Below are 144,179 nucleotides of genomic sequence, written 5' to 3'. Positions count from 1 at the left end.
GTTCAAAACTAAAGTTTTACCAGATCCCGGCAGACATTCCTTCACAGAAATCAAAAAGATAATTGTGGTTGAAAGCAATACGGCGTACAGACTGAACAGAGACGATCATAAATAATACTTGTGTTTGCAGTGCACACTTCATATCAGGTAAAATAATCGATGCATGTAATGGTGTGTTGGTTTTATCTAGTACAAATCAGCAAGTTTCTGTTTTATAGGTGAAAAGTCGCCAACTTTCAGCACACTAGCTAGCTTAAATGTTAACCAAACATACAGCGATAGATGTGTGTGCCATCCTTTGAATGGTCTCTTAAAATAATCCACATTGTTAGCCATAATCATAGTTAGCCCAGCGTTAGGTTACATTAGACAATAAGCCTTGACAAAATTCCCCGAACCACCCGAAAGTAATTCATATGTTGTCTAGGAAATATCCAAAACTTAAGTTAATTTACAAAAATAGCTGTCACGGTCCCGCAGAGTCAGTGACTGTACATATTCGGACAGTTCTGAACCTTCTTCTGCATCTATGTTTAATAAATCCCTCCTAAAACATGCTAGCTTACGCTTGTCAACATTGAGTCCAGCGCCTCTATTTGCCTCCAGCTAAGCCCCGCCCACCAGGAAACGTTGCAATGTTTACAAACTTTTAAGGGGTCAATTTAATAACGAATAAATAAAATGGAACACCAAATGCTTTGCACACAATGAGGGGATGTAATATTTTGCCAGCTTGTTTTTATTAATCCATTTTCATTGGTTCTCTCAATCTCATTCAGTAGACTACTTGGTGCCACTGCTGGTTTCCATAGTGACGGCGTTCTGGGTTTTGGCCCTGGCGTCGGTGTTCCTGTGGTGTGTGCGGCATCGACGCAAACAAAGCTCCAGCCCTACCGCCATCAACCCCGCCACCCCCTTCTCCACAGGAAGCGCAGAAGAAATCACGGTGAACAACGCTCGCGAGCAGCTCAACCAGATCAAGAACCACATCGAGAAGAACGCGTCTAACAGCAGCCTGCCAGGAAAAGAGCTCCACTGTGAAGACAAGAACACCGTCAACGCCAAAATCAGGACGCATTTCTCGGAATCCGCCAGACTAGCGCAGGACGACTCCAACAAGCGGCTGCAGAAGGCGCGCTTTCCACGCCAGCCGGCCTACATGTTGGTGGACAGAGACGACAGGCTCAGCTCCAACGGCACGGATGGAAAAAATCCACACTGGACTAATAAACGCGACAACAGAGACCTGGAGTCACAGCACAGAGCTCCGGATTCACAGCAAAGAGATCTGGACACGCAACACAGCTTGCACAAAATGGAGTTTATCGTATAACAATCATTGACGACGTCTCAGAAGATCAAAGGATAGCAAATGAATCAAAAAGCTTATTGTTGACTGTGACGACAAGTCCGGACAGTATTTGTTCAGACGTTCCGGTGAAGTGGACCACAGGCAGGTCCGTTTTCTTTTTATGTGTGTCAGTCAGAGCCTGTAGCGCCTGAAGACGTTAACCTGTGCAGAACTTCTTGCCTGAAACACAAAACCTGAACGAGAACGCAATTGGCCAAAATCTGTTAATTGCGCAAATCTTGAAGCAAAAACATGCCCAGGTCACATTTCACCCCAGAATTCATAGACATTATGACATTATTTTAATGACAATTAAGCACATTTGTCTCCCAAATTCTCATTATTGTAATCTTTTTTTTTTATTTTTTTATAATACTGCAGTTTCATATAGTTAAATATTACTGTTATACTAGGATTTTTTTATGTGAATCAGCATAAATGTAGGGTACATTTACACAACAACGATGTACTAGAAATGGAAATGTTTTTCATTTGCGTTTTTGAAAAGTTTAACGTACAGACACAGATCTGCGAAAATGATTAAAAACGCTGTATTATTCATGCCAGGCCAGTAGATGGAGATGTCACACTACGCGCCTATAGACTGAACACATAATATGCATGCGCACACAAATGTTTGTTTTTGTAGTTTACATGGAGACGATAACGGTATCGTTTTCAAAAACTTGCACTTTGAAACACGTTTTCAAAAGTTTGCGCTTTCAGGACTCCAAAACGCCGTTTTCGCATAAATGAACGGCCAAAACACATAAAAAGTTTTACGTTTTTAGTTGAAAATGGTGTCGCGTAAATGCCCCCTAAAGGCAGTACAATAAATTCTACAATAAAAAATTACAGTAATTTAAATTATGGTTGAATTTTGCTGGGGTTTTTTGCATTGTGGAAATGAGAATTACAGGGTAATGTGCTTAAACTTTATAGTGCTAAATATAGGTTGTAAAAAAATATAGTTTCTTTTTACTTTCTTATGACTTTGGGATGAAATTAGCCATGGAAATGCTCCTGAGGATTTCGTGAGTATCACCCAATCGTTGAGCTGAACGGCATGTGCAGATTGTATTAAATTTTAGAACTTAATGCACCAGAAATAGCTTGTGAATCATTTCCAAAAATCAGTGATTACTGGTGCATCATGTGCTTGAAGATTGTATTTAAATCCAATTTATTGGGTTCTTGACTGGATTTTATTTTCCCGCTCTTTCCAGCAGTTCATTTTTATTTATTTTGCTCTTTTTTTTTTTTTTTTTTTACATGTGTACAGTCATGCTTAGAAGTTACTGTCTATATGAAGAAATTCACTGTCAATTTAGATGTTGTATAGATGACTTTGTACATATTTTCTAATTAATCATTGTGTATATTTGATTTATTAACTTAATAATCGAGAGCCTATCGTTTGTTTTTATTTATATGCATTGTTTAGGTTTGATAATGTGACCGCTTGTGTCTGACCTTTGTATTTTTGGATGGAAAATATTGTCTCTTGTTTCTGAAATGCCAAAATAATAGTTTATTTTTGAAGAATAGCTTGTTTATTTGTGTCTAAATCCAGAATGCAATGTGCAATGTCTGTTAAAAGAAAACGTGCATGGCTTGTGTTTGTAATGTCCTGAGACGTAGGCTAGATGGGTTTCCCATCTAGTATTGATGCAGATACACTTTTCTAGATGTTATGACTTTAAAACCATTCCTGAACATTTTTTAGCATATTTTCCGCTCATAGCTGTGTTTAATGAATTTGGCAGCCCAGGATATCAAACAACACTTGTTTAGAGTTTTCTGGTAAACCACAGTATTCAAATGAACCAAAACATCTAAAGGGAACGAACAGTATTAGAAGTGCAATGTAATATGAAATATGAAGAAAACAGAAATGAATGTGATAAGCAAGACAAACATGAAATCAAAATCATTTTAGTAGACCATTTTTATTAATTGTACAATACAATAAGACTGTGGGGCTTTTCTGCTTCAGTCCCACTTGCAATCTGTGTTACTACTGCCATGTTCTCTAGTTGTCTAGTCAAAGTTTGTTCAATTCCTTTAATTGTATATTTCTTGTGTTTGTCTATGAAAAAGCAGAGCCATGAAAACAAATCATCCTGGGGTTTGTCAAAACTTTTATTTCGATTTTCATTCAGTTGTTGACATTTGGATCCATTAAATCAAATAAAATTTCACTTGAATGTTTTGAATTTAGGAATTTGATTTTTCTTTGGGTTTTGAGTTTTGGGTTGTGTGTCAAAAAAAAAGATATTTATTAAATAATTTGTATAATAATTTTAAAGCAAACTCTATGGTGTAAATACTAATCCTGTCCATTATACCTTTAAAAATACAACAGCAAGCCATAGTGAGGTCTGATTTGTGAGTGAATCATTCTTTGATTTGGTTCATTTAAATGAATCTGTTGAATGGGTTCACAAATTGGTCTGAATGATTCATTGAGTGATTTTTTTTTTTTCAATCCAGTATTTACAGACTATTGATGAAAAAATAATGAAAATTCATTGATCAAAAAGTGTAGGAACTCTTCAAATGCTGATATAAAACAAATCTATATTAGTACTGTCAAATCGATTAATCATGAGTAATCGCATCTAACATAAAAGTGTGTGTGTGTGTGTATATATATATATATATATATATATATATATATATATATAAATATATATATAATTACAAACTTTTATGTTAGATGTGATTAATTGCAATCAATCTATTCAACAGCACTAATCTATATGGAATTAAAGTTTTAAGTGTATCAAATGTAGTTTATGTAACAAATGGTGTATGACCTCTTGTCTAGTTCTAAGAATATTGTAAACATTTCCTTATTTATGCACGATTTAAATGTAACCCAGGGTCTGAATTGTAGGTCTGACATGGTGGACACAGCCGTAACCGTCCCAACAGTGTCCACATTGTGTGTGGCTAGACGTTCAGCTGAGCGCGGCGGGTGGGCGACCATGTGAGACAGGTTATGAAAGCCCTTCACACTGTCTCTCTCTCTCTCTGCTGTCGTGGGAAAGCTGAAGATGCATCTCATGCTGTCTATTTTGGTGTGCGTTTGTCTAACATGTTTGCAAAGGCATTGCACAAAGAACGTCTTCTTCTAGATCTCCACCTCCAATCAGCTTTTCTTTGAAAACCGCGCGGTGACCCCTTTCTCAACAGGCCTGATTCACTGAAGCATCGAACACGTGCAAAACTGTTTTTCTGGAGCTAAAGTGACTGACATGCACTGATCATTGATCATGTCACTGAAAAGACATATAGAGAAAGTAGTTGGACATCGAAGACATTTAAAAAATATGCATGGCATCGAGTTAGATAATATCAAACCATGAGGTATTCGTTTTAAAGAAAGGTAGCACAAGCACACTTTTGAAGCATAAACAAGTTTTTATAGGTTTAAACACCCCATGTCATCTAAATTTACGTTTTGTGGCTTTTAGTCTTCTAACTTTATTGGTATCTTGTACTTCTAAAAAAAACCCTCACTTTTAGCACAGATGCACATTTACAATCTCGGGGAAAAAAAAAAAAAAACGATATACACTATATTGCCAAAAGCTTTGGGACGCCTGCCTTTACGTGCACATGAACTTTAATGACATCCCATTCTTAATCCGTAGGGTTTAATATGGAGTTGGCCCACCCTTTGCAGCTATAAATACTTCATCAAGGTTTAGGAGTGTGTTTATGGGAATTTTTGACCATTCTTGAAGCGCATTTGTGAGGTCAGGCACTGATGTTGGCGAGAAAGTCTGGCTCGCAGTCTCCGCTCTAATTCATCCCAGAGGTGTTTTATCGGGTTGAGGTCAGGACTCTGTGCAGGCCAGTCCAAAATGTCTTGGTATGCTGAAGCATTAAGAGTTCCTTTCACTGGAACTAAGGGGCCATCATAGACTGTAAAAAAAGATGGACGACACGACACCGCTTCCTTCCATTGTATTAAACTGAAGCCAAAACGGACGCCGATGGGCGCTGACACGTTACGCAAAAACGTCAAAAAAAAAAAAGTTAAAATAATCTACCTAAAAACTAATAGGCTATTCTGTTTCTAGAGCAATAATATTTTTGAAACAGCAAATTCAGTAGATGAACTCAATATAATATGCCTCAAACTCTAAAATGTCAGAAACGGTCCTGCCATTTTAAATAAAATGTTTAAACTAACGTTACAGGAGATCGATTGCTGAAATTAGAGTAGGCTATCATTAGTTTTATCCTGCTAATTATTATTTTATACCCATAAAAATAATTAGTAACTGCCAGATAACGATCACCTGCTTTTTTTCCGTCGTGGCTAACGTTAGGCATGTTATCTTAACTAATAACGTTTATTAATTAGCTTATAAGCCACATTTAACGTTACCGAGAAAAGCTCAGATATCCGTCAGATCCTGTAGGTCAGTACAGTTTACTGCTGAACAGCTCATTTTGTCGGTGTGAATTAACACAGAAATTGAAAATTAATAGTTATTTATTTATCTTCAATCTCCCCTCAAAGCTCCGACAGTCAATCAGAGCTGTCAATCAACTGTGAATCACGACGACACGCCCCGTTTCTATAGCACTAAATTGTTGATTGTAAAGTCAAACTTATCACAAAAACGAACAATTGAATATAAATCAGCGTGATAACAACTACCTTAAATGACCAAAGCCATATAATTTATTTTTATGTTTTAACTTAAAGGTACAATATGTAAATTTTTTGCAGTAAAATATCCAAAAACCACTAGGCTAGTGTTATATATTTTGTCCAGCTGATTACTAACAATATCTATAAGGTTTTCAACTACTTGTAAATAATGAGAAAATTCCCATTCTAAACAGTGACACGGGGCAGTGCAGTCGCCTGTCAATGACGTCAGTTACCGCCTTAACTGACGTAGAAATCACATGACAACAGTGCCGTGGACAAATGCGGAAGTAGTGTCTAGCGTCCAGCAAACCACTAGCTTGCTTCAAGCAGTTCCTTATTTACTTCTTGCACATTTTATGGTGGATTGTGTTACATATTTATGGAACATAATTACTGTTTACCATCTGCCGCTGGTTCTGTCGACAAGGACAGCTCCCGTAAACTCATGACCGGAAAAGCGGAAGCGGCGCCGGCGGCTGTGTCATAATAAAAGTCCCGCTGCTCGTGAGGCGTGTGTTGATCAATCGCTCCAGCTCCTCGTACAGCTCCCGCAACACTCGGTCCTGCTCTGCTTCATACTGCAGTAACGTTAATAATCGCCTTTGTTTTGAATAGGCTTCTAGCGACCTCTAGCGGAAAAAAATATCACAAATTGTACCTTTAAGTCGCATTCGTGCGGGCGGGGTTTATGACCTGTACTGCATCCAGCCTCCAGGGGGCGATCGAAGAGCCCGCAGCTTCACTTTACAGGACGTATGAGGCACACCCGATACACACACACACACACACATATATATATATATATATATATATATATATATATATATATATATATATATATATATATATATATATATATATATATATATATATATACATACATCACTACACAACACTCTTAGCAACCACTCTTAGCAATGTAAACCGTTTGTTCTCAGCTCAGCTTGTTTATTGAAGCTTACTGTGTTATATAGAACTAGTAGTTATATAGAAGTGAGCGAGTTTATTACCTGCATTCAGATTTAGCATTTTCCTTCAGGTCAGTCTTACGTTCATAATAAAAAATCTGTTTAACACTAGAAGTCCCAGAGATTTGTAACCCTCCTTTAGCCAAGTGGATGCTAACTGGCTAGTCTTTTGGCTATCATTAGCATCAATTCATGTGTAAATATGGTCATTACCTGAGCAATCTGCAGGGGGGTAGGGGGTGTGTGTGTGTGTGAATGGTTGCTGGTGGCTTGTTTGTATGTGTGGGGGAGGGAGGGCTGCTAAAAGCAGAGAACTTGATTGACCATGGGCCGGTTTCAGAAAGGAGGCACTGCAAAAAATGCTGTTCTTACTTAGAATTTTTGTCTTGTTTTTAGTCTTAAGTTCTTAAATCAAGAAGCATTTTCTTGACAAGTACAAATTATTTCCTTGTTTTCAGGAGAAATAAATCAAAATTGAGTACTTTTTTCCTTAAAACAAGCAAAATAATCTGCCAATGGGGTAAGCAAAATAATCTTAGTCCAAACTGAAAACAAGATTATATAGCTTATTCTTGGTTTGAAATAAGATTATTTTGCTTACAACATTGGCAGATTATTTTGCTTGTTTTAAGGAAAGACTTACTTAATTTTGACTTATTTTTCCTGAAAACAAGAAAATAATTTTTACTTGTCAAGAAAATGCATCTTGATTTAAGAACTTATTATAAGATATTTTGACTAGAAACGAGACAAAAAATCTAAGTAAGAACAGCATTTTTTGCAGTGGGTTAAGTGAAAACTCTGAGTATGTTAACCCTGAAATGAGGGAGTGCAAGTGATGTTTAAAAAGTTAACTCACTCATTCACACTGCAAAAATGCTTTTCATACTAAGTATTTTTTTATCCTATTTCAAGTAAATTTTAAAAAAAAATCTTAAATCAAGATGGATTTTCTATATGAGAAAATTATATATGATATTTAGTCTTGTTTCCTGGGGGGATCTAAATTAAGTGCATTTTACTTAAGTAAAATTATCAATATCTGCCAGTGTGGTAATAAAAATAATCTTAATGCAAACGGAAAGTGTTGGAGTGTCTACCCAGGTGAAAAAAAAAGTGCAATAAAATACACTTTATTTTAGTACACTTTTACACTTCCATAATGTTCAGTGCTCTATTTCCGTGCACTTATTTTGTACTTAATATACTAAAAGCTCTTCTTTAGTACTTAAGAACATCTAAGTGTACTCAACTGTGCTATTTTGAGACACCATGAATTTGAACTAAAATGTGCTTTTAACATACTATCTCTGTATAGAAAAATGTATTTAGTTACCACTTGTAGTACACTTGAACCCATCTTTCAAACACTTTTAAAAATGGACTTATGATGTATTTCAAATATAAGATTAATATATAATGAATATATACAAAATGTATTTATAATATATTGCCAGGCAGTGCCAGGATTGTGAGTGATTGCTGGAATGTACTCACTCACTTTTTAATATTATTGTACAAATGGTTGGTTTCTTTATTTTATTTTGTACTATTTTTATCAATAGATCTCAGCAACAAAGGAAAAAAAAACATGTGTGTTGATTTCTCCCTAAGATGGCAAAGTGAAACACAAGTTTCCTTGAAGTGGCTCAGCATGGCCCCACATTGTTTACATAACAAAAGCAACTGTTCACAGCTGATTAAGGATATTAGCCTAAAGCCTTCCAGCCATTCGGCTGTCCTGCGGGTTTTATAGGTAGAAAAGCCAAATGGCTGCTCTCTGGGACTTCTAGTGTTAAATGTCCGATGTTTTATCTTGTCCTTTTAACAGTTAAGGGGTTTTCCCGTAACTGACAGCGCTAGTCAAAGCATTTGTCAGTTGCATCTTGTTCCGTGTTCACAAAAATTCAGTCTTTTCAATGTAAAAGTCTTCATTACTGACTGACACATTCATAAAGACAGTCTTTTGCTGCCATCTAATGGCGTTATAATGTAACCTCTGTTGCTGTTCACGGTCGGGGACTATTTTTTCAGGCGGAAGGAAGGCTTTTAGTGAAAGTTTACTTCATGAAAGTTGCATGGTACATATTTTTGGCTTTAATATTTGTATTGTGTGGTAACCTCCCCCACTAATACCACCTGCTTCTGAATAGCAAGTAGCGAACTAAAGGATGTTGACTGTTAAAATGTGATGAGGCCTTAGATATGTCCTGTTGTTTTGAAACAAAATGTCAACACAGGAATACAAAAAGTGTTTCAACTCTTTCTTTTCTCTAACATTAGTGGAACATGTTCATCTGTGAGAACTTGAGGAGAACTGACTTCATACATCCACTGATAATCATCTTGACAACAGTTGCTTAAACATTTTTGTGAAAAGTTCTGAGAAAGGCTCTAGCAGCATTTGAGCACAGATGACACTTGGCTTGACATTTGAATGCAATGACATTCATTTATTTTCAAGTGCTGAATGATCCAAATACTTTCAGGGGTCACTGTATCATTTTTCATTTTAACAGATGTATAGGAAGCAGAAGCAGAACAAATGCCTTCTGTGAAAGTCCCATAGTTGCCTGAAGACGTAGACAAATCCATAAACACATTCAGACTAATAATCTAACTGACCCTTCATTTCCTGGTCATCAGAACAGAAAATATGAGCATTTTGCTGACTTCAAAGCCTAAGAAATGGGTCAGGCTGAAGGAAAGTCTCTCTGAAACTTGACTTGGCCGCCCTCTCCAACGCTAATGGCTCCATCACGTTAACAAATTTGTCACGGTAACTGGACTCGGTGTCCGCTTTAGAACAACACCGCGGCACATTCAACTGCCAGGGCTGAGGTGATGTAACATGAGCTTGCTAAAGGAGGTTTATCGTCATTTGTTCTCTAAAAGTGTACTAGAAACTGATCGGTGTGTGTGTGTGTGTGTGTGTGTGTGTGTGTGTGTTTGTACTGTAAGGAGAGTGATTCCAGAGTAGAAGGTTGGAAAGTACAAAGCATTTAATGCTAAGAGACATTTCCCAGCTAACGGAACTTTGCTATGAGAAAATTCTCATTATTGGTTCAGGGAATGTAAAAAATGTTGTTTTCTTGATTTTAGATGAACATTTTTTATAAGGTATAATGTGCCTCTTTTAATTTGAGGATGTTCAATCAAATGTTCCTCAAATGTTCTTTCAACTTAATTTTGATTTAAAATTCAACATTCCAAGAACATAAATTGTCCAGTTCTCTTAATGTTAGTAGAATGTTATTTAAAGGTTAGTATGATGTTCCTGAAACATTCTTTCAATCATTCAAACACCTGCTGTGAACAAACACTGAAAGAAAGAGAAATAAAACTACAACTTTCTTCAGCCACACACTCTAAGAAGAAAAGGTTCAAAAATGAACCTTTTGAGGTTCCTGGCGATTGCAACTGTGGGGGAACCTTAAAGGTTCATTTTTGAACCTTTTTAAAAAGGTTCTAATTGGAACCTTCACTTAAAGGTGCATTAAAGCCCCATTAAGGTTCCATTTTGAACCTTTTCCTTTTAGATAGCAATAACATATATTAATAATAATTATTAAAATATAATATAAATTATACATTAACTATATGTCTTATATATAACTTGTATAACTATATCTTAATCCCATTTCAAAACACTGAATACAGAACACAATGATTGTCTATAAAATGTTTAATACATAAATATAAAATGTGAGCACAGGCACCAATGGACAGAGAAAAAAGGAATATTGTTTTTTATAATTCAAATAAATAAATAAATAAACAATCAAATAAATAAATTAATTCATTCATTAATCTATACATTTCCATCAACTTTTAACAGAATGTAGCTGAATATCTATCATTTTTATATTATTAAATTTTTCATTTATATATAATTTTTAAGATAATGTTTAAACAGGACATTAAACAGGACATTTTTATTTTTCAAATAATGTTAGAGTGTTTCTCGGCTTTGAAGCATATTCAAGGTTGAAGATGAAGTACATTGTCATTAGAATAACATGGTCATATGACCTGGTCATATCGTCTACTTCACAGACCTTCTCCCCTTGCATCATTATTTCTAAAACAGACTGCATCCAAGTGTAACCCGTGCGGCTCGCTTATGCCCAGCGTGATGTGCGGCCAGCGACACCGGGTATTAAAACTTGGTCTGCGTTGTTACGTTGTGTGGATGCAGAAACAGACACGGGACAGCAAGCAGTCGATTCACTGGATCTTTTTACTGAGTAAAAGAGAAAAATAAGCAGCCTCAGACTGAGTGGCCCTTATAACACTCTCTTCCATCGAATCACATTTCAAAAGGGCGGAAGAAAACATGAACATAAGGAAAATAATATAGAAAAACATACCTGTTTAACAGAGACAAATAAGCAGCCTCAGATCGAGTGGCCCTTATAACACTCTATAAAACAAATATGGTGCGCCTCCATTACCATGTGCTGGTCTCACATAAAGACAGAAATATATCTCAAAGAATGTAAAATATCAAAAATAATCCCAATGATAGATAAAACAGTACTTTACATATACATATTGGGTTGAAATAAAGATATAAAAGATATAATTAACATTAGGATTAAATAAAATTAACAGGATGACAAAGAAACCTACCTCTTCCATCGAATCACATTTCAAAAGGGAAGAGGAGGAGACAGGACAGGAAATTAGGTCATACTGTGACCTCGCATCACTTAAAGGAGAAGCGCACCTTTAGATCAGGTATCATAAAACGTATATGAACAATTTTGTGTGAATTATAACAATATTTACTAGTATACTTTGTATACCTGTTACACAAGGCACCATTTACAGTATATACAGCACAGGGTTGGGTGTACGTGGTTCCTAAACAAGAAGAGAATAATGTTATATTCAGTATAACATGTATGTATTCAATATAAATGTATTAAATGATACATAATTTCCATTATTATTTGCTTTTAAGTCACAATTTGAAACACAATTTTACTCACAACTGAGGGGACATTAAGGGCTGGATATAATGATAATATTTCCTTTGTGGAGTGATGTTTCATATAGTCTGTCCTCTCACTCTTTGTCCGTGTCATTTAGTCCTCTAAAAGGATTTGGTGATCTCCAAGCATTTGGTTTTCATTTTATCCAAGTGGATCCCAATGCTGTAATCATCTTCTCCTGAATAAATCTACCCACAAAAATATGTCTGCTATTCTTAAAAAACTTAAGTTGATTCTGTCTGGGACACTTACCCCAACTGCCCTTGACCTCTTTTGATACACATCTTGGTCAGACAGATTGTCCATCTAAAAAAACAAAAGAAATATATTATTAAGCAAGTGTGTAATTTTAGAGAATGGTGGAGAGTAAAAACAGTTCTCTATATTTCCAGGTCTCCAACAAGCGAACAATTCAACAAGGTGTGCTCAGCCATTGTTACAAAATACCAGTGCCCGGTTGCATAAAGCACCTTAAGTGTAATTTTCCCATAAGATCGCCCTTATGTTTCCCTTAAACTTAACGGTTATTTTCTGCAACACCCTTAAGTGTTACTTAAGGGTTTCTTTAGGCGAAACATCATAAACCCTAAGAATATCCCTTAAGTAATCCTTTTAAAAAACGATGTGTTGCATAAAGCCCCTTAACTGTCATTTCCCTAAGTATAACATAAGGTTTGGAAAACTTCACCTTTTTCCCCAAGTGTTACAAGGAGTGAGCAGGTTCAATCCAAGTATTCTAACAAGACACGATCGACTGCTTTATATGATGAACAAATTGTAATTTAGGTGTTTATTCACATAAACATTGATGGAATTACATACGTATTTATATCTCTTATGGTCAACGGATGCGGAAATGTGTGCATCACGTGCAAGAACAAATCTCATTGGTTCTTGTGTTTGCGCGCACATTCAAGCTTCCAAAACAGCCTTATTCAGTCTTTCAATGAATGGACATAAATGATGAGAGAATATTAAAAATATCTTTATTTGTTATCCAAAGATGAATGAATGTCTTATGGGTTTGCAATGACATGAGTGTGAGTGAATGACGGCAGAAATCCCAATTTTAGTATTAACAAATAACGTGTCCATGGCAACAGCAGAATTTTATAATGGCAAAACCTGGATTGCTGTTGTGAAACACTTAACGGTTTCTTTTACCTAAGAAAACAGGTATTATACAACACCCTTAAGTCATTCCCTTAGTTAAGGAGAAATCACACCTTACAGTATTAGTTCACTTTCCATTTAAATTTTCCTGATAATTTACTCTCCTCCATGTCATCCAAGATGTTCATGTATTTCTCTTCTTCAGTTGAAAAGACATGAAGGTTTTTGATGAAAACATTCCAAGGATTATTCTCCTTATAGTGGACTTCACTGGACCCCAAATGGTTGAAGGTCAAAATTACAGTTTCAGTGCAGCTTCAAAGAGCTTTAAATGATACCAGATGAGGAATAAGGGTCTTATCTAGCGAAACGATCGGTCATTTTCTAATTTGTTTTTAAAATGTATATGCTTTTATATAAACAAATGATCTCCTTCAAGTGGTTCTGCCACTTCCGTATTCTTCAAACAGCATACCCTATACGTCCTTCGCCTTCCCTATTCAACTTATGGAACGAATGCAGCACCAGTTCCGTTTTTTCCGTAAGTAGAATAGGGAAGGCGTAGGACATACAGCATAAGCTTTTTGAAGAATACGGAAGTGCGGTTTTGCCGGAACCACTTGAAGGAGATCATTTGTTTATAAAAAAGCATATACATTTGATTTTTTTTAGAAAATGACCAATCTTTTTGCTAGATAAGACCCTTATTCCTCATCTGGTATCATTTAAAGCTCTTTGAAGCTGCACTGAAACTAATTAATTTTGACCCACAACCGTTTGGGGTCCACCTAAGTCCACTATGGGAGAAAATCCTGGAATGTTTTCATCAAAAACCTTAATTTCTTTTCGACTGAAAGAAAGACATGAACATCTTGGATGACATGGGGGTGAGTAAATTATCAGGAAAATTTTATTTGAAAGTGGACTAATTTAAGATATTTTGTTGAAATCCGATGGCTCAGTGAGGCCTGCATAGCCAGCAATGACACTTCCTCTCTCAAGATCCATTAATGTACTGAAAACATATTTAAATCAGTTCATGTGAGTACAGTGGTTCAATATTAATATTATAAAGCCACGAGAATATTTTTGGTGTGCCAGAAAAACAAAATAAGGACTTAAATAGTGATGATGAGTGTGTCGAATCAGCAGTTCGGAGCGCCAAAGTCACATGATTTCAGCAGTTTGGTGGTTTGACGCGCAATCCGAATCATGATTCGACACGCTGATTCATAACGCTCTGAAGCTTAAAGGGGGTATAATGCTATATTCTGACTTATTTACACTGTTAAAGGGTTGGATTCTCATGCTAAACATGGCCAAAGTTTCAAAACACGAGTTGGACGAATGACGGAGTACTGTATTTCTGTGCCAAAAATACTACACCAGCTTCCTGCAGCAGTGTTTTGAATTTGGCCATCACTAAATAAGTTGTTATTTAGTTTTTTTGGCACACCAAAAATATTCTCGTCACTTTATAATATTAATATTGAACCACTGTACTCACATGAACTGATTTAAATGTGTTTTTAGTACATTAATGGATCTTGAGAGAGGAAATGTCATTGCTGGCTATGAAGCCATCGGATTTCAACTAAAATATCTTAATTTGCATTTCGAAGATTAATGAAGGTGTTACAGGTGTAGAACGGCATGAGGGTCAGTAATAAATGAACTAACCCTTTAAGGTGCTTTATGCAACCGGGCACAGTTCTTAAGAGACAAGACTGGAAGAGTGTATGTAAGAACATGTCAAAGAGCCCTTCAGTTTATATATATTAGCTATGTAAGTGAAAAGGTGTTATTTCATTTGGCATACTTACATCTACAATACTTGCCATATTTTTAGTGTCACAAGTCCTTGGACCCTTGGTAAAATAACCCATTTCCTTACTTTGCTAAACCTGCTACGAATTTAATTTAGTCTTTCAATACCAGCCAAATGTGATCTTTCTTGAATTAGTTTTTAAGCATCTCATGCCATGTGTCACTTACCTGGTTCCTTACCTGTTCGTCTCATAATTGAGATCCCTCACCTTCATCATCCTTTGTCTTCAGTCCAGACCAATCCGCTCACCATCATCTACAAATACAAAGAGACTGTTATCATCCAGCTGATTTCATTCAACCTGTCATCATTCAATCTACTAACCTGTTTATTCTCCCCATCTCTGCCACCTGCAATAATAAACCTTTGTGAACTGTATTACGTTGTCTCCTTCTGTCCGTGACACCATGACTCCTTTAAAAATAATATTATTTAAAATACTATAAAAGGCTGGGCTATGTTATAATGCAGGGCTCTTTGACACGTTCTTAAATACACTCTTCCAGTCTTGTCACTTAAGACTGGTTTTTGGTAACCAGGGCTAAACTAACCTTGTTGTATTGTTTGCTTGCTTTACCTGAAAATTAAAGAGAGGCAATTTTACCCTCCATCTTTCTTTAAAATTATGCACTTACCTGTACTTCACTGTGGGAATTAACATATATATGTGCACATCTGATCAAACAGATTATTTTTTAACTCCATTTGCTTTGTGATAAAAAAAAAAAGTAATAAATACATTTTATAAAGAAAAAAATCTCCACTCTCCTTAAGTTTTTTTGTATTGCTAGTGGGGTAGCTGATAAATTTCTGGTCACCCTGTTTGAGCAATACGTTGTGTTGAGATTGATCCATGTGAAATACCAAATCAAGTCCTACAGAAACAAAAAACTGCAGAGAGGTGCATGTTATAATGGTACTACTAACAGCTCAGTAATTTGTAATGATAGCAATATAGTTTAGCTAAAAGTATGTGGAAACCTAACCATCACACCTATACAAGTTGATGGGCATCCCATTCCAAAACGGGAATGCAATATAAGTTTAAAGCAATGTAAGTTGTTTTGGATAACAGTGTCAACTAAATACATACATGTGAGAAAATGCTAGTCACTGAATTCTTCAGTACAACCTATTAAGTAATTAAAAAATGTTAATAATAATTAATAGAGGTGTCCACATACTTTTTTAAAACTTTAAGAGTAGATGTAATAAACTTACACATGAATGGTGTTTGTGGTCTTGGTAGGCATCTCAGTCTTTAGGTTTTCTTCTAATCTTATGAATTTAACTTGATCCTTCAATTTAGGGAATATTTTAGGTATCATAGTTTTCAGTTAGGTTCATTCAAGTGTCTGCATCAATTCCATTGTCTGTTAAAACAACAGGATTCAATAGTAGAATGTCATATCTGCTTAACTGTGAAAATGTCTGTTTTGCTGCAATAGGGAAGTTAAACAGAGTGTGCATTTTTGTGAGATAAACCTTGAAATGTAGGGATGATCACCTGGAAACTGTTGCCATCAACCAGTCAGCCACATGGATTTTCCAGTGAATCAGCTCTGAGCTCATTCTTGCCTCTATATGCAGAGAAATATTGCAATTTAGAAAACAATGCGTTATAAAATATGAATAAAAATAAACTTTTCATTTTTTACTAAATTCTCTCTCTCTCTCTCTCTGTGTGTGTGCGCAAACACACGCGCACACACACAGTAAGGATAAAAAACGGCAAAATATCTTGAAATAGTACATGTGGAAAAGGTGTAGTAAGTGGTACACCCGGAATTATTTCTCCAGGCCGTTAAATTGACAATATTGTGGCCGCATTAACACGACGTGTCTGCTTAGGCCCGTCGTCATTTATTCATTATCACACACCTTAAAGTTATTATGACATTAAATAGGTGTTTCATAGCTTTTCAAAAAGTTAATAGTTTATTTGAGACGTTATGTTGTCTTACCTCAGATTTTTGTGTCGTTCCGCTCAGTCCCACTCGGTCCCGCTGCTGCCGCTTCAAAATTTGTAACGGTTTTTTCCACGTGACCACTGACATCATTGCGCGAGAGAGACTTGTGGAGATTCAGTGCATTGCGTTGCGTACCAAAGCCCAGATACAGAAAACATTTAAAGCATTTTCAAGGATTTGCTTATTCATGCTTAAAAACGAAACAATATTAATAATCTCGTTTACTTTGAGTGAAAATAATGTACTTTTGAATTGCTAGTTATTTGTCAGTATTCTTATTTTGTAAAAACATTTAGGCACAAGCAATCTCAGCACATAAATGATTAACAACAGCTGTAGTAAAAGCAATAGTAGTAGTAGTAGTAGTAGTAATGATGATAATAATAATAAACTAAATAAAGAAAAAAATAATCTTCCTGATGAAACCTTACACAATACAATTATGAAATGTTTTCTAAAACATGAGCTAATAACAAAGTAGATAAAGTTGGAACAGAAGGAGAGATGAAACATAAAATAAATTGCCTGTGCATCACACTTTACTCATGATTTTTGCTCTAAAACTGCATAGTGTCCTTTTCAATTGGGGAATATTTATACGGTTGTCTAAGCGGAAGATATTGAACACAGTCTATTTTTAGGGCTAAGAATTTCACGTCACCTCTCCATTTAACATTGAACAGCTTCTTGTCCATTTATGAATGTAAAACTGAATTTTTATTCTTGGTCTTCTTAGTTTATGCTTTAAAAATGGACAAAAAACATGGTGTCTTTCAATGTTATGATGCAATTTATAGAAATGTGCGGGGAGGTCCGGGGTACAGATGAAACACTGTATCGACTGTACACTCCAATCATATTAGAAAAGGTTCATAAACGAACCTTAACTACACACAGGTTCTAATATGAACCCTGTTACCACAACAAAGGTTCTAAAAAGAACTTCCAAATAACCATTTTACCTGTAAGTTCAACTTTGAACCTTTTTGATAGTTAGAAGTTCATATTTGCACTGTAAAGTTCTTTATTGAACTCCAAAGGTTCGACCTCTTCTAAGAGTGCAGCCTTAGATGAACTGAAGATAAAAGACATGAAATCTCTGAAGATCTGATTAAACAACTCCACAAACAGCATTACCAGCTTTTTATTACTAACCAGACTGACTTTATTTCTGTCACACGTCTACAGAAGTTGATCTGCTTTATCAATGCAAAAGTGTTTCCCATAAACACCTGCAATTGCTGATCAATACACAACTTAACAAAAGTCAAGGGTCAAGAACCCAACTAAAGCAAACATTGATCACCATGATGGTGACCTCAAACGAAACATTTTCAATAAGACATCAACATTTAAACCTCCGTTAATTCTCAATAAGAGCTTCTGTAGACGTGTGACAGAAATAAAGTCAGTCTGGTTAGTAATAAGTGAAGCTGGTAATGCATTTAAGATGGTGGAGAAAGCGGGATGGGAAAGAACTGTCGATTATAAATACCTATTACCTAAAGTATCAATAAAAAGACCAATTTGGTGTATTTTTTGGCATTGTTAGCTTAGCAACATACTAGCAACAAACTTTTTCCAAATCAACTGTGAGTTGAACGGTTTGCGTGAAGTGCTCTACTGAGCATTCGATAATCAGTCACTTATGAGGTTCCATTCCGGTAAGGATGCAGCCTTAGAAGTAGGCAGCAGACAGACAACAGAACCAGTGCTTGAATTTCAGAAGCCATATACACTCACACATTGTCCTAAACACTGACCAATATGGGTCTCTCGCAGACAGACGGACACAGTAGACAACACACATGCACCCTGAGGAGACGGGCGCCCATTTCCTGCAGAAACACTTTCCCAGTGCAGCCACACCCATTTTAGAGTCAATAATTAGTTCCGTACCATGACTCAGCCTGCGAATGTGTGTGTGTGAGACAGCGTAGACTGTGTGGGAACTTCCACAGATGATGATGATAAATGTGCAAAATAAATTGAGGAAAGAAGAAAGAACTGCAGCCACCCCTCAGGCTTTAGTCAGCAATTTAGACTGCAGTTGCATTGACTAATAGTTCATTTACAGACTAACAGAGACAGCCTGCCACTGATTGTAAAGTGATTTGCAAGCACATATGATGTTGTTTTACAGGCTATTAACATAAAAAAAATCATAACTATTTACTTTCTAAATGTATGTTCCTGGTTTTATTGTGCATCAGTGCACGTGATATATAAAACCACATACATAAATATAGAAAACAACAATATTTTTATATCTATGTAATCTATAAACTCAACCAATAAATAAATAAATAATCACTCTTTTTCAACCCCACCCCTCCATTCACTTGGTTCATCTTTCATTTTATCAGTATTTTGTCAGTGATGAATATTCAGTTTCATGCAAATCTTCCTGTCTGAGTAGATGGTTCTTGGCCAGAATAACCTGTAACACATACATGAGACTTGTGCACACATAACTAACATCTTGTGAAATCAAATTCGATATCACATGTTTACATGCTTATAGAGATCAGTGGACACATCCGTTTTGGATAAAGTGGGAGAAATGGCAATTATAATAATGTTATTTAAAGGTGCCCTAGAACTTTTTTTTTTTTTTAAAGATGTAATATAAGTCTAAGGTGTCCCCTGAATGTGTCTGTGAAGTTTCAGCTGAAAATACCCCATACATTTTTTTTTAATTCATTTTTTTAACTGCCTATTTTGGGGCATAATTAGAAATGAGCCGATTCAGGGTGTGTGGCCCTTTAAATCTGGTGCTCCACACCCCAAGAGCTCACGCTTGCCTTAAACAACATAAAAAAAAGTTCAAACAGCTAATATAACCCTCAAAATGGATCTTTACAAAGTGTTCATCATGCAGTATGTCTAATCGCGTAAGTACAGTGTTTATTTTGATGTTTACATTTGATTCTGAATGAATTTGAGGCTGTGCTCCGTGGCTAACGGCTAATGCTACACTGTTGGAGAGATTTATAAAGAATGAAGTTGTGTTTATGAATTATACAGACTGCAAGTGTTTAAAAATGAAAATAGCGACGGCTCTTGTCTCTGTGAATACAGTAATAAACTATGGTAACTTTAACCACATTTAACAGTACATTAGCAACATGCTAACGAAACATTTAGAAAGACAATTTACAAATATCACTAAAAATATCATGATATCATGGATCATGTCAGTTATTATTGCTCCATCTGCCATTTTTCGCTGTTGTTCTTGTTTGCTTACCTAGTCTGATGATTCACCTGTGTACATCCAGACGTTCTGCCCTTGTGTAATGCCTTTCATAATGTTGGGAACATGAGCTGGCATATGCAAATATTGGGGGCGTACATATTAATGATCCCGACTGTTACGTAACAGTCTGTGTTATGTTGAGATTCGCCTGTTCTTCGGAGGTCTTTTAAACAAATAAGATTTATATAAGAAGGAGGAAACAATGGAGTTTGAGACTCACTGTATGTCATTTCCATGTACTGAACTCTTGTTATTCAACTATGCCGAGGTAAATTCAATTTTTGAATCTAGGGCACCTTTAATACCTAATGTGTCAATTAAAATAGACCAATTTTTATGTGTGCGTTGTTAGCTGAGCAACATGCTAAACAGAAACACCACAGGCTTTCATGCTAATAGTATATGCTAATAATTATAGAGTCACAAAACCACACACACACACACACACACACACACACACACAACACAAACACACTCCTGTTTTCTCTTTAGTTCGTTTAATCACTCTGAAACATGAGAGTGTTTAAGAGAGGTCATAAAAACAACATACAGCCTTACAACTGAGAGAGAATTTGGCCTTTATCTTGAATGTTCCTGTGTCATGGTTTTTAAGGTCTCTTTTATCTGAGCCGAAAACAAAAGCTGGATCTTTGGTTTCGGAGGCAGGAAGTGTGTGATCAAACAGAGACGGCTGGTGTAAGACTAGATTTCTGGGCTTCACCGTTGGCGATTAGCTTATCTGCAAGGCGTAACTGCTGTGTTATTCTTCAGCGTGATAACGGTCTGATTTGCCTCTCTGATGTTGCAGATATTTCCCACAGTATCATATCCTTGACATAGAGCTACACAGGGCTACTTAAACACTTCACAAGTGGCTTATAGGCAAAGAGGTTAGCATCTGAGTTCTGTTTTGGAGTAGGTTTTGTCTTATTTCTTCCCAGTATTCATTTTTAAACATCCATAAGAGAAGATAAATCTCAATATATCAAAAGAAAGAACAGAGCCACTGCTGTACCTTAAACATTTTTATTTACTGGTTGTAGTAAAATAGGCATTATTCATTGTTATTTATATTATTGTAGTATTGGAGTGACCAAAAGACTCTCTCTCTCTCTCTCTCTCTCTCACACACACACACACACACACACACACAATCCATTCCTATATATAGTACCTAAAATGCTGCCTTTGGAGGGCACTGAAGTGTTTAATCATTATCAACATATATTTTTAATAAAAATAACTCCATAAATGAGTTCCAAATGACACAAATTCACAAATCTGGCCCAGATCTGCCACACGTTGAATGGTGGCACTTGGGCAGATCACTCCTGTTTGCCAGATCTGAGCCACAAGCAGGCCATTGCAATGCCACATGACAGCCAAGAGCAAAGAAATAAACCAGAACTGGACCTTATCTGAGCCACAAAATCTTTATGTTATTTATAGAATCATTTCAGTATTAACAAGCTTGTTAACAAGCAGAAACACTGACGTAAAGAAGAGAACAGAAAAAAAGAGCCAAACAGAAACACAAGAGCTACAACTGACTTCAGCCACAGCTTTAGATGAAATCAACTGAAAATAAAAGAAGACATTAAATCTCTCAGATCTGATTAAACAACTCCACAAACATCATTACAGCTTAACATATTACTAACCACTGACTTTATTTCTGTTAGACATCTACAGAAGTACTTATTGAGAATTAACAGAAGTTTAACACTCATGTTTGTTTGATTTGAAGTCACCATAATGGTGACTGGTGTTTCCAATAGTTGGACTCTTAACTCTTATAATATGTTTGTCTTATCTGACTGCAGTGACTGTGTTTGTCAAACACATTTGCCACATTTCCAATGATGATTTTATAATCGTTCGAAAAATATGAATATAGTAATTGTATTTTGCCATTAAAGCATTTAAATTACAATCCCTGTTTTACTGTAACATGTTTCAAAAATCAGTTAAAAATTTGAATATAAAAACCATGAGCAGAAATAATAAACTACTATGGCAAACACAGATATGAGTAATCAGCGTAGGAATCGTAACAATTTTGACAACAAAATATTCAGACAATCAGGTCAACTCTGGACATCACAAAAAGCTACTAAATGACAGAACAGAAACCACAGCAAAAAATAAAAGCAAATAGTTGGAATTAAAGAAAATAATAGAACAATTCAGTGGCATAATTTATTCATGCTGTGATGCATGCTGGGAGTTCTATACTATTGTTCCCAGCATGCATCACAGCATGACACTTTTCATTGTCATCATTGTTGAGATTCGTGTGCTGATTCTTGATGTCTTTGTGTGTTATCTTATGACAACTTTTTGTGTGTGTGTGTGTGTGTGTGTTTTAATCGTCAAACTGATTTCTGAAACATAGTGTGATCTCATATTGCAATAAAAGGGTTAGTAATATAAATGTATTACACTAAAAAAAATGCTTTTCTTGTTTAGTGTTTTGTCTTGTTTCCAGTCTAAATATCTAAAAATAATCTTAAATCTGAATGCTTTTAATATGTAAGTTAAATGTATTATAAAGATATTTTTTTGTTTTCTGGGAAAAAAAATATCAAAATTAAGTGAGTTTTTGCTTAAAACAAGCAAAATTATCTGTCAATGGGATAAGAAAAAAATCTTTTTTCTTGTTTCTGTCCCCAAAGAAATAATTTGCAAAAAGCCTCGGATCGGGCCACATCACCAACTACTCGTCTGGCATGTGTAATACATTTTTATTAATTTGCGCGAATCCATGGAAATGGGGATTTTTGATAACATTGTCATCTGTACAAAGAAAAAACTTTTCCATTTTTAGTACATCGTTGTTGTGTAAACATACCTTTAGTGTTAGTTTTTCTCTTGCTGCTGAAAATGTGTTAGCTGTGGCAAAAATAGCAAGGGAAAATGTGGTCAGGTGATGTTGACAACTTGATGCTGAAGAGATTGTCATTATCTAGTGGTAATCTTACACAATGTTTTTTTTTGTTTGTTTGTTTGTTTTTTGACCATGTAGATGTAATGTAGTTAATTTCAACTTAATAATAGTCTGTTATAAAATGCATTGCGGCTTGAAGCATGTCACCATTGTTGAGATTTATGTTTCCACGTAAGGGGTTCTATGGTTGGAAAACTGTTTAAGAAGCCCTGCAGTGGTCAACCTGAAGCTAAGCAGGTTTGAGTCTGGTCCTATGTTCACCTGGGAGACTGGGTAGCTGTGGGAAGTGCTGTTAGAGAGGCTGGTGGGTCCTAATGCCCCAGTACAGTTGAAATAAGCTGTACTGTATAAAGGGTGTCAACACATCACATACTGCCCAACGCCCCCATACAGTAGTCATAAACTGTACTGAAAAACGGTGTAACCCTGGGTCAAAAATAATTCTTACATTGTGCTGCTTAATAGTTGTGGTCAACCTGTGATACTTTTTTCATGATTCATTGATGAATAAAAGGTTAAAAAGAACAGAATTTATTCTAAATAGAAATCTTTTCTAAAAATATAAGCCTTTATTATCACTTGTAATCAGATTAACACTTACTGAATAAAGTTATTAATTTTACTTTCAAAAAAGAAAGAAAAAAACAACTTACTGACCCTAAACTTTTGAACAGTAGTGTTTCTATGTTGAAAAGATTATATATTGTTATGAAATATTTCTAACCGCAGAAAAATGTATGCATGTCTGTAAACTGTGCAGTCTGAACCGCTCCAAGCAGGATTCAAACCCAGGTCGCTGACATGGAAGGCGGGCACACTAACAGAACACCAAAGACCTTAGTTTCTAGTGCAACTTTACCTGCACAGTTTTCACTAGCTGAATAAAACCTCTAGGTTCTACTCACACCCCCTCTGAGTGGGACTTGAACCCAGGTTGCTGGCATAGGAAGCAGGCACACTAACAAAGAGGCTAAAGCCCTGGGTATACTTCTCATAAAATAATCAACCTGACCATTACTGAAGTCTAGTAACAGAACAAAACCAAACACCATTGAAATCGAGTAACGAAACAAAACCGGTTGTCTTTGAAATTTCATAAAGTAACAAAATGACCATCATTGAGATCACATAGCGGGAAAAAACGTCTGTTACTGAAATCTTGTAACTGAATAAACCTGACCGTCATTGAAGTCTCGTAATGGAACGAAACCAACCATCATTGAAATCTTGTGAAGGAACAAACTTACCGTCATTGAGATAGCCAGATAAAATCGTCCGTAAATGAAATCTCATAACCGAATAAAACAGACGTCATTAAAATCTCATAAGAGAATACACCTGACTGTCATTGAAGTCTCTTAGTGGACTGAAACCAACCATCATTGAAATCTCGTAGCAAAACAAAACCGGTTGTATTTGAAATCTCGTAAAAGAACAAACTTACCATCATTGAGATCACATAGCCGGTCAAAACAGACCATCACTGAAATCTCGTAATCAAATAAACCTGACCATCTCATAAAGGAATGAAACCAACCATCTTTGAAATCTCACGAAGGAACAAACTTACTGTCATTGAGGCAGCCGGACAAAATCGTCCGTCAATGAAATCTCATAACCGGTAAAACAGATGTCATTAAAATCTTGTAACCGATTAAACCTGACCACCATTGAAGTTTCATAACGGAACAAAACTGATTGACTTTAAAACCTTGTAAAGGAACAAACTTACTATCATTGAGATCACATAGCCAGTCAAAACAGACCATCACTGAAATCTCATAACCAAATAAACCTGATGGTCATTGAAGTCTCATGACAGAACAAAACCAACCATCAATGAAATCTCGTAAAGGACCAAACTTACCATCATTGAGTTTACATAACCGGACAAAACCGTCCGTCACTGAAATCTTGTAACCGAATAATAAAGACTGTCATTGAAGAAAACAACCATCACCAAAATCTCGTAACAGAATAAACCTGACTGCCATTGAAGTCTTGAAACAGAACAAAACCAACTATCATTGAAATCTCATAACGAAACAAAACCGATTGTCTTTAAAATCTTGTGAAGGAACTAACTTCACAAGATTTTCACAAGGAACATCTCATAAAAGAACAAAGGAACAAAAACCAACTGTCTTTGAAAACTGACTGTCAGATCTTGTAACTGAACAAAAGCGATTGTCTTTGAAAGGTTGTAAAGAAACAAACTTACCATCATTGAGATCACATAGCCGGTCAAAACAGACCATCACTGAAATCACGTAACCGAATAAACCTGACGGTCACTGAAATCTTGTGACAGAACGAAACCAACCATCATTGAAATCTCGTAAAGGACGTCAATGAAATCTCATGACCGAATAAAACAGACATCATTAAAATCTTGTAACCGATTAAACCTGACCATCATTGAAGACTCGTAACGGATCAAAACCGATTGTCTTTGAAATCTCGTAAAGGAACAAACTTTACAAACAAACATTCAGATACACAGCTGGTCAAAATAGACCATCACTGAATTCTTGTAACCGAATAAACCTGACGGTCATTAGAGTCTCGTGACGGAATGAAACCAACCATCATAGAAATCTCATAAAAGAACAAAGGAACAAAACTGACTGTCTTTGAAAATTGATTGTCATTGAGATCTTATAACTGAACAAAAGCAATCGTCTTTGAAATCTCGTAAAGGAACAAACTTACCTTCATTGAGATCACACAGCCGGTCAAAACAGACCATCACTGAAATCGCATAACAGAATAAAACTGATGGTCATTGAAGTCTTATGACGGAATGAAACCAACCATCATTGAAATCTCGTAAAGAAACAAACTTGAAATCTTTGAAATCTTGTGAAGGAACAAACTTACCATCACTGAGAACACGCAACTGGACAAAACCAGCCATCACTGAAATCTCATAACTGAGTAAAACAGATGTCATTAAAATCTTGTAACCGATTAAACCTGACTGTCATTGAAGTATCGTAACGGGAAAAAAAACGATTGTCTTTAAAATTTCATAAAGGAACAAAACCGACTGACACTGAAAATTGATTGTCATTGAGATCTCGTAACTGAACAAACCCAACCATCATAGAAATATTGTAACGGACCAAACCGAGTGGCACTGAAATCTCGTAATGGAACAAAACCAACCGTCATTGAGATATTATAACCGGACAAAACCAGCCGTCACTGAAATCTCATAACCGAATAAAACAGACATCATTAAATCTCGTAACCGAATAAACCTGACCGTCATTGGTGAAATCGAGCACTCAAAAATAATTGAGGAACTGTGAAATTTGGATACAAATATCTTTACCATGGTTTAAAATCCAATGTATAGTAGACTGATTATTATACTGATAATAATCAGTAATCAATATGTACACTGATTATTGAGAAAATATTGAAATTTTATCAAATTAGTATCAGGCCGGTGCTCTGGTGGTGGTCAAATCCTTAACAACTTTTAATTAATCTCACACAATTTACAACAATAGTCAAAAATATAATGTTCCACATGTTTGTGAACATACCTGAAAACGATGCATGCGATTATTCTTGTCGAGCCCTGCTCATAAATACCAGTTAAAGTTAAAGTTAAAAACCAGATAACTTTTAACAAACATTCTATGAACGTTACTGGATGAATGTTTGAGAACCTTGCCAGAATGTTAGCAAAAGTTCTGAGAACATTCCCTGTTTTCCTGGAAATCAAGACAAAAATAAATAAATAAAAAAAAAAAATTCTGTGAACCAACCTCCAAGAAGGGACTATTGTAGACTGTAACTTTACTTTTAAGAGTGTGGAAGAGTTGATCCCATTGCAGTGTTTTAGATGAAGTGTGAAGTATGGTACTGAGAGTCTCTCTGTGGACTCACCACTGGGCTGTTTGTGTGTATTTCATTACCCTACAGTGCAAACTGTTGACAAACCACATGCTATTGCAGTGCATGAGGAATGTAGGTCAGGCACAAGTAAAACTAAAAGTCTGACCTGTTCAGGCCCTCTGAAGTTCAAAAACAAAGTGGCCAAAAGTCAAGCTTCACAGATGTACTGCCAAGCACTTGAGAACACACTCACTCATACATACACTGCATCGCCTCAGCAGTTGTCATACATGCATATCCACACGTATATTAATTTCTGAGGTATTTGTGAGGGAGAAAAGTTTTTTTTTTTTTTTTAATGCAAATGCAAAAAATTATGTGATGATAAAACATGTTTTAGTCAAGCAGTGATGTTAAGTTCCCAGAACAGCAGAGAGTCATTTGACTACGATTTATTAGTACCTGTCAAACAAATACCACCTCTACCTTTGACGACATTATCAGTGCACCCTTTGTTACATCACATGCTACTGGAATAAGGTGTGTCCATCAAACACACACACTGTTATCTCAGTTTAGATACATCTGCAGTTACAGGTAAATCTACTGGGTGTGTCAGTGCTGAGATATAGTTCATGTGTTCTGGGGGAGAATGTAAAAATCCAGAATGTTTTCTGTGGGGGTTGTGTTTAGGGTTAGGGGATAGAATATACAGTTTGTACAGTATAAAATCCCTATAAAACGTGTGTGTGTGTGCTGTAGGTCAAGGAAAAGATGCATGTTTCCTCTTAAAATTTCCTGGGAATGAGTCAGAGAGGAAAAAAAGAGTGAAGCGTGGGTGAGAGAGGGGAAAGGTCTTGCACTAATGGGTGTAAATTGTTACTGTCATCTAGGAAATTGCCGTAAAGCCTATTGAAGTAATAATAGAGAAGCTACAGTACCAGGTGTTGCACTCACACAACACACCCTGGCAGACACAAACACACTTAATTTCTTCATAGGGATGTAACCTGGAGGCTACCACCTTCAAAAGTGGTAGTCAATATGAAAATGAGGTGAAGTAATAGTAACGCAACATTTCTGACAAACCACAACAAGTGTACATGTATTTTACACAAGACTTGACTGTGAATAACATGTTTTTAATAGATATGTTTTTAAGAGACTGTTTAAGTGACAAGTAAAGCATCCCACCACAGTTTGCTTTTACCAAATACCAAATCCATGATACCACTATAATAGCAAAACATTGGAAAAACACTATGCAAATTAATAGCGTAATTAATTATTTTAATGTGCCCAGGGCAGTTGCTGTAAAGCAATAACCATAAATACCAGAAAAAAACAACTGTGCCCCATAAAGTCCATCCGTTTTGGGAAAGCTGGAGAGAAACACTAGGTACATGCTAAAACAAGGTGCTAAAACACCTCTCTGAATGGCATGTTGAAAGTTGACCTGGGCAAAAAGTTCCCACAACACACAGACATGATCATTAGTTAGTTCATTAGATCATTAGTAGGCCGGATGGAAGAGGCAAATGAGCAGAAACATGCAAAGTACCAGTCAATTTAATTGATTTGAGTTTGACCAACTTAATTTAATTTGTCCAAAACTTAATTAAATTAAGTTGCTCCAACTGAATTTAATTTGTCCAAAACTTAATTAAATTCAGTTGGAGCAACTTAATTTAATTTGCCCAAAACTTAATTGATTTGAGTTTGACCAACTTAATTTAATTTGCCTAAAACTTAATAAAATTAAGTTGGACCAACTTAATTTAATTTGCCCAAAACTTAAAAAAAAAGTTGCGGACAGCAGCTTTGTGTTCAAAATTTACAAAAAATATATATTGAGAATGTACAACATGAATCCATTTTTTTGGTCTTATCCTGAATCATTATGGTACACTTATAATAAGTGTTTATATTCAGACTATTTCAGACCAGACTGGTAGGACCCGCCGCAGAGTACTCTGTATATATCAGTTTAATTTAATTTAATTTGCCAAAAAACTGAGTTTGACAAACTTAATTTAATTTGTCCGAAACTTAATTAAATTGAGTTTGACCAACTTAATTTAATTTGTCCAAAACTTAATAAAATTCAGTTGGACCAACTTAATTTAATTTGCCCAAAACTTAATAAAATTGAGTTGGACCAACTTAATTTAATTTGTCTAAAACTTAATAAAATTGAGTTGGACCAACTTAATTTAATTTGCCCAAAACATAATTAAATAATTTGCCTAAAACTTAATTAACTTGAGTTTGACCAACTTAATTTAATTTGCCCAAAACTTAATTCAATTATTTGCCTAAAACTTAATTAAATTGAGTTGGTCCAACTTAATTGAAACAACTTAACAAAAATAGATTTTTTTTTTTGTTTTAATTATGACTTTTTATGTCAAAATTATATGATAATAATTATTTATACTTTTTATGTAATAATTATGAGATAATAAATATGAGTATGTCATAGTTCAGACTTTTTATTTCATAATCATTACTTAGTATCTCATAATTTTGACTTTTTATGTCATAATTATGATTTTTTCTTATGTTGGTTTCTTATATTGGTTGTCCATAGCAGGTGTAAACAGGATCTCTGTGTCCGCACAAGCCCAGACTGATGCTGATTTGAGGATTTGCATGGATGTGTTTGTGTTGGGGGGGGGGGGTACTTTAGGCATGTCATTGTAACACAAACTAGTTTTCCCACACTAATTGCGTGCATGTGTGTGATAGATGGCTGCCATATAGCCCTGAGCTCTTTAGCCTCTGTCATTCCTTCAAAACCTGCCATGTCTCTTTCTCAGTCTCCTCACTGCATGGGAAGACTGGCAACTGTTTGAAGAGAGGTGGAAATCATCTTAATACAGGGAATGAGTCTGACATGTTTTCTGTGAAGTGACTTTTTAGTGATCCATTACTACTGTCTGTTTCTGTGAATCTGAGACGTGAATGAAGGCTACAAACCAAAACTGAGACAGACACTCCCTCTCATTAATCTTTATTTAGCGTCTTATAGTAATCTAGTTGGTATATATGTCGTCTCGACACACTGTGGGGGAACCTGGCATGCTCTTGGTGGGATTACTTGTGGAGTTACAGTATGTGTGTGAGGGCAAATTCTCATGGGAACTGCAGAGACTCTGGCCTGTTTTAACAAATGCAGCGTGTTTACCACACATGCTAATTAGAGAGAAAGCCTGGTGTCGAAATGAGTGGGAATGCTGCATTGTGAAGGATATTTCAGTCCCACTTCACACACAAAGCTCAGAGGATTGGATTTATGGACACGTTAATGGAAGAGTTCACCCAGAAATGAAAATTCTGCATTATTTTCTCACACTCATGTCATTCCCAACACATAGGTTGTGGGGTTTTTTTTCTGTGGAACACAAAAGTTACATTTTGATAAATCTTCACGCAGCTCTTTTCCAAACATACTGGGAACATTCTGAAAACCAAGAACTAGTGTTTACCAAACGTTCTGGGAACCAAAAGAGCTGCTTGAAGATGTTCCTACATTGTAAAAGAGTTGAAATCAGTTGCGATTGAGTTTTCCTGTAATTCCTACAGTCATGTCAGTGGATCGGAACTGTGTGGAACGATCTTGCATTTAATGTTGGAGTATCAAATCCTCCGAAAGCTCCACACCCTATCATTAGTGTCTTTAAACAGATAAGACCCAGATGCTGCACATTCCGGGCATTATAAAAGATAGTTGCAGACTATAATACAAACAGCATAACACAGTAAAACTCAAATGCTCTGTCTTCCATGTCAGGTATATATACCATTACATGTATGTTTATGAAACATCTGTGCAGAGCAAAATGCAGCAACATGTTGTTACACAGGAATGAGACACTGAGAAACACACAGAGATTGTAAAACAGACAGTCAACTTTGTTTTCAGATAGTGTCATGTCAAAGCCACAGTTTTGGCTTTGACTAACTTAAAACGAATTCATAGTTCACACAATAACCTGAAACACGTTACTCACTGTATAGGATACTGCATCATATGTTGTAAGCAGTTCACTAGTATTCCCATCCAAACTATTGCTCTTCACTTTTAATGTGCAAGAGTAATCCTGTGATCACTGACATGCTTAAATAAGGCTAAACTATATGTGAGTAGCTCCCTCTGCTGGTGCTTCATAGGCGTGCCAATTTTTCCCCAAATGAAAACAGTTTGATTGATTTTCTCTTGAACCACTAAAATTACACCACATGAAAAAGTAAAAAAAAAAAAAGTCCTGTAATTTGAGAGTTTAAAGCATTACTTTAAGGATAAAATCAAAATTTGGAGCAGCTTTAATAAATCTACATTTGTGTAAAAAAGTCACGCCAACTATTATTACTATTAAAGGATTAGTTCACTTTCAAATTAAAATTTTATGATAATTTACTCACCCTCATGTCATCAAAGATGTCCATGTCTTTCTTCAGTCGAAAAGAAATTAAGGTTTTTGATGAAAACATTCCAGGATTATTCTCCTTATAGTGACTTCAATGGACTCCAAATGGTTAAAGTCTACACGACCCCAGACGAGGAATAAGTTTCTTATCTAGCGAAACGATCTGCCATTTTCTTAAAAACAAACAAAAAAAAATAATAATTATATACTTTTAAACATAAATGCTCATCTTGAACTAGCTCTTTTCTGCTTCTTCTCTTATTCCTGCAGTGTAGACACTGCTAAGTGTATTACTGCCCTCCACAGGTCAAAGTTTGAAGTAATTGTTATATACTTGCACTAGCATATTGTATATGACAATTTAGTTCAAACTTTGACCTGTGGAGGGCAGTAATACACTTAGCAGCATCTACACTGCTGGAATTCTAATAGAGAAGAAGAAGAAGAGAGCTAGTTCAAGACGAGCGTTTATGGTTAAAATGTATAAAGATTTTTATTTTTATTTTTTAGAAAATGACCAATTGTTTCCCTAGATAAGACCCTTATTCCTCATCTGGTATCATTTAAAACCCTTTGAAGCTGCAATGAAACTGTTATTTTGACCTTCAACCATTTGGAGTCCATTAAAATCTATTATAAGAAGAAAAAACCTGGAATGTTTTCATCAAAAACCTTAATTTCTTTTCGACTGAAGAAAGAAAGACATAAACATCTTTGGTTACATGGGGGTGAGTAAATTATCAGGAAATTTTAGTTTGAAAGTGAACTAATCCTTTAGTAGAGAAAGAAATTTCATTAATTTATAATTTGTCTTGAAGTAGTTTTTTTTTTTTTTTTTTTTTTTTTTTTTTTAAATAATAGTGTAATACAAAACCCAAATGAGCGACCTAAAAGCAACTTTAGTAAGGAAATGCTTCCTATGACTTATATATAAATTTAAATGGATAGATTTGTAATTTATATTTTTAGGCAGGACAGTTCTCGGCTACCTAAGCATCTATCGCCAGGACCCAAAATGGTGGCGGCCTGAGTAAAAGCAAAAGGCTGAAGGTGAGTGAATAATATTAAATAATACGCGCATTTAACACTTTATCATCTACAGATATTTCATTTATCAGCCAGCGTATTTACTTCTAAATATAGTAGTGTATATATATATATATATATATATTGTAGATAAACGAGACCGTTATACAATATTACTGTTTCTAAAGTGTATGAAACGATTAACGTTACTTAACACATACAAGTAAGAGAAGGAGGAAAGACCCGGGCAAGTTGTCACTCTTCTTTTTAACTGCAATGAATGTGATGTCAACTCCTTAATTTAACCGTATCTTCCCACTGGTCTGGCTTTAGTTTATTCATGTGTTTCATGTCTTTTGGTGTCTATAGACATGAGTAAGCTCCGGAGCTTTTGGCATAACTATAAAGTGCTGATTGTTATGGGCTCTGGCCTTGGGTTGGTTCACTGGGGTTGGTACTCGATCAAATCCAATCCACTGCTGAAGAAGAGCAGGGAGGAATATATTCCCGAGCCGGGCATCGTGTCATATATCGCTCCGTCCCCGCCGCCTCTGCCTCCTCTACCCGAGAAGAGTAAAAGGAGAGAGACCAAAGCCAAGGAGTAACTGCAGCTGCTGCTCAAGGTGGGATTATATGTTTTACGTTAACTGATAGTTCATACTGATAATTCTGTCATTAATTACTCACCCTGAGAAGTGTTTCTGTCACCGCAACCTTGAACTCTAACTGTCATTGTGCTGCAAAAATATTCTTCAAAGTTTTTGTTTCCCATGCAAGTAACAAAGTCATACAGTTTTGGAAAGAGATGAGCGAGTAAATAATGAATTCATTTTAACTGACTCACACATAAGTGTGTGCAATTTGTTATCAGTCACTTGAGTTCCTGTCACTATTTCTAGTTTACAAAAGAGTATGAAATCATGCTGCTCTTTCCTCTGATGAAACGTGTGTTTAATCTTATCTGTGAAGTTTACAGGATTTTCTTGATAACGTCAGTTTTGGTCAAAGCGTGCAGTGTGTGCAATTTTTATGATGGCACTTCACTATTTATACAAGGCAAAAATCCCATAGCATGTCTAAACACCGTTCATTATGACCACCTTCCTAATATTGTGTAATACAGCCCTGACCCATCGAGGCATGGACTCCTCCAGACCCCTGAAGGTGTGCTGTGGTATCTGCACCAAGATGTTAGCAGCAGATCCTTTAAGTCCTGTAAGTTGTGAGGTGGAGCCTCCATGGATCGGACTTGTTTGTTCAGCACATCCCAAAGTTGCTCGATTGGATTGAGATCTGGGGAATTTGGAGGCCAATCAACACCTCAAACTCGTTATTGTGCTCCTCAAACTTGTGGCAGAGCGGATTATCCTGCTGAAAGAGGCCAGAGCCACCAGGGAATACTGTTTCCATGAAAGGGTGTACATGGTCTGCAACAATGCTTAGGTAGGTGGTACGTGTAACATCCACATGGATGGCAGGATTCAAGTTTTCCCAGCAGAACATTGCACAAAGCATCACACTGCCTCTGCCAGCTTGCCTTCTTCCCATAATGCATCCTGGTGCCATGTGTTCCCCAGGTAAGTGACGCACAGGGCCATCCACTTGATGTAAAAGAAAATGTGATTCATCAGACCAGGCCACCTTCTTCCATTGCTCCGTGGTCCAGTTCTGATGCTCTCTGTTGGCTCTTTTGGCGGTGGACAGGGGTCAGCATGGGAACCCTGACTGGTCTGCAGCTATGCAGCTCCATACACAACAAACTGATGCACTGTGTATTCTGACACCTTTCTATCAGAACCAGCATTAACTTCTTGAGCAGTTTGAGCTACAGTAGCTCGTCTGTTGGATCGGATCACACGGGCCAGCCTTCGCTCCCCACGTGCATCAATGAGCCTTGGCCGTCCATGACCCTGTCGCCGGTTCACCACTGTTCCTTACTCGGACCACTTTTGATAGATACTGACCACTGCAGACCGGGAACACCCCACAAGAGCTGTAGTTTGGTCCTTGTCAAACTCGCTCAAATCCTGATGCTTGCCCATTTTTCCTGCTTCTAACATCAACTTTGAGGAAAAAATGTTCACTTGCTGCCCAATATATCCCACACACTAACAGCTGCCATGATGAAGAGATAATCAGTGTTATTCACTTCACCTGTCAGTGCTCATAATGTTATGCCTGATCGGTGTGTGTGTTATATATATATATATATATATATATTTTACATTTACATTTATTTATTTGGCAGACGCTTTTGTCCAAAGCGACTTACAAGTGAGGAATACAACAAGCGAGTCGTCATGACGAGGCAAATAGACAAGAAGTGCTCACAATACAAGTTATAGGCAGTGCTCAGATTATCCTAAAATACAATAGAGAGGGATTAGAGGAAGTGAAAGGATAGGAATAAGGTTTTTTTTTTATTTTTTATTTAAGATGAGGTTAAGTGCTCACAAAAGAGATGGGTTTTCAGCTGTCTTTTGAATATTGCCAGGGATTCCGCATTCCGGATGAAGGCAGGAAGATCGTTCCACCAGCAAGTGAACAAGAACGTTCTGGAAAGTGATTTTGTGCCTCTCTGTGATGGTACCACAAGCCTTCGCTCCTTTAATGAGCGCAGGTTTCTGGTAGGAGTGTAGACTCGTAAGAGTGAGTGGAAGTAGGAGGGTGCTGAGCCTGTGGTGGATCTGTAAGCAAGCATCAACGCCTTGAATTTGATGCAAGCAACAAGTGGTAGCCAGTGAAGAGAGATGAAGAGAGGCGTGACGTGGGCTCTTTTGGGCTCGTTGAAGACGAGACGTGCTGCTGCGTTCTGAATCATTTGTAGAGGCTTGATTGAGCCTAGAAATGACCAGAGCCTGGACCAGAAGTTGTGTTGCATGTTCTGTTAGAAAGGGCCTGATTTTCCTGATGTTGTATAGTGCAAATCTGCATGACCGAGCTGTCTTTGCAATGTGGTCTTTGAAGGTCAGTTGATCATCAAAGATTACTCCAAGATTTCTGGCCGAATTTGACGGGGTAATTGAGGATGTACCTAGCTGGATGCTGAAATCATGATTTAGAGTCGGATTGGCAGGGAAGACGAGAAGCTCAGTCTTAGCCAGGTTGAGCTGTAGATGATGTTCTTTCATCCATGCCGAGATGTCTGCCAGACAGCTTGAGATTCGTGCAGCTACTGTGGGATCAGCATAGTTCATTGAATCTGATTAGACCGTTAGCATCACGCTTAAAAATGACCAAAGAGTTTTGATATTTTTCCTATTTAAAACTTGACTCTTCTGTAGTTAAACCGTGTACTAAGACCGACGGAAAATGAAAAGTTGCGATTTTCTAGGCTGATATGGCTAGGAACTATACTCTCATTCAGGCGTATAATCAAGGAACTTTGCTGTCGTATCATGGCTGCAGCAGTGCAATGATATTACGCAGCGCCTGTGAGCCCCTGCTTGCACAGGGAACGTGCCTTGCAACCATGGAGACGTATGTGAGAGACGCTGCGTAATATCATTGAATGTTTAATTATATAAATATGTAAATATTTGTTATATAAAATGTTTAATTTTATTATCATTTAATATAATTTTCATTTATTTTAAGTTTTATTTACAAAGAGAGAATATTGACTGTCATCTTTCACTCAATAATACATTTAAAAATAAGAATCATTCAAGTAAAAAGGTTTGATGCATTTTTTTTCCCCATTTAAAATTTGCACATCTACCATAAGACTTTTGATATAGTGGGTTTTACTTTCATCAAAATATAATGACTAAATGAGCTGATATAAATTGAGTTAACCTTTTTAGATATTCGTAAATTAGAGATTAGACCCACTTCTTGTTGAGCAGGAAAGACTAAGCAAACGTCATTTATTGAGTCAGTTCATGAGCGCCACATCCCAGTTCATTCTGTTGTTCAACTTGTTTAGCACATTCAGTAACAGGATGTCCAATCAATGAAATGCTTCTTGACAGCCTGACATAAGTAGCTTTCGTAGAATTTCTTAGTGATAAAGTGCCTGAAGTCATTCATTTTCAGCAACTGTTTGTGACAGAGTTCGACTTTATGCAAATAACTGAAGATAACACTTTTATTGATTAGCCTTTTCTTTCCTAACCATTTGCATTTGCAGGTCCTCTTCTGAAGACATTAGTGTACAACGAGGACAGAGAAGATGAGAAACCAGAGCTGGCTAAGGAAGAATTGGTTTTGGGTTGCAGGTGGTGCGTTTGCTGGTATCCATTTCGGCACATGGCTCCTGCAGAAGGCGATGAAGAGTTCGGTGCGCACAGAACGGCAGATCAAGAGCAAAACTGCTTCAGAGGAGTAACAGCAAATGATGGCGGTTGTGTGTGGTTTATCACAGTTAATACAAGTGCTTTGTTGTCTGTCTGGTGACAAATGAAAATTACACACTCTGTTTCTGATGCACAAATCATTTGAAAGTAATTAAATTTTCATTTTAATTCTGAAGTTTAATCTGTCGCCATGAAGCATTTACTGAGTGCTTCATATTGACCACATTCAACGAAACGCTTCGGTGGACTTTGAACAGCAGCTTTGCTCAGTTTGCGTTTAATGTTTGAGCACCAGTGACACTTGACCGGTTATAATCATTTATGACTGATGGATTGATTTATGACAAGTCTGTGCTCAAATGGGAATATGTATATAAATGATCATTCTCCACTGTACAGATGTAAACATAGGTTTTAATGGTGTATTTAAAAAAATAAATACAAAACATTAGTAATGTCCCCTTGTGTGATATTTGTGTGTGAGCAGAACATGTGGTAACAACATCAGCACTGCAGTTCTTGTTTAGCTCGGGGCTTCAACTTGTTTTCATGAGCTGGAAACTTTGTTTTTCCCTTTTAAGATTTTGTTGCTGCTGACTTTATTATAGCAGGAAAGGGATCACAGCCTTTCTTGATTTGGGGTAATCTTTAAATTTCTCCAAGTAATACCTGTGAAGAAGATGAGCAGACATTTACTTCCAGGTTGTTAGCATAAGATAAAGACATAAACCTTTATTACTTTACTATAATTTTATCATAATTCATAATGAAACTTTGTGTGCGAGATGAAGGATTCTCGACTGATTTAAAAAGTCAGTCACCATATAAATGTTATTCTAATGTCATGTACGCTAATAAATATGAGTATAAATATTTAAATTAAGCCTTTTATCAATATTTTTTGGCTTTGAATGAATGGTTTATTATAATATAATATTATCAATGTTTAAAATAAATAATTATAAAACACTATAATCAATAGCCAAAAGCAGATATCTTTAGAAGGCAACATTTTGGAACAGCCTTCACACCTGAGTGTGCCACCGTAGGGCACTGACTGGATTTAGGAAGAAAGTTTTGGAGTTGTTGGAGCACCTGTGATGGTGGTAGGCACGTGGCCCAATGGAGCAGATGGTGAACAGAGCAAAGGAGAAAGCAGGAAAGGACCAGCTGGCCACAGCGTACCCACACCATTCAATGATCTCCCCAAAGAAGTTTGCACCAGAGACCAACTCAAACATTCCTCCTAAAGAAAACCATGCAGATGTTTAATGTACAATTGAATAAGAAATAAGTTCAGTCCCACTCAGAGAAATCTCAAGAAACCTTTTTAAAAACACGTCTGAGTCATATTTCACTCCAAAATCAAAATAAAGAAAAAAAGATGTATGCATAATATTGTTTTTTATTTATAATTATTATAAGATTATACATTGTTAATATGCAAAAAATGATTATAAATTAAATTATATTTATCATTTTATAAATACACTATTATGTATTATAAAGAAATTTTATATATATATATATATATATATGTATATATATATATATGCATATATATTTATATACAGGTATATGTAATTTTGTATAGATATAGTAGATATTCTTTTATAAATCTAGTTCCATTATTTTATATATATATATATATATATATATATATATATATATATATATATATATATATATATATATATATATATAAAATTTAAAACAATTATATATATGCATAATACACATTTATTTTATAAGAAATATAATGTATTCATTTTTATTTAAATTTAATAATTTAATACATTTTAAATATAAATCAATTTAAATATTACATTTTAATATATGTATATATATATTAGGGCTGGGCAAGTTAACGCGTTTTTATCGCGTTAACGCATTAATTAATTAACGCCGACTCAACCACGCGTCTCAACCAATGAAAGCATTTGTTGTGTGCCAGCGCGAAAAAGAAAATATCTGGTGCGGACAGAAAAATGGAAAAAGGTACCCAATGCTTATCACTCAATAAAAGAATCAAATTGCTAAGTGTTTTTGAACGTTTTGATTTCGTTTGGTTTAATAATTAACATTACCTTTGCGAGTCTGACTCTCACTGCGCTCGTGAATTAGCAGAACTTGACGGGGACATTCAAATGCTTAACAAACGCTTCATGTGACCAACAATTCTGTACATGTTTATTAAAGCATACTGTGTGGAGATAAACAAATGAGCCCAAAATATGAATGCAGCACATTTATATCTTAAACGGTTTCCTCTCGTGTCATCTCAAGAAAACGCTTAATGCACTTAGACTGATATTAAAGATACCAAATTCTATTTACAAATAAAGCACATGCAGAAAAACGGATGACACCAAAATATAAACTTTCAGTATCACTTAAAATGTAACCATTTTATAAATTTTCTTCATAACGGTTTTATAAAGGTAGCTTAGTGTGGTTGTCATTTGTTAAAATAAATATAAAAATACAGTGTGTTCGTGTCCGTCTGTCCGCTGAATTTGACCCATAATCTCTGATTCTCCTCATCTGTGATCATGGAAAAGGGGAATTACAATGACAACAATTGTAGGCCTACTCAATATGCTCGTATAAGCACCATTTAAACGTTTCCAACAAATAAATGAATCGACTTTTCTCAGTGTGTTAATTACATAGATTTATTTGGATATTCATACGATGATATTCATATGATGGCTGAAGCAGCAGTGAGCGTCCAGCGTGCGACACGGTAAACAGATCAACACTGTAAACGAAATCCTACAAAACTTCAGTGAAAAAATAAATAAAATGATCATGCGATGCGATAAAATAGCTTCTATTCCATGCAAACGATACTATTAAAAATGTTAACGTTCCACTTAATGGCAGAAACAAAACAAAAGGTAAGGAAGAATCCGTATTAATTTCAGTACGAGTAATAGAGGGCGACCCTGTCAAAATGGCGGCGCTGCCCCGGCATGCAACGAGGTGTGACGTCGGTTCGTATTCTCTATTGCACTTTTGTTCATACAGCAGTACTTTGAAAGAATAAAATTACGCAATACACTACTTTTGATTTCATTATTGAATTTTGCGCATGCTGCGATTAATCGCGATTAATCGCAGAAAAATCATGTGATTAATCACGATTAAAATATTTAATCGTTGCCCAGCACTAATATATATATGACTTTCTTTTACAAGAAATAATTTTAAAATAATTTATATATATATATATATATATATATATATATATATATATATATATATATATATATATATATATATATATTCTTTTATAACTATATTTCTATTTAGTATTTTTTATATAAATTTTAAAATAATTTTATATATATATATATATATATATATATATATATATATATATATATATGTTTATTTTATAAGAAAAATATTTTATATTACTATTTTTTATTTAAATTGAATACATTTTTATTTATTGTTAATTTAATTAATGTAAGTATATATAAAATAACTTGTGCAATTAAGTTTTAATTAGATTTATTTATTTATTTATTTTTTTTCATACTTTTCCCCACATTAATTCATAAATCAGTTTGACCTTAACACAGCTGAGTTAATCATAATCTAATACTGACCTCTAGGTATTTTATAGCTGACCTCTCCTGGTTTCCTCAGGTTTCGTAAAATATAGTCACTGTGGATGTTGATGGCCATTCCAGAGAAAAACATCAACACACCTGGAAGAAACATTCATTTCATCTGTGTTTTTATGATCTGTAACCAATTAAACAGCACCATTCAAATGAATCGCGTAGTTTATCAAAAAAGATTGGTCACACTTTATATTAGGTGTTTTCACTTGCACAAAAATGTAGATGCACTTATTGTGTTCATGTTGTATTGCAAACACTTGTGCTGCTATTGAGGTGGATATGGGTCAGGTTAGGAGAGGTTTGGTGGTAAGGGAGTGTTAAGGGGTAATTATAGACGTAATTGCATGCAGGTATTTTTTTTAAAAATATAAGTACAATGTAAAACGCATTGTGTCAAATAATTAATTTAAATAAAGGCATTTAATATAAAGTGGGACCAAAGGATCTAATGGTCTATTAGCACCATGTACCAGTTATGAAGCGTGTGTCTCTGTGCCATTCGGTGTGGTACTGAGTGCAGTGGAGCATATAGTGACCCTGCAGAAAGCCATTCACACAGCAGAAGATGACCGCACTCACCACAATGTGGAGAGGAGACGGTCTGCCTTTGGTCAGTAAGGAGTACACAAAGGTCCTGCAGAACAGCAAAGGTTGTGATGAAACAGTCGCCACAAAAGTGATTTTCCTTCATTCCTGAAGGATGTTTATTTCAGCTGGGATGTGACTCTACTCTATTGTGCTGTATCAGCACAGACTTCCAGGATATGTTTAGAAAAATCTTATGTTAAGAGATTTGAATTGATAAGACTGATATAGCACGGTGGCATTTCCTGTAAATAAGATCTTCTCAGCAGATATGTGGCTTAAAATAGATTTGTGGGCAATAAGCATGCAAGAAATCTGGTTGGTTTAATTGAATGCAAGTGCAGTTATGTTATGCATTAAGTTTCAGTAAGATACTGCCAGTCAAAGACTATAGAATAAGACAAGATGTATCGTTTTGAATGGGAGAAAGTGCAACGCGCAATATGGCGGAATAAGTCCCGCCTTCTAAATATCGTATATCGATTGGTAAATATCAATTGGTAAAGTCATCGCGTCACTGCAGCGGCCATTAGAAGTAGGGATGGGCGATATCACTTATTTTGTTTTCGATACGATACCGATGCTTTCAAGGCCAATATCGCCAATATCGATACCGATACCTCTAATATGAACTTATAGATTTTAATATTTATTCAATTACTGAATTACTTAGAGTAAAATGGGTTATGATACCCACTTAACATTTATTATCGATATATCAATACTTCATATTGATCTGCCCACACTAGTCAGAAGCTCCGGTTCCTATAGAAACAGTCAGAAGCGCGCCTCCGAAACGAGACACATGGGATGCACATTTAGCTTGATCCAGGCTGAAAAAATATATTATTTTGTAATGATTCAAGCTTTTAGAAACAAATTTAATAAGAGACAGCTGTTGTCAGATTTCATTGGTGATTTCAAATATGAAATTTAATCGAAAGCTTGGCAAACAGCTTTGGAGAATTTGATGTTTCCCCATTCAAAGAGATTGGAGCTGCACTTGAATGCCCAAGAGGCATTTCAAAGATTAAAAAGCTTATTTTTTCAGGCTAGACAAGCCAATGCATGTGAGCCATAGACTATAAAAAATGTATGAGCGGTCCTATGCGAGAGGCTCAGGTTTCTATGGAAACCGGAGCCTCTAACTGCAGCTACAGTGATGCAATGACTTTATCAATCAGCGATTGGCTCTTTTACTCAGAAGACGGGACGTATTGTGGCCTCACCCATCAATCATTAATGTCCTGCAGAGACCTGTACTTGCATATTCTGCATTGCAGTTTCTCACATTCATAACTAATAGGAGTGAATAGTCTTTCTATAGCTATAGTCTTTGGCTCAGATCAGGATAAAAAAAAACTGTATTCTTCCAGCTGGCCAAGTTAATGAGGATGTGCATTTAAAAATAAATAAACAAATAAATTGGATTGTTTATTATTCACATCCATCTTCATGTGAAAGCAGCAGTAGTCATTGCTTCACGTGTGACAAAAAGATGTGAATGTGATATTTGCCTTTGATGCTGTGCTATGAGAAGAAGACAGTTGACCTCATTTCCTCAATGGTGCTGTTACAAAACATGTTCCCTTCCTTTCCATTCTACTGAACTTTAACTGAAAAAGAAGCTACTTCTGCTTGTACACAGTTATCTAGAAAAACTGTCTAAAAACATACACATTTAACATGTAACTTGACTAACTGTACTGCTTATACTAAAGTATTATGTTTGATAGTTTGTACTTTAGACTTCCAAAGTACAAAGTACATCTGCGCAGGTTATCACGACTTCCTTTTTTTATTTGCCCAATGTTTTATTTGCCAAATGATGCTGAAATTATACCCACTAAAGCAGGATATTTGAATTATAGTCACTGCAGTGTAAATGTGGTCAATAACAGATTATAACAGTATCTTCAATTGCTTGACTGTTATAAAATCTTTTTATCTTTTAATTTACTTTTAAGATTTTCACCCATTACTTATACTCTCAGTGCATTTTACAACTTATTTGGACATGAAGACTTTGATAGTGATTATACTTCATGCACTTTCCTATCCCAAAACTGAAAAACATTACAAAACCAGTTGAGTAATCTGATACATGTAGGCAAGTGCATTCTTGTTTAATTTAAATGGCCAATATTATGTTTCAGTAACCGACAAAATGCTTCTCACATTCAATTTCCTTGTCTGTATTAAAATGTTGTGCTTGTTAATATTGTTGACATTAATGCATTAATCTATATGTGAAATGTTATTACCTCTGAAAGTAGTGCAAGCAAAAGGTCCAGAGCAGTAAATGCCTTCCTATCCCTGGCAAACTTTCTGTCGTTAAAAACAACAGCACAGGAACGAGGAATGAAGGAAGTTCCTGAATAAACCAGCCTGCCCTGGCTGGAACCATAATCCCAGGAGATTTTGTGTCCACGTAACGTCCGTACGGCGTGTGCGTTGTCATTTGCCGCAGGAGGTAAAGTAATCCACCGACTACAAAAGCCCAGCTGCCATAGTGAATAGTGTTTTCCTGGCAAATCATTGCTGCTTTGTTAGGTTTCTCAATGCTCTGCAGTGTGTCCTTCTCACTGTTTTGTAGGAACCCAGCCTCATGTAAAACCCTCCCACCACATTTTATTGGTTCTACAAGAGCAAATAAACATCTGAAGTCAATGAGTGATGGCTATCACACACTGAGAAGCTGGGATCCTGTGAGTTGTCCAATGCTCCTGCATTTTCTGAAAGAACTAATGAAATCCATTGGTACGCTCTCAGAAAAAAGGACAAAAGCTGTCACTGGGGCAATACCCTTACTCTTTCAAAATATGTATAATTTAGGGTACTAATATGCACCTTTTAGGGGTAAATAAGATACAAAGGGATATAGCTTTTTAAAGAGTACCACTGCAGTGATAGATTTTTTTTTACCCTTCATTTGCAGTCATATAATCTGGGACTTTTTTTTGCAATTTTGACTTCTGCGATTTATTTTGTTATATATACATTAGAACAACACGTTAGACTTTTCTGAAATCCCTGTGTGTTGTTTTATGTGATGTTTTCTAACCACACCAGAAGAAAGAATGTATTATACCCAGAAGATTCATAACACTCCTATTAGTGTTTTTGTACCAAAACTTTGTAATCTGAGACATGTATTATTCCTAAAAAAGGCTATATTCACCATACATTATGCATGCCAAACACAGTGTAAGACTGATGGAGGACTGTCTGGACCAAGGGCTATGAGAAAACAAAGGAAATTAACACTTGAACTCTCTCTTGCAAAATTAGCATCCCCATCCAAGACGCAATCGCACCTCGGCATTACCTTAATCTACATTTCCCTTCCTTCACCCCCTCTTCCCCCATCTCTTCTCTCAACATGCGGAGATGACCTGAAATTCACTCAAAATCTATATGGTGTAATGTGAACAGTTATGATACAACATATACATGTTTGGTATCATTTGACACGTCTCAGTGCGACTGGTACAAAGGTCTCATTCCCATAGAAGTAAACCAGAAGGTAATAAAGGTTTTAAGATTTGAGAGATATGTTGCTCTCTGCAATGGGTGTGTCCACCTTCACAGGGTCTATCATGCAAATGGCCTTCTGTCCCCGAAAGGTGTAAACTACTCAGTCTAGGACCCTGATTAATGCAAATTTTGAGTGTCCTTCAGACATTCTCAATCATATTTGATAAAGCGGGACAACAAATATGTTTAAAAGAAAAAAACTTTAACACATTTTCAACACTTTAATACATATTTTGTTGCTTGAATAGATCACAAACATAATTTGACACATTTATGTCCTTAACATTAATCTAGTCAGAATCCTACATCAGTGTTTCTCAACCAGGGGTCCATGGACCCTAGTGGTCCTTGACATAATGCTTGATATATCACTTATTAGGGCCCGAGCACCGATGGTGTGAGGACCCTATTGGAATTGCTCAGCCAAAATTTTCTTATTCTCCAAAATGAATCACATTTTTGAGGGCCTAAACGTTCTCAAAAACTCATGAAACTTTGCACACGCGTCAGAAGTGGTGAAAATGTACGTCTGATATGGGTTTCAGAATTAGGTGTGGCAAAATGGCTCGATAGCGCCACCTACAAAATTTCAATTATGCGCCCTTCGTGCTACGTTTCACGTACAGTTATGAAATTCGGTAGACAGATGTAACAGCCCAATACCTACAAAAAAGCCCATGGGTGCAAAGTTTGTAAACCCAACAGGAAGTGAGATATTTTGGATTTTCCCTACAAAATTTTGGCAGTTTTTGCCATTTCCACATGTTGTACTTTAACGAACTCCTCCTAGAGCTTTAATCAGATCAACATCATATTTGGTCAGTGTAATCTAAAGGCCTTTGAGGCGTTAAATTGCGAAGATCTAGAGCAGTGCTTCCCAAACTGTGGGCTGCGGCCCCCCGGTGGGCCGTAGCGGTATTGCAGGGGGGCCGTGGATAGGCTAAATCAAGATATTAAAATAATTTAAAAAAAATTCTAATTGTTCTGAAATGTGATTTCTTCCCTCCTTATTACACAAACATAAAACATATAAAAACATTATTTTTTTCACATTATAGCGAGGTGAGATACATTACTTATTTTCAAACTGACGTCAGTTGCTTAGCAGGAATCCACAGTTGGTCAATTCAGTAATGCCACGGTGGAGCAGAGGATGACAAAAACCCAATAACAGACCTAACTGCACTTCAAGTAAATGTAAAACTAGTAAGTAGCTACAGCGAGGAGTACATGTATCCTGTATGAACCTGAAAAGTTCATTTGCAAAAACCGATAAACGCCATTTTAAAATAAATAAATAACTGACTGCTGTGCCTGTGCATTATTCTCCACATAGACTATAGCACGTTCTGAACTCAAAATCCGTTTTGTCAAAAAGCCGGTATTTTTGTCAAAGCTGACTAAAAGTGATCGAGGATTAATAATTTCGACTCCTGCAAGTCCTTGTACACCTTACACGACTTTTACATGCTGAACCCTTGTTTGTCCTTTTGCGTTTGTGTATGTGCGCGCGCGCGTGTATGCGTGTGTGTATGTGTGCCGATGTTAGCGTGTTTGTGTGCACGTGTGTTTGAGTGCGTTTTAAATTACTTGGTTTTGTTTAACTCTGAAACATGAAATGTGGAGTTGCTTTTGCCAAAAAAACAACTGTTGGAGTTATCTGCTTTTGCTAAAACTTTTAATTTTTTTTTTTTTACATACTTTTAATTTTGTAAGTTACCAGTATTTTTTGGAGTTATTACTTAATCAAAACAACCCAACTGCAGTTTGATTGATAAAAATCATGATTTGTGAGAATTCATAAAAACGGAGTTATCTGTTTTTGCAAATGAACTCTTTAAATATATTTGTAAAGAATGTTTACGTCATCTTTCACAGGAATATAAAAATATTACATTTTATGGTAGTTTCTTACAAACTGAAAAGGAAATTCTTAAGGCGTGGGGGGGGGGGGGGATTCTTTTAATGATCAGTTCTTAAAATAACCATTTTTATGTGAAGAACTGAATAATCCAAAGAACCTTTTTCACTATAAAGAACCTTTTGTGCAATGGAAAGATTCCAGGGATGTTAAAGGTTCTACATGGAACCACAGATGCCAATAAAGAACCTTTTTTTGTAAGCTCACTTTTGACTTAAAAAAAGGATACATCTTACCTTTTGAAACAGTGTTGGGTGCACAGATTATGATGCCTTAAAATACAGGCTACACAGACAGCTCATTAGGTTTTGGAACAGAGCAAGTGTGTGAGAGAGAGAAACAGTGAAACCATGTAAATGTTCCCAATAAGGAAACAGGCACCACTTCTCCTGCACCCATTTATAACACCCTACAACAAAATAAACATCTGTTTAACACAGGGGGATTATGGGAGAATGTTTTTTTCTCTACTTTGCTCTTTTTTAACATTAACCCAAGTCTCGTTTCTGTTTGAGAAACATGATTAGTGTTATGTGTTCAAACACACATATGCACATACGAATGTGCTGCTTCCCGCTCCAGCCCCCTCCATTCCTGGATCCCTGCCATCCATTCTTCCAAATAACACTCTATGGCTGCAGCGGTTCGTAAGTCAATAAACATCACCTCCTCTATGCCTTTAAAAACCACCATCCCTCCCTGAACCCGTTTAAAAACCACCATCGCTCTCTCCAATCGTTTAAAAACCACCATGCCTGCCTTTTCACCACATTCTTCCCTAAATCTACAGTGTTATGGTGACACTGACACTGATCTGCGACCAGCCTTACAAACCCAAACCTATGATCAAACACATCACCTAACTGATCTAAGATCAGCAGCTATGAAGGCTAAGACTATCAAAGGGATTCACTTTAGTGCACTTTATTGGCATGACAAAAACACAAGGTGTAGCTGCATGCAATGAGAAATTGTGCAAAGTAAAATTAAGTTGTAAAACTTTGCACATGCAAAACTTGAGGCTAATGTGCTCTGGGTGGACACTAGGTGGTTACTTGCTGATCAGAAAGTACACCTGGAAATCACTGATTTTCTGGAGTCTCCTTCAATTCTAGTCTTGTGAGGGGTTTCACCCTTATTGTCATCAAAAGATTTATTTCAAGTTCTTCAAAATGGTACACACTTATCATCAAAATGGTAAGTGAGTGAGTGAGTGAATGTGTGAGTATATAAGTGAGTGAGTGAGTGAGTATATAAGTGAGTATATAAGTGAGTGTGTGAGTGAGTGAGTATATAAGTGAGTGTGAGTGAGTATATAAGTGAGTGTGTGAGTGAGTATATAAGTGAGTGTGTGAGTGAGTATATAAGTGAGTGTGTGAGTGAGTATATAAGTGAGTGTGTGAGTGAGTATATAAGTGAGTGTGAGTGAGTGTGTTAGTGAGTATATAAGTGATTGAGTGAGTGAGTATATAAGTGAGTGAGTATAAGTGAGTGTGTGAGTGAGTATATAAGTGAGTGAGTGTGTGAGTATATAAGTGAGTGTGAGTGAGTATAAGTGAGTGAGTGAGTGTGTGAGTATTTAAGTGAGTGTGTGAGTGAGTATATAAGTGAGTGTGAGTGAGTATATAAGTGAGTGTGTGAGTGAGTATATAAGTGAGTGTGTTAGTGAGTATAAGTGAGTGTGTTAGTGAGTATAAGTGATTGAGTGAGTGAGTATATAAGTGAGTGAGTATAAGTGAGTGTGTGAGTGAGTATATAAGTGAGTGAGTGTGTGAGTATATAAGTGAGTGTGAGTGAGTATATAAGTGAGTGTGTGAGTGAGTATATAAGTGAGTGTGTGAGTGAGTATATAAGTGAGTGTGAGTATATAAGTGAGTGTGTGAGTGAGTATATAAGTGAGTGTGTTAGTGAGTATAAGTGAGTGTGTGAGTGAGTATATAAATGAGTGAGTGTGTGAGTATATAAGTGAGTATGAGTGAGTATATAAGTGAGTGTGTGAGTGAGTATATAAGTGAGTGTGTGAGTGAGTATATAAATGAGTGAGTGTGTGAGTGAGTATATAAGTGAGTGTGTGTGTGAGTATAAGTGAGTGTGTGAGTGAGTATATAAGTGAGTGAGTGTGTGAGTATATAAGTGAGTGTGAGTGAGTATATAAGTGAGTGTGTGAGTGAGTATATAAGTGAGTGTGAGTGAGTATATAAGTGAGTGTGTGAGTGAGTATATAAGTGAGTGTGTTAGTGAGTATAAGTGAGTGTGTGAGTGAGTATATAAATGAGTGAGTGTGTGTGTGAGTATATAAGTGAGTGTGAGTGAGTATATAAGTGAGTGTGTGAGTGAGTATATAAGTGAGTGTGTGAGTGAGTATATAAGTGAGTGTGTGAGTGAGTATATAAATGAGTGAGTGTGTGAGTGAGTATATAAGTGAGTGTGTGTGTGTGAGTATAAGTGAGTGTGTGAGTGAGTATATAAGTGAGTGTGTGAGTATATAAGTGAGTGTGAGTGAGTATATAAGTGAGTGTGTGAGTGAGTATATAAGTGAGTGTGTGAGTGAGTATATAAGTGAGTGTGTGAGTGAGTATATAAGTGAGTGTGTGTGTGAGTATAAGTGAGTGTGTGAGTGAGTATATAAGTGAGTGTGTGAGTGAGTATATAAGTGAGTGTGTGAGTGAGTATATAAGTGAGTGTGTGAGTGAGTATATAAGTGAGTGTGTGAGTGAGTATATAAGTGAGTGTGTGAGTGAGTATATAAGTGAGTGTGAGTGAGTATATAAGTGAGTGTGAGTGAGTATATAAGTGAGTGTGTGAGTGAGTATATAAGTGAGTGTGTGAGTGAGTATATAAGTGAGTGTGAGTGAGTATAAGTGAGTGTGTTAGTGAGTATATAAGTGATTGAGTGAGTGAGTATATAAGTGAGTGTGAGTGAGTATAAGTGAGTGTGTGAGTATATAAGTGAGTGTGTGTGTGAGTATATAAGTGAGTGAGTGTGTGAGTATATAAGTGAGTGTGTGTGTGAGTATATAAGTGAGTGAGTGTGTGAGTATATAAGTGAGTGTGTTAGTGAGTATATAAGTGAGTGTGTGAGTGAGTATAAGTGAGTGTGTGAGTGAGTATATAAGTGATTGAGTGAGTGTGTGAGTATAAGTGAGTGTGTGAGTGGTTTGGGAAGCTCTGATCTAGAGTTTTCACTGAAGGGCGTGTCCGTGGCGGCCTGGCAAAGTTTGATGTTTCGCCATGAAACAGGAAGTTGTTGTAACTCGGGCATACAATGTCTGATCTGCCCCAAACTTCACATGTTTTATTAGAGTCCTGACCTGAAGACATCTATATGACAATATTCAGTTACAGTCATAGCGCCACCTGGGGGCAACAGGAAATGACATGTTTTACTCTGTGATTAACTCCTCATAGAGATTTAACCAGATCAACATCAAATGTTATCAGTCTAATCTTAAGACCTTAGCGATGATAAATATCAAAGATCTTGAGTTTTCGTTGAAGGGCGTGTCCGTGGTGACCGACAAAGTCTGATGTTTCGCCATGTAAGGTGAATCACTTTTTTGAGGGCCGAAACATACTCGAAAACTCATGAAACTTTGCAGATACGTCAGAAGTGGTGAAAATTTACGTCTGATATGGGTTTCAGAATTAAGTGTGGCAAAATGGCTCGATAGCGCCACCTAAAAAATTTCAACAAAGTGCCCCTGACACTACGTTTCACGTACAGGTATGAAATTTGGTACACACATCTAACAGCCCAATACTTACAAACAAGTCTCTTGGAGTGAAATCTGAAAACCAACAGGAAGTGAGATGTTTTGAATTTTCTTTGCAAAATTTGGGCAGTTTTTGCCTTTTCCAGGCGTTGTACTTTAATGAACTCCTCCTAGAGCTTTAATCAGATCAATGTCATTTTTTGTCAGTCTAATCTAAAGGCCTTTGTGACATTAAATTGCGAAGATCTAAAGTTTTCGCTGAAGGGTGTGTCCGTGGCGGCCTGACAAAGTCTGTTGTTCCGCCATGAAAAAGGAAGCCGTTGTAACTCAGGCATACAATGTCTGATCTGCTCCAAACTTCACATGTGTGATAAGAGTCCTGGCCTAAAGACATCTATATGCCAATATTCAGTTAGTCATAGCACCACCTGCTGGCAACAGGAAATGGCATGCTTTACACTGTAATTTCCTCCCAGAACCACATTTCAATATGACATAAAGTACCAAACATACTAGAAACACGTTAAATCATGCAACACTTGGCTAAGTGCTAATGTATGCGATTAACGCCATGTAAACAGGAAGTTGTTATAACTCAGGCATATGATGTCCGATCTGTTCCAAACTTCACGTGTTTGATAACAGTCCGGGTCTGAACACATCTATATCGCAATATTTGGTTATGGTCAAAGCGCCACCTGTTGGCAGCAGGAAGTGTGGCAATTATAAATGACTTAATGACATAATTGTCCTGTATTAATTCGCTTACATGCATGTCGACCACTGTTTTCTGTTTTCCTAAGGCAACGGGTGGCGGTGAGCCCGGGTGCGAGGGCCCTTTCATTGCTGCTTGCAGCTTTAATCTGAATATGAATTTTTGTATATTTTGACATTTGACATGTTCCCATAAAAGAAGAAGATAATATATGCATAATATAACTGACAATATGACTAAATATAGGACAATTCAACTAACATAGTAGTAAATTATACTCTATTGCATTTGGTCATCACAAAGAAATTAATGATACCAATAAGCAAATTTTATTCTGGGGTCCTTGAGGATGGTTCCAAATATGACGGGGGTCCATTACTCAAAAAAGGTTGAGATTCACTGTCCTACGTCACTGACCTTGTCATGCAATTCCCAGGAGAGCTTTTTGATCGACAAGTGCCCGGCCCCTGTCTGTGGCATAGAAAAAGTCCTGTTGACTAAATTTTGTTAGAACAGGAAATAAACACACTGAATCTTAGGTGTCCCAGGTAACCCTAATTCACCTTAGTTTGAATGGTCTGAAAAGAGATTTGAAGGTTATTGCTGTTGTTGCAAGATTGTGTATTTGCTAAAGATCTTCTAGATGGTTGATAGATGACAAATTTTCCTTCATTTCCTCATTTACCGCATAAATCACATTTTATATAATACGTTTACCTCTTTATTCCTGTTAGAAGTGCTTTTTTTTTGCCAGAATGTTATCAGATTCTTCTCCAATGACCATATAAGTAAAACATAATATTACAGATGAATAAACATATTTGTTATAATTTAGGTCCCAGACCATAGAATGATAAAATAAATCATAAAGTAGGCTGATAGTACTACCACTACTACTGCTACTACTACTACTAATAATAAACATAGCTAATTGTACACTCTAAAATTATATATATATATATATATATATATATATATATATATATATATATATATATATATACACGCTGGGTAGTAACAGATTACATGTAATCTGGATTACATAATCAGATTCCAAGTATTTGTAATTAGAGTAAACTACTTTTTAAAATACTCGTATTCAGACTACAGTTACTTTTTTATGGATTAGAATGTTAAAATGGATTAGAATTTTTAGAATGTTTATATTTGTTTTTCATGATAAACCTGTCGCTTAATATACGTTTGAGATTCTTCGAGTTTTTTCTGGCGGTGAGGGGGAGGGGTGTGGAATCGTGCACAGAAATCAGCAACAACAAGAATATTTGTTTTTGTAATGTTACTGTTTCCTAAATGTACTTAATTTTAAGTAAATGTGTTTTAAAATCATAAGATGTGATTTTGTTTTATTCAGTGTTGCTATCAGCAAACACTAACAGGTACATTAATGTTAGTATTTTGAAGTGTCCATACATTGCACTTTAAAAATAATATATACTGAGGCTCTTGTTGGTGAATAGAATATATTTTTGGAATATATTTGTTCTTTGTAGGCTATCTGTCAAAATAGTACAAGGTTATCCTACAATATATGTCACATCAAATAAGGATTAGCACAAAAGTAATCTAAATGTAATCCAAAAGTAGTCAGATTACATTACCAAAAATGTGAAATCTAACCGTAGGTTCACGCCGCCGCCGGCGAGAGTGTCAACGGTCGCCTTGGCCGCCCTGCCAACAACGCTGTACTGTTCATTCAAACCGCTGCCAACGGGAGGGTCAAAGCAGAGCCAAAGTAAATGACAAGTCGCGTCAACCAATCGGAAGCCTCTCAAGCGAACCGCGTCATAGCTCATTACCATAAAGTTAACCTGATTTCAACTGTCCTTGACGTTCTCACCGTCCAAGACGCGCCGCGCCGCTCTCGCCGGGGCTCGCCGCCGGCTCTCATTGAAAATGAATGACTCACTTTGACGCTGTCGCCGCCGGCGGTTACAAATTTTGTCATGTAATTTGTAATCAGTAACTGATTAACAGTTCATAAGTAATCTACCCAGCTCTCTCTATAAATATATATTGTAAGAGTATTAGGCTAGTAAACATTATCAATATATAGAATAAGTATCATTTCAGTTATCAGTTTTAATACATTTCAGATACTATAAGGAATGTGTGTTAAAAATTAAAAATTGCAATTTTTTGCAGACAATAGCGCGTGTTTTTTTCTGGATTTAATTTTCCATACAGAATATTATATTAAGTTTACCACCTAACCTACCATCTTGTTCTCATTATTATTGACTATATATTTCAGGGACTAACTATAATTAGTTGGGTCTTTCCCCTCATTTTATAAATGTGACTTGTTGACACAAATGTGGTCAGTTGACGTCACGCGCTCGAGCGTCACGTGCTGCGGTGAGGATCAGCTGATCGGCATCACTTCCTCATTGGGATTCGCGATGTTTTGACGGAGTGCTTCTGCTAATAACACTGGTGGATCATCCTTCATGTAAATAAATACCGTCACATCAAAGGTATTTCAGTCTTCTCACCTGTACGAATCGGCAGATTTAATTTTTTCTTAGATACGTGGAGGAACTGGCTGGGTTTCCAGAAACATTAGGAGACGTTGGGAAATCATGGATCATGATGATGACTGAACATTATTAGAACATGACAGTATAGTGGTGCAGCAGTCATTAGAACTGCGGGAAACGCGTATATTTGTCACAGAGATTATCATTTACTTTTTAAAGATCCATGTTTTCTGTTTTTTAAATGCATAATCAACTTACAGAGGTACTGTTGATACTATCATTATGGGAATATCATATCACAATATAGTAATATTTAGAAATGCAGATACAGATGGATATTATAAATCTATATTCTTTTGTATGTTGTATAAAAGTGTTCACATTGAAGCTCCAATCTATAACATTTCAACCTTAAAGTAACCTCAATAGGGAAACATGATATATCAGCTCCATATATATCACTTACTGACTTACAGTTGACTTGTTTCTATAGCAGATTTCAAAAGGAATATTTGGTCTTTTTTAACATTATTGTATAAAATCAGGAATTCATCGGTTATTGGCCATAACATTAAAATATTTATTTGTGCATCACTAAAATTCACATCTCAAAACAGTTCAGTTCCTATTTTAGCCACAGAAAAAGTTAAATACGCCCTGATAGTATCTTCTTCCTGTATAACCGATTTATGCAGATGCGTATAATACAAACATTTTAAAGATGCTATTATTGGCCTATACCGATGTTGTTGCTGAAATATTGTACATTATGTAATAGAAAGTAAAATTTTCCCCTCACCTCTTTTTTTCTTTTTATAATTTGTATACTTTTATTATTCTATAGTGTTTACTGCTTTCTTTTTTTGTGCTTTACAGTGCTTATTTTTTGTTATGGAACGTGAAGCATTCACATAATATTAATGTTCTTATCATATTATTATATAACTGATCTCAGATGGCAGGATATTTCAGTGCTGGGTGATGAAACTGAAAAAAATATCTCTATTTTTAGTCTTTTGACCATGTTTGATATACATATCTCAATATTATTTACAGTTGCAAGAAAAAGTATGTGAACCACTTGCAGAATCTGTGAAAATGTGAATTATTTTAACAAAATAAGAGGGATCATACAAAATGCATGTTATTTTTTATTTAGTACTGTCCTGAGTAAGATATTTTACATAAAAGATCTTTTTCACATTTTCACAGATTCTGCAAGTGGTTCACATACTTTTTCTTGCAACTGTATGTGTTTGTAAAGTGCAGTTCAAAACAAAGGAATATTTTACACTAAATGATCAAAAAGGATGAATGATATTTAATCATTATCATCTTATTTGATCATTTTTTTACCTACTTTTTTATATTTAATGCACAATCTACACTGCAAGTTGTATCTTGTATATAACGGTATGTAACAAATAAAAATCTTGAATCTTGTATAATTATTCATATATCATGTATGGTATGCTGAGTTCCTCAAGAATACCAACAAACTATGGTATTACTATGGTTATTGATGGCTGTCAGTTATATTAATCTGGCATGATGCATTTTTCAGCTCTGGGCATTTGGCTTCGGTCACATTCTCTTAATGAATACCTCGGACAGTGAAGAGGACTCTTACAACGAGAGGTCCGCTCTGGTCCAGTCCGAAAGCCCAACCATCCCTTCGTACAGCCAAGACCATGATATGTCCCTGCCCCAGGAAACAGACGCTAAACGAGTAAGTGGACATGAGGTCTCCCTACTGGCTTTTTATTAAAGTGTTAGCTCAAAGAACTAAACTTGAAGTGTGCCAATTTAGAGTTTTTACTTAGCATCTGATTTAACTAACCTTTCAACCAGGACAACTCTCGGAATAGTTTTATCTTGTTATTGAATATGCCAATGTTTGGTCTTGGCGGATTAGATCTGCTGCTGTTGATTTAATGCTGTTGCTGCTGCAGATCAAGTATAGACTTGCTACTGCTAATAGATACACAAGACGCTGCTGTGAGCATGTAAGATATGCTGCTGCTGCATCAACAGACATACATAAATCCTGTAGCAGATCTAGGTAGGTGGAGCTGGGGAGGTGGAGGGGTTCAGAGGATAGTGCTGCAACAAACACTGAACCAGACTATTTAAATGTTGAGCAAGCGATCTCATTGGCTGCAGGATCAGCAGAGTCCAATCAGCTTGTGCCATGCAGTAATGATGTGATTGTGTGACCTATCAGCCTGCACCCTCTAGAGTTTCATTACTGAACTAGATATTTGAAGGCAAGAATATGCTCAGAGGTTTTGTGGTATTATAAAACGTGTTTATCTGCATCAACAAGTCCCATTTTTCTCATCCGCACCTTTAATTCCTGCAGCGACGGCCGGTCAGCTCAGGCTTGGACGAGCCCGTGCCAGTGGAGAGAGAGAGAGTGGCCACTCCTGACGGAGAGGAAGAGGAGCTGACCCTCAAATACGGAGCTAAGCATGTCATCATGCTCTTCATCCCCGTCACGCTCTGCATGGTGGTCGTCGTGGCAACAATCAAGTCTGTCAGTTTCTACACGGAGAAGAGCGGACAGCGGCTGTAAGGGTTTTGTTACCTTAAATTCAGCAAAAAATGAAAATTCTGTCTATTCACCCTCATGACCTGAATGCTGTTATTTTTCCATGGAACATTTTCCATTTTTAATATATTTCTTAAAAAAAAAAAATATATATATATATATATATATAATATATATATATATATATATAAAGAAAAGATTTTGTGAAGTATTTTTTAAATATTTTTAAAAAGAGGAATATTACTATAAAAGAAAAGTAGAAAAGTGGTTTTTTTTAATATTTAAAAATATTTAAAAAATGGATATTTTAATTCAAAAAGAGATTTCAAAAGGAATATTTCCTCATTTTTGAATATTTTAAAAAAACATGAAGTATTGTTTGTGATTTTTTTTAAATATTAAAAGTATTGTAGTGTTTTTTTTTAAATATTTAAAAATGTTTTAAAAATAGATATTTTAATTAAAAATAGATTTCAAAAGGAATATTTCCTTTTTCTTTAAAAAATAAAAATAAAAATATTTTTAAAAATGATTTAAAATATTTAAATTAAATCATAATATCAGCCAATTAGTGGTTATCAGCCATAACAATAAAATAACTGTTGGTGAGCACTAAATATTAAAAGTATTGTAGTGTTTTTTTTTAAATATTTTAAAATATTTTAAAAATGGATATTTTAATTCAAAAAAGAGATTTCAAAAGGAATATTTTAAATTAAATCATAATATCAGCCATTTAGCGGTTATCAGCCATAACAATATAATAACTGTTGGTGAACACTAAAAAGCATGTAAAAACATTTTTTTTAATGATAACAATTTAGTGACCATCTTAGCCAAAGAAAAAGTATCTGCATCCAATATTAACTGATTTAGGCAGATATTATAATAATTTTGAGAAATGCTATTATTGTTACTGTTATATTGTGCATTATTTAATATTACCAAAAATTTTTTTTTAAAAAAGTGTAATTTGCTTTTATTGTTTTTTTATTACTGCTTTCTTTCTTTTTAAATTAAAGCTTTATTTTTATTTTTTTAAATATCACATTCCATAATATTAATGTTCTTATCATATTGCTATGTAACTGATCTCATATAGCACGATGCGTCACAAAAAAGTAACAGATGTGAGGATGAATAAATGATGACAGAATTTTCATTTTTGAATCAATCCTTTAAAATGAAGCATCATTTAATGAAGTAAAGTCATGCTTTGCAGCATCTACACACCGTTCGAAGAGGATCCGAACTCTGTCGGTCAGAGGCTCCTGAACTCGCTCCTCAACACCATCGTCATGATCAGCGTCATTGTCTTCATGACCATAATACTGGTGGTGCTTTATAAGTATCGCTGCTATAAAGTGAGATCCTCTTTATTACTGTAACACTATATATGAAGTTCTTTTGATTGTGACTTCATGATTGTAAAACTAAAAATCATTACTGTATCTTCTAAGATGTGTTTTATTTTCTCTGTGTGTGCAGTTTATTCATGGCTGGCTGATTCTGTCTTCACTGATGTTGCTCTTCTGGTTCAGCTTCATGTATCTGGAGTGAGATTCTGATTTCTTACTATATTTCTACTGTATGTAACCCATCTCATACAGCAGGATGTGTCAATACTGGGCAATATAGCTGAACAAAATTATTTCTCTATATTTTTAGCCTTTTGGTAGGGCTCTGAGATTAATCGTGGTCATGTTTTTTGCTTCTCTTGATTATTAAAGCATTAGCCGATGTTTTTTTAAAGTATCCTAGTCATATTAAAAGGACGCCCACCAAAGAAGATGCATACCAATTTTAAATTGCACGGATCATATGGTTGCAGATTTATAATGTTTTTGTTTAGTTTTTTGTAGCGCCCCATATTGGTGGATTTTTACAAAACATGGTGTGCATCCTCAGAATAACCTGTTGTCTTTGTTTATCTAATTTTGTTAAGATTGGACATTGCGTTCAGCAGCTATAGGTCAACTTGTTAAAATGGGCGTTGCCTGACCAATTAATTAACTTACAACTTTACAATACTTCGACGAATCAGAATTCTTTTGATAACTTTTTGCTAGCACTGTCCCTAGTTGCTGTGTGCCTGTTTTGAAGCAGATCGGACCAACCTAGGAGAAGTTAAAAAAAAAAGTATGTTTTTAGGAAAATTCAAAATGGTGGAAAAATTGTATTGGCGGATAGATACATTTTGTAGGGCTTGACTCAATGATCCTTGGGGAAGTAATTTAGTTTCTAGTCCTTCGGGTTCCAAAATTGTGATCCAAAATGCAAATTGCCTTATTATAGCGCCACCTAGTGTCGGGCGGGCTTGTATCTTTGCTGACAGAAATAATAATATTTAAGCATTTTTGTTCATAGAGAAATACATAGTAATTAACAGTGATAATTACCTACATACATTCTGCAGTATTTTAAAGTATGTAATAAGATTTCCATAAACAGTTTTGAGTGGGAATACAAACTAATCATTAAAAAGAACTGATAAGCGGAAATGAATCAGTATCATATGACCCCTATATAAATATTTGGTTTGAGTTGATTTAAATGTTATAGTAATATTTTTGACAAACCCTTTCCTTTTCAGGGAGGTGTTCAAGACATATAACATCGCCATGGACTACCCAACGTTAGTGATGATCATCTGGAATTTTGGCGTTGTGGGAATGATCTGCATCCACTGGAAAGGACCGTTACGTCTGCAGCAGGCGTACCTCATTGTCATCAGCGCCCTCATGGCTCTCATCTTCATCAAATACCTGCCCGAATGGTCGGCATGGGTCATACTGGGAGCCATCTCCATATATGGTATGTTTGCCTGAAGATTGATTGACAGTCCCTCGAACCATCTGCTTCTGCATTTGTTCTTCAACTTCTCTGTCTCTTTTTAAACTGTGACTCTCATTCACATTTAAAAGAGGGAGTATTAGTTCTTTAAAGGCATAGTTAACCCAATAATAAATCCTGTCATTAGTTACCCTCATGTCGTTCCAAACCTGTATGACTTTCTTTCTTCTGTGGAACATGAAACCATATTTTGAAGATTTTGATTATTTCGGATCCCATTGACTAGCATTGTATTTTTTTCTCCATCCAATGGAAGTCAATGGGAACTGAAACTGTTTGGCTACCAACAAAATGTCTTTTATGTTCTGCAGAAGAAAGAAATGCATACAGGTTTGAAATGACACGAGGGTGAGTAAATTATGACTGAACTTTCATTTTTTGGTGGACTATCCCTTTAATTTGTTTAATGTTAAAAATTCAGTTCTTAAAGGTACAGAACATAATTTCTGTTATAAATAAAAAACAGTTTTTCCAAGTCAGGCTTTTTTTTTTTTTTTTTGTGCATTTTTTGTTACGCAATAGTGGCACAAAAATTGCAAACATGACTTTTAATCACTGAAAATGCTCATAACTGTGGGATTGGTGCACATGATATTATCCGTGATATTGTGTTTGTTTTCCAGATCTGATAGCGGTGCTGTGTCCAAAAGGCCCATTGAGGATGCTGGTTGAGACCGCTCAGGAAAGAAACGAGCCAATTTTCCCTGCGCTCATATATTCGTGTATGTCCTGAAAAAATCATCCCAGCACGTACAGCTTTGAGACTCAGAGCAGATGGGATTGTCTTAAATTTACGCCAGTTTTTTATTAACATGTTTGCTCAATTTAAGTCCGCTCAAGATGGATCATGTACTGATAAAAGTTTCTCTTTCTCAGCTGCCATGGTTTGGATGGTTGGAATGGCTGATACTAGTAATCCAGATAGAGGTGAGCTGCTTTTCTGGTCTTTACTGGTATTTTATTACTTTTTAAAAGACTTTGTAGAGTTAAAGGAGACTATAATACTCTGTGACCTAGATAATGGTGAATAAGACTTCCGGGGCGCTCCAGTGCGTGTGCGACCCAGCAGCTTGCCCATCCAATTGTTTGTTTTTACTCGTTTTATTGAGTGTTTATTGTGGACGTTAATGTTTATGCGTGAAAGGAAGTGTCAGTGATCCAGAGATGTGGCTTCTAAAGACTTTTGATCAACTGTTCGCAATATCTACTGTGATAACGCTATTGCTGGAACTCTCCAGCTGTTACGGTTCGGAATATGGAGTATTGGGGGAAATTATCTATAATCGGGAGTTTCTGATCTCCCTACGAACAGCGTCTGCCGGTATTATACCAGATATTCCGGTGGAGTTGTGCAGATTGCATGCACGGAGCAAACATCGGAAAAGAGGGAGAAGAGGAGGCCTGCATAGGAGATTTAAAAACCTCAGGCTCGACAACTGCCGTAAGCTACCCCCTCTTCCCACAATTCTGTTGTCAAATGTGCAGTCACTAAGACACAAGACAGACGAGCTGGAAGCTTGGATTAAGTGCAAACCCGGTATAAGAGACACTTGTCTTCTCGCCTTCTCGTAAACATGGCTAAGGGAGGTAGACCGGGACGAGGACCTGATTATGAGTGGGTTTGGTAGCCCAATTCGCCTGGACCGAGACCCGATGACAACTGGGAAAAGTCGGGGAGGAGGAGTGTGTCTCTATGTAAATAAAAGGTATTGTAATACTGTGGTAGTGAGAGAAAGAATATGCACTTCGGATATTGAATTGTTGACAGTGTCTCTCCGGCCGTTCTATTTACCTCGAGAGTACCAACAACTGTTTTATACGCGTATATTCATCCGCGAGCCAATGCCTCAACTGCAGCGCAAGTGATCGCTGATGTCACTCACAGACTGGACTCTATTTGCCCAGAGGCCCCTAAGTTTTTTATAGGAGATTTTAACCACTGTACTTTAGACAAGACCTTAAGATCATATGAACATTATATAACTTGTTCTACAACGCAGAGGAACACCACTTTAGATCTATGTTATGGTTCAGTAAATGGAGCCTATAGATCTATGGCTATGCCGCCACTTGGTGCCTCCTACCACAACAGTATTTATTTGATGCCTGTGTATAAGCCCGCGTTCAGACGTCTTGAGCGTGAGGAAAAAAATATAAAACTTTGGACAGAAGACAGCATTTCCTCTCTACAGGGGTGTCTGGAATGTACTGATTGGACTTGTTTTTATGACACTTGTAATGATATTAATGAACTTACGGATACAATGTCTGCCTATGTCAAATATTGTGTTGATATGACTATCCCATCTAAAAAAGTGGTCATTTATCCCAACAACAAGCCTTGGGTAATGAAGGAATTGAAAAGTGTTATCAACAGGAAAAAAAAGACATTCTATTTAGGGGACCTGGTAGAGAAAAAAGCTGCCTCTAGAGAAGTCAAAAATGAAATAAGGAAAGCAAAAAGTATAAAATCAGTATAATAGTGGGGATTTAAAGGCAGCCTGGCAAGGCATTAAAACCATGGCAGCCATTAATCAGCCTGTGTGTAGAACAGGGCAACCAATAAAATTGAGTGGTATAGATGATGGAGATTTGCCTGATATTTTTAATACATTTTTCTGTAGGTTTGAAAGGTCGTTTTCAGATTGTCTAGTCACATTGAGAGAGACGTGGAAGCATCAGAGAGGGATAAAAATACAACAGGATAAAGTCACAACACTATTTAAAAGCATAAAAATAGGTAAGGCTCCCGGTCCTGACGCAATCTGTGGGCGTACACTCCACTATTGTGCCGAGCAGCTTAGTGAGGCTTTTACAGTTATCTTTCAAAAATGTGCTGATAGTGGGGATATACCTGATTTATGGAAAACATCAACAGTAATACCCATCCCTAAAACAAAATTTCCTAAAGAGCTCAATGAATTTAGACCAATTGCATTAAATTCCCTGGTCATGAAATGTTTTGAAAAGATCTTGAAGGACACAATCATCCCCCTAACTGTAGACAAATTAGATCCTCTACAGTTCGCATATCAAGCGGGTAAGGGAGTAGAGGATGCAAAACTTTTTATTCTTGACAAGGTGTATAAACATCTTGAGAAACCTGCATCTCATGCAAGAATTGTATTTGCTGACTTTAGTTCAGCTTTTAATAAAATGCAGCCTCACATTCTAATTGATCGATTAGTTTCATATTTTAAGTTACCTGAGCAGATCCTATTACTTATCTTAAACTTTTTAACAAATAGAAGGCAGCAGGTCTATGTAAATGGAAATATGTCATCTGTTATCGTATCAAATACAGGCTCTCCTCAGGGCTGTGTGCTTTCCCCCCTTCTTTTCATATTATACACTGACAACTGCAGGTCATCTTGGGAGAACAGCTATTTAGTGAAGTTTTCAGATGACACAGCTTTGTTGTCCCTTTTACAGGGCAACCAACCTGATCATAGCAGTGCCCTTGAGGAGTTTGCTAGATGGTGCGACGACAGTTTCCTTGACTTAAATGTGTCAAAGACCAAAGAATTAATAATAGATTTTAGGAAGGTTAGTGACGAACCAAAACTAAGTGTAATACACAATGAAGGTGTTCAAGTGGTTCAAACATACAAGTACTTGGGCACAGTTTTTGATTCACATTTGAATTTCAGAGAGAACACTGATAGCATTACTAACCGAGCAAACCAAAGAATATACCTACTGAGGAAGCTGAACTCCTTTGGGGTCTGCAAAAGAATTTTATGTACATTCTATCAGGCATTCATTGAGAGTCTATTAAATTTTTCTTTCTTGGGTTGGTTTAATGGTTTAGCTGTGAAAGACAAAAAGAGTTTGAGCGACATTGTTAAAGTATGCTCAAAAATTACTGGTACCCAATTAAATGATCTAAGTTCCCTCTGGAAAAAAAGAGTGGTCCAAAAAGCAGATAGAATACTGTGCCAACCAGATCATGTGCTCAGGTATGGATTTGTTCTCATGCAGTCAGGTCGGCGGTATTATGTGCCAATACGGAAAACGAATCGTTACGCAAATTCATTCCTTCCCTCTGCTATAAGATTCTTGAATGAGAACCTATAACTACACAAATGGCTCTGGTATTCCTCTACTTTGTTCTGTCATTGGCAGGTGAATGTGTGTGGTGTGTTGTATTGTATGTGTGTGTCAGGGTGCGATCGTTTGTATACATTTTTTAACTTGTAATTTTTATATTTATTGTGGGCTAATAATTCTAATTTAACCCTTATTGGATGGGTTGGCTGTAGAACTGAATTGCCCCCTTGGGGACTAATAAAGATATCTGAATCTGAATCTGAATAAGCTGTTGTTGTCTTCTCAGCTGACGAAAGGCAGCGTGGTGAGGGCGGAGCCCGGGCACAGGAAGGGGTGGAGTCAGAGGATGATGTCGCTCAGGGAGGGAGGCGGCGGTATTCGGCAGAAGAGGACCTTGAGGAAGACCGTAAGTGCTCTCAGTGTCATACAGATCATATTCTTTGGTTGCTTACGAAACATGTAAATAGGGCTCATATGTACTGAATTACTAATGACAATGAGGTGAACTAGTTAAAAATGCCCCAGGGAATCAAGGCAAGTGTTACAAACACTTTTCTTTCTAATGCCATGCTGTAATGCCGGTTGGTTGACTTTGACACAGGAGGGGTGAAGCTGGGTCTCGGTGACTTCATCTTCTACAGTGTCCTGGTGGGAAAGGCGGCGGCCACCGGAGGAGACTGGAACACCACACTGGCCTGTTTCGTGGCCATTCTCATTGTAAGTATTTCAGCCAGACTGTGAGCTTCATTAAGTACAGACTAACGTTCACTACTGTTCAAAAGTTTGGAGTCTATACAATTTTTTTTAAATATTTTTTTTAAAGCCTCAAATCTGCATTTGTTTGATCAAAAATACAGTGAACATATAATATTGTGAAATATTATTACAATTTAAAATAACAACATTTTCTATCTGAATATATTTTCAAATGTAATTTATTCCTGTGATCAAAGCTGAATTTTCAGCATCATTACTCCAGTCTTCAGTGTCACATGATCCTTCAGAAATCATTCTAATATGATCGTTTGCTGCTTAATATTTTTGTTGAAACCACAGTACATTTTTCCAAGATTGTTTTATAAATAGAAAGTTCAAAAGAACAGCAATTAGATGAAATAGAAATCTTTTGTAACATTATAAATGTCTTTACTGTAACTTTTGATCAATTTAAAGCATCTTCTCTGAATGCACGTTTTAATTTCTTTCAAATAAGAAGTCTTTTAAAGGTGCCATCGGACGTTTTTTTTACAAGATATAATAGAAGTCTAAGGTGTCCCCTGAATGTGTCTGTGAAGTTTCAGCTCAAAATACCCCATCGATTTTTTTTTTTAATTAATTTTTTAACTGCCTATTTTGGGGGCATCATTCAATATGAACTGATTCAGGCTGCAGCCCCTTTAAATCTGGCGCTCCCTGCCCACGGAGCTCGCACTTGCCTTAAACAACATAAAAAAAGTTCAAACAGCTAATATAACCCTCAAAATGGATCTTTACAAAGTGCTTGTCATGCATACTGCATGGATCATGTGAGTATAGTATGTATTTGGATGTTTACATTTGATTCTGAATGAGTTTGATAGTGCTCCATGGCTAACAGCTAATGCTACACTGTTGGAGAGATTTATAAAGAATTAAGTTGTGTTTATGAATTATACAGACTGCAAGTGTTTAAAAATGAAAATAGTGACGGCTCTTGTCTCTGTGAATACAGTAAGAAACGATGGTAACTTTAACCACATTTAACAGTACATTAGCAACATGCTAACAAAACATTTAGAAAGATAATTTACAAATATCACTAAAAATATCATGATATCATGGATCATGTCAGTTATTATTGTTCCATCTGCCATTTTTTGCTATCGTTTCTAATATTTATAATTTAATCAGAACTAATAGTGAGTAAGGCAGACAGCTCAATAGTTTTTGGAACAGAGCCTAAGAGTTTAATTTGGGTGAATCTCGAGCTTGAGAATGTTGCTGTGGTTGTTTTGCAGGGACTGTGTCTGACGCTCCTCCTGCTGGCCATTTTCAAGAAGGCTCTGCCGGCTCTTCCCATCTCCATCACCTTCGGCCTGGTGTTCTACTTCTCCACAGACAATCTGGTTCGCCCTTTCATGGACAGCCTGGCAGCCCACCAGTACTACATCTGACAGAAACCCTCCGACACGTGAAGGACTTCATGATGAGATTCAAATGTTTTTAGTTCTTATAATTCTAAGCTGGTTTCTGATATTTCTGAGGCGCTCTCGGTGAGTGAGTGAGTGAACGTATGAAATGCATCAAACAAGCAAACCAATATCAGTTTGAGTTGTCATGCATCTTTGCATTGGCTTTTTGTTTTTTATCAAGAAGCTACACAGTAGCTCTTTGGAATAGTTTTACTAATTTTTTGTACTTACTGACAAGATAAATGACAGGAGTGTGACCAGCAGCCAGACAGGTGTCTTTTTAATCTCAAATAATGACTCATAAACAGAAGAACAGAATGCAGCTAGACTCAGCCCTAAGACAGATTCCTGTATATGTGGCCCACATGCAGCTGATGTTCTGTTTGCAGTGGTTACAGCATAATAAACTAATGACGCAAATAGATTTCCTGTATACTTTCATTTATAGAATCACTAACATTGTGGCAGGTATAAAACACCAATGAAAGCGTATAATGTAGAGTCATCGTGATTTCAGAAAGTAGGAAAGTGTTTGTTGGTCCTAGATAGGGCTAAGTGATATATAATATTCACAATAATTTTGCTGGTGATATAAACTTAAACAACATTTATAATTGTAAATGACGAATCAAGAGCGCATTAAAAAACATCTCAATGTTGCATTCTGGTTGCAGTACAATGTTCTAGAAAACACCACAAATTAAACATTAACATTTTTGGATTGCTAAAAATGACTGCAGTTTTGAGAATAAAACTAAAAAAATGTATACAACCAAAATAAAATGTTTTGGGAACATTGTGAAAATCCTACTTTTCTGGTAGGTTCTCTTTAAGTAGCCTCAAAAACATCAATAGAACTTTTTACTATAAAAACAAAACCAGACCAAATTGCAACATTTGTAGAATGTTTTAGTGAAATTACAAGTCCTGCAACTGAAGAGTATCAAAGTGTTAATGCAGAGATGTTTTAATAGTGTCTCATTTATTTCATTGGCAGAAATGGCAGTATATTTGTGTCCTTAAATTATATATATATATATATATATATATATATATATATATATATATATATATATGTATATATGTATGTATGTATGTATGTATGTATGTATGTATGTATGTATGTATGTATGTATGTATGTATGTGTGTGTATGTATGTATGTATGTCTATGTATGTATGTATGTATGTATGTGTATGTATGTATGAATGTATGTGTATGTATGTATGTATTAACACTTTACAATGAGGTCCCATTAGTTAAATAACATTAACAATGAGTATAGTATTTATTAATCTTTGTTAATGTTGAATAAAACATTTTCATTGTCAGTTTGTTAGCTCAGGTCCATTAAATATTAACAGATACAACTTTTAATTTTAATAATGTATTTGTAAATGTTGAAACTAACATTAATAAATGCTTATTTTTACATTTTACAAAAGTATTTTTACATTGTTAGTCCATGTTAAATAATGTTAACCAATGGAACCTTATTGTAAAGTGCTACCAAAACAAATAAATGCCTATCTATCTATCTATCTATCTATCTATCTATCTATCTATCTATCTATCTATCTATCTATCTATCTATCTATCTATCTATCTATCTATCTATCTATCTATCTATCTATCTATCTATCTATCTATCTATCTATCTATCTATCTATCTATCTATCTATCTATCTATCTATCTATCTATCTACTGAATAATGTCAAGAATCTCAAATGACTGTAAAATATTATAAAATTGATGATTTATATGAAATTATTTCCTAAGCTATATCACCCAGCCCTAGTCCTGGAACAACGTAGCAAAATCATGGTCACTACTGTAACTTTTTCTTCTTCTTTTGATTATATAGATGAAACGCACATTTGTAGTCATCAGTTTACGAATCTGACAAAATCTTTGGTTTACATTTTCATCTAGAAACTCTTGCAGACAATGTGACAGGTAGTACACTGGGAATGTGAGCCTCGTCGCTCCATTTATATCTAGGTTTTCTTCTAGACCCCTATCAGGTATACCAGCTCATAGAAGTTGTTGGTGCCTTGCTTTGTTGTTTTTCTGTGCCATCGAATTTGTGCATGAAAACTAGTGCACTTAAGCTGCAATATGTTACTGAGACACGTGGGCACAGAAAGTAGAAAATTATTTCTTTTACTATCGAGTTTCAGGTCAATATCAATGTATTTTTTCTAGCATCTTCAGTTTAACATCATACTCAATGTGAAGAAGCATCTATAATCAGTTAATCTAAATTTTCTGAAACTAATTGAAAACATGTTGGTTGTATATTGTGCTGTAAATGATCCCCTCTCAGTTTTATATATCTGTTCATTTTTTTATCAGCTGTTAACTTAATGAAACAAACCCTTGCTTTGACACGTTTTTATACTGCTTTATGAAAACTGAGAGCTTTAATGGACATGGTGATTTCAGCTGCTGAGAAACTGATATGCTGTGAGCGGTTTATGGATTTTCTTTTGCATATGCTGAGAGTGTCTAATCTTTATACAGAAGAAAGAAATTATATTTACTACAGATTAAAATTTGAATTGTTTTTATATGTTCACAGTTAAAATGGAATTGTTTCCCTCGCCAGTTTTTGTTTGTTATTGTCATGCGCTGTGCTTGGTGTCGTGTAATAAAATATCAAGCAAATAAAAGGGGAATGAAGCCGAGCTGGATTTTTATATATATGACAAACACAGTTTGTATCTAAACTTGTCTATTGTTAAACAAAGAAAATCCACACCACTGAAACATGCATCACTGCTTGAACATTTTATTAGAGTTAAAAAAGTACTGTAACCTTGGCAAACAAACAATGTGAAGAGTGTTACATTTAAATTCACAACACAAAAAAAATGAAATCCTAAGTCTTCCGCAGCACGCTGTGCCTTTAATTCCGTTCCTCAAACTGGGACTTGTTCTTCAGTAAGAATGCCGCTAAAAACTCTATGGGATTTGGAGGCCTGAAGGAAGATGGACAGTGAGATTAGAAACATGTTCTTAACTGATACAAGGAAAGTAAAATTTAATTTGCGATTAAACTAAATAGTTTCATTGTATATTCATGTGTATTATTTCATTATATATTCAGTCACAGTGTCTGAGGGCAAAATTTAAAAATGTCAACAAAAATTAACCATTGTTTTACTACAAATACTACAAATTTTACTAAAAAAAATTAACTATGGTTACACTAACCATAGTTTAACTATGGTATTTGTAATAAAACTGTGTGAAAAAAAAAAAACATGGTTACTACACGTTTACTATAATAAACCCATGGTTCATTTTTGTATGGCAGATGATCCTTTGTTATTTTCCTTATTTTTTTTGTGGTTCTCAACAACAGGACCTCAAGATGGATTCAAATTAGGGTTGCACCGACATATTGGCCAATAAATGGTATTGGTCGATAAAAGCAGTTATTTTCACTATCGGCCGATTGTAGCCTGTCAATCAAAAGGGGGTAGAAAAATATGTCAGACTGCAAGTTTGTTAAGAAAATATCTTGTGTTTTAGGGCTGTCGAAGTTAATGCAAAAATTAACAGTTAAAAACAGCAATACCAAACATTATTTGTAGCGCCTCCCATCCAATAATTGCAAAAAACTTTGTGCTTCATTACTTCTGATAAAAAAAAAACCCAACAACAAAGTCTCAGCTTTTAAATTCTGTCCATTTTATGACAAAATTCAAATAATAAGTGGCATTTTGATGCTCTTCAAGGGTTAGTTCACCCAAAAATAAAAAATAATATCAAAATAAAAATTCTGTCATTTATTACTCACCCTCATGTCGTTCCACACCCATAAGTCCTTCGTTCATCTTCGGAATGCAAATTAAGATATTTTTGATGAAATCCGATGGCTCCGTGAGGCCTTCGTAGGGAGCAATGACATTTCCTCTCTCAAGATCCTTAAAGGTACTAAAAACATATTTAAATCGGTTCATGTGAGTACAGTGGTTCAATATTAATATTATAAAGCGACGAGAATATTTTTGGCGTGCCAAAAAAAAAAAACGACTTATATAGTGATGGCCGATTTCAAAACACTATGAAGTGTTATGAATCTTTTGTGTCGAATCATGATTCGGATTGCGCGTCAAACCGCCAAACTGTTGAAATCACATGACTTTGGCGCTCCAAACTGCTAGTTCGACACAAAAGATTCACAACTCTCCGAAGCTTTCTGAAGCAGTGTTTTGAAATCAGCCATTACTAAATATTAATATAAAATATATATTTTTTTGGCACACCAAAATATTCTCATCACTTTATAATATTAATATTGAACCACTGTACTCACATGAACTGATTTAAATATGTTTTTTGTACCTTTATGGATCTTGAGAGAGGAAATGTCATTGCTGGCTATGGAGGCCTCATTGAGTCATTGGATTTCAACTAAAATATCTTAATTTGCGTTCTGAAGATTAATGAAGGTCTTACGGGTGTGGAACAACATGAGGGTGAGTAATTAATGACATTATTTTCATTTTTGGGTGAACTAATCCTTTAAATGTGACGTCATAGATCATGATAGCGCCTCAGTTCAAACGACAGCATCTTTTCTTCCACTCTAATATAAGTTACAGCAGAAAAAAATGTTATGTAATCGCTAAATTAAGTGTTTCAACCGTGGAAAGTCGTCAAAAAAACAGCTTGTGAACAATGTCACGTAACATTGCATTTACCTCAGGAAAGTTATCCAGTGTTCACAGTTTGTTAGTTAGCTATAAAAAAAACACTAGAGAGGAGTTTATTTACTGTTAATTATACATGTACGTTTGAATAAATTTGTCATGAAGACAAGTTTTTATAAAAACTACCTTATGTGCAACTGAGTTGTATACAAACACTTAAGCTTTTTTATGCGAGTAATTATTATATCTAAAAATAAATAGCAGTTGAATACAATATTTTGGGTTCTGCTGTTAACCTCGAATAGTATCGATATCTATATATAGATATCATTCTGAAAAAAAAAATCAGCCATCGGTATCGGCAGACAAATTAAGTAACATGCATCTCTACATAAAATTATTTAAAATAAGACAAAACAAGCATTAAAATAAGCTAAAACAACTAAAAATCAAGATATTTCTTAGTATTTGGTTATTTTTTATTATGAATATACATCTTTCTAGTTATGCCAAGATCTAAAATATTTTATTGCATAAATTGTGAGTGAGGGTGCTTGAATTCAAAAAGATTGAGATCCACTGGTTTAAGGCAATCATAATCCATACGAGGAAATGAATTTGTTAACAAGAAGTCTGTGCACTGATGCAGACCTTTCCTTGGCCAGAACTGACAAGCCCTGCAGGAGAATAGGAACCACAGTCTGATCCAGATAGGCTCGTGTAGGAAGCGTCTGCAGGGTCTGCGGGTCCACCTTCTGTTTGGTGACTTTTTCAGCGGTTGTTTTCTCATTCTCCACTATTCTCTAGAGGAACACAAAAAAGCCTGGGAGTTAAAATACAATCGTAGAACTAATGCTTTATTCACATTCGGAAACAGTTTAAGATTGTCAATGTAAATACAACTTCCTCGAATTTAAGCCTGTTAAAAACAAAGTACTGATGTACCTGGATGTTTTCAGTGAGGCCATATTCTGCATGAGGATTTTCTGGGACCTAACATAAACAAGACACATCTTGTATATTGTTTATTGTCTATTGCTTGTTTATTTTGTTTTTATTTCTCTATTTTATTCCTTTTTAATTCATTGTGATTCTTTTATTCATTGTACAGCACTTTGGTCAGCCTCGGCTGTGTTTAAATGTACTCTAAAATATTGATTGCTTGACATCAATTGATCAAGACAAAAGTGCTTCACTGTTACTGAACCCAGAATGAAATGAAATTAATGTTACTCACAGGAGTGTGTCCCTCCATGCTCTGCTCAGCATCAGTGTGTTCTGTTGAGAGGTCAAATTAAATTACCACCCTAATATACAGAAGTTTGTTTTATATATATTATATATACTTAAAGACACCAAATGTACAGTGGCAAATTGCAATACCATGTTTCTAGACATATAATACCATGATATTTTTGACGTACCTTGTAACTACCAGAATGGTAACTTACAGGAATACGATAATTTACCATCTGGTAGCACCACAGTCATTTTGAAATGCTTAAGAAATTATTATAATAACAAGTTTAAGAATTCATGCACCGCACTACATTAGTCGTGCATTTGTTGATGAAAAGTCATATATACAGTAGTGAATGGCGGGATTCAATGAGCCACTTTGGAAAAGCACAACGCTGCCAATAATAAACAAGCAGACGTTTGCCAAGAACCACAGTTCTGCCTACAGTATGTTAACATTGACGATGTCTAAAACTACAGCAAATATAATAACTGCACAATTCATGAGTGTAAAATAAACCACAAAGCTCAGACACGGTACTTACCGTCCGCCATAGTTTGTTGTTGGTTTCTACGCTGTTGGCGTTGCGCATGCGTAAAACACACGCTTGAATGACGTGAGAGTAGGTTCTCAAACGGGCGGGGCTTGTCGGCCAGACGTTGCCTCTGATTGGTTCGGTACAGTTAAACTATTTTACAATTAAATTATTTTAACTATTTTCTATGTATTTAATTGTGTACTGCGTTTCTCAGTAGTATTATTGAGGTGCAAAAATATTTCCTAACCGCTACTGAAGCAAACCGTTAACGGTGTGGTCACGTGATTACTATTCAGACTCATACTGCGTACGAGATGTGGATCCTTTCCTTTGCCCAAATCTCCAATAATTGTGAAGACTTGAAATCTCCTCTTCCAGCAATGTCAAAGCCCGAAAGTCCTTTTCGTTGTGCACAAAGTATAACATTTATGCCTTTTTATGATGTACAAGGAAGAGAAAAAAAAAAGAAAGAAAAAGGGACCTTTCTTTCAATATTAATTTACGTTGTTACATTACCTCTGGCTCATAGTTTTTTTTTCTCCCATTGTTTATTTATTTATTAATTATTATTATTATTTATTTTTATTTGTTTGTTTAGTGTTTTTTGTATACTGTTTATAATTCTATTATTGTTATTAAATGCTTTGACTTGTAACATTTGCCTTTTTATATGTCAATAACAAACAAACAAACAAACAAATCTTCAATATTAAAAAGTTTTAAAATTATGAATCATATCCATGTTAAAATAATGGCAAATATTCACAATATATTCACAATATACATTCACAATATACATTTTACAAAGTTTAAATAATTAAATTATGCCCAAAAAAAAAATACTTAAAAAATAAAAGGATGCCTGAGTATAATAAAACAAAATAAAATAAGTAGAGGAAAATGCTATTTACTTACCAGTACTTTTAAAACCTTTTTTTTCTTTTTTTTTTCTAATATCCTTTTCATAAAATCATACTTTTTAATATTTACTTAAGGTCATGTATAAAGTAAAAAAAACAAAAACAAAAAAAAGGTTTGGAGTCAGACCATTTGATTTTACGTATGAAAATCCAACATTTGTCGCCCAATGCGAGCGACGCGATATGGTGCACGTCATTACCGTGAGCCCGTATTCACCAAACACACAACAGTGACTTCCGCGATCGATGCTGGCAAAAACAAACCGGAGAACCGACATCGCAGAGAAGAAATAAAACTCTTCTTTGTCAAACACCTGCCCGTTATGGTATGGAGAGCCCGAATAGGGTGAATGCATTCTGGGGACAGAGCGAGACAAAGAGGATCAGCGCGTGCGGGAGGACGCACCTGCGTACAGGTGCCTGACGGAACCAGCCGGAGACCTCTGGACCGGCTGCGCTCTTTCATCCGAACCCTCTGCCGGCTCCCCCTGTCCCTGCTGCGAGCTCTGCTTCTGCTGCTCTTGTGGCTGTACCGGCCGATCCGCCGAACCATGGCGGCCAGTGCCAGAGATCGCGGGTCGGATGTCTGCGATGACACCGGAGAGCTGATCCGGAACTATCACAAACAAGCGTTTGAGTTCATTTCTCTGGCTCTGCAGATCGATGAGGATGATAAAGGTATGTTTTTTTTATTACTTTTATGGTGTATATATAAAATATATCTGTAAAACGTTAACTGTCAACTTACAAATTATTAGCCTTCCTAAGAGGTTTGATGTTTGAACTTGGGATATTATGAATACTTTACAGTTATTATTAATTATGAATAATCTATGATTATTATTATTATCATCATGCAATGTTTTTATCTTTTAGTTATATTAATTTATGTACAGTATTTTCAACAGTTTTTGGTGTTCTTGGTTCTCATTTGCTATTGCAGTAAGTTATGTAACCTGTAAACATTGTTTGTTTGTTTGTTTATAGCACTGTGCAATGCTGTATTGTAAGGGAATTTTTTTGGGTGCTTTTCTTAGAAACCCAACAAAAGGCACTATTTATCTTATAAAACTGAAAATCAATTAAGTAGAAAATGTGTATATGCCATATATATATATATATATATATATATATATATATATATATATATATATAATATACTCATACATATACTATGGTAAATGAGCACAGTAATCATTAAGTATACCATCACTTTACCATGGTCTCGACTCTGGCCACAGGACTTTTTGTAAGGCTGCCGTATGTTTTGTACTAATGTTACATTCCTGCACTGTAAAGTAGGTTTGGTGTTGGTTTTACTTTCACTTCGTCTGTATAGATGGATCCTGTACTTCATGTGACCCATTGGTTGACATTTCAGTAACTGGATGTGAACTAGTACTCAGAAGAAATGGTGTCCAGTGCAGAAACCAATAACTAGAGAGAGGCTGGATAATGGCCAATACAATGTGAATTTATTATGTCAATAATTGACATAAACTTTGCCCCCTGAGAACACGCAACAAAGGGGGTGAGGCCATGTTGGGCTGTTTTAGAGAAGAGGAAGAGTTTGTTGTAGAGTGTTGTCGTCATTTTACGCCGGACTGCTTCAGAAATGAGGGTCAATTCAACGCTAGATTTGCACAAAAGATTAACATGACGGCACATGCTAGTCGACGAGTTGAATCAACTCCACAGCAACTACATAAATGTATCCACTAACCATTCAGAAACATCCAGATACATTAAAAAAATTTTAACTTCTTCCTGAGTCTCTCCATCAGCGTCGACTCCGGTTTGAACAATGTAAGGCTGAACACCGTTACTGACAATCCTCATTTTAGCTGCGTGAGATTCTCCAGCTTTGTTGTTGTTGAGCAAGAGCTGTTAAAGCTCCGCCCTCTTCTGGAAAGGGGGCTGGGAGTAGCAGCTCATTTGCATTTAAAGGGACACACACAAAACTGGCGTGTTTTTGTTCACACCCAAATAGGAGCAAATTTTGACAAGTTATAATAAATGATCTGTGGGGTATTTTGAGGTGAAACTTCACAGACACATTCTGGGGACACCAGAGACTTATATTACATCTTGTGAAAAGGGGCATAATCGGACCCCTTCTATACCTTTAGAAACTCTGCAGTCATTCAGAATCTGCTTACTCTTGACTGAGATGATCAGATCTTGGACGTCAGTCGTGATAACCCCAGTCTGAACGCTGTGTTTGCGGTCAGTAGAGCGGATCAGAACACAGTGTTGTCAAGCCCAGATCAGCTTGAGGTCAGAAGGGTTCAGAGGCCTGATTCAGGTTGACATGGATTGTCCTCATCAGCAGTGGAGTGGAAAATGAGGCCCCATGTACTAACACTCTGTTCAGAACCCAATCAGTGGCTCAGCTTTTCATGTCTGTCCTTGTTTTTATAGCATTTTATCTGCTCATCGTGCCTTTTCTTTAAGAGTTTTCACACTGCATTTAACCCTGAGTTAGCATGTCCTTAAACCTACTTTAAAACTGTAATGTTGTTTAGCAACAGACAACCAATCATAAACTGCCATCAGGGTCAAAATTTTGGGGTCAGTGAGATTTTGTTTTTGTTTTTTTTTACTTTTATTCAACAATGCATTAAATTGATCAGAAGAGACAGTAAAGACATTTATAATGTTACAAAAGCATTTCTTTTTCAAATAAATGCTTTTCTTTCTATTATAACTTTAATGATTTTCAAAGAATCCTGAAAAACAATGTTTCAGGTTCCACAAAATTATGAAGCAGCACAACTGTTTTCAACATTGATAATAATAAAAGTTTCTTGAGCATCAAATCATCATATTAGAATGATTTCTGAAGGATCATGTGACACTGAAAACTGGAGTAATGATGCTGAAAATTCAGCTTTGATCACAGGAATGAATTAAATTTTAAAATATATTACAATAGTTATTTAAAATTATAATAATATTTAATAATAATAAAAATATTATTATTATTTGATCAAAAATACAGTAAAAACTGTATTTTTGATCAAATAAGAGACTTCTTTAAAAAACATAAAAAAAAATCCTACCAACCCCAATCTTTTGAATGGTAGTGTGTATATATATATATGTGTGTATATATATATATATATATATTTTATGATTTTTTTAAAAATTATTAGAATATTATTTTTCAAGTGATTTATTGTGACCTGGATTCGTTTCACTCGTCATATCACGATATTATGTTGTTTGTCGCTCTGTAGTCTCATTGTGTGCCAGCGGCATCAGTGAAAACAAAGAACTTTGTTAAATAGGTTCATCAGCCGTTTCTCAATCCCATCATGCCCAGGGTCATATGGTTGGGCCATGCATGAATAGCACGTACTGTTTTTATTATTTTAAGATTATTATTAACTTAAAGCTCCTTGTGGAGCTTTAACATCAAGTATTGACAACAAAATATAGACTACAAAACCTATAAAAGAGGTAAATTGTATCTGAAAGTTTGACAATGGTACTTTGAAACTCATGTGTGTTGGTTTAGGGTTGCAGTATTAGTATGTTGTATGTATAATAATCTCTACAGGATGAAGAATGATGTGTAATCTGTCTAACCTTCATGTGGTGTTGTAGGTGATAAAGACAAGGCGGTGCAGTGGTACAGAAAAGGCATCGCTGAACTGGAGAAGGGCATCTGTATCCAGGTCACTGGAGCTGGTGAGAGGATTCAGTCATATTGATTTCCATTAGTGTGTAAACAAACGATGTGATGTGATGTGTTTTAATTATATTAGCTTTCGCTTTTTATTTCAGGATAGAGTGCAGCCTGTATTATTATACTTCAATACACTTAAAAACATTTCATTGTTCAAAAAATGATGTAAAAATTATTACAATGTAAAATAACTGTTTACTATTGTAATATATTTTGAACTGTAATTTATTCCTGTGATCAAAGCTGAACTTTCAGCATCATTACTCCAGTTTTCAGTGTCACATGATCCTTCAGAAATCAATCTAATATGATTTGATGCTTAAGAAACTTTTATTATTATCAATTTTGAAAACAGTTGTGCTGATTAATATTTTTGTGGAAACCATGATAAATTATTTTTTGCAGGATTCTTGATGAAAAGAAAGAACAGTATTTAACTGAAAATCTTTTGTAACATTATAAATGTTTTTACTGTCAGTTTTGATCAGCTGAATAAAAATATTAATTTCTTTTAAAAAAATCACGCAAAAATGTAATAAATTGTATTGTATTGTCATCATTTATTCACCATCATGCCGTTCCAACTCATGTTACTTTCTTTTCTGCCTTATTACACAAGTTTGATTTAATATATTAATACAGTATTAATATAATATAAATATATATATATAAAATACACAGCTATGGAAAAAATTAAGACCACTTAACATTGATTTCTGAACTTGGAGTGGTCTCTTAATTTTTTCCATTATATATATATATATATATATATATTTTTTTTTTTTTTTCTTTAGTCAAGAGTATCATAGAATTAGCCCATATGACTTGTGCAGCATTTCTAATGGTGACATTGTATTACAGTGTCAGAGTTACAGTCATTTAACAGCTTAATTTTTGATCCGTTCATCACACAAAGCTATAAACTATGGCCACTTTTATGATGCTTAATTTGTTTCTCTCCTTCTACTTTCATTAAATTAAAAAAAGAGATAAGGATATTCCTCTTGAATTCACCTTTTGTGTTAAATAGAAGAACAAAGAAGTCAAATCGGTTTGGAACAACATGAGGGTGAGGAAATGATGAAACATTTTTCATGTTTGTGTGAACTATCCCTTTAACAAGTTTTTGTAGGACTTGATAGAAGGTCTTCGTCTGGCTATTTTAGGTGAGAAGGCGAACAGAGCCAGAAAGCTTCAGGACAAAATGATCAACAACCTCACCATGGCCAAAGACCGGCTGGAGCTTCTGGGTAAGCGGATACAGCGAGGTGACGAGGCTGTCTGATGATTTGTGCTGCTGATTCATGAACTCTTATAAGAGATGATGTCATGTGTTGTGCTTGTGCGCCGTCCTACACACGGGTGTGTTCACCTCACACTCTTCTGTGAAAGCCTGTGTGATTGGTCAATGATTCAAGTCTGTTTTATGTTTGATCATATAAAAGTGAAGTGTTGTTTAATGTCGGTCCATTCACTGAAACAATGTGTTGAAGGTGCGGCTTACTTAGTTGTCTCTGCACATTAAAGTGGGACAGGAGAAAAAGCATTTTAAAATGACACCCTTCACTTTTATTGAATCAATCATTGTTTCATGCATGCGCACACTGTTCTTATTCCATTTAACACTTCCTGTGTGTTTCTGCTTTGGTTCTTGTGTGAATCTGTCAAGGAATGTATCCAGACCATGCCCAGATCACCTCAAAAACAAAAGAAAAATGCAAAAAAAAAAAATTAGCTCAAAGGATATTAAGACTATTTCGTTTTATTTTATTATTTGTGACAGTTTTATGATGATATTTTAATTATAAGCACATTTTTCCACCATAATTGTCATTTACTGTAAGGCCAAAAACAATTATCTGGTCAAACATCATGAATGCATATATATATATATATATATATATAAAAATGTACTATTAAAGTAGTTAAAAATAAAATGTGCATAACTGTCATGAAATAATAAAATGATAGGCTTCACTTTCATCATCTAACACAAATTACATCTCTTCCTTTTCTTGTGTTTTGAGGTGAAATGTGACCTGGACATGTTTTTCACTCTATTCTGCTTTAGTACTTTTTTATTATTTTGATTTCCCCTTATATGTCTTTCTCTCTCTCTGTTTCCTGTTCTGCATTCACAAAGGCAAACTGCTTTCAAAGTCCCCAACAGAGGGCTGCTCTGATCACACCAGCCTTTCTTTCTCCAATGGGAACCCAGGTGGGTGTTTTAGGGTTTACGAGGGGATTCTGGGAGATCTGTGTAAAGTGGCAATCAGAGAGACTCTAGAGTGATATTTCTGTTTATGTATGAGCATGTGTTTGTAGTTACAGGCAGGGGAGCAGTTTCTAAAAAGAAGGACACTTTCACAATCACAAATCAATCCCATCAGCGGCCCAAAAACCCTCCCAGATCTGCCCAGAATGCAGCTGCCCTGCACCGCACGCCTTCGTCCGGTCACGGCGGCAGGCCTGGTCCTCAGAACAACCAGAAGGTTCGTCTCACAGGGGTCAGACTTCAGACTGTCTGCACATTGGAACTGCTTCTGGACACCTTTAGATTCTGTCTATGTAGGCAGCTCACTAGTTTTGGAACAGAGGCTGAACTTTATTGTTGTGTTTGGCTTTGTAGGGGCCCTCGGGTAAAGGAGGTAACAAACATAACGTGAGAGCCAGCAACGCTGCCACTGCGTCACCTCAGAGGAAAAGAGACATGAAGAACTTTAAAAATGTGGACAGCAAACTGGCCAGCCTCATCCTCAATGAGATTGTAGACAGGTAGCATTAGAACCACTCAAGTTAAAGGTGCTAAAGAGGATGTTTTGTTTTATACATTTTTGCAATATTACTTGAAACTGTCTTTACTAACTGATAAAAGACTATTTATTAGGTGCACTGAAAGGAATATTATTAATATACATCATCTGTGCACAAGGTAGGGCCTTAAAAACATCAGCCAATCGTTTACACGATCATCACATAAACGATTGGCCCTCTGGCTTGTCAATCACTGCCGTGACGTTCCTTGTGAGAGACGAGCGCGGCTGCGCGCTCCAGTAACTTTCCACACTCCACAGGCGCCGCATGCAATGTTTTTGTCAGGAGACAGGAGTAACAACTGCAGATTATGAGTTACCTGCGGTGAGTCCAACATAATGAATCCACTAAGTGTGTGCGCGGCTTAACGATTGTAAGGCCGATTATGAATGTAAATTGATACTTATGACTGATCGCGCTCAAACGCGTCCAGTCAGAGCCAGTTGAGTTCAGTCTGCGATTACAGTCGGTGTTCAAATTCCGTGTGAAAGTATATAAATCTGCTTCAGGAGCAGGAAACAATCGCCGTATGTTGAACACAGTCAGAATGTGTGCCCGGCTTAATAACACAGCGAATGCCGGTGGTAAACACTCGTGTTTCAATACTCGTGCACGAGTTTTGGGAGGCGTTCCCTCTAAATGAGCTGTAAAGGAAGGGGGTTGTTGTTACCCATGCGCTCATTTCAAAAACTCAGTCGACAAAAAGAACCTCTTTAGCACCTTTAAGCATTTTGAATGTGGATCAATTGTTGTCAGATTTTGTTGTGTATTTTAATTGTGTAGAAAAAAAACGAAGCTAATATTGCTGTTGATGACAATGTACATACTGTATTACATAGTATATTTTTAAGTATATTGCATCTAAAAGTGATCTATTTAAACATAAAAATTATATATTATATATAAGATATTTTTACATACACTACCGCTCAAAAGTTTGGGATCGGTAAGATTTTTAATGTTTTTAAAAGAAGTTTCGTCTGCTCACCAAGGCTACATTTATTTAATTAAAAATACAGTAAAAACAGTAATATTGTGAAATATTATTACAATTTAAAATATCTGTTTTCTATTGGAATATATTTTACAAAGTAATTTATTCTCGTGTTGGCAAAGCTGAATTTTCAGCATCATTACTCCAGTCTTCAGTGTCAATTTGCAGATTAAGAAACATTTCTTATTATTTTCAATGTTGAAAACAGATGTGTACTTTTTTTCAGGATTCTTTGATGAATAGAAAGTTCAAAAGAACAGTGTTTATCTAAAATACAAAGTTTTTGTAACATTTTACACTACCATTCAAAAGTTTGGGGTCAGTAAGAATTTTTTTTTTTTTTTTATTTTTTTTTTTAAGAAATGAATACTTTTATTCAGCAAGGATGCATTAAATCAATCAAAAGTGGCAATAAAGACATTTATAATGTTACAAAAGATTAGATTTCAGATAAACACTGTTCTTTTGAACTTTCTATTCATCAAAGAATACTGAAAAAAAAATATTGTACACAAATATTTTGTACAGTTGTAAACAATAAATGTTTCTTGAGCATCAAATCATCATATTAGAATGATTTCTGAACGATCATGTGACACTGAAGACTGGAGTAACGATGCTGAAAATTCAGCTTTGACATGACAGGAAAAAATTACATTTTAAAATATTTTCAAATAGAAAACAGTTATTTTGAATTGTAATAATATTTCACAATATTACTGTTTTTACTGTATTTTTAATTAAGTAAATGCACCCTTGGTGAGCAGACGAAACTTCTTTTAAAAACATTAAAAATCTTACCGAACTTTTGAGCGGTAGTGTATATTTTCCACAAAAATATTGAGCAGCAAAAACTTTTTCAATATATGAAATTTTTATTGAACACCAAATCAGCATATTAGAATGATTTCCGAAGGCTCATGTGATAAATAAGAAAAGTTTCTTATTTAAGTTTCTAAGAAACTTTGAGAAAATGGGAATGTTTTTCATTGATGCTAATCATTTGTGTGGTTGTTTGTTCCAGCGGGGCAGCGGTGCAGTTTAATGACATAGCAGGGCAAGATTTGGCGAAGCAGGCGCTGCAGGAAATCGTTATCTTGCCTGCTCTTCGTCCAGAGGTCCGTCTCCACATCTGTAGTTACTTTAGATAAAAGTATCTGCTGTATTACTAATTTTGTATTTAGTAGTCTCATGGTGGTTATTTCATCCCTAGAAATCTACAAATTATTTTATTCCTGTCTGTTTACATTCTTACATCTTACAAATTACATTTATAATTTACTTGCATGTTGCGTGATGTTTATGATGATATTTCTTTTGATCTTCTCAGCTGTTTACTGGTCTCAGGGCTCCTGCCAGAGGACTCCTGCTCTTCGGCCCCCCTGGCAATGGGAAGACCATGCTGGTAAAACTCAAAAAAAGACTCTTTTTAGATGAATGTATATTTATATACCATAAGAACAGAACTATATTTGATCTTTTCCATTTCCTCACAGGCGAAAGCGGTTGCGATGGAATCTAACGCTACGTTTTTCAACATCAGTGCTGCCACTCTCACCTCCAAATACGTGAGTAATCATGAGATGTTGCATGGAGTCTGAACTGGAATTGCTTATTTGGGGCCAAACACCAAAGGAATCTTCTTCTTTCTCTTCCTTTTCCTCTTCCTCCTCTGCCATGGGAGTTTATGGCAGGCCATAGAACTGTTTATAGGAAAATGTTGAAATTTGGCACACTTGTTGGACTGGTCCTGAATAATAACCACCACCACTTCAAAAATGTACTTTGAACGCTTTGACATATCGGCACAAAATTTCTTGCAATCATTAACAGAATGTTTGGAAGGTACCTGAGAGTTTGAGGACAGTGCCACCTAGTGTTTCAAAGGCTTTTCACTAAAAAAACAAAAAAAACAATTTCTTGTTATTACATTCTTTGGTTTATGCCGATTCTGATGATATCCCATTTGTTATTTTATGTAACTTTGCTTCTCTGCCATTTTGAAGTAATGAAAAACAGTTTCACTGCTACTCCAAATTTTGTCAATTTTTCTGCAGTATTGGCTCAGATGATCTTCAGACCAAGCTGCACAAAAAAAAAAAAAAAAAAAAAAGATTTTTGATATTCACAACCATTACCGAGAAACACCTTTCCGGAGTCAACCAGGTCTGTGTTTGTTGTCCTGAGCTGAAGCAAAAATTCAGTTTTCAGTTTGAGTTTTTGCGTTTGAGTTCGCATTCCGTGTTGCTTCCATGTTGCTGACTGGACGGGCCGGAGTCATGTGACTACACACATGGTAGTATGTAGAAAGCATTAACGGGATTAATAACTGACATGGGAAAATTATGTCGTTTCTGAATTTCGGTTTCGATTACTTTTCGATTAATCGTCCAGCCCTATCCTGAAGGTACATGAGAAGTTTGAAGACAGCGCCACCTAGTGTTCCCAAGATTTAAGGCTTCTTACCAAAATGTTGATTTTTTTCTGAAATTATTGTCCAAAATTAGTGTTTCTGTCATTTTGGTTTATGCCGATTCTGACGATTTATACCATTACCATTTGTCATTTTCCTAACCTTTCTTGTCCAGCATTTTGAAGTGTATGAAAAACTACCATACAAATTTTTGTTCAAAATTGGCTCAGATGATCTTTGGACCAAACCACACAGAGATGGCCAGAAAGATTTTGATATTTGCTATCGTTACTGAGAAACACCTTTCCGAAGTTGACCGGGTCTGTGTTTGGTGTACTGTGCTATTTTTGCTTAGCACGCTAATCATAATCTATTCTTCCGAATATGGCTCGTGATCATCAGGCAAACTTACGTTACTTTTAGTGATCGACGATACTGATTTTTTTTTTAAGCCAATACCGATAATTTACCGATATGCGTGCAATTCTCAAAACACCCACAAGATGGCGACGTTTATCAGTAAATCCGATAACACAAAACCGATATCCAGTTAAATACCGGGGAAACATATCGGTAATTCGATATATCGGTCAATCTCTAGTTACTTTAAAAATGAAATTAGCTTAGCACGAGAGATAATTAGCATTAACTAATGCTTTTGTGTGTTCATTCTCACATTGGAAGCTCTCCTTGGCATCAGAGAACATTGTGAATAAAACACTGTGATAAGCAAGCATCTGAAAGGAATGTTGTCTGTAAACATCTCTATCTCATCTGTTATTTTAGCATGCAAAATCTCTCCTCTTCATCAGAGCAAGCTTGTGTCCTGTGTGTGGCACACTGCGTCAAGCAGGAGGCTTCCCAACCAGATGGTTGTGTGTTTGAATCCTGAGTTCTGCGACTTTACTGTACTTTACCATTATGCTAAATGTGTTGCATTTCTATTTTTTTGTATTCTTTGGGCTCTACATTGCTTTTCGCCTTGCATTTGGGATTTTGGTGCTTGCTGAATATTTGTATTATTAATGAATGCAACCATTTATCGGTTTCTGGATATTATTCATAGATGTTGTTTATCATATTACAGTTGCTGCCATTTGATAAAGTCAATAAGCCACTCAAAGCCATGTCCTACACTCTCAGAAAAATGTGTAAAAATTTTACCTTTAGGGGTACAACACCTTGTCACTGGTGCAGTACCCTTAAAAAGGACATCTTTGTACCTTTTTACCACTAAAAGGTGTGTATTAGTAGCAATACGTACCTTTAAGGTACTACTATGAACTTTTAAAGGTACAATTTGTGATATTTTTTTCCGCTAGAGGTCGCTAGAAGCCTATTCAAAACAAAGGCGTAGTTTGATGACGCCAAGTTTTAGAGCGGAAACTTGGGACATGTGGTCTCCATTTCATCGGACGGTGCAAAAGAACAGGGATTGGAGTCTGGAAGAACTCATGTTCGTGGATGCGATTATTAACGTTACTGTAGTATGAAGCAGAGCAGGACCGAGTGTTGCGGGAGCTGAACGAGGAGCTGGAGCGATTGATCAACACACGCCTCACGAGCAGCGGGACTTTTATTATGACACAGTCGCCGGCGCCGCTTCCGAATGAGTTTACAGGAGCTGTCCTTGTCGACAGAACCAGCGGCAGATGGTAAACAGTAATTATGTTCCATAAATAAGTAACAATCCACCATAAAACGTGCAAGAAGTAAATGAGGAACTGCTTGAAGCGAGCTAGTGGTTTACTGGATGCTAGACACTATTTCCGCATTTGTCCACGGCACTGTTGTCATGTGGTTTCTACGTCAGTAAAGGCGGTAACAAAGGTAACTGACGTCATTGACAGGCGACTGCACTGCCCCGTGTCACTGTTTAGAATGGGAATTTTCTCATGATTTACAAGTAGTTGAAAACATTAGAGATATTGTTTGTAATCAGCTGGACAAAATATATAACACTAGCTTAGTGGTTTTTGGATATTTTACTGCAAAAATTTTACATATTGTACCTTTAAGAGGTAAATAAGGTACAAAAATTGTCCTTTTTAAATAATTGTTTCACATTTTTTTCTGAGAGTGTAAAAAGCACACATTCATTCATGTTGTTGTGCATGTGTTCAGGTGGGAGAGGGTGAGAAACTGGTCCGAGCTTTGTTTGCGGTCGCTAGGGAACTGCAGCCGTCAATCATCTTCATTGGTAAGAGCTGTCAGTCAGACTCATTGGTGCTTCAGGACTTGTGTATTTCTGTGTCATTAATGGGGATTTCGACGCAGATGAGATCGACAGTCTGCTGTGCGAGAGGAGAGAGGGCGAGCATGACGCTAGCCGAAGACTCAAAACTGAGTTTCTCATCGAGTTTGATGGAGTAAGTGTGTGTGCTTTGCTTCATATTAAAGAGTTTAACAGGTATTCAAATTCCCGAACACAGGTGACTGACGCTCCTGGTGTGTGTGTGTGTGTGTCGTAGGTGCAGTCAGGAGGAGATGAACGTGTGTTAGTAATGGGAGCCACTAACAGACCTCAGGAGCTCGATGAAGCTGTTCTTAGGTACCTTTGACCTGTCACCTGATACTTTCTTTCAAAGATTTCATAATTCTGCATCCTCTAACGGACTTGTTTTTCCCACAGGCGATTCGCTAAGCGCATTTATGTGGCTTTACCTACAGAGGAGGTACTGTGTTCACACCAGAGATGGGCAAAAGTCATTCTCTAAGTGTAATACTGTCAAAACATTTGTCATGGACATCAATATTTTGCCATACAGAATCAAACTGTTCACATTATTTGTGACGTCAAAATTTGGAATATACTGTTCTGGGAAATTAAACATTTTCACACAGTTTAAAAGTTTGGGTTGGTAAGATATTTGAATGTCTTCTGCTCACCAAGGCTGCATTTGTTTGATCAAAAATACAATACTATTCTGAAATAGTATTACAGTTTCAAATAAGTGTTTTCTATGTGAATGTATTTTAAAGTGTAATTTATTCCTGTGATCAAAGCTGAATTTTCAGCATCATTACTCCAGTCTTCAGTGTTACATAATCCTTCAGAAATCATTCTGATATGATCATTTGAATCTTACTGAACCAAAACTTTTGAACAGTAATAATTCAATTATAATTCTATAAAATAAATTCTATAGGTGGAGTTAGACATTGATTATAAATATATATATTTTTATATTAATATTAAAATTGTTTGACTACATTTAATTTGGCATGAATTATTCATAAATATGTTCAGTTTTTAATTAATTTGGGATAAATAGCGGCACTTATCAGCTGTGTGTGTTTCAGACTCGTCTGGAGCTGCTCAAGAACCTCCTCAGTAAACACAGAAACCCTTTATCTCAGAAAGAGCTGAGTCAGTTAGCCAGGTAAAATACAGCTTCATGTTTATGTAGAGTATGCAAATGAGACTAATGACTATTAATACCTGGTGTTTAAAAGGGTTTTACATTGGGATGTGTTTTCAGGATGACTGAGGGTTACTCCGGCAGTGATCTGACCTCACTGGCTAAAGACGCTGCTCTTGGTCCGATACGAGGTGCGGTTGTGAGATGCAGATATTCTGTTAAAATATACCAAGACATTTGATCTACTACACTGTTAGACAGTTTGGTTTAGAGTTGGATTTTTTTCAGATAATCATTTGATTCAATTGTTTTGAACACAGAACTGAGGCCTGATCAAGTGAGGAACATGGAAGCCAGTGAGGTAAAGAGTTTTCTGAATATTAGTGTTATTTTAGTATCATTATATTGAGATTCTAATTTTTTTTTCTGCTTTTCACTTTTGCTAGTTTTATCATTTTTAATTATTTTTATAATTAAAAAAATTAAGTCTATGTATATTTATTTTTAGTTTATTTTAGTACTATTAGTTTTTAGTTACTATTACTGTTGGTTATTTTAATGAAGTTAAACTAAATGAAAATGAGAAATGTTGCTTTGGCAACTAGCTGGTATAAAATAAGTAATTAAACTAACATGTATTTATTTATATATTAATGTTTTTTTAGATTTAGTTGACTATACAGGTGCTGGTCATATAATTAGAATATCATCAAAAAGTTATTTTTTTTTTATTGTAAATTATTTTTAAAAATGAAACGTTCCTATATTCTAGATTCCCTACAGGTAAAGTAAAACATTTCAAAGGTTTTTTATTTAAATTTTGACGATTAGAGCGTACAGCTCATGAAAGTCCAAAATCCAGTATCTCAAAATATTATAATATTTCCTAAGATCAATCAAAAAATGGATTTTCAAAACAGAAAAGTTCAAGTTCTTTAAAGTATGTTCATTTGTGCACTCAATACTTGGTCGGCAGCACATATCACAGCAAATGACTTGCTCCTAGCACAAATTACAGCATCAGTGAAGTGTGGCATGGAAGTGATCAGCCTGTGGCACCGTTGAGGCACTATTGAGCCTTCAGATCATCTGTATATTGTTGGATCGACTGTTTCTCATCTTTCTCTTGAAAATATCCCATAGATTCAGGGGTCAGGCATGTTTGCTGGCCAATAAAACACAGTAATATCATGGTCAGCAGACCACTTGGAAGTGTTTTTTGCACTGTGGGCAGGTGCTAAAGTCCTGCTGGAAAAGGAAATCCGCATCTCCATAAAGCTTGTCAGCATATGGAAGCATAAAGTGCTCCCAAATCTCCTGGAAGATGGCTGCATTGACTTTACACTTGATAAAACACAATGGACCAACACTAGCAGATGTCACGGCCCCCCAAATCATTACTAACTTCAGAAACTTCCCACTAGACTTCAAGCAGCTTGGATTCTGTGCCTCTCCAGTCTTCCTTCAGACTCTGGGACCATGATTTCAACATGAAATGCAAAATTTACTTTTATCTGAAAAGAGGACTTTCGACCACTGTTCACTGTCCAGTTCTTTTTCTTCTTAGCCCAGGTAAGATGCTTCTAATGTAGTTTCTGTTTCAGAAGTGGCTTAGTAGTCCTTTTCCTGAAGATGTCCGAGTGTGGTGACTCTTGATGCTCTGACTCCGGCTTCATTTGACTCATTGTGAAGCTCTCCCAAGTGTCTGAATCAGCTTTACTTGACAGTATTCTCAAGCTTGCGGTCATCCCTGTTGCTTGTGCACCTTTGCCTACCCAATTTCTTCCTTCTAGTCAACTTTACATTTAATATGCTTTGATACATCACTCTGTAAACAGCCACCCCATTCAGTAACGACCATCTGTGACTTACTCTCTTTGTGGAGGGTGTCAATGATTGTCTCCTGGACCATTGCCAAGTCAGCAGTCTTCCCCATTAGTGTGGTTTCAAAAAACAAGAGATACCCGGAATTTATACTGTAGGGATGGTCATTTAATGAAACTCAAATGTAAATATTCTAATATTTTGAGAGACAGGATTTTGGACTTTCATTAGCTGTATGCTCTAATCAACAAATTAAAAAAAAAAAAAAACTTTTGAAATGTTTTACTTCACATGTAGGGAATCTAGAATATATGAAAGTTTCATTTTTATTAAATAATTTACAATAAATTTTTCACAATATTCTAATTATATGATCAGCACCTGTAATAACCCTAATATTAATTCTCTTATTAAAGGGATTATTAACCCAAAAATACAAATGTCACCATGTACTGCATATGATGTTTCCCTCAAAAAACAAACAAACAAAAAAATCCACCTACTTTTGAAAAATTAAATTCCCTTGCTGTTTTTAAACAGGATGTAGCATGCCAAGTTTCTCCCTCATGTTCTTGTGTTTTCTTGTTCAGATGAGGGACATCCGTTTTTCTGACTTTGTGGATTCACTGAAGAGGATAAAGCGGAGCGTCAGTCCTCAAACGCTGGATCAGTATGTGCGCTGGAACAGAGAATACGGTGACACCACGTCTGTATGACACCAACACGCACTTGGACCTCCTGGTCTTGCAGAACTGGGAGGAAGTGAAATGTTTTTTACTTGGAATAAAAATTTTGACTTTTCTATGACTTTGCTTTTGCCACTAACCTGGTGACAGTCGTTTGGAGCTCAGGTTGAGTTCTTGGTTTGACTGAATTACGCCCAGAGCTTGAGATCTCATCTGATGTAAAGCATGACAAAAGATTTTTCTACAGAACTGAGAAACTTTTTCCATACAAGTTTAAATCTGTACCTTGATTGGGGTGTAAATTTGATGTGTTTTGTGGCATGTAACTGAATCCTCGAATGACTTGACGGGAAACAATGCGCGCTCGAGTCAATCAAATGTGCTGAAGTACATACGTGATGAATGATTAAAGAATGTACTGCTTGATCTGTATTTTTTTCGGTTTTAAATTTACAAACACTCCTGAAGTTCCTTCCATTTGCAGACACTAGGGGGCATCAGTTGAGACTGTATGTGAACGTCTCCCCAAAGAACTAAAACATGTTATTGGTCCATGTACTGATGTTTTTCAAGTCTGCTGCGCCTTTAATAATGTCAAATTTTGAAATGTTTGCAGTGATCCATTTAGCAACGATTTGATTCATTTGTAAAGTGCATTACAGATTTATATAAAGATTGTACTTACTGAATTGGTGTTGGTTTGAATTAAAAACACAACTTTTTAAAATTAAGCATTATATTTATAATAATAAATGAAATATTCTTTATATTTTTTAGTTATTTATAATTCTATTAATAGTGCTGTCAATCGATTAAAAAAATTAACTAATCGCACATTTTTCTGTAATCGCGATTAATTGCACCTAACATTAATGTCTTTAATATTTTTTTATAGTGTAATAATTTCACATTTAATCTTCAAACTAATGTGGAAACAACATAAAACAGTATTTTAACTATTTGATCTAACAGGTAGTAAATATCCAGAATAGACCCTTTTCACATGTCTGGGTTTCTTGAAGTCGGGTAGTTCATAGTTGGGTAAAATTCTATGGCGGTGAATGAGAGAATACATTAAATATAGTTTTTGTGTCCCCATTTTCTCAAGTAGCAAAACAAAAACTCAAAACAGTTTTTTTTTGTAATTTGATGAAATAGTAATACAATACTAAGTATAGTGTTATAAATGTACATACATTTAAAAAAAAATTCAAATATAAATATTTACGATGCTGATGACTGTTAAAACACGTCATCACAGTCCATGAAAAAGGTCCATCAAAGCCGTTATCAAACACTTCACAGTCTTCACTGCATAATTTAGATTAAAATATAGATTTTTTTATTAAAGCTACAAGTTATTCAATTAAGAGCAGTGAGTGTTTTTCTTTAACAATTAATGACAGACTGTAGCAGGTTTATAAGGCTGCTGTCACTTCACACATGAAGCGGATCTGCATCCTATTTTCTCACAACTCTGTGTTCATGATTTTAACTCATTCAAAACTGTGCTTGCGTGGATATGACAAATTTTCATTTTTTTTGTTGTAATTTTGTGTTTTTGTCAATTAAAAAACAAAAGAGAACTCAATGCGTCCGGCGCGCTGTTTGAAACAGCATTCTGTGAGTCAAGTGTGTCTGTTTTTCAGCACCTGACGTTCTCTTTTGTGTCTTGTCATCGCGGTTGAATGGTTTAAAAGCATTTTGCATGAATAAGAGCGTGATCCTATAATGTAAGGCTAACTAAAGGATGACAAAAATATTTAACGCAGCATCTGTTTTTTTCTAACGCGTTAAAATGGGGAAAAATAATTGCATGCGTTAACGTGTTAATTTTGACAGTCATTTGAGCAATTTTCTACACTCCAAAAACATCAACATTTTGAAGATCCAAAACATTTTAATTCCTGCTGTCAAGTGTAAACATCCGTTTTTAAAGGGACGTCTCCTGCTTTCATCCTCTGCCACTTCTGATATTAATCTTTTACTGAGTGAGCTACATAGCAGCACACCAGTCTTGTTAACAGAATATACAGCCCTTTTTGAAATTCGCTGTGAAAAGCATTAACAGGAAATTGTGTTCTTATGGGCATTTAATACTGATCATAAGGACGGCTTTTGATGGTCACACTCAAATCTGACACACATTTCCACACATACACATATAAATGTCCAGGTGACATGTTGGACAGCTGATGTGATTGTAAAGGCCTCAGTGGTCCAGGATGCGCAGGTTTCCTGAAACGATCTTGTTCTCTAGCATCGCTCCAGCCGGGATGTCAATTCTGTCTCCATGATTGGCAATAATGATAACCGTTCCCTGTTATACAGAAACAACAAGTTAAACAACAAGACAACACACAATGCTTGTGAACGCTCACAAATGCCTATATCCGTCCGTACCTTGAGTGTGACTTGTTTTCCGAAGGTAACATCCCCTGACACAGTGAGGTGATCCAGCTCCAGCATGTCTGGGATGCTCTCAAACCTTTTCAGGAAATCTCGAACCTAGAAAGTTCAATTTCTTTTATGCTGATATGAAATTGTATAAAAAGTACTTAATTACTGAACAATGTTTCAAGCCTTAAAAGCTTTAATAACAGAATTATGTCCTGTTTTAAATGTAATATAATATAAACATTTTAAATCTAAAATATTTGTAATATTATTAATAAAATAAATGTATTTCATTACTGAAGAGCTCATTTAATGTTTAATTGAATACTTCTAGGAAATGATTATATATTTAAAACATTAAAGAAATTTAAAATAAAAAATTTAATAAAGTTAATTTATATAATAATAACAATATAAATTGCTTATTATAGTCAATTATTATGATAATGAGTGTCAATGGCAGGGAAACAGTTAATGTAAAGTCAGTAATGTAAAAAGTTTTTCAGCTTTCCATCTTTTGGGGCTCTATTACACATCTTCTGAAAGAGTACAGAATATCCAGATCAAAACAAGCAAAAAATGAGCAGAAACAAGCGATAAAAGCATTGCTTATGCACGTTGTAGTCTTGTGATTTTCTCAGCTTTTTGTTCAAAATGTTGTTTTTTGTGAAACTTACCCACATTCAAGTGTTGATTAAAAAAGAATAAATGTAGCTAGAATAAAATAAAATAAAAAAGCAGAGCAAAAAGCAGAGTCTCTGTTCTTTCTTTTGATATATTGCATGTTTAGATATTCATACCATAAAATATTTTAAGGACCATGACATTTTTATGAAAATTATCAAAAACCCTGGTGGTGGCTGGCAACTTAAAAAAACAAACAAACAAACAAACAAAAAAAACCTTGAGTTAACATTCTTATTTGCGATGCCATTGTCACTGATTGGATGAACGCAGCATGCGACATGTTTACATAAAAGCTCTAGCATTGCACATCCTTGTATTGCCGATTGTACTATCATGTTTATACTGGACATTTCAGACTCTAAAATGTAAGAATAAAATGGTCTCTTCATTCAAATTGTCACGTTTTCTGTCAGCATACTTAATTTACAGTTTATATACAATGCGCAGTGTTTCCGTGACTGTCCAAAGCAGGCAAATATGAGTGGTCTGTTGCCAAGCGTCTAGCTGTAACATTTTAAAGGTGCCCTAGAACCAGTTTTTACAAGATGTAATATAAGTCTAAGGTGTCCCCTGAATGTGTCTGTGAAGTTTCAGCTCAAAATACCCCATAGATTTTTAAACAAATTGTAACTGCCTATTTTGAAGCATCATTAAATATGCACCGATTCAGCGCGCCGCCCCTTTAAACCGCTCGCTCCCTGCCCCCCTGAGCTCTCGACTATAATACAGTGCATTTACAAAGTTCACACAGCTAATATAACCCTCAAATGGATCTTTACAAGATGTTCGTCATGCATACTGCATGCATGGATCGGATCATGTGAGTATAGTATTTATTTGGATGTTTACATTTGATTCTGAATGAGTTTGATAGTGCTCTGTGGCTAAAGCTAACATTACACACTGTTGGAGAGATTTAAAAAAAGAATGAAGTTGTGTTTATGAATTATACAGACTGCAAGTGTTTAAAAATGAAAATAGTGACGGCTCTTGTCTCCGTGAATACAGTAAGAAACGATGGTAACTTTAACCACATTTAACAGTACATTAGCAACATGCTAATGAAACATTTAGAAAGACAATTTACAAATATCACTAAAAATATCATGTTATCATGGATCATGTCAGTTATTATTGCTCCATCTGCCATTTTTTGCTGTTGTCCTTGCTTGCTTACCTAGTCTGATGATTCAGCTGTGCACAGATCCAGACGTTAATACTGGCTGCCCTTGTGTAATGCCTTGAACATGAGCTGGCATATGCAAATATTTGGGTCATACATATTAATGACCCCGACTGTTACGTAACAGTCAGTGTTATGTTGAGATTCGCCTGTTCTTCAGAGGTCTTTTAAACAAATGAGATTTATATAAGAAGGAGGAAACAATGGTGCTTGAGACTCACTGTATGTCATTTCCATGTACTGAACTCTTGTTATTCAACTATGCCATTTTTTTAAAATTCAATTTTTGATTCTAGGGCACCTTTAACAACACATCATTTCACACTGTACAGGTTTGGCACTGCAATGTGGGGTTAACACCGCAAAAGCAGTGCTAACTCTGCTCTGGAGCAGGCTTTCATAACCCCAGGTAAAAAGGGGTGCCAACCTCGCTTCTAAATTACAAGTGTGAAACGTTCCATTACCCAGGGTTAAAAACAGTGTTTAGAACAACAATAACCTGGGGTTAAGCACAGTATGAAAAGCCTTCCTGTCTAAGTGGGTGGAGTGAAAAGTCTGCCTCATTGCTTACCTTGGTGAAGGAGCTGCCCAGTTTGACGTGAGGTGTTGAGGGGAACTCTCTCTTGGGGCTCATGGTCAGTGACCCCGCGTCCATGCTGTACAGGTTAGACATGACCAGCAGGAGGTCAGAGGTGGTTTTTACAGGCAGGAAGCGGCTGCGGGGCACGTTGATGCCAAGCGCATTTTCGAAGCTCTTCATGGCAGAACCCACAGCCGTCTCCAACTGAATGACATTCAGACCGCCATCTAGAGTCTGGAGACAGAAGAGGAATGCTGTTTCATACACAAAAGTGTACATGTGTTAATGTAGATGGTATGATGTTCACCTTAGGGTTAACAATGATCTCCATGTCCATTGCATTCTTTTCATGGAGCCTTTTAATGGCCGGCAGGCTGATCCACAAGTTGTTGGTGTTGAAGATCTTGAACTTGGTGACAGATTTAAACTCATCTACGTGAGCTTTGGGCACCTGAGCGATCTCCAGCAGCCTGAGTTTACCATCATACTGTGTCAACGTACCACCCTGAAACAAACAACACCAACTGATTTTCATTAGCCAATGAGCTTCAAGGCTCTGATATACTCACTTTTATCATTCTCCACTAAGGGGCAAAAAGAACCTCTGCAGCATTATGCTGTTAGCGAACATCCTGACATCGTCCACGCTGCTGAGAGTGCAAATGTGTGCCACGCACTTTCCTCTCAATAGCAAAATTAACATGTAACAAAATTGACAGCAGTGAGAAAAGAGCAGTTAAGCAAGCATCTGATCATAGCGATGTGGATTTGTTTGCACCAGCTCTGTAATTCAACACTCAAATAAAGTGATGTTACATTTATTTATAAAGCACTTTATACAATAGATTGTTTAAAAACAAGCAGCTTTACAGTGTTAGACATGAAAAACAGAGTCAGTGTCTTTTTTGATCAGAATTACAACTTCAATATCTACTAAAAATGCAGCTCTCCAGTGTTCATGTTTTTACTTACATCTGACCTCAACAGACTGAACAGAAGAAATGAACTGGAAAAGATATCCATGTCAAAGAAGGCAGAATATATAATATAATATCATATAATACTAAATAAAGTCACATTTATTTATATAGCACTTATACTACAATAGAGCGCTTTAAAGCAAACAATTTTATGGTATTAAAAATGAAAAACTGTGTCAATTTTGTGTGGTCATGTTTTTACTTGCATCCGACTTCAACGGACTGAACAGAAGAAATGAACCGGAGAAGATTTCCACGTCAAGAAGGCGGAGCCACAGAGCATACCTACCTATTATGTGATGTTTACATTTCTGAAAAGTTCACTTTGGCAAGCTGTTTAAATTCCAAACAAACTTAATTTTGCCTGATTTTGTTCCAAATGACGTCATACAAGTTTGTTCTTGATTTTCCATTAAAGTTTATCGGGGCCTTAGAGGACCATTTCAACCAAAATTTATTCACCCTCATGTCATTCGAAAAACAAATCTGAACACAAAAAATTAGAAATTTTGAAGAATGTTCATGCTGCTCTGCTTTTGTGTTTTACAGAATGAAAAGAGGAATACGTTAGCATGGTAAACACGCTCACCTTCACATCAGCCCGCGTCTTATCGGTGACCTCCATGACGAATTCACAGCGTTTGCTGCTGGGCTGGCTCATCAGGTGGTTCAAGATGTGCAGGTCCACCGTGGCACCCAGGTTATCAATGTTGGACACAAAAATGTACTCTTTCCCTTCAGCAATGAGCTTGTCCAGCAGGCCGGAGTTGTAAAAGCTGGCATAGATGTCTCCGTGCCCGGGCGGGTACCAGGCTTCTTCATTCTCACCCGTCAGGCCCATGTTAGTGGCCACTGGTAACAACGACTCCTTATTGATCCTGGGATACCTGTGCAGGAGCGGAAAACAGAGTTGCCAACCCAAAACCAGTTAAACGTGCAGTAAGCGATATCTGAGAAACACTGTTGATATATGAAATCAACCTAAACAAACACACCCCTCCCTTCATTGCTCCGCCCCAAAACACGGAATGCAAGCGTGGATGTCTCTTTATCATAGATGAAGCGAAGCAAAATAATATTTTTATACAAGCAAGAGTTGGTTGTTAGTCTTCAGCAACACACCAGCTCCAGACAAACAATGACACTCAAACTGTCCTGTTACTATATAGCTAACATTAGCCTTTTTTTCCAGTGATAATCTTCTGACTTTTTCTCTTTTGTAATGTCTCTCAGCCATCTCTCTTTCTACAGTCTTTCTTCAAATCTCACTCTCTCTCGCCCCCCATCATCATGAGTGGACACGCCCCCTACTGCTGATTGGCTCACTCTCTCTCCTCCCCCATCATGAGTGAACAAACCCCCTATTGCTGATTGGCTCACTCTCTCTCCTCCCCCATCATGAGTGGACACGCCCCTATTGCTGATTGGCTCACTCTCTCTCCTCCCCCATCATGAGTGGACAAACCCCCTATTGCTGATTGGCTCACTCTCTCTCCTCCCCCATCATGAGTGGACACGCCTCTATTGCTGATTGGCTCACTCTCTCTCCTCCCCCATCAAGAGAGGACACGCCCCACACTGCTAACTGGAACACTTTCTTCCCCCATCATGAGTGGACAAACCCCTACCGCTAATTGGCTCACTCTCTCTCCTCCCCCATCATGAGTGGACACGCCCCTACTGCTGATTGGCTCACTCTCTCTCCTCCCCCATCATGAGTGGACAAACCCCCTATTGCTGATTGGCTCACTCTCTCTCCTCCCCCATCATGAGTGGACACGCCCCTACTGCTGATTGGCTCACTCTCTTTCCTCCCCCATCATGAGTGGACACGCCCCACACTGCTGACTGGATCACTCTCTTCCCCCATCATGAGTGGACACGCCCCTACTGCTGATTGTCTCACTCTCTCTCCTCCCCCATCATGAGTGGACACGCCCCTACTGCTGATTGTCTCACTCTCTCTCCTCCCCCATCATGAGTGGACACGCCCCTACTGCTGATTGGCTCACTCTCTCTCCTCCCCCATCATGAGTGGACACGCCCCTACTGCTGATTGGCTCACTCTCTCTCCTCCCCCATCATGAGTGGACAAACCCCCTATTGCTGATTGGCTCACTCTCTCTCCTCCCCCATCATGAGTGGACACGCCCCTACCGCTTATTGGCTCACTCTCTCTCCTCCCCCATCATGAGTGGACACGCCCCTACTGCTGATTGGCTCACTCTCTCTCCTCCCCCATCATGAGTGGACAAACCCCCTATTGCTGATTGGCTCACTCTCTCTCCTCCCCCATCATGAGTGGACACGCCCCTACTGCTGATTGGCTCACTCTCTCTCCTCCCCCATCATGAGTGGACACGCCCCTACTGCTGATTGGCTCACTCTCTCTCCTCCCCCATCATGAGTGGACAAACCCCCTATTGCTGATTGGCTCACTCTCTCTCCTCCCCCATCATGAGTGGACACGCCCCTACTGCTGATTGGCTCACTCTCTTTCCTCCCCCATCATGAGTGGACACGCCCCACACTGCTGACTGGATCACTCTCTTCCCCCATCATGAGTGGACACGCCCCTACTGCTGATTGTCTCACTCTCTCTCCTCCCCCATCATGAGTGGACACGCCCCTACTGCTGATTGTCTCACTCTCTCTCCTCCCCCATCATGAGTGGACACGCCCCTACTGCTGATTGGCTCACTCTCTCTCCTCCCCCATCATGAGTGGACACGTCCCTACTGCTGATTGGCTCACTCTCTCTCCTCCCCCATCATGAGTGGACAAACCCCCTATTGCTGATTGGCTCACTCTCTCTCCTCCCCCATCATGAGTGGACACGCCCCTACCGCTAATTGGCTCACTCTCTCTCCTCCCCCATCATGAGTGGACACGCCCCTACTGCTGATTGGCTCACTCTCTCTCCTCCCCCATCATGAGTGGACAAACCCCCTATTGCTGATTGGCTCACTCTCTCTCCTCCCCCATCATGAGTGGACACGCCCCTACTGCTGATTGGCTCACTCTCTCTCCTCCCCCATCATGAGTGGACACGCCCCTACTGCTGATTGGCTCACTCTCTCTCCTCCCCCATCATGAGTGGACACGCCCCACACTGCTGACTGGATCACTCTCTTCCCCCATCATGAGTGGACACGCCCCTACTGCTGATTGGCTCACTCTCTCTCCTCCCCCATCATGAGTGGACACGCCCCTACTGCTGATTGGCTCACTCTCTCTCCTCCCCCATCATGAGTGGACAAACCCCCTATTGCTGATTGGCTCACTCTCTCTCCTCCCCCATCATGAGTGGACACGCCCCTACTGCTGATTGGCTCACTCTCTTTCCTCCCCCATCATGAGTGGACACGCCCCTACTGCTGATTGGCTCACTCTCTCTCCGCCCCCATCATGAGTGGACAAACCCCCTATTGCTGATTGGCTCACTCTCTCTCCTCCCCCATCATGAGTGGACACGCCCCTACTGCTGATTGGCTCACTCTCTTTCCTCCCCCATCATGAGTGGACAAACCCCCTATTGCTGAATGGCTCACTCTCTCTCCTCCCCCATCATGAGTGGACACGCCCCTACTGCTGATTGGCTCACTCTCTTTCCTCCCCCATCATGAGTGGACACGCCCCACACTGCTGACTGGATCACTCTCTTCCCCCATCATGAGTGGACACGCCCCTACTGCTGATTGGCTCACTCTCTCTCCTCCCCCATCATGAGTGGACACGCCCCTACTGCTGATTGGCTCACTCTCTCTCCTCCCCCATCATGAGTGGACACGCCCCTACTGCTGATTGGCTCACTCTCTCTCCTCCCCCATCATGAGTGGACACGCCCCTACTGCTGATTGGCTCACTCTCTCTCCTCCCCCATCATGAGTGGTCACGCCCCTACTGCTGATTGCCTCACTCTCTTTCCTCCCCCATCATGAGTGGACAAACCCCCTATTGCTGATTGGCTCACTCTCTCTCCTCCCCCATCATGAGTGGACACGCCCCTACTGCTGATTGCCTCACTCTCTTTCCTCCCCCATCATGAGTGGACAAACCCCCTATTGCTGATTGGCTCACTCTCTCTCCTCCCCCATCATGAGTGGTCACGCCCCTACTGCTGATTGCCTCACTCTCTTTCCTCCCCCATCATGAGTGGACAAACCCCCTATTGCTGATTGGCTCACTCTCTCTCCTCCCCCATCATGAGTGGACAAACCCCCTATTGCTGATTGGCTCACTCTCTCTCCTCCCCCATCATGAGTGGACACGCCCCTACTGCTGATTGGCTCACTCTCTTTCCTCCCCCATCATGAGTGGACAAACCCCCTATTGCTGATTGGCTCACTCTCTCTCCTCCCCCATCATGAGTGGACACGCCCCTACTGCTGATTGGCTCACTCTCTTTCCTCCCCCATCATGAGTGGACAAACCCCCTATTGCTGATTGGCTCACTCTCTCTCCTCCCCCATCATGAGTGGACACGCCCCTACTGCTGATTGGCTCACTCTCTTTCCTCCCCCATCATGAGTGGACACGCCCCACACTGCTGACTGGATCACTCTCTTCCCCCATCATGAGTGGACACGCCCCTACTGCTGATTGGCTCACTCTCTCTCCTCCCCCATCATGAGTGGACACGCCCCTACTGCTGATTGGCTCACTCTCTCTCCTCCCCCATCATGAGTGGACACGCCCCTACTGCTGATTGGCTCACTCTCTCTCCTCCCCCATCATGAGTGGTCACGCCCCTACTGCTGATTGCCTCACTCTCTTTCCTCCCCCATCATGAGTGGACACGCCCCTACTGCTGATTGGCTCACTCTCTTTCCTCCCCCATCATGAGTGGACAAACCCCCTATTGCTGATTGGCTCACTCTCTCTCCTCCCCCATCATGAGTGGACACGCCCCTACTGCTGATTGGCTCACTCTCTTTCCTCCCCCATCATGAGTGGACACGCCCCACACTGCTGACTGGATCACTCTCTTCCCCCATCATGAGTGGACACGCCCCTACTGCTGATTGGCTCACTCTCTCTCCTCCCCCATCATGAGTGGACACGCCCCTACTGCTGATTGGCTCACTCTCTCTCCTCCCCCATCATGAGTGGACACGCCCCTACTGCTGATTGGCTCACTCTCTCTCCTCCCCCATCATGAGTGGTCACGCCCCTACTGCTGATTGCCTCACTCTCTTTCCTCCCCCATCATGAGTGGTCACGCCCCTACTGCTGATTGGCTCACTCTCTCTCCTCCCCCATCATGAGTGGTCACGCCCCTACTGCTGATTGCCTCACTCTCTTTCCTCCCCCATCATGAGTGGTCACGCCCCTACTGCTGATTGCCTCACTCTCTTTCCTCCCCCATCATGAGTGGACAAACCCCGTATTGCTGATTGGCTCACTCTCTGTCCTCCCCCATCATGAGTGGACAAACACCATAAACGTGTTTTAGTTCCCTTAAATTTAAATCCTTTAAATTTAAATTTAAATTTAAATTCCCTTAAATTTAAATCCTTTAAATTTAAAGGTATTCAGAACAGAAAACAGAAAAAAAATATTTAAAGCAAAACTGAAACTACCCACATTTGTTTTAATGTGCTATACAAACACACCTCACACATTCGGCACAAACCCAAATGTTTGCGCTTTGCAGGTTTTGTGTTCTTGGCGTTAATAGTATTATGTAAGTTGCTCAGGAATAGATGTCACTGCATGTTTCTGATGATAAAAAACTGCGACTTGTATTCTGTAAAATACTTCTAAAGTTCTTATTTCTCACTGGCCTGGATAAGGATGTGTGTACTTGTGTGTATGTGTACCTGCTCTGGTTGAAGGTGTGTATCTTGAGGCGGTGATGTGTGTACTTCTGCAAGATCTTCTTAGTGTCCTCATCTGTGTTGAAGGAGTTCATCAGCACCAGCGGCACGTCTGCATTATACGTCTTATTTAGATGCTGAAAGAGAAAGAGATCTTTAATTCGACACACCAAAACTCTCCAGTCGCTTTATTTTCGTTGTTCCATGTGAAATAACTTTTTTATATATAAATATCACATGTGTAAATTGATGTGCAATTTATTGTTAGTTATATCTTAAATGACTTACTGTATGACCATTACATCAAAGCACTCTCAATTAAATTATTTTAGATGTTAAAATACATCCATTTCAAAACTGGGAGCAAAAATCTTAAAGAACACAATGTGATACTGATATGATTGTTCATGTGTGGTTATGTAGTAAAACAGAGAGTCATGTCATTACAGAGCCCAGCATGGGTTGCCATTTCAGTGTAGAAGGTGTATCAGAGGTATATTTTATTACATAACTATATAGTGTTTCTTGTGAATTTCTTTTCTGAATTTCTTTTGATTTTTGATTTTGCCATGTGGAAAAAACCTGTTATTATGCAACTCTGGAGTAAACGGTCATTGACACAGAGCGAAACCTTAACCAAGGTCTGAAACTGCAAACAGCGTCTTACATCATCTTAAATAGATTGTAAATAAGCCAAAGAAATGTCTAAACCCATGTATTTGAACTAAATGACACATCATTCACTGTTTGAATTCAGTTTTTCAATTATAAAAACTTACAAAACATACAAAAAAGTTTGATGTCAGTAAGATTTCTTTTTAAAGAGGACCTATTATGCCCTTTTACAAAGTCTTGATTTTGTTTTTGGGGTCTACTAGAACAGGTCTTCATGCTTGAATTTTCAAAAAACACCTTATTTTTCACATTTTTGACATTGTTGCAGCACCTCTTTTTCCAGTCTGTCAGTAACGCTCTGTTTAGTTCCTGTCTCTATGAAGCCCCTCCTTCTGAAAAGCACAATGTGCTCTGATTGGTTGGCTGGATCAATAAATAATACAATTACATAGCACATTTAACAAACGCGGGTAGTATCAGTTTTACTTGTTTGTCAAATGTCACGCCCCTTACCATAACCAAGAGTTTCAACACACTACTAATGCAACTTAACCAGGTCTCGCCTCTTTTATTTTGGTATGCCTAGGGCGGGAAATAATGAGGAACACTGTGACAGATTTAAAATTTAAGACTACAATGGAGGCAGGGAATTCAAAAACAGTGTGCACTGATATAGAGAATAACTCTCTTTGAAGTGACTTTGTGCTTTGTCGCTTTGCAGACACTTTGCAGGAAGCATATGTGATGCAATACCTCAATCTGCTGTACAGTCAGGTCCAGGAAAGTGTTTTCATTCCGCACGCTGATGAGACTTTTGGGTCCTCTGCAGCCCATGCTGGTCCCCAAACCTCCATTGAGCTTCACCACAGCCAGTTTATTAAGGCTGGACGCCACATCTGCAGGAAGACCCTTCAACTTGATCTTCTCATAGGGCTGGATCTGTTGAAGCAAGAGAAATAATGAGGGAGAGAAAGACACACGTAAACCATAACCATTTGTCCACTGAGAAAGTCCTTTTTTGAGGTTAACAGGACATCACTTTTATTCAGAGTGAAGATTTTGGGATGTATAGTTTATTTCACTTTTCAGTGTAGGGTTTATTTACTCCAGTCAAACAGAGCTGGTCCTTCAAACTGACCTCAAAAAATCTCACAAAGGCATTAACCCTGAGATCATGACATGAAGAGCAGAACACTGTGACAGCTTTGAGAGACTGAAGCATAGACATACTATTAATACATATTATTTTATATGAATCATGAGCTGATTTGATCAGATCTCTCAGAATTTGGGTGTGTTGCATTTGATAAGAGCTTCCTTCGTGCAACTGATCTATATCTGCACACACATCCACATCCACACAGATGAACAAACCATTAATTAAAATTGCGTAAAGCAAGACTTCCTTCGGTAGTTTCATCACAGCAGCAACTGTTAAAATTATTTCACTGTTGTCAAGGCAAAAGGGTCACAGTCCAATGACTCAGAGTCCCCAGCAACTAGAAACTCTGTGCATCTGATTAAACTTCAAGTTGCCATTTTATTGATTTTCCTTGTGGTCCACTTAAAACTATCATTTTGTTAAAAACAATTCAAAATAATTTACATTTTTGGGTTAAAGAAATATTATGCATTCATGACAAGTTAAGCTTATTTGACAGCATTTGTGGCATAATGTTGATTACCACAAAATTAACTTCCACTTCATTTCTTAACTTTTTTCTTTTAAAGCAAAAATTTTGTTTACACTTATAATGGAAGTGAATGGGGACCTATAATGCCCCTTTTACAAGATGTAATACAAGTCCCCAGAATGTGCCTGAAGTTTCAGTTCAAAATACCCCACAGATCATTTATCATAGCTTGTCAAATTTGCTCCTATTTGGGTGTGAGCAAAAACACACCATTTTTGTGTGTCCCTTTAAATGTAAATGAGCTGTTGCTCCCGGCCCGCTTTCCAAAAGAGGGCGGAGCTTTAACAGCTCACGCTTCGGTTGCTCAACAACAACAAAGCTGGAGAATCTCACGCAGCTAAAATGAGGATTGTCAGTAACGGTGTTCAGCCTTACATTGTTCAAACCGGAGTCGACATTGATGGAGAGACTCATTGATGGAAGTTAATGGTTAATTGTTAATGTTGAGTATTGGATTGAAAGTGTGAAATAAATTTATATTTCTAAAACCCCTTTAAAAGAAGTCTACTCAAGGTGAACAGCAGAAAAGTTATAACCACAGGCCAAATATATGGTTTCAAACCACCTCTCTCCTGACTGAACGTCCGCCAATGCGACAAGCGAAATATTTGAGACGTCGACTAAGAAAACGACACACACAAATACACACTCTTTCAGCTGACCGATCAAGCATCCAGCTAGTGAATATTTCCACGGTTGAGAACTGAAATAGGACCATTGAGAATTACGCTTTAAACCTCAATGCTGATCTAGAAGCAGCCGTGACGTTTATTTCATAATGGGTATGATGAGTGTCGATCTAATGGAGCTGATTTCAGATCAGCCTGCTTTACTACGTGCTGTAACATGAGTTTCACAACGGCTGAGTTAAAAGAAATGTCAGCCAAGGTTGTGGGATGCTGGAAGTGCTGTACTATTCATAGTTTAACCTTCAGTGTGGGGGCATTTCTAGGGGGTTAAACGTGGGTTATTTGGGGAGGGGATCAACAGGGAAATGTCATGGACTTGATAAAGCACCCATACACATGCACGTTCTGCTGCTGCCGCCGCTATTCAGCGGCTCTATGAATGTGGTGATAGAAAAGTTGCAGAAGCACAAGTAAATGTAAAAACATATTTAATATTTTATAATTTTGTGTTATAAAAAGGACATCTATTTAGGACAACTGCAGTTGAATTACATTATATGTAATGTACACCTAAAATGTACAGTGGACAGCACTTTTCAAATGCACTTATTTATTTTATAAAAAGGAAAAAAAAATATTGGGAATAATTATATCCTGTTAAAAATGAAAAGAAAAAAACATTTTCAATGTATTCATAAATTAAAAAAAAAAAAAAAAAGGTTATCATCGTTAGTTAAAACTATTAAAAAATTATGTTAATTGAAATAAAGATAAAAATAAATAAAATAAAAAAATAATATTTATTAGTTTAAATATTAGTAAATTTAAACAAAAAAATCAGAAATGTCGCCTTGGTAACAAACTGAAATTTTTAACTGGAAGTAAATAAAAAATATAAATAAAAGCTAAAACTGAAATAACAATAAATAGCAACATTAAATAAATATACTAAAATGACAAAAGCACAAAGAAATAATGAGAATTAAATTAAAATTAACATGAAAACTGAAAATATAAAAATAAAAACTAATTTAAAATATTAATGAAACTATAATAAAACTAAAATAACACTGGTAATAATATATGTAACATTGCTGAAATAATATCTATTTTCATACAAAAAACATTTTCTATATACACAGTAGTGGCCAAAAGTGATGTCTAGTCTAGGAAAAAAAAATTTCACCCTTTATTCAAATATTATTAAAAATGTGTAAAAGATTTTGTAAGCATATTGCATAGTTGTGCTTGGAGTCAACCGTTTTATTTGTGATAACTGCAGAATTGTGCAGACAATATTGGTCAGGCTGTCATTCAAAGAAATTATGAACACATGCACAAAAAAAACACCAAACATAGAGAACCAAAAGAAATATTAATAACTGACTATGTTGTAGTCAATGTGTGCTTTTTCTTGTGAGCATTTTTCTTTTTGCACATTAAAAATAAAACCTGTAGCTGTAGTTTTCCTTTTTTGCCAAGTAATTTTGTCAGGTAAATACCTTAACAAAGTTTAGTGAGATTTTTTCCACCTCATATTTTGATGGTTAAAACTTGTAGGGTTATTAAAAACAAATATCCACTCCAAATATTACTTTTGGCCACTACTGTATATCTTAATATGTCATTTTTTATTCCTCATCCAAGCACTCGTCGTTCTCACCGAGTCTTCTGGTGGTCTCTGGATCTTGGCCCAGTCAACAGACGGTCCCTTCTCCTGAAGGAAACGGTGAAAGAGCTTCTTGAAGCCCTCAAAGTCCTTCCTAGAGATCTGCAAGAGCACAAATAAGCATATTACAGCTACATTTCTCCCAATTTCAGCACATTTTTAGCTTGGTAGAATGTTAAGCTCTATATCCTGAAGTTCAGTATTCAATAATGTGTATTATTTCAGGGCCAAGAGTGAAGAAGAGTCTTTCTATTTGAAATCAACAAATCCTGAGTCACAGGCAAACATTTGTGAGGGTTTTGGGAAGCTGTCAGCCTTCACCAGAACTATGAAGAGAAAATACAACTGAAACTATCTTTGTCCCATAGACTGCCATTGCAAGTGCATAACTGTACACAAACTGCACACTACTCCATTGAGATGAACTTATATTACACCTGAATATTCATTTAATGGTTTATTAAAATGCTTTAGAATATTTAATCTGAATGTTTTATAAAACTGAATCTGAATCAACACATCACAGAGTTACAAATGCGTGATTAATCATATCCCTAATTACTCTGTTTAACACTGTGCAGCATAAATGCATAATTAATACTCCTTTAACCTTTAGACTAAACCCTCTGGTTCTGCATCATGGGACGACAGACTGTAATTAAGGCACACTTCTTTCGTTAGGTCAGAGTTTCATACAAACTAATTAATAAGACCGCATGCTGTGTGTGCCATAACTGATCACATCATTAACAGCAGTTTCATTGTGAATAAAAACTAGGCAAACTAGGCTGAATAAAATAGATTTCCAATACGTGCTCAAGACCTCAAATTAATCACTTCCAAATGAGTAATTTTATAAAGGCAGTGGCTATTTGCACTAAGTTATATATTATTATATACTATTTTATTAAGTGAAAATAGCATATTTTCTTAGCGATAGATTCTATTTACACCATGCAAAAGTCTCAGTTCTTTGCAATAAGATTAAATAGTAATTAGATGCTGTACATTGTATTGGCAGATACTATGTGCACCTCAGTATTTTTGTACATTCCAATTTTAGAACATTATTTTAATTTTTATAGAAAATAAATGCATATCTGATGTGATATGTGATGGGAAAATGGAGAAGAGCGAGCTCGGCAAAAGGTGGATTCGAACCTGCATCGATTACGATGCAATGCATTTACCAAGTTTTTAGAAATATAAGCATTTTTGGTAACACCTTACAATAAGGGTTCATTTGTTAACATTAGTTAATGTATTAACTCACATGATCTAACAACGAGGGATACATTTGTTACAGTATTTATTAATCTTTGTAAATGTTAGTTAATACAACTCCAGCTGTTCATTATTTGTAACCTAATGTTAAAGGAACACTCCACTTTTTTTGAAAATAGGCTCATTTTCCAACTCCCCTAGAGTTAAATAGTTGAGTTTTACCGTTTTCGAATCCATTCAGCCGATCTACGGGTCTGGCGGTACCACTTTTAGCATAGCTTAGCATAGTTCATTGAATCTGATTAGACCGTTAGCATCGCGCTTAAAAATGACCAAAGAGTTTTGATATTTTTCCTATTTAAAACTTGACTCTTCTGTAGTTAAATCGTGTACTAAGACCGACGGAAAATAAAAAGTTGTGATTTTCTAGGCTGATATGGCTAGGAACTATACTCTCATTCAGGCGTAATAATCAAGGAACTTTGCTGCCGTATCATGGCTGCAGCAGTGCAATGATATTACGCAGCGCCTGTGAGCCCCTGCTTGCACAGGGAACGTGCCTTGCAACCATGGAGACGTTTGTGAGAGACGCTGCGTAATATCATTGCACTGCTGCAGCCATGATACGGCAGCAAAGTTCCTTGATTATCACGTCTGAATGAGAGTATAGTTCCTAGCCATATCAGCCTAGAAAATCACAACTTTTCATTTTCTGTCGGTCTTAGTACACGATTTAACTACAGAAGAGTCAAGTTTTAAATAGGAAAAATATCAAAACTCTTTGGTAATTTTAAGCGCGATGCTAACGGTCTAATCAGATTCAATGAACTATGCTAAGCTATGCTAAAAGTGGTACCGCCAGAACCGGAGATCGGCTGAATGGATTCGAAAACGGTAAAACTCAACTGTTTAACTCTAGGGGAGTTGGAAAATGAGCCTATTTTCAAAAAAAGTGGAGTGTTCCTTTAACCAATGAAACCTTAATGTAAAGTGTTAGCTATTTTTTTTTATGTTACATGCATTTTGGAAAATCATTCATACTTTTTACAAAACAAATTTAATGTGTTTGATTTAAAAAATCAAGCGGTGTAACCTTCAAAGTAAAAAGTGCTAAAATATTTACCTTACACCTTGAATAAATGTAAGTATATTATACAATATAACATTATAATCATTATTTTCAAACTTTTCATGATAAAAAATAGGTGTTACAAAGATCATGAATTTTTTAATCATAAATATCATGAAATTTTCATGATTTGACAAACTGAAATGTAAATATATATATATATATATATTTAAAATGCATACAGATATATCTATATCTTATATTTATTATAGTAATAATTTATTTATTACTTTAATAACTAATAAAAATAACTTAAGTAAATAAAATCTTGATGTGCTTCACGTACGATTATGAAGGTCTACTGTCACAGTATGTATGATTTGCATTAATAATGTATTTTTGAATAATTTAAGACAACAAAATTGCTTTCCCTGACAGCAACATAGTGTGGCCCAGATCCGGCCCACATTTGGTACATGTGGATAACACACGGATCAGATGTGGGCCGGATCTGGACCGACACTTTGTTGCTGTCAGGGTTACATCATTACGGTTACTGACCTTTAAAACAACGCATGATCCCATTCTGCTATGTAAACGTGTGTGTGGTGATATATTTGGATACATGTGAGTTGGGTTAGTCATGTATATGGAGTCAAGACAGAAGCACCACTGGAACTAGCGCATAGTTCGCAGGACAAAGGTCTCACCTCAGCCTCCAGTGTCTTGGCGGTGGTCAGGAGCTTCTCCAGCTCTGTGTGCATGGAGTTCTCATGCTGCAATCTCAGCTTCTCCTGAAACTCCGCCATCCCTGCATTAGGACTGCTCCTATACAGATCTGACATGCAAACACAAGGAAAAGAACACATTACTTACAATATTAAATGCTTGATGACTTTGCAACTGATGATTATTAGAAATATTTTGTTCTACCATGATTCTCTGAAGAAGAGTATCATGTCTATAATGTAGGTATATATCAGAGTAGCATCATTATCATCTAACACCATTGTACCACCAAAGCAGGCTACGAAGAGACCACTTACCAGCAACAAATGACATTATCAAGAACTTCTGACAACTCCCAGATTTAAAAAACAGTATATATCAATCCTGAATGGATTTCACCAGTCCAGAGAGGTCCAATTAAACTATCAACTGTTGTACAGTTCCTTCTATTACACTATATTAAACTACAACAGCCTCAAAGTAGCAGTAACAAGATGCTTTGAGAACAGAGACTTCAAAACAGAGCATCCGAACTCGAAGCGAACCCTCTGTATCAGATGAGATTTCAGACAGATTCACAGACTGTCATGTTCAGGACACCCGATCAGGGCTTTGTAACGCACTGCTGCAATGACAGAATGTGCAAAGAGAGAGAGAGAGAGAGAGAAAAGCGCACGATTCTTTTAATAAACTCCAGCACTGCCCACCCGTCACGTCACGGACTCGGGGAGTAAATAAGTACAGAAACAGTGAACAACTCTTGCAGGTACATTATTTAATTTGCTAGGTGAATTATTAATCACTTCAGCATCATCGCTTTGTCACGTGCAGCACGAACTGGACGCTGTTGACACAGGACGCGTTCTGAGCGCTGGACGTTCGAATGGAACGCGTTCTTGAATCTGTCTCTGCTCTACTGGTGGCGGGATTTTGATTAATGTGACTGGAATCTTCTGAATTATTTTACAAATAATAATAAAAAAGACTGGACATTAAAGGATTAGTTCACTTTCAAATTAAAATTTCCTGATAATTTACTCACCCCCATGTCATCCAAGATGTTCATGTCTTTCGTTCTTCAGTCGAAAAGAAACTAAGGTTTTTGATGAAAACAATCCAGGATTTTTCTCCATATAGTGAACTTCAATGGAGATCAAAAGGTTGAAGGTCAAAATTACAGTTTCATTGCAGCTTCAGAGCATTCTACGTGATCCCAGTTTGAAACTAAATTGTCATATACAATATGCTAGTGCAAGTATATAACAATTAGTTCAAACTTTGACCTGTGGAGGGCAGTAATACACTTAGCAGTGTCTACACTGCTGGAATTCAAATAGAGAGGAAGAAGAGAGCTAGTTCAAGATGAGCATTTATTGTTAAAATGTATATAATTTGTAATTTTTTTTTTTTTTTTAGAAAATGAGCAAAGGTTTCTCTAGATAAGACCCTTATTTCTCGTCTGGGATTGTGTAGAACGCTTTGAAGCTGCAATGAAACTGTAATTTTGACCTTCAACCGTTTGGACTCCATTGAAGTCCACTATATGGAGAATAATCCTGGAATGTTTTCATCAAAAACCTTAATTTCTTTTCGACTGAAGAAAGAAAGACATGAACAACTTGTATGACATGAGGGTGAGTAAATTATCAGGAAATTTTAATTTGAAAGTGAACTAATCCTTTAAGTGAATCTGATTCATTAATACACAGAGATCCTTTCTTGGGTTCATCTGCTGTAATTGTGGTACATTTGATTAGGATTCATCCCAGTGATACGAAATTTCAATTCTTTCACTAAAACGTTTCCTGTTCCTTTCTGTGTGTAAAATGACCGAACCGGAGTGAATTCGATTTGTTTAAAAAACAGAGTTTAACTTATTTGTTTTCATTGTTCTTTTTTAACTTTGTGTCATTTTGATTGTATTTGTGTGTGTTTTACACACTGCCTTCATTCTCTCCGAATTCTTGTTCAGTGAATCGCGTTCAGACTCAAAACCGTATCGTGAGTGTTATTATATGTTAGTATTAGTATCGAGATACTATTATAGTTTTTATTTTTCGGTTTTCCGTTTTCATTTTAATAATTGCGACTTTATATCTAACAATTTCGAATTTTATCTCACACTTTGCGATTCTTCTAGCTGTTGAACGCCCCCTTTAAATGTCAAGTGAACAGTTACAGTTGACTAACAGCACACAGATATTGCATGAGGGAGAGTTATCTTTTTTCTGCTTTAATACAGACCTAAATAACCGCTTCTGTCTGTCCAAACACGACAAAAGTCATAGATAACCTCCTTTTCCAGTTGACAGGATTAAATCTGTTTTGAACTTTGCCCTAAATGAACTCCAAGCTCAATGGCCCCTTGCAAGCAAGCACAAGCACACTGCCCACACAGATAGTGGTTTTGAGGGGTTGGGGAACTATAATATTCAAGCATATCTAGACAGCAGACAGGCTTGCTTTGCTCATTTTTGACAAGCCATGCGAGGATACTCACGTCCACTGCACAACTCGCTGCTTCAAGGGCGGAAGTGGCGCACGAAATCGGTGTGTGGGTATGAGGTTTGTTCACGGACCAATCAGAGTAGGGGGCGATCTGGCTCGACCAATCAGATAACAGCTATTTGGGTTTATTTGTGGATGGTGTTCGACAGTAAACATGTGAAACAGCGCCATCTCTTGGTTGTAAACAAACACACAATACACTTGTTTTATCCGTGTTTTTATTTAGCCTATAATAATTTCACAGGTTTATATGAAAGCTTTATGAGAAAGAAAAAAAAAATGCTTTGCTAAATCATAATTGAACACAGTCATAATTATGACAAAAATTCTAAACTAGCCTAAAATTGGAACTATTAGTTAAAAGTAGCCTAGACTATTGATTAAAAGTAGCCTAAATCATATTTATAAAATGAAAGTCGACATACCAAATCATAATTATGGCATAAAAGTAGAAATTGACAGCATATTTGTAACATTTTGTGATTTTTGTTTTTTTGTCTTTTGTCAATTACTTTTTATTTTGTATGACTTAGTCATTATTTTGATTGCTTGTCATAGACTTTTTATCTAATAATTATGACTTTCTATGTCCAAATTGTGACTCTTCATCTCATAAATATGATTTGGTATGTCATAATTAGGATTCATCAAAGCATGATTGTTTTTCTATGTGGTGGAAAAAGGGCTTCCATAGGTGTACCATCCATTTTGACCAATGAATTTCAATGATTTCCCAGTCCTTTTTTATTATTAGAAAAGGATTTCTGAAATAATTACTTGCTAATATTTATATTCACTGGCCATGAAATAATACAGTAATACAATTTTACTTCCAAGTTTTCCATGTTATACAATTAAACTGGCCTGACTTGCTCTACAGTGAAACAGGAGACTCTCAGACTGAATCTCTCCTGGAGCTAATAATGGAAACATTTACACAATTTTGAGCTAAATATTCAAGTAGCTTATTTATATTTTGAACTTCTGTGTGTTCATAGCTAGAGATGGTATAGACATGATCTTGCATGAGAACGACATAAAAAAATCTGACATCCATTTTCCACATGTACTTTTATTGTTGTATGACATGATCATTATTTTGGTCAGGACAACCATGTGCGTAACGGTTTTAATTGGAAAGGTTCTCCTTCAGGTGTTGCCCCGGACACTCCAAGCAGAGTAAGTTACATTGCAAATGTTTCTTGTGAAGTTACACACGCACGCACTCATACATTAAGATACATGAATATCCACACACACACACACACACACACGGTCAGCTGGGAATTCTACAGTCGGGGATTTGGAGCCTTTGAAGGGTCTAACTGCTTCTGTGTTGTCATGGAGTCATCAAGTCACGCGCCAAGGAAGGTGACTGCCGTGTCTCTCTCCTCAACCAGCTCAGAGGCGGTGGCGTCCATCTTAGCACGAGAGAAATCGTTGATGGGGAGTCCGTCAACCACCTTCCAGGTCTTGTTCTGTTGGGGTCGACAAACAGAAACACATGGAAATGATCAGTACTAACATATGCCTTATAAACCTTATATTTCTAAACTACTGAATGCTTTGATTTAATTTCTTTATTATTTAAAGTGCCCCCATTATGCTACTTCTAAAAGGTTCCTAATTTTGTTTTGGAGGTCTTCTGCAATAGGTTTACATGCATCCAAAGTCAAATAACACTAATTTCCTCATAATACACACTGTAACATCACCTCTTTTCTCACAGTGTTTGAAACGGTACAATAAAGATTTGGTCTCTCTAAACCCCTCCTTTCCGAGAACCTGCTCTGCTCTGATTGGTCAGATGGCCCAGTCTGTTTACCACTTACAGCGCGTGTCAGAAACAAAAGGCTCATTACCAAATCGGAATTTCAGCTTTGCATCTTCCTCAGCACTTGATATACAGTAATACAGACAACAATAATAATACAGCATGAGTTTTACCATATCAATTCAAGGCAGAGTCCTCATCGTGCAAAGTGGATTTACTTTCGCAACTCAGAAAACAGCAAATTCTCGACATTGACAACATGAACCAAACTTATCTTAGCTACAACTAGTGTTTGAGGGTCAAAATAGACATTGTTCGAGGGCAGCCAATGAAGAGCATAGGCTGGCCTTATTCAAATTTGTTAAAAACCTACGTAGGTTCACACAAGAGTAGAATTACTGACGACTTGTCCATTGAACGTGTGCTTTGATCTTTGAAACTTTGCAGACCTTTTACATTCACAAACAGCTATATTACACACTGCATGAAAGGTAATGTCAAAAAAAAAGCATAATAAAAGCACTTTAATTTTACTGGTTTTTATGAATTTAGAATTTTCAGTGATGAAGACAAACCTTAATCTTAACAGGGAAGGAGTACATGAGGTCATCAGGAACTCCATAGGAATTACCAGAGGAGTAGACGCCCATAGACACCCACTCGCCCTGCTCAGAGACAGAATTATTTTGCATTATTAAACTCACTGACGTGGAAATATACAGGGGGAAAAAAATATTTTTTTTTACTCTACTTTCAACCAGACACTCAGTGGATCTGTAAAGGGTTCACAGAGGTGCAAACTCACATCAGGAGTGCCGAACCAGATGTCCCTCATGTGGTCACAGATGGCTTTGGCAGCAGACATTGCGCTGGAGAGCTTCCTGGCCTTAATGACAGCAGCACCTCTCTGCTGCACCGTCTGCCGTATAGAAATTAAAAGACTTACAGATGGGTAAATTAAAGCAATAAGATGCAAGAGGTCATGTGTAAAGGTGTGGTCACATTAGAAAGCTTGTCTATTATCAACAGTGCAGCCATGTATGAAGCACAGCTCACACAGAAGTCAAGCAGCTTTCTGCTGGTCAACACAGTGAATCTGACTTATGGGGAATCTGCATGGGGAGATCTTTTACCCTTATGTGTAATTCCGGATTGCATGGATTACTATTAAATCATCACCTTTGCCAAACAAATGTGATGCCACTAACAGTGACTTTGCCTCAAATCTTTGTTGCAGGGTAATTAAATCCCCACTGAACAATAAATGTATTAACAACAACAGCAGCAACAATTTTAATGTGTCTAATCTAATGTAAGGTTGGATAAGGGGGTGCATGATTTGAAGATAAAATCCCATTGCGATATGTCTAATGTAATAAAAAAAAGAAAGAAAAGGGACTGATAATCTCACAATGGTGGTTCAGATGTTGGACTTACGGAGATGAAGTCACCCTTCAGCCAGCTTTCGTCATTCACGGCGTCAAAGGCTGCCAACTCCTTCCCATGGTGGTTCACGATAGCGTGGTGCACATCTGGGTACTGAGTTGAGGAGTGATTTCCCCAGATAATCACATTCTTCACACTGTCAGAGGACACACCAACACGCATCGCCACCTACAGGCATGGAGGAAAACTGCAGATGAGCAAGACACCTGTATGTGTGATATGTGCTAACAATGTTATCTGCAGGGAGAGCTAAAAGTTCCTCTAAAATGGCATATGATGATCACACCTGATCTACATCAACGTCAAAGTCAATCTGATGGTCTATGAACTATTTTAGAGTACATAACTATAAATAGCTAGTACTCTAGAACTAAGCTAGATGTGGGACACTGCCATTGAGTTGGACAATAAGAAAAGCTCAGTTACCTGCAGCTCTGGAAAGCACAAAGACTGAGTTAGAGAACTTCAATAAAGCAGAATAACAACTGAAGGTGAATGAGGCAGTGGGGTTCGGACCTGAGAGCGGGCCCTGTTATGATCCAGACGGGTCAGGCAGGAGAAGTTCTCCTTAGGAATGGACGGAGCAGATTTGGAGGCGATCAAACAGTTGGTGTTGGCTGGGTTCCCGACAACTAGCACCTATGGAAAAAAGAAAAGTGAATGGCAGAACAGCAAACACCAAAAACTGGTCTGTATCGATTTATCACATTGTCATCCAACATTAAATGGCTAGAAAACTCATGAAAACTATAAATCAAGGGCACACAAAAACTAATTCAAGCTGCATTATTTGTTGCAGACTTTTACCTTGACGGTCTTCTTGGCATACTTCTCCAGTGCTTCACCTTGGGTTTTAAAAATGGCCACATTGGCCTTCAGGAGGTCCTTTCTCTCCATGCCCTCTTTCCTTGGCATAGAGCCCACCAAGATGGCAGCATCAAGGTCCTTGAAGCCCACCTCAACCTTATCAGTAGGAATCACCTCTGTGAGGAAAGAGAAACAAAAGGACACATTTAGGTCAACAAAATTCCATGGTAAGTTCATTACTGAATTTTAAAGAGCATTGCATGAAAACCTTCCAGCTATTATTGCAAACTACACATATAGTTTTATGAAAAAAATTATCATATAAAAATAAAGAAAAATAATTGCTTTTTAAATGTTGAACTGTCTGACTTGGCCAGGACAAAAAAAAAAAAAAAAAGTATTAAAATAAGTTATAGACTATTTTAGTTGCGCAATCAAGGGAGAAATGCATGTGACTGAATGATAAACTGCACATGCACACATTTTAGCATCATTATTGGGTAATGCAGCATTATTATGTTTGTACCTAGACTTATTTCTCAAGAGCATGTGCTGACATTATCTCCTGACACTTTCATCTCTCATCACCATAAATCATTTATCAGGCTATCGATATTTCCTGAAGTGGCTCATTTCATTGATAATCTTCAGAATGACAGTTAGTAAAGATCTGTTTATCAGAATGGACTTCAACCAAAGCACAACGTCTGTGATACAAGTTGTTCTTTGGCCTCCTCCTCATCTCCGCCTCCCATTGTTGAGGCACCATCACGCTTCTCATTGGTTAGTGACTATCCTACAGTGTGAGCCAATAAGATCAGTCAGAGCTGGTTACACCTCCCTGCTCTTCAAACACAGCGTACCACATGCTGTTTTCTGCTACTGCTGCAGATCAGTTCTGCAGAGTCATGCTTGCTCTTCTGCATTTTAACACATGCCAGATGCTGGCTATAAATAAACCAAGCTGCAGTAGAAAGAGTCACTTAAGTGTCAGATGAAAACCGTTCCATTGTGATGAGGTCCAAATTGCTTAAATCAAGAGAAGTAAGCCCTCACCCCTCAGAAGAGGAAGAGCACAATCCTGCAATTCCATGACGACCCCATCCAGCACTGGCAGCATGGGAGTGATGTCCAGAAGCACCAAGATGATTGGCTGACAGAGGCAAAGAGAAACAACATGCAAGTTTCACTGCATCAGCCACAGACACAAAACATGTTCAGCATATTAAATGTGCAACATAGTATACATGTGCGTTACATGCAATCATACACATTTAGTAGGACACTTCATGTCTTCTTTACATTTCAGGTTTTTAATAATTAGTGAGTGAGTGGCATTATAGGCGAATGCACATTTTGACAAGCGCAGCAGGAAGTAGTGATAGACCGATATGGCTGAAGTTGATATATAACGCAATTTAAGCTAAGCTATTGAGATGTACACATACAATGAAATTAACCATTTTAATGAACATTACTAAACATTTACACAATATTTACTCAAGACTTAAAATGTTAATGTAAAATGTCTGAAAACTATTTAAATACAGGCTATTGATGGCCACCATTTGGTGGCTCTCTAAAGAATAGCACCTAACAATGCCATAAATAAATATAAATATATATATATATATATATATATATATATATATATATATATAATAAAAAAATGTGCATTTAAATATGGAAGTTTGTTTACGCCCCTGAATATAGAATACAATTTAAAAAAAAAAAAAAAAAAAAAAAAAGGTGATTGCGACTTTTTATCTCACAGTTCTCACTTCTCACAATTGCGAGTTAACATACGAGTTATAAAGGAGTTATGAGTTATATTACTCAACAGGAGCGAGCTCAATTGACATTGGAAGGCAAGGAGACTTACACACTGTAAGAGTAAGATAATTTGTTGATTTATTGATTTATGATGAGTTGATATTGTGTTTTAATATGCTCCTGTTCATAGACATTTGAGATAGATAGATGCTGAGACTTTTTAGGTCGGGTAGAATCTGCGATCTATGGCCCAGTTTGTTCGCTGGCTTCGATGGCTGCAATTCACTGCATGTGTTTTCCGCCAACTGGTAACCCCGGTTGGTGAAATACTATTGGGTAAAGTGGCAACGTGCGGTCTTACACAGACCAAAACAAAAACAGAAGTTCTGACACGAAACGCACATTTCAAAGTAAAATAACTGGCTGTAGCAATGATTTTCAGAGAAACGAGTATGTGAACTCAACATGTTTAATAAATATCTGCAAACAAATTGGTATTTTAATGCTTTAGTACAGTCAAAATCTTGCATAGAACACCTTTAAATGCCCTAATTGAAATAAGGCATAATCTGGGCTTAGCCTAAGCCCTGTCTGTGAAACCGGCCCATAAACTCACAATTTGGACTTTTTCCTTGCAATTGACCCATCGCAAAGACCTGCCCTTAGTGAATAAACAAAAATTTGCAGAGCAAAGAGGACACTGTCTTGTCTTTACAAGTGTTGTCAGAGATATTAAAGTCCCAGTTTCAAACTGTGTCATTTAAGAAATTCAAACAATAAAAACCCTTTTGTGGCTCTTTAATGTGTCGTGACAGATCACAGTAGTGCCTCTGCTCAAGCGGCTCGTGAACCGATCATCTCTTCCTACTAGTTAATTTATAGCTTCAAATAAACATGAATGATCAAAAGGAATGTTGTTTCAAGCAGGGAAAGACGTCAGTACACAACATTTTTCAAGTCCACCAAGGTTAATCTAATAACTCCTGACTGCTTTGTCGGACAAAATGGCGGATTCGGTGTTATGATTGACAAGCGATCTAACCAATCAAATTCCCGGCGAAGGGTCAATTGCGATTTTATCTGAATTGGAAGATAAAAACTCGCGATTGCAAAAAAAGGATCAGAATTGTGAGCAGACTTTTTTTCTCAGAACTGGAATTTATAACTCACAATTACAAGTTTATATTTTACAATTTTGAGATATAAACTCGCAATTCTGACTTTTCTCGCAATTGTGATTCATTTTTCAGAATTGGGAGTTTATATCTCGCAATTGCAAGAAAATGTCAGAATTGAGAGAAAAAAAATACTAAAAGTAATTGTGACTTTATTCCATGGCAGAAACAAGCTTACATATTTATATCTCAAAACATCTAGTGATATTATGGTTGTATTTTGCTGTTATTCAAATATTCATAAAGAATATTTTATTGTTATAGGCTACCTATATGATTAGGTTATTAATTATTGCATCAATTGCATTGTATTATTGGAAACATAAATATTTACCTGTGTCAGCCTGTTTCTAATTACAGGGATGCAAACAGGTAAGTTGAGAACACGGTGCAGGGCGGGGCACAGATTTTTTATTTTTATTTTTTTTTAAGTTATTTGCTTTACATGCTCATTTGTAGTTATTTTTTATTACCCTATATGTCCAAAACTGTAATTTTTCATGAAAAAAAAAAAAAAGTACATATTGTTGCAACATTTTACCAAAATCAACATTTGGTTAAAATCTCATGTTATAAAAGATGAAGTGCTATGCAGGATATATTTAAGACAATACTGGCTGATTAGACGGCAATACTCAAATACATAAAATATTACCCAGTATAGACATAGTAATTTTAAAGTAAAGAGTAAAGGAAAACTGTACAGTACTTACCGAAACAACCAGTTCTTTATTTACCCTTTTAAGTCCCTCCCTCCCCATAAAAACGCTCTCATTGGACCTATGCAAATCCCACTGGTGACCAATTTTGATCTCAAAAAGGTGAGTTCTCACTGAAATCTATGTAATTATCAGTTAAAAAAAAAATCCCAAAATGAGTCAATATTTCAAGTGTTCCATGCATACATGCACAGCAGAAATAGTCAGAACCTTATTCTGAACATAGACATGATGCATCACAAATGAACCAAAAGAGTCGCATATTTTAATCACACATCTTATATAACACAAGAGCATGGTTTAAAATCCAGTTTGTTCCACTTGCAGTTTCCCCCCCAGGGTCCCGTTACGCAATAACACAGTCCGTCTCTGTCTCACCTGGTCCTTGCCGAACACATCTCCTTTAGCAATGCTGTAGAGCAGAGAATAGGCGATCTGTCCGGCTGCGCCAGTCACCAGGACACGGATCGGTTCGGCCTGCAATCAAACACAAAGTCAACAGCATGACCTATTTATGTGAACAAAGGCCTAGCGATCTGGAAAGGGTCACAAATCACATCAGAAGTTGCAGATTTGAGCATTTACCTGTTTTATACAGTCTATGGTATTTACACATAACTGTTTCAGCGAATCCATTTCTATGTATATCCTCAGTGAATGAATGAAACGGTGATGCTCCGCACAACTCGACGCGCTGTAACGATGGTAACGTCACTGTGTGTGCGCGAGACTGTTACTTCGACGGCAATTTTCACCACAAAGTATTTACAAGCTGACAAAATTGCGACAAAATAGCGCCAATGGGTACAAACGATGCCACCTCGTAATTACACCCACTCCACAAACGCGGAAATGGCCGTTAAACGCTCATGAAACGGCTTCTAAATTATTCGATATGAATCATTACGTTGCTCGTGATCAGAGATTTCAAATTAATTCAGATATCAAAACCCAAATCTCTCCCAAAAGTGTTTAAATCAAACTAGCCCGCCATGTTATACAAAAAACAATGCTAATTTGATTTTTGCTGAAATATCGTGCAGGACTAAGATGGAGGGATGAAATCTCACCATGTTTGAAGTCTGATTGAGCAGGTTGAGATGTGCGCCAAAGATGTGCTGCTCTGCCACTCAGACTGAACGGAGGGTCACCTCTATTCTTGTATGGAAATGTCATATGCCTTCACAAACACAGAAACGCTGTACACTGGGATATGTAGTTGATATTGCCGCTCTCCCCCACCAACCAGCTTACGAAAGGAACTCAATTACCCATAAGAACCCGCGCAGACGCCCTCCCATCCGACACGCCCCCTGCACTACCATATATGGAGCATAAGTCTTTAAAATCGTATAAAGGTCGAGTTTTGAAACTACTGTGTTAGGTTTGGGTCCTTGATAGGTTTTTGAACACAAACATAATAGCTATTTGAAAAAGATTAGTTAAAGTTATGCCTTTTACAGCTTGATAAAGAGGACATTAAAGACAAAAATTAGTCACATAGGTCTGTGTGTCTATCCTTATGTACTTCACAGTAGACATTAAAGGATTAGTTCACTTTCAAATGAAAATTTCCTGATAATTCATTCACCCTCATGTCATCCAAGATGTTCATGTCTTTCTTTCTTCAGTTGAAAAGAAAATAAGGTTTTTGATAAAAACATTCCAGGATTTTTCTCCTTATAGTGGACTTCAATGGAACCCAAACGGTTGAATGTCAAAATTAAACATTATAGCGATCCCAGATGAGAAATAAGGGTCTTATCTAGAGAAACCATCGCACATTTTCTAAAAAAAATAAATAAAAATGTATATGTTTTAACGATAAATGCTCATCTTTAAGTTTTACCCATTAACGCTCGTCTTGAACTAGCTCTGTTCTTCTTCTCTATTTGAATTCCTGCAGTGTAGACACTGCTAAGTGTATTACTGCCCTCCACAGGTCAAAGTTTGAACTAAATTGTCATAGACAATATGCTAGTGTAAGTATATAACAATTAGTTCAAACTTTGACCTGTGGAGGGCAGTAATACACTTAGCAGTGTCTACACTGCAGGAATTCAAATAGAGAAGAAGAACAGAGCTAGTTCAAGACGAGCGTTAATGGGTAAAACTTAAATTTTTTTTTAGAGAATGAGCGATGGTTTCTCTAGATAAGACCCTAATTCCTTGTCTGGGATTGCTGTAAACTGTAATTTTGACCTTCAACCGTTTGGGCTCCATTGAAGTCCACTATAAGGAGAAAAATCCTGGAATGTTTTCATCAAAAACCTTATTTTCTTTTCAGGGTTTATGCAGGTTTCAGTAAGTCAAATTTAAGACCTTTTTAAGACATTTTAAGACCATAAAGACTGAAATTTAAGACCTACACGACGCATTACCAAAAAATATTAAAATCAAAGAAATTCTGAAAAAAATCATTTTATTTCAATGAATTCAGTCATTGAAAAAGCATTTATTTAATTTACAGATAAAGCAATCATATTAGTAACCTTCCACACACATCAATGTGCCAAATGCCTTAAAAACCTTAGGCCCAAAATGAAAATAGGCTAAAACAAACTTGCCCTCAAATAGAATAGATTTCATCTCATTATTTATTTACATTACAAAACAGCATATTAATAGCCTAATAGAGATTGAACAGGCTACTCCAACCCATGTAACAACCAATGTAGCACACACACACACACACACACCAGATAATCCATTTTAGATAGATAGATACTTACCTCGGGATAATTAGAGTATCTATCTAACATGGATTATCTGATATATGTATGTATGTGTATGTGTATGTGTGTGTGTGTGTGTGTCCCGCACTGTCCCATGAACTGTGAGCCCAGGTACCTCGACTTAACAATTCCATTGTTCCAGAACAATGGTCCTGTTGGTCTGATTTTGGCTTTCACTGAACGTTACGACATACGGCCCGGTAAGAGTACGAATCAATTCCCTCTTTATAAACTCCCCCAATCCAAATCTCGCCGTAAGCGATCTTGTTGGGCCCGCAAGAGAACGACTTCGCGATTACTGAATCAGGGAACATCACTTGGAAGAGATCGCTAATCTCACTGTTGCTATTAAATGAGTGGTGTTTGTTTAGTCACCATGTGTAGTATACAAATCACCTCGGCTTTCGATGTGTCAGTCGCTCCAAAAGTACCCCAAAGGTTGTTCGACGGAGCTGGAGACCGGAGGGACCAGGCATTGAGGAGGACGACGGCAGTGGTGAGGCTAATTGGCCGAGTCCGCTGAAGGGATTTTGCGGCTAGCTTGTGTTTCTCCGCTCTGTCGTGTGACTCCAGCGCCTTTACACCGCATCACACCCAGACTCTCTAACTGATTTTTTTTTTTTTTTTTGCAAAGTTTGCAGTGAGCCTCGTACCTGGAGCTGGGTACCGCTTGTAACCAACAGCAGAAATCGCTGTGATCTAGCCATGTCTCGTTGAAAGTACACTTTCCCATTTCACCATCCACACGTAGCCGAACTTTAACAAACTCTGAGGAGACGCAGACGTATTTCGCGGGCAGGTATTGCATTTATCATGGGATTTGTAGTTTTATCACCGCGTATACCAACACCAATATACCCCAGAAAGAACTACGACTCGCTACTTTTTTGCTACTTTGTAATAACTTTCAGCAGGTAGCGTTTCTGGAAATGGGTAAAAAAATTTAAGACGTGACTAAATGAAATTTAAGACCTCTGATGAAAATCTGGCCGTTTTTAAGACTTTTTAAGGCCTTAAATTTAAAGTTCAGAATTTTAGACTTTTTAAGACTTTTTAAGACCCCGCGGAAACCCTGCTTTTCGACTGAAGAAAGAAAGACATGGACATCTTAGATGACAAGAGGGTCAGTAAATTATCAGGAAATTTTAATTTGAAAGTGAACTAATCCTTTAAGAGGACAGTGAAGACAGTCTGTGTGTGTGTATGTCATATGCTAAATATATATAAAATCCCAAACGTTTTGGCAGGGTCACAGAAGGTTACTCAAAGCAGCTATTTCTAACTCTTTAATAATAATACATATCCTGTTCAAATGTTGACAATATTTTCACGTTGGATCAACCTTCAGATGACATTTAACAGAACAGCATATGTAGACCTGCAGATTCCTGTGGCCTCTTATAGCTCAACTTCCATTGAAGCACAAAAGGCTTTTGGAAACATTCTCAAATCATACTGGATGACATGATCACCATGTTTTGTTCAAGAGGTCAAATGCAATTTTCTCTTATACTGTTATGGTTATAATATAATTTAATCATATATTTAAAAATAAAAGCACTTTCAATAGTGGACTCTTACTTTGGACCCCACTGAAATATATAACTGAGCTTATTGTCGGTTCGGTTAGAGCGAAATCATGTTTTTGCTCTCCGAGAGTTTGTGTAAAGGATCTAAAACAAGTTCCCCCTGTCAGCACAGCCATATTTACATATACACGCATGTCATGCCAAACTAAAGACATGATTTCACTTTCACATTGAAATTCATTAACTCCACTGTCCTTAACAGAAAATGTCCTTTTCTGGCTGAACAGGACACGTGTAAGAGCATGTGCATTTCCTAAAGTCAAATAGCTGTGCTTTCACTTCTGTGGTGTGCTTTTAGTGTTTTAACCCTATCAAGCCTGTATCATATGTGATATATTCATTTCTAAGTTAACAACATGATAAAAAATTTGCTGAAAAATCTTTTGTACCCAATCTACAACATGCCTTCTGTCGCCTGATTGATATTTTATACTTTTATCAAGTAAAAGGCCTTTTAGAATCATTCTAAAACACACTGTACACCTTCAGGTTGTGGTTCAAATGTCTTTTTTGTGGTGAAATCTGTACTGATTTTTATAAAATAAATGTAAGAATAACTTTTAAAATATTTCAAGATGATCAGTTACTGGACTGAAACAATTTAGGTTTACTTCATTATCCATACATCATTTTTTTAGAAACATCATGCTGTAAATATGAGTATCAAATATGATAAAAAATGTTCATCATTATATTGTATTGCATTACATGTTTTACCCCAAGATTAAAACTACAGAGCTTTCATCATAAAATTAAGCATTTTAATATCATCTTAAAATATTATTCAGAGATATACATTCAGAGTTACAAATTATATTTATGCATTTCATGCAAGTGTGTCTGTTATACTGTTATAAAAATCTCATTGATTTACATTACAAGCTATTAGAATTTAATCCAGAATTTCATCTCACTTTTTGGCCAAATAAATATTTGCACCAAATTGCACAGTTTAGGCCTCTGAATAAAATTTAGATTTATTATATATAAGTCATACAAGCATGATGTATAAAAACACTACTGCGAAGGGGAGGTCAGGGCTTGTTGACAATTGATATTTTTATTTTTTGTATTATTATTTTTTTTAAGATTTAATCTTTCAATGCAGAAGAGGATTAGGGCCAAGCAATAATAAAAAAATAAAACCATTTTGAGATTAAAGTTGTTAAATTTCGAGAAAAAACTCTTTAAATTTCAAGAAAAAAGTCAAAATAAAATGTTGAGAATAAACTGGTTAAATTTCGAGAAAAAACTCTTTAAATTTCAAGAAAAAAGTAAAAATAAAATGTTGAGAATAAACTCGTTAAATTAAGAGAAAAAAAACATTAAATTTCAAGAAAAAAGTAGAGAAAAAATGTTGAGAATAAACTTGTTAAATTAGGAGAAAAAACACGTTAAATGTCGAGAAAAAAGTCAAAATAAAATGTTGAGAATAAACTCGTTAAATTACAAGAAAAAACTTGTTAAATGTCGAGAAAAAAGTCAAAATAAAATGTTGAGATTAAACTCGTTAAATTACGAGAAAAAAAATTTTCAATTTCGAGAAAAAAGTCGAGATAAAATGTTGAGAATAAACTCGTTAAAATACGAAAAAAAAATTGTTCAATTTCGAGAAAAAAGTCGAGATAAAATGTTGAGAATAAACTCGTTAAATTACGAGAATTTTTTTTTTTAATTTCGAGAAAAAAGTTGAGATAAAATGTTGAGAATAAACTCGTTAAATTACGAGAAAAAAGTCAAAATAAAATGTTGAGAATAAACTCGTTAAATTACGAGAAAAAAATTTTTAAATTTCGAGAAAAAAGTCGAGAAAAAATGTTGAGAATGAACTCGTTAAATTACGAGAAAAAAATAGTTAAATTTCGAGAAACAATTCGAGATAAAATGTTGAGAATAAACTCGTTAAATTACGAGAAAAAAATCGTTAAATTTTGAGAAAAATGTTGAGATAAAATGTTGAGAATAAAGTCATTAAATTACTAGAAAAAAGTCGTTAAATTACGAGAACAAATTCGTTAAATTATGAGAAAAATTTCATTAAATTTTGAGAAAAAAGTTGAGATAAAATGTTGAGAATAAAGTAATTAAATTATGAGAAAAAAGTCGTTAAATTATGAATTTTTTTTCTCATAATTTAACGACTTTTTTCTCGTAATTTAACGACTTTATTCTCATAATTTAATGAGTTTATTCTCAACATTTTATCTCAACTTTTTCTTGTTATTTAACGACTTTATTCTCATAATTGAATGAGTTTATTCTCAACATTTTATTTAGACTTTTTTCTCGAAGTTTAACAACTTTAATCTCGAGATGGTTTTATTTTTTTATTATTGCTTGGCCCTTATCCTCTCCCGTAGTTAGTTCACCCAAACATGAAAATAATGTAATTTATTACTCACCTTCATGTCGTTCCACACCCTTACGACCTTCATTAATCTTCGGAACACAAATTAAGATATTTTTGATGAAGTCTGATGGCTTCATGAGGCCTCCATATTTAAATAAGTTTTTAGTACATGGATCTTGAGAGAGGAAGTAATATTGCTGTCTATGCAGGTCTCACGGAGCTATCGTAGTTCATCCATATTTCATCAAAAATATCTTAATTTGTGTTCCGAAGATGAACGAAGGACTTACGGGTGTAGAGCGATATGCGGGTGAGTAATAAATGACAGAATTTTCATTTTTGGGTGAACTAACCCTTTAACTATTTAATGTTTGGTTCCCAATGTGATCTTGAATATCATAACATCCCCACCATTACAGCATGTTGTCACAAAAAGTCAACATGTGTTAAATACGCTGTATATTTACTATGAAGTGTGAAAACATAGAATAACCCTTGATTACAGTACCTCAGGATTAAAAATGACCCAAGGTAAAGTGTTAATAGCCTCTAATGGGCTTGGATCTGTTCCATGTCCTCTTCTCCTTCAACTTTAATGATGCATTTTTACTATCATAGTCTCCCTCTGCATTTCACTGTTGTGATCAGCATGGGTGTGAGTGTAAAACGCAGAGCCAGCACTATTATATTTACTCCTGTTTGGGACAGAGGCACTTCAGCCAAGTTAACATTACATAACACACCGTTAGAAGGGTGGAGCGGCCGTATGGGGATCCAGACCGGAGCGAGTGCTATCCATGGTGCTGGACTCTGCTTGCTAAAGCATCATAAATGAATCATCAAAGAGGTCGCTGCCCTACCGCCGTACTATAAGATTTCAAGGCGTGCATAATGAATGAGAGTGAGACTAATGTCAGTATCAACCAACCCCTACTGGAAAATCCAGCTTAGTAACTGTTTTTTAAACATGATAGCAGTTTCAAGATGGTTTTTACTTGGTCCATTGACTGGTTTATCAGATCTTAAAACTAACCTGATCACCTTAAATTGCTATGTCCTGCTTTTAGTTGCTATTCCAAGATGACCATCTTGGGCCAGGTAAAGACTAGGTTGGACTACCTTGGACCAGCTATAAACCAGCTACCACATTCCAAAACACAGCAACCATTTTAATATGGAATTTCCACTTGCACTTATAGCTTTAGAAACTATCAGATATATGGCGAATTATGCTTTAGCATGCACGGTAAGGATAAATCCTTAGATAGCACCGATATATTAACGCATACGGATTGTGTTCAAAGAAAAAACGTACGTTCATGGTGCATTCATGGTGCATCTTACGCCTCCGTTGTCAAGGAGAGGCGTCTTACCTGCGCCGAAGCCGTGCGCACCACCAAGTACATAGCCGACAACAGGGTCAACATTTTCAAGCAGTTTGTCCCTCGAAGTGTCCGATGGAGTCTGTTTTTTCCCTCGGAATACAAAAGTGGGTGTTTAGGGACGCGCTGAGACGCAGAGCGGTGTTCGTGGTAACCTGAGCTCAAAGGCGCGAGACAGATACACAAGAGCCGCTTCCTACTTTTGCGCGGAGTGTTTTCACAGTCACCCTTCCACACCTAATGAGCTTTGGGAGACAAAAATAGCTCGACATCGAGTAATCTTTCCGCCATTTCTGATCACAAGGCTAAATTAAAGAGGAGGTGATCGGAGCTGCGAAATTTGGGGGTGACGTCAGTGTAGGATTGATGCTGCAACGCTGAGCTGAGTGAATAAAAACATCCCTCATGGGCTTCAGCAGCACATGCTGCGGATTTCCAGATGAGGGACACACGTTCACAGGGACGAGTGCTTTGATCATGTAACCTAAATTATAACAATGGCTAGGCATTTTATCGTGGGTTATGGTTTTATTTAAATATTTATTTATTTAACAATGCCATCAGATAGGCCGTTTCTACATTGCAGTAGATTTTCTTGTCCCCTTAACCCTCTGGTTGTTCATTTGGGAGTCACACTTGTGTTGTTCGCGGTCAAAAGAAAATTAAATTTTTCTCTTTTTTTCATTTTTTCAGTAAAATCAATGTAATATATTTTTGTTCTATAATATTTTTCTTTTGTATTTTGAGAGAATTTAATGTTACTAATTAATATTAATGCAATTATTATGATTTGAAGGCAGATTAGTGTCATCTGGTGTGAGTAATAAAAGAAAAAGATGTATACACATCCTATATAGCTCTATATAAAGAGGCTTGTAAACTCTATAGTTGTTTTTAGACATAAAAATATACACTATATTGCCAAAAGTTTTGGGACGCCTGCCTTTACTTTAATGACATCCCATTTTTAATCCGTAGGGTTTAATATGGAGTTGGCCCACCATTTGCAGCTATAATAGCTTCAACTCTTCTGGGAAGGCTTTCCACAAGGTTTAGGAGTGTGTTTACGGGAATTTTTTACCATTCTTCTAGAAGCATATTTGTGAGGTCAGGCAGTTATGTTGGTGAGAAGGTCTGGCTCGCAGTCTCCGCTCTAATTCATCCCAAAGGTGTTCTATCGAGTTGAGGTCAGGACTCTGTGCAGGACAGTCAAGTTCCTCCACATCAAAATCGCACATCCATGTGTTTATAAACCTTGTTTTGTGCACTGGTACGCAGTCATGTTGGAACAGGAAGGGTCCATCCCCAAACAGTTCCCACAAAGTCGGGAGCATGAAATTGTCTTTGATATGCTGAAGCATTTAGAGTTCCTTTCACTGGAACTAAGGGTCAAGCCCAATACCTGAAAAACAACCCCACACCAATCCCCCTCCACGAAACTTTACACTTGGCACAACGCAGTCAGGCAAGTACCGTTCTCCTGGCAACCTCCAAACCCAGACTTGTCCATCGGATTGCCAGAGAGAGAAGTGTGATTCGTCACTCCAGAGAACATGTCTTCACTGCTCTAGAGTCCAGTGATGGCGTGCTTTACACCACTGCATTCGACGCTTTGCATTGCACTTGGTGATGTAAGGCTTGGATGGGGCTGCTCGGCCATGGAAACCCATTCCATGAAGCTCTCTATGCAATGTTCTTCAGCTAATCTGAAGGCCACATGAAGTCTGTAGCTATTGACTCTGCAGAAAGTTGGCGACTTCTGTGCACTGTACGCCTCAGCATGCGCTGACCCCGCTCTGTGATTTTACGTGGACTATCACTTCGTGGCCGAGTTGCTGTTGTTCCCAATTGCTTCCACTTTGTTATGACACAACTAACAGTTGACTGGAATATTAAGTAGTGAGGAAATTTCATGAATGGACTTATTGCACAGGTGGCAACCTATCACGGTACCACACTTGAATTCACTGAGCTCCTGAGAGCGACCCCTTCTTTCACAAATGTTTGTAGAAGCAGTCTGCATAGATGCTTGATTTTATACACCTGTGGCCATGGAAAAGTGATTGGAACGCCTGAATTCAATGATTTGGAGGGGTATCCCAATACTTTTGGCAATATAGTGTATATTTAGACATTCTCAAAGACTAGTTTTTGGCAAGGTTTAGATATTTTTTGATTGAAATGTTGATTTGAAGAGTCAGATTTTCATTGATTTTACTACAGTCAAACCTGAACACAGAGAAAGACTGTGATTTCAACCAGAACGCAATCTAATTTGAGCACGATTTCAACCGCGATTCCACCCATTTTGTTTTGGGGGCCATTTACACGACAGCGTTTTCATCAAAAAACGTAAAACTTTTTATGCATTTTGGCCATTAATTTCCACGACAGCAGCGTTTTGGGGTCCTGAAAATGCCAAGCATGCCACACGAGTCCTGAAAAGTGAAACGCTTTGGCTTCACTTTTCAGGACTCGTGTAGCACGCTTGGCATTTTAACTAAACAGACAAACTAAACAGCATCTCGATCGCCCCCAGGTGGCTGGAGGCAGAATAGGTCAGAAACCCCGCCCCTCTCCATATAATGTAATGCGACGTGAGACAAACTAAACAGTCAAATTACACGTCAAATATTTATTTTCCAAATATGGTTTCTGTCATTTTAGGCAGTTTTTTAATCATGCTGATGTTAGTTAAAGTGTTCGTTCTTTAAATAAGTTTGTTTTTAGTTAGTTATTTGATGCTACAAAAACGCGTGTTTCCAGGTAAACTAAAAAAACGATGAATTTGTAAAAACGTGTATCACGTGTTCAGTCTATAGGCGCGTAGTGTTTCTTTACAAAAAGTGACACCGCCAACTACTGGCCTGGCATGTCTAATACAACAGTTTTTGTCGGTTTTATGGATTTGTGTGAACGGGGATTGTTTTGACAACATTGTCGTCTGTACTCGAAAAATGCAAAGGAAAAATGTTTCAGTTTTTTGTACATCATTGTCGTTAATGCAACAAAAATTATTCATGTTTACAGCACTTGGCTATTCTTAGTTATTTACCTACAGGCACTCATCAATCAGAAGTCTCGCACATTCAAAAAAATAGCTTACTTTAACGTTGCAAAATAAGGTGCATTTTGTAAACTCTACACAGTATGCACATTTTCTGTGAATATTTGGCTGTTCTGTAGTTTTACTGAGGATCAAAGATATTAGCAACTTTTACTCTTTACTCTTTGACTACATTTTTGAATAAGTATATGTACTCTTTGTAATGGGCAATTACTTATTACATTTTGCATGCCACCTAACTTTTTCTACAGCTGTTTATTTCTGCTACAAAAAAGCAACATTGCCATCTACAGTACACTGCAAGTACTACATCTTGTGTGGTTTGCCCTTACTCACCCAAACTTGTCAACAAGGCTTCTTTACGTGAATGCGAGTGCATTAGCATGTAGTTGTGAATTGCTATTGTTTTATAAATGAGAAGAGGACATGACAGCAGTCGCCGATGAGACAGAAACTGCCATGTCCAGTGCAAGAAGGCTTTGACTTTTTATTTTTACTTAACAATTTTTTATTTATGTTTATTTATCTGAGCTTTTTGAAGGATGTGAATTTATCACTTTAGCTTAACTGTGACTTGATTGTCTATAGACGTTTAAGAGGCTGTTGTGTCAACCTTTATTTATTTGCAATTTTGAGGTGTTCATTTTTATTTTGATTATAGAAAATAAATGATTGCTCTTCCCACTCGCATGTCTCTTTGGTGTTGAGGACTAGTGCATCTTTGAGCCAACATTCAGTATGAGTAAAATACTTAAGTACTGTTAAAATCAGATACTCTAAGACTTTTACTCAAGTTGTTTTGGAATTGTGACTTGTTATGGAATCATTTTAACTGTAAGGTATCTGTACTTTTACTCAAGTATGGTTTTCAGGTACTCTTTACACCTCTGAAAAGCAATAGTAAGAGCAGTGTGGCAGCAGAATGACCATTGATGTGTTCAATAGTGAGCCACATGATGGAGGCAAAGCACCTTCATCAGAGGCATGTGACAGCCAGCTGGAATTCTGCTGCACTACTTGCATCCACCAGAAGAGGGCAGCATAGTGTGGCCATAAATGCCTCCAAGTGACTTCTGTATAACAGTAGGAATTACACTAAGTTCTCAGGCCTGCTTTCAACACTTGCCATTTGAAACACTATCATTTCACAGCCAAACAAACTTCTCTGAGCATGCTAAGCACACAGTGTCAATAGTTCATTGAATCAGCCTGCCTGTGAAGACCGATGGCATTCCTCACTCAGCACATCATTGACAAACATCTTATGCTTGATTAAACAGCCAAGAGCCATTTTACACAAGTCATAACCTGACCTCCCAACACACTACCCCACATTACTCATTCACAGAGCACATTATTATCACCTGTAAGAAGTGTGAACTATGAGCCATTTTAATGAGCGACGCAATTTGGCCTGGACAGAACAAACCTTTTGTCTGCAATGACTGACCGTTTCAAGAAAAGGACATCATTCATTCAGAGGCCAAGACATCTCCCCTCTCTCTGGTTTCTCTTCTTCTGTCAGTCAATGTGAAATGGCCAGAAGAGAACTGCAAGAGTTAATGGGTGTGAGTGACTTGTTCCTGTCCTCTCTCTGTAATTACACTAGCTGTGACAGGGGCTGTCAGTACTGGATTAGAGCAGCGAGGCATGCTGGGAATGTAGTTTTATTTGCACATTTTAAGAATTGTCTATCATTGCATAAGTTAACCAAAAAATACTGCATTGATAGACATCAAAATCATTTCCTTTAAAGGAATAATCCTTACAAAATTTGAAAATTATTATTTATTCTCCCTTATATTTTATTATTATTATTTAGATACTATATTATATTAGTATTTATAGTTTTTAACTTTAAGTTTTAAACATTTTGTTACATGCTTTTGTCATTTTTATTAGTTTTTGTAATATTTCTTTTTAGCTTTCATTTAGTTACAATTTCAGTTGTAGTTTTATTCACTTTAATACTTCAGCTATTTTTTTTTTCAGTTAGCTGCCAAGGAAGAGTTTAAGTTTGACGTGCAACATTCATATTTTGTATTATTTGACTGTAGTAAAATTAATGAAAAACTGACTTTATATTATTTCAGCTTTATTAATTCCATATTTTAGTATTATTTATATACTCTATGTTTAGTTATTGATATATTGAATTAACTTTGATTTTTATATTTTATTCAGTTGTCATTTTACTTTAAGTTTTAGTAATTTTGTTACATGCTTTTGATATTTTTTTATTAGTTTTTAAACATTTCTATTTACCATTGATTTATTTTTTACTTCAGCTTTAGTAATTTTTGTACTTTTTTGTTACAGTTTTAGTAACCTTTAACTTGCACCTTTTTATTTAAGTCAGTTGTGTTAAATGAAATAAATTATTTTTTTTTTTACATAAACTGAACAATATTGTAAAATAACTTTTTTGAGTCTAATTAACAGCTAGTTAATAGTGAGAAAGTGTGACTGAAAAGTCTAATGAGAAGAGCTGTATAAACCTTCAATGCACCTTTATTTGTGTTTATGAAAAAAAAAAGAAAAGCATATGGGTTTGGAACAACATGAAGGTGAAAACATAATTTCTGGCTTCCTAATTCTATGAAGCTGATCATTCTCATGATTATGACATCATTGCAAAACAGTTTCAAATGTAACAAAATGGAATTTTGGATTACTTCCAATGGAATCCATTAATCTGTTTCTCTGAAGCTCCTCCGTGTGTGTTATTATGGTCAGAATGTGTTGCTGTAGGAGGACAGTGGAGAACTGTGGGCATTCTATCCTTGACACACACTTGAACCCTGAGCTTGTGATCAGACCTGTGATTGGTGGGTTTATCATGAGCTCTGCATGATCATGAAAAGCTGCCCCACGAGCTCTACGTGAGCTGTTTGTGCTGTGACCCGATGACACTCAGTGTCTTGAACTTACACCGAACTGCACAACTTTTCAGCTCTCATGCTTCAGCCCTGCTGTGTCCTGCTGCGAGACAACACAACGGCCTTGTTCCAAAACCTAATCTCACTGTCTACATAGGCAGCTTCCTTCTAAGGCAGCATTTTACTCTAAATGGAACATTATAAAAAGCAATTTAGTACACTATAGAACCACCATTTTTGGTTCCACAAAAAGTCTTTCAGTGAACACCTTTTGTGTGTGTGTGTGTGTGTGTGTGAAGATCATTTTAATAACCTAAAGAATCTTTAGAAAAAAAGTAGCTTTTCCACTACAAATAAAGCTTTTGTGGAATGGAAATGTTCCATTTTAAATATTCTTAATTGAAGCGTACATGGCAATGAAGACACTTTTTTTTTTTAAAGTTGGCATGAAACAAAAGTTGCAATAGACTTTTCTTCCCTATTGTGACTTATGCTCAAGTGAAACGGCTTCTCGAACAAGAAATATGGACTTGATTTTGTCCATGGGGGATTGATTGGATGGTTGTGGTTTTCTATTGGTGGATCTCATGTGAGTGACAGGTTGCCCCGCCCTCATGCCAGTAAACACATCATCAGAGAAGAGAAGAGATGAGCTGCAAGAGGGAGGGGAAGATATTTTGATTAAAGATTATGAGGGCACATGATTAAAAATGAGCACGATTAATCTTTTATAATAAAAATGCAAAAATAAGAATTGACAGTTTTGGTGTCATGGTGACTTTAACAGTGCAGGTAGATACTGTAGTTATGCATAAAAATGCATTGGGAATTTTTATTAATACATTATGAGTATAACTGACATTCTGTGCACTGTAGAAAAACAATGTCCATGTTTACACTATAGTTTAACATGTTGCTTTTACATGCTTTAATATCGTTCTTACTCAAGAGTTCATTGGAAGGTAACATGTGCGATCAGTATCTTAATACGGGTAACACACGCACACACACACACACACACAAATTCCGACAGGGATTAACCAACAGAAGCGGGATTGCTATCTTCATCTGGATTATTGTAAACCATCTGATAAACCGATACGAGACGCTCATGGAACACAGAAGCAATCGTTCCTGGTTTTGTTTTGGACTGGGTGTTTTCGATACTGCATCAGACACAACAGCTCCTGCAGACATCTCGTCGTCTCAATGACAATGCTGAAATTCCAGCGCACGAAGATTACAAAGGTTAATGTGCGAAAAAGTCAAATTCGATGGAAAATTTTCTGAAAAGCATAATACTACTGCTAATAACCCAACAGGGAACATTCTGGCAAGGCTCTGAGAAGGTTATGGGCAAAAATTCTTCCAGTAATATAAATAGAACATTTGTTATCAGGTCTTTAATAATGTTTGCATGATATTAGCACAAAAAACATTATTTATACATCATTCATGGGACATTTTTTTTCTGAACAGTTGCACATTCGTCTAATGTTACTACTTGTTTCTGAACATTCAGAGAACATTCAAAAGTAATGTTAACAATGTTTGCAGACTTATAAAATGGAATGTTTCCTTAAAGTTCACAACCAAAAAAACTAAGTTTTGAATGTTCAGAGAAAATTCAGAAATAACATTCTCATTATTTGGGAATGTTACCGAAACATTCTTAGAATATGTTTTTTAGTGCTGTCAAATCAATTAATCAGAGACTGTAATAATTTACAGAGTTTAATGTAGGTTATAAAGAATAAAAGTTCTGCACAAACTTTTGGGGGTTGAACAATTTTGTACACGAATGTTTAGAGCCAATTTGATTTTTCATTTTTCACCTTTACATTCTCAGAATGACTCAAATGTGTATTAATAAACGACTTAGTTGAATTGTTTTCATAAAATGTTGTTCTCAGCAGCAAAAGGTCTTGCAGGTCTGTATACAGTGGGTACGGAAAGTATTCAGACCCCCTTAAATTTTTCACTCCTTGTTATATTGCAGCCATTTGCTAAAATCATTTAAGTTCATTTTTTTCCTCATTAATGTACACACAGCACCCCATATTGACAGAAAAACAGAATTGTTGACATTTTTGCAGATTTATTAAAAAAGAAAAACTGAAATATCACATGGTCCTAAGTATTCAGACCCTTTGCTCAGTATTTAGTAGAAGCACCCTTTTGATCTAATACAGCCATGAGTCTTTTTGGGAAAGATGCAACAAGTTTGTCACACCTGGATTTGGGGATCCTCTGCCATTCCTCCTTGCAGATCCTCTCCAGTTCTGTCAGGCTGGATGGTAAACGTTGTTGGACAGCCATTTTTAGGTCTCTCCAGAGATGCTCAATTGGGTTTAAGTCAGGGCTCTGGCTGGGCCATTCAAGAACAGTCACGGAGTTGTTGTGAAGCCACTCCTTCATTATTTTAGCTGTGTGCTTAGGGTCATTGTCTTGTTGGAAGGTAAACCTTCGGCCCAGTCTGAGGTCCTGAGCACTCTGGAGAAGGTTTTCGTCCAGGATATCCCTGTACTTGGCCATATTCATCTTTCCCTCGATTGAAACCAGTCGTCCTGTCCCAGCAGCTGAAAAACACCCCCACAGCATGATGCTACCACCACCATGCTTCACTGTTGGGACTGTATTGGACAGGTGATGAGCAGTGCCTGGTTTTCTCCACACATACCTTTTAGAATTAAGGCCAAAAAGTTCTTTCTTGGTCTCATCAGACCAGAGAATCTTATTTCTCACCATCTTGGAGTTCTTCAGGTGTTTTTTAGCAAACTCCATGCAGGCTTTCATGTGTCTTGCACTGAGGAGAGGCTTCCGTCTGGCCACTCTGCCATAAAGCCCCAACTGGTGGAGGGTTGCAGTGATGGTTGACTTTCTACAACTTTCTCCCATCTCCTGACTGCATCTCTGGAGCTCAGCCACAGTGATCTTTGGGTTCTTCTTTACCTCTCTCACCAAGGCTCTTCTCCCCTGATAGCTCAGTTTGGCCGAACGGCCAGCTCTAGGAAGGGTTCTGGTCGTCCCAAACGTCTTCCATTTAAGGATTATGGAGGCCACTGTGCTCTTAGGAACCTTAAGTGCAGCAGAAATGTTTTTGTAACCTTGGCCAGATCTGTGCCTTGCCACAATTTTGTCTCTGAGCTCTTCAGGCAGTTCCTTTGACATGCACTGTGAGCTGTAAGGTCTTATATAGACAGGTGTGTGGCTTTCCTAATCAAGTCCAATCAGTATAATCAAACACAGCTGGACTCAAATGAAGGTGTAGAACCATCTCAAGGATGATCAAAAGAAATGGACAGCACCTGAGTTAAATATGAGTGTCACAGCAAAGGGTCTGAATACTTACAACCATGAGATATTTCAGTTTTTATTTTTCAATAAATCTGCAAAAATGTCAACAATTCTGTGTTTTTCTGTCAATATGGGGTGCTGTGTGTACATTAATGAGGAAAAAAATGAACAAATGATTTTATCAAATCATAATATAATATAATATAATATAATATAATATAATATAATATAATATAATATAATATAATATAATATAATATAATATAATATAATATAATATAATATAATATAATATAATATAATATAATATAATATAATATAATATATTATAATATAATATAATATAATTAATATAATCCTCAGAGTGACGTGTGTCAAAAGCAGACATGATCTCTTCATCTCATCAACAGGTACCAAAGAAAGATTTTTTGCCACACACATACATGTGCTAGCATGCATGAAAGCACACACATGACAATACACACATGCATACGCACACACTTACACTACGAGCTGTCTTGTCTGCCATTATTTTTAGAAAGAGACACTTGATCGGCCACTAGGATGCTTCGGCTTTTAAACACTTGCTCTCTCTCACATGCACACTGGCGCCGCTCTGTCCCTGTCCGGGGCTGAATGGGAATCCTGTGCCACGGGGTGCGGTTGTGCGGTTGTTTTCCTGCCCTCCTCATCAGCCTTTTCTTTATCTCCTTCATGTCTCCTTTCTTCTCCTCACCCTCCCTCAGGGCCTGCAGGGTGAGCGAGAGAGATTTTGTAACTCTAGAACGGAAATTAGTGTGACGCAAATTGGGGTTGGATGTCTTTTTTTTTTTTAGGTGTGCAAATGCACTGAAGTGATCAGTCTAACAGGCAACAACTCAGCCAAAGCCTTTAAGGACTCAAACAGATTTGGGAGTATTTTAAATTTATTCACATGAAATAGTATAGAAATTTAACATCGGCCATAACATAAATATAATAACGGCTTATCGGTCAGCCAGAATTGTAATATTGGTGCATCCCTTTTCAAAAGATGCATTCTTTGTGATCTAACATATTGAAATATCACTGTACGTGCAGCTTCTCAGTGATTTATTTCACATACAGCCAGTTTGTCTTAAGTCAAATGTGTGATGATAACAGCTCTGCCATTTGAGGACAGATAGTATCAGGCGATGTTAATCAAACTGCAAGATTTGTGCCATCAAATCTTTCATTGTTGCTGAGGACAACTGCAACCAATCAGATTCATCTGCCTTCTCGGTCTGAATGAGATTAGACCGTATCCACACACCACAATACAAGACTCATGAGGGTCGTAATCCAGATTACCTGAAGAGATTGTTGTGTAATCGTTTTGTTTGAGCATCCAGCAGGATCGATCGTATTTTAAAGCATTTTAATCCCTCTGATGCTCATTTCTTTGGCTGGTATTGTAGCTCTGTTCTTTCTTTCTAATGGTCAGATAGACTGATAGAGGAGGAATCTATCTTATAGTACAGGCTGGATCAGGAGCGTGAGAGTGATAAGACTCCCATCGTCTTTGACTCAAATCCTTTAAAAAAGCCTTGATTATTGACCAACAAAACTGAACGCCTACCCAGCATACAGGAAACGTTCTCAAAACTTTAGATAAGGTTCTCTTAACAGACAATCTTCTAGTAACTTTAATAGAATGTTTGTTATTTGGTCTTTAATAACACACTACACTATATATTCACACTACGCTTTTCATTCCATTGATTGCAGAAAGCTCATGCGAAGAAATTTCACATTTTGGCTTGTTCAAAAGTTCAAGATTGGTGAACTCTGATCTGCAAATTCGGCCCTGTCTCAAATGGCACACTTCATGTGCACTTGGGTCCTTGTGGACTTACAATGGCCACATGCGTGTGTTCGTTAAGACCGTAGGGTGTCCCATTTGTCATTTTTAGGTTTCAGGAGGGTGCTCGTGAGCGCCTTCTTTCCCTGACAGCAACATAGTGTTGGCCCTGATCTGACCCACATCTGGCCCGGGTGTAATCCACATGTACCAGATGTGGGCCGGATCTGGGCCACACTATGTTGCTGTCTGGTTTGCAGCCAATATGCCCCCTCAATACTCACTTTTGCAGAGACCGCAAACCCGCAAGCTCCGCAGCAGACTTCTACCTGACAGTCAAAGAAGCGTTATGTCATGAAAGATCACAAAAGCTTAGGTTTCCATTTGGGACTGGGTCTTTGTATCACATGAACCAATAGAAGATCAATCCGTCACGACATGACCTCTTTTCTGAATTAAAACACATTTTTTTGCAGTCAAGTGGAGTAGTTTTGTTATATGTTAAAATTATGTATAAAAAAAGATGCTGCAGAGTATGAAGTCATATCACGGCCGTTGCAGTGTCCGTAGATATTTTGCGTGCTCAAAGTGTGATCGTGGATTTTCCAGCACTTTTCCAGCAATCCATGTTTTCATTGTTATAAGGTATGGGGCACTATTACGCATCTTCTGAAAGAGTACAAAATCTCCGGATCAAAACACAGGCAAAACAGCAGAAACAAGCGACAGACGCATTGCTTATGCACATGTAAAATAACATGATCATCAAACATGAAACAATATGTAAATCAAAACTTCCTATTGTTAAAGAAAGAAATATTGAACCCATGAAACATTTTCAGCTGGTTAAACTTGCTGCCTTAAAAATGTGAGTGAACTCAACTTGAAGATAGCCTTTGTTCCAACTCACAAATAGTCAAGACAATGGATTACTAAACTTAAAGCAGTCCATTGTCTTCACTATTTGTGAGTTGGAACAAAGGCTATCTTCAAGTTGAGTTAAAGTATGTTTAGTTGAGTTCATTCACATTTTTAAGGTGAACTTTCATTTCTAAGTTTAACCAGCTGAAAATGTTTCACAGTGTAAAGCAGTTGTGTTTTGATCATGTTTCTGAATCTGATCCGGATGTAGATTTTCTCAGTTTTTTTGTTCAAAATGTTGCTTTTTTATTAAATTTATCCACAAGTGTTCATAAAAAAGAATGCATGAAGCTATTTTTTTTTTTTTTTAAAGCAGAGGCTCTGTTTCTTTTGATAGGCTATATTGTATGTTCAGATATACTACAAAATATTTTAGGGACCATGAAATTTTGTGGAAATGATCAAAAAAGCTGGTGGTTACGGAAGAGGATTAGGGCCAAGCAATAATAAAAAAATAAAACCATCTCGAGATTAAAGTTGTTAAATTTCGAGGAAAAAGTCGAGATAAAATGTTGAGAATAAACTCATTAAATTATGAGAAAAATGTCATTAAATTACGAGAACAAATTCATTAAATTACAAATTTGTTCTCATAATTTAACGACTTTTTTCTCGTAATTTAATGACTTTTTTCTCAACATTTTATCTCAACTTTTCTTGAAATTTAACAAGATTTTTTTTCTCATAATTTAACGAGTTTGTTCTCATAATCTAACAACTTTTTTTCTCGTAATTTAATGACTTTATTCTCAACATTTTATCTCTACTTTTTTCTCGAAATTTAACGAGTTTATTCTCGTAATTTATGAGTTTATTCTCAACATTTTATTTCGACTTTTTTCTCGAAATGTAACGAGTTTTTTCACAAAATTTAACAACTTTAATCTCGAGATGGTATTATTTTTTTGGCCCTAATCCTCTTCCGTAGGTGCTGGCTGGCAACTTAAAAAAAAAAAAAAAAAAAAAAAACTGGGGTGGAAAGAGTTAATGATTGCGTAACCACACACACACACACACAAAAAAAAATCATTTAAAAAACTGGAAGTTTAGAACGTTCAGAGAACATTCATTTCATAATTTAATGGGAACATTAAAAAAATTAGACAAAAAAGAGATGAATGAATGGAAAGTACTTGAAAATAATGGTCACAATGCAAAAAAAAAAAAAAAAAAAAGAATAGTCCTACGATTAGACTTTATTTTCTTTAAGCAAAATGTAATTTCTTTGCATTTTATTGTAGTTTATCGGTGACATATGATCTTGATATGTTCTTGACAGGTGGAAAGTGTTTCATAAAACAAAAGCAAGCAACAAAAATAATTTTGGTTACACTTTATTTTGATGGTCCCCTTTAGACATTCTGTTGAAGTAACATTTCACCGACATGTCAACTAACTCTCATTAGAGTATTAGTTGAGTATTAGTAGACTGTTAGGTGTTAGCTGTTTGGATTAGTAGAATAAGCTGACATGTACTTGCAAAAGTCAGTAGAATGTCTGTTGGGAACATCTAAATAAAGTGTTTAAGCAGACAGTCTACTAATACTCTAATGAGAGTTAGTTGACATGTAGGTGAAATGTTACTTGTAGTCAACAGAATGTCTAAAGTGGATGATCAAAATAGTGTTATATTTTTTGACACTCTTAATAATAAAGTTTCCAAAAGGAAGTTTTCACAGCAATGTCATAGAAGAACCAAATACATTTTTTTCTTAATGTGATGAATATTTTAATAATCTGAAGACCCCTTTTTCCACTATAAATGAGCTTTTGTGGAATAGAAAGATTCCATGGATGTTAAAGCAATAAAGAACCTTTAATTTTGAGAGTGAAGTGTCAGATGGGCCGTATTTTAACTTGATCGGTTTTGTATCATAGTCGCTTCCTCTGGTGTGTGTATGTGTTTCCTCTTCCACACATATCTAATTAAAGTGTGTGTTGTCAAACGGATGATCTTTAGCGTGAAATCATCTTAGCGGATAGAAGGCCTGGGAGAAAGAGAGAGCGACAGAAAGAAAAGAGACAGGGACTTCAATCAGCTCCAGCTGGGATGGTTGTTTTCATTGTTGCTTGTATTAGCTGTAGTTTAAGCCTGTTTTCTACTTAGAGCTGCAGCTTTTGCACAAATGTTATTGCGAGCGCTCTCTGTGCTCTTCACCTGCTCTGATTACTGAAGCCAAACATTCGTACAGCACTCACCAAAACCTTTCCACTATCAACAGAAACACATGATTTGAGGTTAGCATTTGGTCTATATTTGCATGGTTCCATTTTTATCTCTCAACTGTGAAAAAAAAAAAAAAATCAGTGTCATGGCAACTTATGTTTTTACATTAATTCATCAAAATAATTTAAGCAATTTCAACTATTTTTAGTTATATGAGATTCAGCTAGATTTTTAAGTCTAATTTTTATTATTTCATGTGTTGAATAAATATATATATTTCTATAATGATTTGTATTTTTCTTGTATTCTGTAAAAAATCTTGAGAAGCTTAAATTCTCAAGATTTTTAAATTAAATATAAAGTTTATTAGTATTTATTATATAAGATAGCAGTGTTCTGCAGTTGTAATGTAATGCTTAGACTCCATTCAAACTTTTATTTTGTAAATCATTTCAGTATTAGGTGTGCTTTCTAATCACGATATTTACAAATTTTATTGTTTTTAAAACATGCTTTATTTGTGCATTAATATTTATTATAAGATAGGCAGCAGTTTTATAAAATTATTTTTATTTTCCACAAATTCAAATTTCACATTGTCAGTGTGGCCTGGAGGGGAAAGCACGTACTGTCTATTAGCCACTAGGGGTGCAATCTTGTTGTTGTTGTTTTAAATGATCTTAGTCTGCTTTAAAGGGTTAGTTCACCCAAAAATGAAAATAATGTCATTTATTACTCAGCCTCATATCGTTCCACACCTGTAAGACCTTCATTCATCTTCAGAACACAAATTAAGATATTGTTAATGAAATCTGCTGGCTCAGTGAGGCCTCTTAATATTATAAAGCGATAAGGATACTTTTTGTGCGCCAAAAAAAAAACAAAATAACATCTTTTCAACAATATCGATATGGGCCGAGTTCAAAACACTGCTTCAGAGCTTTACAAATCCAATCAGTGAATCGGAGCGCCAAAGTCACGTGATTTCAGCAGTTTAGCCGTTTGATAGGAGATCCGAATCACTGATTCGACACAAAAGATTCATAAAGCTCAGAAGCTTCATGAAGCAGTGTTTAGAAATCGGCCCATATACTGTAGATCAGGGATGGACAACTCCGGTCCTGGAGGGCCAGTGTCCAGCAGAGTTTAGCTCCAACCCTAATCAAACACACCTGAACCAGCTAATCAAGGTCTTTAGGATTAGTAGAAAGTTATAGGCAAGTGAGTTTTTATCAGGGATGGAGATAAACTCTGCAGGACACTGGCCCTCCAGGACCGGAGTTGTCCATCCCTGCTGTAGATATTGTTGAAAATTCATTTTGTTTTTTTTTGGAGCACAAAAAGTATCTTTATTGCTTTATAATATTGATATTGAACCACATGAACTGATTTAAATATGTTTTTAGTACCTTTATGGATCTTGAGAGAGGAGATGTCATTGCTGTCTATGGAGGCCTCGCTGAGCCATCGGATTTCATCAAAAATATCTTAATTTGTGTTCTGAAGATGAATGAAGGTCTTACGGGTGTGGAATGACATAGCGCCTTCCATTTGTAAGAATTGAAAATATCCAAAGATATTTTAAAATGAACAAAGACATTTGCTTTACTGTTTCACACCCCTCTCTCTTGCCAAGGGCCATTTGGGAGGCACAAAGGTGATAGTGATCAAGGTCTGTAGGCCAAGATGTTTGTACATCGGGGGTCTACAAATGGTCACACCTTTAGTACAGTGGGGGAAAGTTTTAATCTTCTCATTGGTCAGTTTGAATGTCTCACATTTGAGTTTCAGTCACATGGTCAAGGAAGGGATAAAAGAGGATTTTAACTGTTGCTCTGGTCTCTTTTCTATGCTCTTCTTCCTTGGATCTCGGGCACTCCCTTGCCCCCTCTCTCTCTCTCTCTCTCTCTCTCTCTCTCTCTTTATTTCTCTTTCTCTCTCTCAGGTAACTTTTTACATACATGCTGTGTACAATTAATGGTATATGATTTTATCATCTCATACATCTATTTTGTAATTATTTTAAGTGTAGCCATAATCAGATATTGTCATTAAACCCTTTCTATTACAAATGATGTGCTAACTAGTTTTGATTTAGTAACATTAATGTGTTCCCTATTGCAATACAATTTTGTCACACTATAGCAACGCTCTCCCACATATTTTGCTATTATAACTGCGCTTATTTCCGTCGTTGGTATAAGTTGCAGTGGGTGGTAATAGACAAGAAATGTACAGTATTCTAACATCTTACTGATGAAGTTTCTTTAGTCGCTCGGCAAACCTTACAGCCTGAACCCCTGTAGGAGTTCCACCCTTACAGATGGTGCCGAAACCCGGGATCCCTTGCAGTGAGTTTTCTGAAATCTACTTTGATCGGTCATCAGAATGAGGACATTTTTTCACAGTTGAGCTTGTGAATGGATTAAAGCTGACCTTCTCACCAAGGAATGGGTAAGTCTGTTTTAATTGTTTAATGGTATGATATTCAGATCTCCTCAGGGATGGAAGGGAAAATTTCTGGAAAGAGTGAAGTATTGTTTGCTTTATGGAGCAAAAAAGTTGAGCCTACCTTGTGCAAACTCAAGAAACAATACATTGGGATTAAATGTTCAGATGATGAAATGCTCAAATGGTGGGACATAATTGGCAAACACCAAAAGAAATCAAAACGTGGTGAAATAATTGAGGCTTTAAACTTCATGTTGTGCACAGCTGCGTGATGTGACCACACATCTATTTTCAAGTATAGATGCTAAATGTGAAGAAGTGCATTCTAAAAATGCAGAGGTACAAAAGTGTGAGGCAAAGATTCAGGATCTTCAAACACAGCTAGATAATTTACTAGCTGAACAATTAGTTCTGACTGAAAAGTGTAAAAAACACAAAGAGACCATTGCAGATCTCAAAGCTAAGCTAAATGCTCAAAAGTCTCCCAAAATGCTTAACAGCGTTGGGGCTAAAAAGCATGTTCCCTTCTTAGATGAGGTGAATTGCTCTGATGAATCTGGAATGTTTTGTTCAGAGGCCACTGCTCAAGAAAGTTTGCCTATTTCAGTTCTTAAGGTGATGCAGCACCGGAATAGCGCAGAGTCATGTACCAGAACGCATGGTGTTCAAGTATTAGAGAGTCATGGAAATCCTCAAACTCCAGGAGAACACAGCAAACAACCCTGTGGCAAAGAGAACAGGTTTTGCAGTTCCTGTCAGAAAATAGGCCATACAGAGGAAAAATGCTGGTCATTGGGTAGGGGTAGACCTCCACCTTATTTTCAGAAAAATAGGAAACCACATTCTAAGAGCAAAGATAAACGCTCATTTGCAGGTAAAACTCTAAGTGAGTTAACTGCATTGTTCATGCAAGGCCTCCAACTATTGACTTCACTTGCTAGTGGATTAGCAGCCCAATAGCAATGATCCTGTTTGTATTTCCAAATCTGTGATTGTGCTAAACACATTGTGCGCATCGAACACACATTAAAGTTGTTTGTGATACTATATGTACACATAGACTAGCTGAGTTTATTCTTTAAAACACATGATTGCTTTACTGTAAGTGTTGTATGAAACACTTAGGTTAAAGGTTGTAGATGTTATCCATTCTAGACCATGTATCTTGTGTTAATTGGAATAATAAGTGTAGCACTGGAATTGTGTAGCAATTTCTAGTTGCATGTGTGACTATGTAGAATTTGTTTGCTTCCTAAATGGAAAACTCTGCTATTTTCCATATAGCTAGAGTAAAACCATGTACAGGAGCACAGAATTGCCATGTGGCTACAGTGTGATTCACAATTGTATTAACCATGAAAATGCTTTCCTCACAACAGGATTCAGAAACTCTGAACTTTGCACTTTATCATGCTCCTTAATGAAAACATTGGTGTAGAAGGATTTTGAGCCAAATCACACCTCATACTCACATCTTCAAGCTGGCTCCCTGTTACAACAGGACCAAATTTGCATCACAATTGTAAAACTCCCTCACCTTTGTTTGGAGCATGATTGAATTTACACATAGCCACAGCTAAATGCAGCCACATAGATTTGATCTTCACACACAAAGTCAAATCGACATCTACATATGCCTCACAAAATGTATGCATATCATGTTTTTGTTTTTAAGTCTTTAAGTCTAGACTGCACTATAACTGTGAATTTCATCCAGTTGTTGTTGTTGTTTTTTACTTTGGATTTACTAAATCACTTTGTTATTTGTCTCACCAAGTTAAATATCAAAATGTATGTTAGTATTTCTCATTCTACCTAAGCACAAAAGGTGTATTATCATAAATGCATTTGAAACAATTTTGAAGCTTATTTCATTTGTTTCTTTGTATTTTGTCCAATTGACTTGTAACAATGTTTTTGGACATTTATTCACTTGAATCTCTGCATTTGGTTACACT

At 36.7% G+C, this 144,179-nt stretch overlaps 7 protein-coding genes and 1 long non-coding RNA gene across 20 annotated transcripts in view; 3 read left to right on the top strand and 5 right to left on the bottom strand.

Moving 5' to 3' along the window:
* jag1a (jagged canonical Notch ligand 1a) overlaps window positions 1–3,473 on the top strand; it is a 32,413-nt gene extending 28,940 nt beyond the window's left edge. The window contains exon 26 of one of the 2 annotated variants that reach the window (XM_067402767.1): window positions 783–3,473. In XM_067402767.1, the coding sequence (XP_067258868.1) occupies window positions 783–1,333 (551 nt within the window). In that variant the 3' untranslated portion in view covers window positions 1,334–3,473. Of the gene's footprint in view, window positions 1–779 lie in introns of both variants that reach the window. The other variant, XM_067402766.1, reaches the window with a different exon arrangement.
* Window positions 3,474–10,406: 6,933 nt separating this feature from the next.
* Window positions 10,407–17,946, bottom strand: LOC137032553 (uncharacterized). 4 transcript variants are annotated; one of them, XR_010896708.1, is made up of 9 exons: window positions 16,897–17,946; window positions 16,440–16,512; window positions 16,154–16,305; window positions 12,244–12,297; window positions 11,989–12,153; window positions 11,803–11,860; window positions 11,627–11,705; window positions 11,365–11,417; window positions 10,407–11,237 (listed from the first exon to the last, which is right to left on the bottom strand). It is a non-coding gene; the product is annotated as an uncharacterized lncRNA (long non-coding RNA). The 4 variants fall into 4 exon arrangements; XR_010896709.1 differs by having other exon boundaries at window positions 11,989–12,297; window positions 16,418–16,512; XR_010896707.1 differs by having other exon boundaries at window positions 11,989–12,297.
* Window positions 17,947–37,241: 19,295 nt separating this feature from the next.
* Window positions 37,242–43,503, bottom strand: srd5a2a (steroid-5-alpha-reductase, alpha polypeptide 2a). Of its 2 annotated transcripts, none has more exons than XM_067404622.1 (5): window positions 43,196–43,503; window positions 40,817–40,980; window positions 40,329–40,430; window positions 37,743–37,957; window positions 37,242–37,380 (listed from the first exon to the last, which is right to left on the bottom strand). In XM_067404622.1, exons 1-5 carry the CDS (start codon window positions 43,468–43,470, stop codon window positions 37,360–37,362), a joined length of 777 nt encoding a protein of 258 aa, XP_067260723.1. In that variant the 5' UTR covers window positions 43,471–43,503; the 3' UTR covers window positions 37,242–37,359. The 2 variants fall into 2 exon arrangements, with proteins under 2 accessions (XP_067260723.1, XP_067260724.1); XM_067404623.1 differs by having other exon boundaries at window positions 37,245–37,380; window positions 37,807–37,957.
* A 9,672-nt stretch (window positions 43,504–53,175) lies between these two features.
* psen2 (presenilin 2) lies at window positions 53,176–65,946 on the top strand. The gene is made up of 11 exons (XM_067405258.1): window positions 53,176–53,312; window positions 54,880–55,044; window positions 55,678–55,886; window positions 57,089–57,230; window positions 57,355–57,422; window positions 58,460–58,680; window positions 59,343–59,441; window positions 59,596–59,646; window positions 63,056–63,175; window positions 63,371–63,486; window positions 64,767–65,946. The coding sequence occupies exons 2-11, from the start codon at window positions 54,913–54,915 to the stop codon at window positions 64,920–64,922; spliced, it is 1,314 nt and encodes a 437-aa protein (XP_067261359.1). The 5' UTR covers window positions 53,176–53,312; window positions 54,880–54,912; the 3' UTR covers window positions 64,923–65,946.
* Window positions 65,947–66,063: 117 nt separating this feature from the next.
* On the bottom strand, window positions 66,064–72,805 carry dpy30 (dpy-30 histone methyltransferase complex regulatory subunit). Of its 3 annotated transcripts, none has more exons than XM_067405260.1 (5): window positions 72,707–72,805; window positions 70,840–70,880; window positions 70,548–70,595; window positions 70,254–70,405; window positions 66,064–67,922 (listed from the first exon to the last, which is right to left on the bottom strand). In XM_067405260.1, the coding sequence occupies exons 2-5, from the start codon at window positions 70,855–70,857 to the stop codon at window positions 67,850–67,852; spliced, it is 291 nt and encodes a 96-aa protein (XP_067261361.1). In that variant the 5' UTR covers window positions 70,858–70,880; window positions 72,707–72,805; the 3' UTR covers window positions 66,064–67,849. The 3 variants fall into 3 exon arrangements, with proteins under 3 accessions (XP_067261361.1, XP_067261360.1, XP_067261362.1); XM_067405259.1 differs by lacking the exon at window positions 72,707–72,805 and adding an exon at window positions 71,387–71,444; XM_067405261.1 differs by lacking the exons at window positions 70,548–70,595; window positions 72,707–72,805 and adding an exon at window positions 71,387–71,433.
* Window positions 72,402–89,039, top strand: spast (spastin). Of its 5 annotated transcripts, XM_067405253.1 has the most exons (19): window positions 72,402–72,978; window positions 75,910–75,993; window positions 76,397–76,420; window positions 77,022–77,060; window positions 77,158–77,241; window positions 78,135–78,209; window positions 78,317–78,483; window positions 78,621–78,766; window positions 80,824–80,917; window positions 81,130–81,204; window positions 81,296–81,367; window positions 84,337–84,412; window positions 84,490–84,581; window positions 84,684–84,763; window positions 84,845–84,887; window positions 85,516–85,595; window positions 85,695–85,765; window positions 85,895–85,935; window positions 87,989–89,039. In XM_067405253.1, exons 1-19 carry the CDS (start codon window positions 72,651–72,653, stop codon window positions 88,112–88,114), a joined length of 1,797 nt encoding a protein of 598 aa, XP_067261354.1. In that variant the 5' UTR covers window positions 72,402–72,650; the 3' UTR covers window positions 88,115–89,039. The 5 variants fall into 5 exon arrangements, with proteins under 5 accessions (XP_067261354.1, XP_067261355.1, XP_067261357.1 ...); XM_067405254.1 differs by lacking the exon at window positions 76,397–76,420 and having other exon boundaries at window positions 72,403–72,978; XM_067405256.1 differs by lacking the exon at window positions 78,135–78,209 and having other exon boundaries at window positions 72,404–72,978; window positions 87,989–89,037.
* A 237-nt stretch (window positions 89,040–89,276) lies between these two features.
* On the bottom strand, window positions 89,277–109,929 carry ugp2a (UDP-glucose pyrophosphorylase 2a). 2 transcript variants are annotated; one of them, XM_067404988.1, is made up of 10 exons: window positions 109,860–109,929; window positions 107,341–107,468; window positions 104,332–104,439; window positions 101,099–101,284; window positions 99,734–99,867; window positions 94,501–94,798; window positions 93,239–93,436; window positions 92,923–93,165; window positions 90,488–90,592; window positions 89,277–90,404 (listed from the first exon to the last, which is right to left on the bottom strand). In XM_067404988.1, exons 2-10 carry the CDS (start codon window positions 107,437–107,439, stop codon window positions 90,297–90,299), a joined length of 1,479 nt encoding a protein of 492 aa, XP_067261089.1. In that variant the 5' UTR covers window positions 107,440–107,468; window positions 109,860–109,929; the 3' UTR covers window positions 89,277–90,296. The 2 variants fall into 2 exon arrangements, with proteins under 2 accessions (XP_067261089.1, XP_067261088.1); XM_067404987.1 differs by lacking the exon at window positions 109,860–109,929 and adding an exon at window positions 107,677–107,994.
* A 994-nt stretch (window positions 109,930–110,923) lies between these two features.
* Window positions 110,924–118,760, bottom strand: mdh1aa (malate dehydrogenase 1Aa, NAD (soluble)). Its single transcript, XM_067404713.1, has 9 exons — window positions 118,632–118,760; window positions 117,940–118,038; window positions 114,951–115,047; window positions 113,895–114,070; window positions 113,604–113,726; window positions 113,079–113,255; window positions 112,447–112,560; window positions 112,217–112,306; window positions 110,924–111,345 (listed from the first exon to the last, which is right to left on the bottom strand). The coding sequence occupies exons 1-9, from the start codon at window positions 118,632–118,634 to the stop codon at window positions 111,223–111,225; spliced, it is 1,002 nt and encodes a 333-aa protein (XP_067260814.1). The 5' UTR covers window positions 118,635–118,760; the 3' UTR covers window positions 110,924–111,222.
* Window positions 118,761–144,179: the final 25,419 nt, after the last annotated feature.

The sequence above is a fragment of the Chanodichthys erythropterus genome, chromosome 12 (assembly GCF_024489055.1).
Source record: "Chanodichthys erythropterus isolate Z2021 chromosome 12, ASM2448905v1, whole genome shotgun sequence".
Classification (NCBI taxonomy): domain Eukaryota; kingdom Metazoa; phylum Chordata; class Actinopteri; order Cypriniformes; family Xenocyprididae; genus Chanodichthys; species Chanodichthys erythropterus.
The sequence above is the reverse complement of the archived record's forward strand: the minus strand, read 5'-3'. Positions and strand labels throughout refer to the sequence as shown.

Excerpts from the sequence above, each read along its gene's own strand:
- spast (XM_067405253.1), top strand. The coding sequence starts at position 72,651 with ATGCATTCTGGGGACAGAGCGAGACAAAGAGGATCAGCGCGTGCGGGA. Across the intron at positions 78,210-78,316 it reads TTTCTCCAATGGGAACCCAG|TTACAGGCAGGGGAGCAGTT; the intron begins GTGGGTGTTTTA and ends ATGTGTTTGTAG. Across the intron at positions 85,596-85,694 it reads GAGCTGAGTCAGTTAGCCAG|GATGACTGAGGGTTACTCCG; the intron begins GTAAAATACAGC and ends ATGTGTTTTCAG.
- psen2 (XM_067405258.1), top strand. The coding sequence starts at position 54,913 with ATGAATACCTCGGACAGTGAAGAGGACTCTTACAACGAGAGGTCCGCT. Across the intron at positions 55,887-57,088 it reads GAGAAGAGCGGACAGCGGCT|CATCTACACACCGTTCGAAG; the intron begins GTAAGGGTTTTG and ends CATGCTTTGCAG. Across the intron at positions 63,487-64,766 it reads GTTTCGTGGCCATTCTCATT|GGACTGTGTCTGACGCTCCT; the intron begins GTAAGTATTTCA and ends GTTGTTTTGCAG.
- ugp2a (XM_067404987.1), bottom strand. Across the intron at positions 94,799-99,733 it reads CACACCTTCAACCAGAGCAG|GTATCCCAGGATCAATAAGG; the intron begins GTACACATACAC and ends GCTCCTGCACAG. Across the intron at positions 93,437-94,500 it reads AGACGCGGGCTGATGTGAAG|GGTGGTACGTTGACACAGTA; the intron begins GTGAGCGTGTTT and ends TGTTTGTTTCAG.
- mdh1aa (XM_067404713.1), bottom strand. Across the intron at positions 115,048-117,939 it reads ATGTGTTCGGCAAGGACCAG|CCAATCATCTTGGTGCTTCT; the intron begins GTGAGACAGAGA and ends TGCCTCTGTCAG. Across the intron at positions 112,307-112,446 it reads TCTGGTTCGGCACTCCTGAT|GGCGAGTGGGTGTCTATGGG; the intron begins GTGAGTTTGCAC and ends GTCTCTGAGCAG.
- srd5a2a (XM_067404622.1), bottom strand. The coding sequence starts at position 43,470 with ATGATTTGCCAGGAAAACACTATTCACTATGGCAGCTGGGCTTTTGTA. Across the intron at positions 37,958-40,328 it reads CAGCTATAAAATACCTAGAG|GAGGAATGTTTGAGTTGGTC; the intron begins GTCAGTATTAGA and ends GGTTTTCTTTAG. Across the intron at positions 37,381-37,742 it reads CCCTACGGTGGCACACTCAG|GTATTACTTGGAGAAATTTA; the intron begins GTGTGAAGGCTG and ends TCTTCTTCACAG.
- dpy30 (XM_067405259.1), bottom strand. Across the intron at positions 70,406-70,547 it reads GCCTCACTGAAAACATCCAG|AGAATAGTGGAGAATGAGAA; the intron begins GTACATCAGTAC and ends GTGTTCCTCTAG. Across the intron at positions 67,923-70,253 it reads TCAGTTCTGGCCAAGGAAAG|GCCTCCAAATCCCATAGAGT; the intron begins GTCTGCATCAGT and ends ATCTTCCTTCAG.